The sequence below is a fragment of the Chiloscyllium punctatum genome, chromosome 36 (assembly GCF_047496795.1).
Source record: "Chiloscyllium punctatum isolate Juve2018m chromosome 36, sChiPun1.3, whole genome shotgun sequence".
NCBI lineage: Eukaryota > Metazoa > Chordata > Chondrichthyes > Orectolobiformes > Hemiscylliidae > Chiloscyllium > Chiloscyllium punctatum.
Window position 1 is genome coordinate 20,844,678 of NC_092774.1, and position 144,179 is coordinate 20,988,856.

Below are 144,179 nucleotides of genomic sequence, written 5' to 3' on the forward strand. Positions count from 1 at the left end.
AAGACATGCAGGCCAGGTGAATTGGCTATGCTAAATTGTCCATAATGTGAGGTGCATTAGTCAGAGGGGGAGGGTGGGTTGCTCTTTGGAGGGTCGATGTGGACCTGTTGGGCCAAGGGGCCTGTACCAAACTGTGGGGAATCTAGTCTAAATTCACATACTCTCTACTTCTTCTTTGCCTGGGTTTGGGGCATGGCTTCAACTGGTAGGAGCCATGGAGGCGTTTAAGGTAGTGCCCCCTATGGGCAAGGGGGTAAAGGTCTCCTTTTATCGGTTTTTTTATATTGGTTGATTGTAGGTGCAGTTTTTAGATGTTTAGTTTTGATAGTTTTTGTAGCTGTGCTGTTTAGACTCTATGAGTCTCTCATTGTTTCCATTCAGCGCATGGTGAACGGTGTTCTTCCTCTTGGTGGGGGGGGGGGGGGGGGGGGTGGTTTGCATGTTGTCTCAGACGATTATGGCTCGTCGTGCCTTTAAATGTTGCACTTGGAACATTAAAGGAAGTCACTCACTGATTGAGAGAAAGAAAGTACTTTTGAGCCTTAGAAAGGAGAGGGTTGACATCGCTCTGTTGCAAGATATCCATCCTGATGATGTTATGACATGGGGTAAACCCCTCTGCTAATTTAAACCAGCAACACAGAAAAGATTCACCCTGTGCTATAACATGTTAAAATTCAAGAGACAACCAACTATCCCCAAAGTCACTAAAGTAACAATTAATAACTTTATTCTTTAAGTCTAACAGAGGATAACGACTAACAACTATTTACAACTTGTTTCTGTTAAACCTATATTTTACCTCCCCCTCTCCAATACTGTTCTGATTTTAAAAATCCAGATTCTGATTTACAAATAAATTAACTATATTTCAAAACCAGTCAGCTTTGCTGAATTTCCTCCATAGATTCTCTTTCCAGGTCGGTTTCTATGTTCTGCTGTACAATCTACTTCCACAGACAGTACCTTTATGAGACCTCTTAAACTAGCAGCCTACATCTGTTGGTCTTTGGTAATTCTCCCTCAAATGTTCAAAAAATATTTGGTTTTATACCCCAAAACATTGGATCGTTTCATTATCAAAATACTAATGTTAAAACCAAATTCAAATTTGATTGGGGTTTGGTATCTTGGAGCATAATTTAAACTGTTTGGCCAAATTTGAATTTGTTTGTGTCTCATGGCAACCCATCTACTCTAGCTGTTTCAACCAAATGTCATGATTTGGACGCAACCACCTGATGAAGGAGCAACGCTCCGAAAGCTAGTGCTTCCAATTAAACCTGTTGGACTATAACTTGGTGTTGTGTGATTTTTAACTTCGACCAAATGTTACATTGTTGCCTTGTTCCAGACTCTCTGTGCGTCTCCAAGTCCTTGCTAGCTTTTCAACTCTCTTAAAGGTACAGTACCTCTATACCATCATAACAATGACAAAGAGCATTTAAAGTTGCAGCAGGGAGGGGATGGTCAGGTGTTTCTTTTGTCTTTTAACTCAAAAAGCAGGGGAGTGGCCATTCTTGTACAGAAGAATCTCCCATTTCAGTTATTAGACCAAACTAAGATTAGATTAGATTACTTACAGTGTGGAAACAGGCCCTTCAGCCCAACAAGTCCACACCGCCCCACCGAAGCGCAACCCACCCATACCTCTACATCTACCCCTTACCTAACACTACGGGCAATTTAGCATGGCTGATTCACCTGACCCGCACATCTTTGGACTGTGGGAGGAAACCCACGCAGACACGGGGAGAATGTGCAAACTCCACACAGAGAGTCGCCTGAGGCGGGAATTGAACCCAGGTCTCTGGCGCTGTGAGGCGACAGTGCTAACCACTGTGCCACCATGCCGCCCACAAATTAAGGATGAATACAGGTGGTTTGTGATCTTTAAAGCTCGAATACGTGCTGAGGAATACAATATCCCGAATGTTGACTACCCCCTTGAATTTTTAACGGATGGACTTTCGAGGTCAGTGGCCCTTGGAGTGCGCCATATGATCATAGGGGGAGACTCATTGTCTCATGGATCCCACAGTGGATAGGATGTCTAGGAGTCCCCCGCATACTTCCCCACAATCTAAACAACTTGTGGACCCAGCAATTTTTGAGAAGATTTATAGCTCAGGTTGATGATAAGTATGCGAGTTAGCTCGGTGAGCAGGAAGGTTTGTTTTCAGATGTTTTGTCATCATGACTAGGTAATATAATCAGTGAGAATCTCCAGTGAAGTGCTGGTGGTAGGTCCTGCTTCTCTATTTCTAGATCTTGGTTTCTTAAGGTGGGTGATGTCATTTCCAGTTTTTTTTAAGGGAAGGTAGACAGGGGAAAAAAACCCGATGTGTTTATTGATGGAGTTCTGGTTAGAGTGCCATGGCTCGAAGAATCCTCGTGGACGTCTTTGTTTCACCTGTCCTAGGATGTGTGTGCTGTCCCAGTTAAAGTGCTGTCCATCTTGGTCCGTATGTACGGAAGGCAAAACAAAGAAACTCGCAGGAATTCTTAAGAGGCATGGCGTCGTCTTTGAGAGGAGCTGATACCCCTCATTCTCAAGACAGGGAAAGCCCCAGAGGACGGTGCTTCGTATAGACCCATCTCGCCGCTAAACTCAGATTTTAAAATTCTGTCTGAGGCAGAAATGGAGAAGGTGTTGCCCTCGATTGTAAAGTAGGATCAGACAGGTTTTGTTAAAGGCCTGTAGGTCCTCTAGTAATATTAAAAAGTGCGCCGAACGCGGTCTGGTGTGCCAGCAGAGATCGATGCTGGGCTTAGTGGTCTCCCTAGATGCTGAGAAGGCGTTTGACCGGATAAAATGGCCATAGCTTTTTATGTTCTGGAGCACTTTGGTCTTGGTGGGGTTTTCACCAAGTGCTATATAGCAGGCCCTATGGCAGCAGTCCTTCCTAGGGGCACGAGGTCTGATCATTTCAGTATTGGTAGAGGCAGCCGGCAAGGTTGTTCCCTCTCACCATTGCTGTTCACACTGGTGATTGAGCCGCTGGTGGAGACTATCCAGGGGGAACCCAATGTTGTCACCCCGGAGGTGAGGTCAGGGGTCTGAAGATCACTCTTTACGCAGATGATGCTCTCCTTTTCCTGTCAAACCCGACAGCGTCTGTACCTCGTCCGACGCAATACATCACCTTACTTGGCTCTTTCTCAGGTTATAAGATTAATTTTATGAAGGGGGGGGCCTTAGTAGATCTCCAAGGTGAGGCCTAGTTCCCTTACGGGTGATCAGTGGGAGGTTTTCCGTACCTAGGTATCTTCGTTACCCCCCGCCTTTGACCAATGATACAAGGCTACCTTGGTACACTTGTTTGAGAAGACAAGGCAAGACCTTCAGCACGGGGAGGCTCTTCCAATATCTAGGTTGGGTTGAATAGCTCTGAATAAAATGAATGTTCTTCCTCGCTTTTTATGTCCCTCGCACATGCTCCCTATGACATTGCGTAGGCAAACGTTGCGGAGACTTAACAATTGCTCGGTTCTTTTACGTGGCGTTGCACACGGCCTTACACTTGGCAAGTTGCGGTTTCCCCAGGAAATTAGGTCGACTTGGGGGCGGGGGGGGGGGGGGGGGGGGGTGGAAGGGAGACTTTCCAGATCTCAAAAGCTCTCTATCATTCTCTGTGTACACCAGTCAATCCTGCCCTGGGGAAAAGTCTCTGGCTATTGACTCTATCTATTCCACTCATTATCTTGTATAGCTCGATCAGGTCACCTCCCTTCCTCCTCCTCTCCAGAGAGAGGAGTCTGAGCTTATTCAACCTTTCTTCATAAGGCATTTATCCGAGCGTGGGGAATGATGCGAGAAAGCAAGGACAGCTTACTTAAAACTTCCTTTCTCACCCCCACAGTAGGAATGCCAGGATTTTGGCCGGGGTGAGTGGATTCTGGTTTATGTCATGGGTGAGCAGGGGATGGGTCGCTCATGTAGGAGACTGACTTGAAGGGGAAGTCATAATTAGATTAGCTACAGTGTGGAAACAGGCCCTTCGGCCCAACAAGTCCACACTGACCCTCCGAAGGGCAACCCACCCGGATCCATTCCCCTGCACTTACCCTGACTAATCCACCAAAAACTATGGGCAATTTTGCATGGCCCATTCACCTAACCTGCACATCTTTGGACTGTGGGAAGAAACCGGAGCAAATCCACTCAGACACGGGGAGAATGTGCAAACTCCACACAGACAGTTGACCGAGACTGGATTGAACCCAGGCCCCTAGTGCTATGAGGCAGCAGTACTAACCACTGAGCCACCATGCCACGCCACGGTGCCCTTTGATCAGTTGAGCTGTAAATATGAATTGCCCACAAGGAAGCTCTTTTGTTATTTTCAGACTGGGGACTTTATTCGGAAAAAGTCCGCACTGTAGGTTGACTGACAAGGGCCTGATGCAGAGAGTGCTTCAGACTAGAGGTACCCTCTCCATGAGTACCCGCTACCATCTACTGGGAGGTGGGACCTCGAAAGATATTGAACAGCTGCATGGGGGGGGGGGTCTGGGTGCACGAACTGGGAGTGGAGATCTCTTCAGAGGTACGGGAAGACATTTGGGAGAATGTGACAGAACACAAGCTGAAAGTCCTTCACAGGGTCTATTTGGCCCCAGAACAGCTCGCGAAATTTAAAAAGAAAAGGGAGCACCTCCAAATGTGTCCCAAGTGCAAAATAGATATTGGTGCACTCACCCCATTGTTTGTGGTCACGCCGTACGCTTTGCAAATACTGGGGCGCTATAGCAAGTGTTTCGATGGGGGTTCTGGGGCTCTCTTCTTTCGTGCTTACAGAGTCCGCCTATCGCGATCAGCACGGGGAAGAAGCTGTTTAACATTCTTACGTATTGCACGGGGAAGAACAGTCTGACGGGCTGGATCTCAGAAAGTCCTCTGGCTCTCTCAGGGTAGGGCCGACTGGTTACGGAACATATGCCCCTCGACTTCCTTACAAGTATGATGATGCAGTAGAAAGCAGAACTTTTTTTAAAAAAAAATAAGACATGGTGGCCTTTTTTGAACTATATAGAAGCAGACTTGTTGGCTATATTAACTCAAGTTTTTGTTTAGCCACGAGACTTGGGGCTGACGGGCTGGGTGCCCCGAGAGGAAGAATCCCAAATAAACGAGGGCATGCTAACTGATGCTCCTGATGAGGAGCAGCTTTGGTGGGGCTGCACGGGATAGTGTAATTTAATTTTATTTAACTCTGTTCAATTATTTATTAAACAGCAGTTTGGGTGATTTTTCTTTTCTATAATGCGTGACAGAGTAATAGCTAGTATAGCAACGATAGCAGTAAACTATCAGATTGTTCTATTTTTGAAGTTTTATAATCTTGTGAAGAATAAAAATCTTTCTTAATTAAAAAAAAGGGACATTGCATCAACCTTGCATGATCCACACTAATACAGACAACACTTTAAAATCACCACGGATTTCCAAAATGTAGACTTAATTCAAAACATTTCCCAGATCCCGAGCTCCAGGGAGCAAAAATACAACAAATATTTACACGAGACCACATGTAACCACCAACGAACAAAGTTACATTCAAAACAGACCACAAGTTAACAGTGAGTTCAATCAACGCAATACTAAATGCTGGTGTCTTACTCTGTCTCTGTTTCCTTTTTGATTTTCTCAAAATATCTGCCAACTGTGTTCTGTAATCGCAATTAAATGCGCCATCAGGCAGAAATGGCTTCTCCGTTCTTTGCATCCATTTCACCCACTGGTTGACAAAGTTTTTGTTTTGGAACCAGACCCATAATGGACCGACAAGTGCAGTCAACGTGTTCCCTTCAGAGGGTGCGCCTCATGACAGACATCGTTGCCCATTCTTTTGGGAGCTGTCACCACACCCACCCACCCAACTGCACACAAACGCACCCAAACCACACAATCGTGCAACCGTCCAAACTGGATGGCCTTTAAATCTGTACGGTTTATCAAGTTGCCCAGTTCACAAAGGACATTTTGGTAAGTCCGATTTCCCTGAGGGGCCTTGAACCCCTACTTCCAAGGAGCTCCAATCCCCTTTTTGTTTGCATCAAACGTGTTGACTGTGGCGTTCCCACGCGCTTGCGTTTTCTCCGAGAGGACAAACAGACATGGGCCGTCCTTCTCAGCGGGATAAGTTTTCAGGGTCTCTGGGTACGGCCCGTTTTAGAAATCACAGACCACATCGTTTTTTTTCCCTTTCGTTCTAAAATGCGGATTTATAAAAATCGGTGGAGAAATAGTCCTCCCTCTCGTCTCAGCATCTTTCCCCCACCTTGGGATCAGCCTGTTGACTCAGGACAGGGATCTTTTATCATTTTAGGTTCGTTGAGGACCCCGTAAAGAAGGGATCCTGCCGACTACACCAAATTGTTGAAGAAATTCCCCGGACTCAGACCTTGAGCATTGACAAATTTTATTAACATGATATAATTGGGCGGGGGGGAAACAGAGACAGAGACAGACACCTCCTCAAGAACGGTTCAGTGCTTTCTCCAAAGCAGTACAGGTCACTATGGACTTACATTGTACACATTGAGAGTTACTTACAAACCACAGGATAATCATATGACACAGCCTACATCACACAGACTAGGCACAGTTTGTGCTCAGGAAGCCTTATGGTCTTGCTGTGCAGAAAAAGAGCAAGTTAGCCGGACCAATATTCTGCTCCCTGCCCCCGAGACCCTGCAGTGTCAGTTATGAGCGACGTTAGCAAAAACCGTCAGCTTACAAAGTACAGCTTCCACACACCGTGTCGTCCCTGAGCGGCCGTGGGGGATGGGGCCAGTCCAGCAGAATGCAAAACAAAAAAAAAACCCCACTGACTCTCCCACCACACCCACTGCCAGAACGGGCAGGAGGTTCAGTCCTGGGGGTGACCCAGAGCAGCGTCAGAATCAGATCGTTGGGAGCGCTGGTGCCCCCGCTGGTGCCTCCGCAAATTGCAGGACAACATGAACCTCCGCCCGCACTCAGGGCAGGCGAATGGCCTCTCCCCGGTGTGGACCAGCTGGTGGGTCATCAGGGTGGAGGAATGGCTGAAGGACTTGCCGCACTCGGGACAAACGAAGGGCCGCTCCCCGGTGTGGACCCGCCGGTGGGTCTGGAGGTGGGAGAAGCGGTTGAAGCCCTTCCCGCACTCGGGGCAGCTGAAGGGACTCTCCCCCGTGTGGACCCGCCGGTGGGCCAGCAGGGTGGAGGAACAGGTAAAGCCCTTCCCGCACTCGGGGCAGATGAAGTGCCCCTCGCCGGCGTGGACCTGCTGGTGGGCCAGCAGGGTGGAGGAGCGGGTAAAGCCCTTCCCGCACTCGGGGCAGCTGAAGGGCCTCTCCCCGGTGTGGACCGGCCGGTGTCGCAGCAGGTGGAAGGAGCGAGTGAAGCCCTTCCCGCACTCGGGACAGGAGAACGGCCTCTCCCCGGTGTGACTGCGCCGGTGGGTCTCCAGGAGAGATGGGAAAGAGAAGCCCTTCCCGCAGTCACCACACTTCCACGGTTTCTCCAGGGGGTGGGATTCCTCGGGTTTCTCCATGGCTGAAGCTTCAGCCGCTCACAAACGCGTGTACAGCCCCTCTCCTCGCCGTGAATTCCTCTTCCCAGGCAATATAACTGTTTCAGGCTCCACACTCAGTGCGCTCTAACAGTAGGGTCTCTCATCCAGTCCCACTGATGCTGAAAATCGACCCAAACAGGAAGCAAAGAGCTTTGCTCCTTCTCACAGACTCATAGCTGAAAGTTGTTGCGGTCCCAATGGATTGAGTGACTGGCATTGAGGTGAAAGTGAGGACTTCAGATGGAGCATGTGGCACTGGAAAAGCACAGTGGCTCAGGCAGCATCCGAGGAGCAGGAGAGTCGATGTTTGGGGGCTTGGCCCTTCATCTGTTGATTTTAGAACTTCCGTCTTCACATCTTCAAATACTCTGTAAAAAGAGATGACCAAATTCATCTCTGTCAGTCCAGGGTAGAAATTCAGAACAATTCTATTTTCTGCAGAACATTCTTTTCCTTTGTTATTTCAGAAAATTTGAAAGCACCACACACGCGCACACACCTCTAACTCATTCTCCTGCAGGTGCTGATTCAGAATCTTAGAGGGGCAGAAGAGCAAAAACGTCAAGACTGACATCTCTTTGAATTTTGGATTACTCCACCTGGAAGTTGATATCTTTCACAACACTGGGATACTGTGGAGAGTGAGCAGGTCTGATTTTGGAAGGCAAAAAACAAAATGTAAATTTAGGGTGAACCTGCAGCCTCTCGAGAAACAACCAGACACGAAACGTTAGTGCCCCAGGGGTGGGGGGTGGAAATGAGGCATTGATACCAACACCAGAGAGAAACTGAACACACAGATGTGGCAAACATTACTGGCAAGCCACAGCCATATAGAGATGCACAGCATAGAAAAAGACCCTTTGGTCCAACTCGTCTGTGCCGACCAGATATCCTACCTAATTGAGTCCCGTTTGCCAGCACCAGGCCCATATCCCTCTATTCATATACCCAAACAGACACCTTTTAAATGTCATAATTGTATCAGCCTCCACCACATCCTCTGGCAGCTCATTCCATACCTGTACCACCCTGTGAGAGAATGTTGCCCCTTAGGTCTCTTTTATATCTTTCCCCTCTCACCCTAAACCTATACCCTCAAGTTCTGGACTCCCCAATCCCAGGGAAAAGACTTCGCCGATTTATCTTATCCATGCTGTTTATAATTTTGCAAACCTCTATATAAAGGTCACCCCTCAGTCTCCGACGCTCCAGGGAAAACAGCCCCAGCCTGTTCAGCCTCTCCCTGTAGCTCAAATCCTCCAAACCTGGCAACATTCTTGTAAATCTTTTCTGAACCCTTTCAAGTTTCATAACATCCTTCCGATAGGAAGGAGACCAGAATTGCACGCAAGGCTAAGTGTTACCTTATCCTGTACTGTTCACATCAGTCATAAACACATAAGCAGTGTGGTTAACAATGTTTCATTATATGAAAGAAAACAGCCCGATCCAAGGACAGGGATTTGACAGGAACAGCTCCAAGGTTAAGCAAGACCACCGGCAATCTTCATCATGCATACAGTTACTGTGACCTTCAGCCTGCCACGAATACAGACACTTAATTCAAACTTTATGGTAAATCATTATTACAATAAAAACTTTTAACCATTGATTGCTCAATGATTTTATAAATGTCAATAAAGTAATGCCTGAGCCTCCGGCATGCGAGGGAAAACAGCCCAAGGCTATTCAGTTCAGACCCTCCAACCCTGGCAACATCCTTGTAAATCTTTTCTGAACCCTTTCAAATTTCACAACATCCTTCTGACAGAAAGGAGACCAGAATTGCACACAATATTCCAAAAGTGGCCTAACCAATGTCCTATACAGCCATAACATAACCTCCCAACTCCTTTACACCATCAGAGGATTGGGAAAGTTTTCAAAACCCACAAAATACAACCGGGAAACAATGGAGGGACAAAGTGAACTTTTGAGGGTCAGCCTGGAAGCATCAACGCCTCGGGGTTGGGGGTGGGGATGGGGCAAGGAAGCAGAATGTGCTGGAGCTAAGGTGGAGGAAGAATAGAGGGTGCAAAACCGTTGCAGCCGGCTTGAAGCTGCAATGAGGAATATTGCATGCCCTGCACTTGTACCTGTTGCATTTATTTATGGGAATTGGGTGCATTAAAGAACAGAAGAGATTTCTACCCCTCCCCCTTCCCAATCTCTATCCCTCCGTCCCTCCCTACCCGGGTAATTAAGACACATACCCGAGTTTGCAGAGTCTGCTCCCTCCCTGGATTCACTCCAGTTGTTACCAGTGAACAGGTTTCCCCCCTCCCTCTCTCTCTCTCTCTCCCCCAGGATGAGGAGCTGCCCAGAGGGCGGGAGTCTCCCTCTGAAACTGACAGGGCCACTTCCGCGTTGTGACGTCAACAATGGGGTGGGGGCGGGGCGAACACAACAACGGAACCCGCAGTGCGCCTGCTCCGGACGGCCGGCCGGCCGGCTGGCCCGCACTGCGCCTGCGCGAGCCTGCAGCTGGAGGGGAGGAGAGCAGAGTTTGCAACAATCCCTCTCCCTCCATAGAATCCCTGCAGGCCACTCGGCCCAACAAGTCCCACACCCACCCTACAAGAGGGTAACCCACCCAGACCCATTCCATTACACCTATTGCTCGACATTTACCCCTGACCAATGTACCTAACCCGCACATCCCTGGGCACTATGGGGGAATTTAGCATGGCCAATACACCCTAACCTGCACATCCCTGGGCACTATGGGTAATTTAGTATGGCCAATACACCCTAACCTTCACATCCCTGGGCACTATGGGTAATTTAGTATGGCCAATACACCCTAACCTGCACATCCCTGGGCACTATGGATAATTTAGCACGGCCAATCCACCCTAACCTGCACAACCCTGGACACATGGGTGCTTCATGGTGGCTCAGTGGTTTGCACTGCTGCCTCACAGCACCAGGATCCCAGGTTCGATTCCAGCCTTGGACAACTGTCTGTGTGTCAGGGGTAAATATAGGGTAGGGGAATGGGTTTGGGTGGGTTTCTCTTCGGAGGGGCGGTGTGGACCTGTTGGGCCGAAGGGCCTGTTTCCACACTGTAGAGAGAGAATCTAATGTCCCCTAGTCTTGAAATCCGTCAGCTCAGGGAAAAGACCCCTGCCCATTCACCTTATCAATACCCTGCACGATGTTATAAATCTCTATGATGAAGAGTCATCTGGACGCGAAACGTTAGCTTGCCCTCTCTGCGGGGACGCTGCCTGACCTGCTGTGATCTCCAGCATTTGTTGTTTTCGGGACAGATTTCAGCATCTGCAGCAATGTGCTCCTAAATTTTATACCCATTTGGCTAGCTCTCCCTGGACCCTATGAGATTTAACTTTATTAACTGTATTGCACAGTGGATTGTTGAGTAAAGTTCCCATCCTGCACCACTTTCAGCACATGTTGGCAGCACAGTCGCTGTTTGGCTAGGACTGCTCCCTCTTGGCGCCAGGGACCCAGGTTCACTTCCAGCCTCCGGTTGACTATCTGTGTGGAGTTTGCAAAGTCTCTCCCCATGTGTCTGCATGGGTTTTCTCCGGGTTCTCCAGTTTCCTCCAACATATGTGTAGGATTGGCTGTGCTAAATTACCCCGAGTGTTCAGGGATGTTGAGGTTAGGTTAGATTAGATTAGATTCCTTAGTGTGGAAGCAGGCCATCCAGCCCAACAAGTCCACACCGACCCTCCGCAGAGTAACCTACCCAGACCCATTTCACTCTGACTAATGCACCTAACACTGTGGGCAATTTAGCACGACCCATCTTTGGACTGTGGGAGGAAACCCACGCAGACACGTGGAGAATGTGCAAACGCCACACAGTCAGGTGGGAATCAAACCCAGCACCCTGGTGCTGTGAGGCAGCAGCGCTAACCACTGAGCCACTGTGCTCAGTGAGAACAGAAAGATTTGAAAACAAAACAAGGGGCAACGTTGTTACAGAGAGAGTGGTTCGTGTTTGGAATGAACCTCCAGAGGAAGTGGTGAATGTGGGTGCAGTCACAACATTTAAAAGAGATTTGAATAAGTACATGAATAATAAATATTTAGAGGGATATTGGGCCAAACACAAGCAGGTGGGACTAGTTTAGTTTGGCATTATGGTCGACATGGTTGGACAGAAGGGTCTGTTTCCGTGCTGTGAGACCCGATGATTGGATCGAGTTGATGTGGTTCCACTACAATGAGAGACGAGGACTCGAGAACACAGGATCAGGGGGAAGGAATGCCCTTCAGAACTGAGATGAGAAGGAATTTCTTCAGCCAGAGGGTGGTGAATCTGTGGATCTCATCACTGCAGAGGCCAAGCCATTGAGGGCATTGAAGGCAGAGGTAGGTAGGTTCGTTCTTGATTAGTAAGGGGATCAAGGGTTACGAGGAGAAGGCAGCAGAATGGGGTTGAGAAACTGGTGCAGACGACTCAAATGGGCCCATTCTGCTCCTGCCTATTATGGTCTTAAAACTGGGCAGATTACTGAAGTGGTTTTCACGAACAATGTCAGAGTCCTGAAGAAGAGTCATAGAGGTGCACAAGACACAGAAACAGACCCTTCGGTCCAACTTGTCCATGCCAACCCAGATATCCCTAACCTAATCTAGTTCCATTTGCCAGCACTTGGCCCATGTCCCTCTAAACCCTTCCTCTTCATATACCCATCCAGATGCCTTTAAATGCTGTGAGTCTTACCAGCCTCCACCACATTCTCCAACCTCTGCATGAAAAAGTCACCCCTTGGGTCCCTTTTATATCTTTCCCCTCTCACCCTAAACCTATGCCCCTCTAGTTCTGGACTCCCCAGCCCCAGGGAAAAGACCCTGTCTATTTACCCTATCTATGTCCCTCATGATTTTAGATTAGATTACATTACAGTGTAGAAACAGGCCCTTCGGCCCAACAAATCCATACCGAGCTGCCGAAGCGCAACCCACCCATACCCCTACATTTATCCCTTGCCTAACACTACGGGCAATTTGGCATGGCCAATTCACCTAACCTGCACATCTTTGGACTGTGGGAGGAAACCGGAGCACCCGGAGGAAACCCACGCAGACACGGGGAGAATGTGCAAACTCCACACAGAGAGTCGCCTGAGGTGGGAATTGAACCTGGGTCTCTGGCACTGTGCTAACCACTGTGCCACCATGTCGCCCACTTTGTAAACCTCTATAAAGTCACCCCTCAGCCTCCGACGCGCCAGGGAAAACAGCCCCAGCCTATTCAACCTCTCCCTTTAGCTCAAATCTTCCAACCCTGGCAACATCCATGTAAATCTTTTCTGAACACTTTCAAGTTTCACAACATCTTTCCGATAGGAAGGAGACCAGAATTGCACGCAATATTCCAACAGTGGCTGAACCAATGTCCTGTACAGCCGCAACATGATCTCCCAACTCCTGTACTCAATACTCTTGACCAATAAAAGAAAGCATACCAAACGCCTCCTTCACTATGCTATCGACCTGCAACTCCACTTTCAAGGAGCTATGAACGTGCACTCCAAGGTCTCTTTGTTCAGCAACACTCCCCAGGACCTTACCATTAAGTGTATAAGTCCTGCTAAGATTTGCTTTTCCAAAATACAGCACCTCGCATTTATCCGAATTAAACTCCATCTGACACTCCTCAGTGTATTGGCCCATCTGATCAAGATCCCGTCATATTCTGAGGTAACCCTCTTCGCTGTCCACTATACCTCCATTTTTGGTGTCATCTGTAAACTTACTAACTATACCTCTTATGCTCAAATCCAAATCATTTATTTAAATGCTGAAAAGTAGCGGACCCAGCACCGTTTTGGATACTTGTGTGGGGGGGGGGGGGGGAACGACTTACCAGGGGTAAGCAATGGGGTTCAGGCCTCTGGCATGGAGCCTGTCCCCATTGCTCAGAAGGGAAGGGTGGAGAAGAGCAGAGCAATAGTTATTGGGAACTCGATAGTGAGGGGCACAGATAGGCGGTTTTGCGGGGGCAACAGAGACTCACGATTGGTATGTTGCCTCCCAGGTGCAAGGGTACGTGATGTCTCTGATCGTGTTTTCCGGGTCCTTAAGGGGGAGGGGGAGCAGCCCCAGATCGTGGTCCATATTGGCACCAATGACATAGGTAGGAGGGGGGCTGAGGATGTTAGACAGGCTTTTAGGGAGCTAGGTTGGAAGCTCAGAGTTAGAACAAACAGAGTTGTTGTCTCTGGTTTGTTACCCGTGCCACGTGATAGAGAGTCGAGGAGTAGGGAGAGAGAACAGTTAAATGCGTGGCTACAGGGATGGTGCAGGAGGGAGGGATTTCGGTACTTGGATAACTGGGGTTCTTTCTGGGGAAGGTGGGACCAATATAAACAGGATGGTCTACACCTGAACCAGAGGGGCACCAGTATCCTTGGGGGGAGGTTTGCTAGTGCTCTTTGGGGGGGTTTAAACTAACTCTGCAGGGGCATGGGAACCCAGACTGTAGCTTTAGGGTGCAGGACCTTGAGTGTAGGGAGGTTAGGAACAAGGCATCAATCTCGAAGGAGGGTGTCTGTAAACAGGAAGGTGGCTTAAAGTGTGTATACTTCAATGCCAGAAGTATACGAAATAAGGTAGGTGAACTTGCAGCGTGGGTTGGTACCTGGGACTTCGATGTTGTGGCTATTACGGAGACATGGGTAGAGCAGGGACAGGATTGGCTGTTGCAGGTTCCAGGGTTTAAATGTTTTAGTAGGGTCAGAGATGGGGGTAAAAGAGGGGGGGGGTGTGGCATTGCTTGTCAAGGATAGTATTACAGCAGTAGAAAGGACGATGGAGGAAGACTTGCCATCTGAGGTAGTTTGGGCTGAGGTTAGGAATAGGAAAGGTGAGGTCACCCTGTTAGGAGTCTTTTACAGGCCTCCTAATAGTCCTAGAATTGTTGAAGAAAGGATTGCGAAGATGATTCAGGAGAAGAGTGACAGTAATAGGGTGGTTGTTATGGGGGACTTTAACTTTCCTGATATTGATTGGGAAAGCTATAGCTCGAGTTCGTTAGATGGGTCAGTGTTTGTCCAATGTGTGCAGGAGGGTTTCCTGACACAATATGTAGATAAGCCAACAAGAGGTGAGGCTATACTGGATTTGGTTCTGGGTAACGAACCAGGCCAGATGTTAGAATTGGAAGTAGGTGAGCACTTTGGGGACAGTGACCACAACTCGGTGACTTTTACTCTACCGATGGTGCACTGAAGGGTAAGAGTTATAGCTGGGGGCAGGGAAATTATGACGCGGTGAGGCATGACTTAGGAAGCGTGGCTTGGAAAAGTAGGCTTCAAGGCAAGGGCGTAATTGATATGTGGAGTTTGTTCAAGGAGCAACTATTGAGTGTCCTTGATAAGTATGTACCTGTCAGGCAGGGAGGAAAGGGTCGTGTGAAGGAGCCTTGGTTTAATAAGGAATCGGAATCCCTTGTTAAAGGGAAGAGGGCGGCCTATGTAAAGATGACACATGAAGGTTCAATTGGGGCGATTGAGAGAGTTATAAGGTAGCCAGGAAGGATCTGAAGAGAGAGCTAAGAGCAGCAAGGAGGGGACATGAAAAGTCCTTAGTTGGTAGGATTAGGGAAAACCCAAAGGCTTTCTATAGGTATGTTAGGAATAAAAGAATGACTAGGGTAGGAATAGGTCCAGTCAAGGATAGTAGTGGGAAGTTGCGTGTGGAGGCTGAAGAGATTGGGGAGACGCTGAATGAATACTTTTTGTCAGTATTCACTCAGGAACAGGACATAGTTGCCGATGTGAATATTGAGTCACAATTAATTAGAATGGACGGCTTTGAGGTATGTAGGGAAGAGGTGTTGGAAATTCTGGAAAGGGTGAAAATAGATAAGTCCCCTGGGCCTGATGGCATTTATCCCAGGATTCTCTGGGAAGCAAGGGAGGAGATTGCAGAGCCATTGGCCTTGATTTTTATGTCCTCGTTGTCTGCAGGAATAGTGCCAGTAGACTGGAGGATAGCAAACGCGGTTCCCTTGTTCAAGAAGGGGAGTAGGGATAACCCTAGTAACTATAGGCCAGTGAGTCTCACTTCTGTTGTGGGCAAAGTCTTAGAGAGAATTATAAGGGATAGGATTTATGAACATCTGAATCAGAATAATGTGATCAAGGATAGTCAGCATGGTTTTGTGAAGGGCAGGTCGTGCCTCACAAACCTTATTGAATTCTTTGAGAAGGTGACTAAGGAGGTAGACGAGGGTAAAGCGGTAGATGTGGTGTATATGGATTTTAGTAAGGCGTTTGATAAGGTTCCCCATGGTAGGCTACTGCAAAAAATGTGGAGATATGGCATTGAGGGCGAGTTGGAGGTTTGGATTAGGAATTGGCTGGCTGGAAGAAGACAGAGGGTAGTAGTTGATGGTAAAGGTTCATCTTGGAGTGCAGTTACCAGCAGTGTTCCGCAAGGATCTGTTTTGGGACCATTGCTGTTTGTTATTTTTATAAATGACCTGGAGGAGGGGCTAGAAGGCTGGGTGAGCAAGTTTGCGAATGATACGAAAGTCGGTGGAGTTGTTGACAGTGAGGAAGGATGTGTCAGGTTACAGTGGGACATAGATAAGCTGCAGAGCTGGGCAGAAAGGTGGCAAATGGAGTTCAATGTGGGTAAGTGTGAGGTGATTCACTTTGGTATGAGTAACAAAAAGATGGATTACTGGGCTAATGGTCGGATACTTGGTAGTGTGGATGAGCAGAGGGATCTTGGTGTCCATGTACACAGATCTCTGAAAGTTGCCACCCGGGTAAATAGTGCAGTGAAGAAGGCATATGGCGTACTGGCTTTTATTGGTAGAGGAATTGAGTTCCGGAGTCCTGAGGTCATGTTGCAGTTGTATAAGACTCTGGTGCGGCCGCATCTGGAGTATTGTGTGCAGTTTTGGTCGCCATACTATAGGAAGGATGTGGAGGCACTGGAACGGGTGCAGAGGAGGTTTACCAGGATGTTGCCTGGTATGGTAGGAAAATCCTATGAGGAAAGGCTGAGGCACTTGGGGTTGTTTTCATTGGAGAAAAGAAGGTTTAGGGGTGACTTGATAGAGGTGTACAAGATGATTAGGGGTTTAGATAGGGTTGACCGTGAGAACCTTTTTCCACGTATGGAGTCAGCTATGACCAGGGGGCATAGCTTTAAATTAAGGGGGGGTAGGTATAGGACTGATGTTAGGGGTAGGTTCTTTACTCAGCGAGTCGTGAGTTCATGGAATGCCCTGCCAGTAGCAGTAGTGGACTCTCCCTCTTTATGGGCATTTAAACGGGCATTGGATAGGCATATGGAGGTTATTGGGCTAGTGTAGGTTAGGTGGGCTTGGATCGGTGCAACATCGAGGGCCGAAGGGCCTGTACTGCGCTGTATTTTTCTATGTTCTAACCCTCACAACCACCCTCTGTCTTCTACCTTTGAGCCAGTTCTGTATCCAAATGGCTAGTTCTCTCTGTATTCCGTGAGATCTAACCTTGCTCATCAGTCTCCCATGGGGAACCGTGTCAAACGCCTTACTGAAGTCCACATTGATAAGGTCCACTGCTCTGGCCTCATCAAACCTCTTTGTTACTTCTTCAAAAAGTTCAATCAAGTTTGTGAGACATGATTTCCCACGCACAAAGTCATACTGACTATCCCTAATCAGTCCTTGCCTTTCCAAATACATGTACATCCTGTCCTGCAGGATTCTCTTCAACAACTTGCCCACCACCGAGGTCAGGCTCACTGGTCTATAGTTCCCCTGGCTTGTCTTTACCGCCCTTGTTAAACAGTGGCACCACGTTTGCCAACCTCCAGTCTTCCAGCACCTCACCTGTGTCTATCGATGATATAAATATCTCAGCAAGAGGCCCAGCAGTCACTTCTCCAGCTTCCCACAGAGTTCTCAGGTACACCTGATCAGGTCCTGGGGATTTATCCATCTTGATGCATTTCAAGACATCCAGCACTTCCTCCTCTGTAATATGGACATTTTTCAAGATGTCACCATCTATATCCCCACATCCTTCTCCACAGTAAATACTGATGCAAAATACTCGATTGGTAACTCCCCTATCTCCTGCAGCTCCAAACATAAGCTGCCTTGCTGATCTTTGAGGGGACCTATTCTCTCCCTAGTTACCTTTTTGTATTTCCCAAAGCCCTTTGGATTCTCCTTAACCCTAATTGCCAAAGCTATCTCATGTCTCCTTTTTGCCCTCCTGATTTCCCTCTTAAGTAGACTCCTCCTGCCTTTCTGTTTCTCCTGTCTATACCGGACATATGCTTCCTTCTTTTTCTTAACCAAACCCTCAATTTTCTCTGGTCACCCAGCATCCCCTATACCTACCAGCCCTTCCTTTCACCCTGACAGGAATATGCTGTCTCCGGACTCGCGTTCTCTCATTTTGAAGGCTTCTCATTTTCCAGCTGTCCCTTTAAGAACAAAGAACAAAGAAAACTGAACAGCCCAGGAACAGGCCCTTCAGCTCTCCAAGCCTGAGCTGATCAAAATGTACTGTCTAAATCTGTCGCACAATTCCTAAGCTCCCCACCTCCTCATGCATCTGTCCAGATGCATCTTAAATGAATCTACCGTGCCTGCCCCTACCACCTCTGCTGGCAACGTGTTCCAGACACCCACCACCCTCTGTGTGAAGTACTTACAGTGTGTATCCCCCTTACACTTTCCACCTCTCACCTTGAAAGTGTGACCTCTCGTTATTGAATCCTTCACCCTGGGAAAAAGCTTGTCTCTATCCACCCTGTCTACACCCTTCATGATTTTGTAAACCTCAATCAGGTCCCCCCTCAATCTTCTTTTTTCTAATGAAAACAAACCTAACCTACTCAACCTTTCCTCATAGCTAGCACCTTCCATACCAGGCAACATCCTCGTAAACCTTCTCTGTACCGTCTCCAAAGTGTCCACCTCCTTTTGGTAATGTGGTGACCAGAACTGTACACAGTATTCTAAATGCAGCCGAACCAATGTCTTGTACAATTTTAACATGACCTGCCAGCTCTTACACTCAATACCCCGTCCAATGAAGGCAAGCAGACTATATGCCTTCTTGACCACTCTATCCACCTGTGCAGCAACCTTCAGGATACAATGGACCTGAACTCCCAGATCTCTCCGCCCATCAACTTTTCCCAAGGCTCTTCCGTTCATTGTATAATTCGCTCTAGAATTAGAATGACTAATTGCTTCACCTCACATTTGTCTGGATTGAAATCCATCTGCCATGTTTCTGCCCAACTCTCCAGTCTATCTATATTCTCCTATATTCTCTGACAGTCCCTTATGCTTTCTGCTACTCCACCAATCTTTGTGTCACCTGCAAACTTGCTGTTCATACCAACAGTGTCCTCTTCCAGATAATTTATGTATATTACAAACAGTGTAATATGTATATTACAAACAGTAGCCCCAACACTGATCCCTGTGGAACACCACTGGTCACCTTTCTCCATTTCGAGAAACTCCCTTCAGCTACTACTGTCTGTCTCCTGTTGCTCAAACAGTTCTTTATCCACTTAACTAGAACACCCTGCACACCATGTGACTTCACTTTCTCCATTAGTCTACCATGGGGAACCTTATCAAACCCTTACTAAAGTCCATGTATATGACATCAACAGCCCTTCCTTCATCTATCAACTTGGTCACTTCCTCAAAGAACTCTATTCAGTTGGTACGGCACAATCTCCCCCACACAAAACCATGTTACCTGTGAATGTCTGCCCCAATCAGCTTTTGAAAGTTCTTGCCTAATAAGAACATAAGAACTAGGAGCAGGAGCAGGCCGTCTGGGCCTTCGAGCCCGTTCCGCTACCCAATGAGATCATGACGAAGCCTTCCATGGAGGAGAAAGTGAGGACTGCAGATGCTGGAGATCAGAGCTGAAGAATGTGTTGCTGGAAAAGCGCAGGTCAGGCAGCATCCAAGGAACAGGAGAGTCGATGTTTCGGGCATAAGCCCTTCTTCCTGAAATGTCGATTCTCCTGCTCCTTGGATGCTGCCTGACCTGCTGTGCTTTTCCAGCAACACATTTTTCAGCTCTGATCCTTTCATGGACTCAGCTCCACTTATCCACTGGCTCACCCTGACCCCTCATTCCTTTACTGTTCAAAATAAAAATCTATCTTAGCTATAAAAGCGATTTACTGAAATAGCGTCAACTACTTCCGTGGAATTCCACAGATATCTCATCCTTTGGGTGAAGTAGTTCCTTCTCAGTTCAGTCCTAAACCTACTTCCTCTAATCTTGAGGCCATGCGCTCTTGTCCTAGTCTCACCCACCAGTGGGAACATCCTCTCTACTTCGATCTAATCAATTCCCTTCATAATTTTTATATGTTTCTATAAGATCCCTCCTCATTCCTCTAACTTCCAATGAATGTAATCCCAGTCTACTCAGACTCCCCTCATAAGTCAATCTCCTCACCTCCGGAACCAACCTAGTGAACCTCCTCTGCACTCCCTCCAGTGCCAGTACATCTGAAGGAGAGCAAAACCGCACAGTACTCTAGGTGTGGTCTCACCAGCACCTTGTACAGCTGGAACATTACCTCTCTGCTTTGAAACTCAACCCCTTCAGCAATGAAGGACAACGTGCCATTTGCCTCCCGAATTACTTGTTGTACCTGCAGACCAACCTTCTGTGATTCATGCACAAGGACACCCAGATCCCTCTGCACAGCAGCAGCATGCTGTAACTTATTACCATTCATGTAATAAGCCATTTTGCTGTTACCCCAGCCAGAATGGATGACTCCATATTTGCTAACATTGTATTCCATTCACCAGACCTTTGCCCACTCACTCAATGTATCTATGATCCTCTACAAAGTTTCACAGTTCTCTGCACACTTTGCTCTGCCACTCATCTTAGTGTCATCAGCAAACTTTCACACCGTACACATACTCCAAATCATCGATATAAATTGTAAATAATTGTGGTCCCAACACCGATTCCTGAGGCACACCATTAGTCACTGAATGCCAGCCAGAATAGCACACATTTATCCCCACTCTGCTTCCTGACAGTCAACCAATCCACCATTCACGTGAATACTCTACCCTGACAATACCCTCAAAACTAGCCTCTCTCCAATTTAGAACTTCAACTTTTAGATCTGGTCTATCCTTTTCCATCACTATTTTAAAAACGAATAGAAATATGGTTGCTGGCCCCAAAGTGCTCCCCCACTGACCCCTCAGTCACCTGCCCTGCCTTATTTCCCAAGAGTAGGTCAAGTTTTGCATCTTCTCTAGTAGGTACATCCACATACTGAATCAGAAAATTGTCTTGTACACACTTAAATTCCTCCCCATCTAAACCCTTAACCAGTCTATGTTTGGAAAGTTAAAATCCCCTACCATAATCACCCCATTATTCTTACAGATAGCGGAGATCGCCTTACAAATTTGTTTCTCAATTTCCCTCTGACTATTATAGGGTCAATACTACAATCCCAATAAGGTGATCATCCCTCTCTTATTTCTCAGTTCCACCCAAATAACTTCCCTGGATGTATTTACAGGAATATCCTCCCTAAGTACATCAGTAATACTATCCCTGATCACTCCCCCTCCTCTCCTTCCCCTCTTTCTATCCTTCATGTAGCATTTGCATCCTGGGACATTAAGCTGCCAGTCCTGCCCATTCCTGAGCCATGTTTCCCAGTCCCACGTTCCTAACCATGTCTTGAATTAATCTGCCTTTCCCCCCACCACCACCCCACCCCTTAAAACCTACAGCACAGCTCCAGCAAATCTCCCTGCCAATGTATTCGTCCCTTTCCAACTCAGGTGCAATCCATCCTTGTTCAGGTCACTTCTACCCCAGAAGAGATCCCAATGATCCAAAAACGTGAACCCTTCGCCCATACACCAACTTCTCAGCCACACATTCACCTGCTCTATCCTCCTATTCCTACTCTCACTCGCTCATAGCACTAATCCAGATATTACTAACCCTCGAGGACCTCCTTTTTAAACTCCTGCCTAACTTTCTATATTCTCCCTTCAGAATCTCATCCTTTTTCCTTCTTATGTCTCCAATGTGGGCAATGACCTCTTGCTGGGTCCCTCTCCCCTTTGAGAGCATTCTGCCCCCTCTCTGAGACATCCTTAATCCTGGCACCAGGGAGGCAACACACCATTCTGCTTTTTCACTGCTGGCCACAGAAACAGATGTCTGTGCCTTTGACTAGAGAGTCCGCCACCACAATCAATCACTTGGTACCTGACAAACCGCTCATTACATTCGAGCCTCTCTCAATACCAGAAACGTGGCTGTTTGTGCTACATTCCCCCGAGAGTCCATCACCCCCCCTACATTTTCTAAACCAGTGCACTTGCTTGAAATGGGAATAGCCACAGGAGACTCCTGCACCACCTGCCTCCCCCTCCTACCTTTCCTGGAATTAATCCATCTACCTGACTATATCTGTGGCTTTTCTCCCTTCCGAAAACTGACAGCTATTACACCACCTAGCTCTTGTAAATTCCTCATTGCTTCTAAGTGTTGCTCCAACCAATCCATGTGATCTGATAGGATTTGCAACCAAACACACTTACTGCAGACACATTCATCAAAAGCATGGAAACTCTCCGTAATCTCCCACATCCGACAGGAAGAGCATATCACCCTACAAAAGGCCATCTTTGCTCCTTCAAAATCTACAGACCCAGAAAATTGCAATGTCTTTTTGCCCTAAAAAAAAAACAGAAGTGCTCCAGGCTAACTTAGTACTTATGGCTTATATTCTTAAAATTTAATCAAGAGACAGGTTTCAATAAAACATATGAAAGAGTTCAGAAAAGATTTACAAGGCCGTTGCCAGATTTGGATGATTTGAGGGGTCGGCACAGCCTCTGGGAGCTACAGGGAGAGGCTGAACAGGCTGGAGCGGTTTTCCCTGGAGTGTCGAAGGCTGAGGGGTGAACTTATAAAATCACGGATAGGGTAAACAGACAAGGTCTTTTCCTTGGGGTGGAGGGAGTCCACGATTAGAGGGGCGTAGGTTTAGGGTGAGAGGGGAAAGATATAAAAAGAGGCCTAAGGGACAACCTTTTCACGCAGAGGGTGGTACGTGTATGGAATGAGTTGCCAGAGGAAGGGGTGGAGGATGGTACAATTACAGCATTTAAAAGGCATCTGGATGGGGACATGAATAGGGCTGACAAATGGGACTGGATTAGGTTAGGATATCTGGTCGGCATGGATGAGTTGGACTGTAGGGTCTGTTTCCGTGCTGTACATCTCTATGTCTCTGTATAATCAAGAAAGGACCCACTCTCTTCACAGCTGCAGACTTACAGCAAGGTTGTGAGTTAAAAACTGTGCACTTATCTGTTCCTGTGCTGTGAATTAACACTAACTGGGCAGATTCACTGCTGTGTCAGTCAGCAGTGCCGGTTTCTTTCTCTGTCTCCCTCCTCCTGGACTCCCCTAGCCTGGGGAAAAGCACCTTGGCTTTCACCCTATCCATGCCCCTAATAAACTTCACCAGAAATTCAGCAAGGTTGAGAATAGACCAACATCTCACTCTCTGTGGGAACCGGGAGATCAACAGAGAACAGAGCAATTAGAACCTGAAATCCGAGCTGACACCAGACCATCATGTTATCAGTGTGTTGATTAGCAGTGCCAACCCTCTACCTTTACCTAGCTTCCCATTCAACTTGTCATCCTGAAGCCACGTCTCTATGTGTGCAGTCAATTCATTCACTTTTGTTAAAATGCAGCACATATTCAGATACTGAGATTTTAGGTTTTTTTTAACGATCATTTTAATCCAGCTTTGATTGCCGGTACATTTATCCTCCTTGTCCCTTTCTATCGTTTCCTGACGTTCATTTTCCACATCACTGCATTGCTTACCGGCCTCAATTCCGATTGGCCATGCTAAACTGCCCGTTGTGTCCAGGGATGTACAGGTTAGCCATGGGAAATGCAGGGTTATAGTTCACGGTAATAGAAGCAGGAGTAGGCCATTTGGCCCATCGAGCCTGCTCCGCCATTCATTAAGATCATGGCTAGTCTATCTATCCATCGTCTCTGTCCTTCCTACCTGCATTGTCCCGACTACCCTTAATTCCCCGAGCATGCAAAAACCCATCCAACTGTGTCTTGAATATACTTAATGAAGCTGTCTCTACTGCTTCCTTGGGCAGAAAATTGCATAGACTCCCAACTCTCTGGCAAAAGCAGTTTCTCCTCATCTCTGTCCTAAATCTATTCCCCCTCATCTTGAGGCCATGACCCAGAGTCCTTGTCTCACCCACCAGCAGAAACCACTGGACAGGACAGAAGGGGTTAGGGTGGGTCTGGGTGGCACGCTCTTCGGAGGGGTCGGCATCGACTTGATGGATTCTGTGATTTCCCACTGTTTTGTTTGCCCCAGATCACAGCTCCCAGAGCCTCCCACCTTTTGCAAATCGAAAGACAAGCCCCACCCTGTCCTCTCGTATGTGTGTTATCTAACTGCTTAATTGTTTCTAGTGAACACAGCCCACACCTCCCCACTGTTGCCAGTAACCTTCACAATGCTGAGGAAACGATGCACTACCTGCAGTACTGAGAATTGTAAGGCTTCTAATGATACCAGTTACTGATTCACCGCTCCTTCTGATGCACAGTGTTGGAGGCTGACAGAAATTAGCAGTTTAAAACACTCCCACCTAATCCTTCACTGGGCTCCCTGGTCAGCACACTGTACTTACTGCCAGTAAACCTTAAAACACTTCATCCCCACAGTGCAATGAATTCCCACCCTCCACCAAAATCCTGGATGTGCACACCCGCTCAGTTGCTGTCTCACAAATGAGAGATTTCATTGTAACAACTCCTGCTCCCAAGTAAGGGCAAAACATCTTTGAAAGGTGCTTTAAAAAGTCCAGTCTTCACAACGACACTTCTGCTTTCACCGAAGATAATTGGACTCATACAGCATGGAAAGAGACAATTCGGTCTAACTCGCCTGTGCCGACGAGTTATCCGAAATTAATCTCGTCCCATTTGCCAGCATTTGGCCCATATCACTCTGAACCCTTCCTATTCAAATATCCATCCATTTTTAAAAATGTTGTAATTGTACCAGCCTCCACCACTTCATTTGGCAGCTCATTCCATACATACACCACCCTCTGCATGAAAAGGTTGCCCCTTAGGTTCCTTTTAAATCTTTCCCCTCTCACCTCAAACCTAGGCCTTCTAGGTTTGGACTCCCCTACTCTGGGGAAAAGATCTTGGCTTTTCACCTTATTCATGCCCCTTATGAACTTGTACAAGGTCACCCCTCAGCTTCCGATGCTCCAGGGAAAAGAGTCCCAAGCCTATTCCGCCTCTCCCTGCAAGTCAAACCTTTCAACTCTGGCAACAGCCTTGTAAATCCTTTCCGAATCCTTTCAAAGTTTCGCAACATCTTTCCTGTAGCAGGGAGACCAGAACTGAAAGCAGTATTCAAAAGTGGCCTAATCAATGTCCTGCACAGCTGCAACATAACCATCATTCCTGTACTGAATGCACTGACAAATAAAGGAAAGCATACCAACCACTTTTTTTTCCCCACTATCCTATCTACCTGCAACTCCACTTTCAAGGAACTATGAACCGGCACTGCAAGGTGTCAATCTTCTGCAACACTCCCAATTAACTGTCTAAGTCCTGTCCTGATCTGTGTTACCAAAATGCAACACCTCATATTGATTTAAAGTAAACTTCATCTGCCACTCCTTGGCCCATCAGCCCATTTGATCAATTCTAATTTACATCAAACTTTGTTTCCCCTCTCATTCCTTAAAAGCAGAAAATCTCCATCCCACACACACTCCCTCCAATCTCACTTTGCTGAACCTAATCCCTTCTGTACCTCAACCTGGTTCATGCTGTTAGCAGGCCCACACTCAGGAGAGATATAATTTAAATATACAGAATACTGAACGTCTGGATGGTGTGAACAATATCTCCATTGCTAGGAGAAATTAGGACTCGAAGGGCACAGTCTTAGAGTAAGAGGAAAACAATTCAAAATGGAGATAAGGAGTAAATTCTTCAGCCAGAGAGATAGGCTGGGACTTCTTTCACTGGAGCATAGGAGGTTGAGAGGTGACCTTATAGCAGATTATAAAATTATAAGTGGTATAGATATGGTGAATGGCAGGTGTCCTTTCCTTAGGGTGGTGGTTTCAAGATTAGGGAGCCAATTTTGAAGGTAAGAGGAGAAAGATTTTTAAAAAAAGACATGAGGGGCACCATTTCTTGTTGCACAGAGTGTGGTTAGTGTGTGGAATGAATGTCCAGAGGAAGTGGTGGATGCAGGTACAGTTACAACATTTTGGAAAAGTACGTGAATAGGAAAAGTTTGGAAGGATATGGGCCAAACACAGGCAGGTGGGACTAGTTTAGTTTGTGAACATAGTCAGCATGGACTAGTTGGTCTGAAGGGCCTGTTTCTGTGCTGTATGACTCTGTAACTGGTCTTAAAACTATTTTCTCGCCTTCCCCCATAACCACCCACTTCTTTGTTGTTCAAAAATCAGATGAGCTTAGTTTTGAATATAGTCAATGTCCCCCTACTTCTGAACACAATTCCTCTTGCCTTGCTCATTGCTTGCTACACCTGTCTGACAACTAGTATTGACTGGTGTAGAAGGATGCCGAGGCCCCTTTGTGCATCCACACATCATTTCCGAAGAGCTCGTGCCTGAAACATCAACTCTCCTCCTCCTTGGATGTTGCCTGACCTGCTGTGCTTTTGCAGCGTCACATTTTTCGATGCTGATCTGCATCCCTCACTTTCTCCACATTCCCATATACCATTTAAACCATGCCTTTCTGTCTTTTTGTTCCCACAGCAAAGGCTATAACTTCACATTATAGTGGCACTGCAATTTGCCATGTGTTTGTCAATTGAGACACAGACCTGGACCAACTTTGCCCAGAGTCTGCCCCTTCCCTGGATTCACTCCCTTTCCTTTCAGTTGCTGCAGGTCAACAATTGAACCCCAGAATGGAAAAAAAAAGAAATAGAAAAGGGGGTGAGAAAAGAGAGTGTTGTACTCACAGATGTTGGACAGAGGAAGGAAGTTGCAGTCTGGGGCTGAAGCTCAATCTTCATTCAGAGAGAGAGAGAGAGAGAGGAGCAGCAGCTTCAGAAGCTCATGGTCCAACTTCCGCATTTAGACAATGGGGGGGCTTTGATTGGCAGGAGGACCACACTCCTTCCGGTCTTCCAAGCTTCCCCATAGGTCCAACCAACTGAGGTCGCGCGCCAGCTCCGTGGACGGCGAGGAGCGTGCGCAGCGTTTTGCTGACACCGGCGAACATGCGCAGTGCTTGCTGACACCGGCGAACATGCGCAATATGCTCAGTGAAGTTGCTGGTGGATTTTGTGTCCAAATAACTAAAGGGGGGTAAAAAAAAAGGCTGGAACGACACTATTTTTTCCCCCCTTGCGTGTCGACATTTTATTCCCTTTGCATTTTGTCTGGCTACTCAACTTTTGTATATCTTTTCCCCAGGGTAGGGGCACTCTCAAACTGAAGGGCATAGAGGTTTAGGGTGAGAGGGGAAAGATTTAAAAGGGTCCAAAAGATTAGAGAAAAAAATAAGTTTGAAATGTTAATTCCCCTCAAGAAAGGCCCTCTCACGCCTATTAATCACTGAGCACAAAGGATGTTGTGAAACTTGAAACGCTTCAGAAATAATTTGTCAGGATGTTGCTGGGGTTGGTGGGTTTGAGCTACAGGGAGAGGCTGAATAGGCTGGGGCTGTTTTCCCTGGAGCAGGGAAGGGTTAGGGGTGACCTTATAGCGGTGTATAAAATCATGAAGGGCATGGATAGGTTTCCCTGGTGTGGGAGAGTTCAGAACTAGAGAGCATTAGTTGAGGGTGAGAGGGTAAAGGTTTAAAAGGGACCTAAAGGGCAACTTGACACGGAGGGTGGTGTGTGGACTGAATGAACTACCAGAGGAAGGGGTGGAGGCTGGTACAATTACAGCATTTAAAAGGCATCTGGACGGGTACATGAATAGGAAGGTTTACAGGGATATGGTAAAAACAATGGGTCAAGTGCTGGCAAATGGCCCTAGATTAATTTAGGATATCTGGTCGGCGCAGACCAAAGGGTTTGTTTCCATACTGTACAACTCTATCACTGTTTCTATTAGTCAGAACCAATTTCACACGACTAGGACTAGGCCATTCACCCCTTACATCCCATCCTCAACTCTGGCCTCACTGCATATATTTCAATGCAAGTTTGAGAAAGATGGCTGCAACTTTTTTTTTAAAACAATTGAACATGCATTTAATGATGTTTCTGAATGGATCATTTTCGCTATTCTCAATTTTAAAGATCAGTCATTTCTCATGCACCTTTGTCTCAGAGGCAGGTCATCACTATCCATTCTCTCTCTCACCTGAGAAAGGCTTGATAAAGCCATCAAAAAAGGGCTTGAGGCATGAGAAAGTTTATGTTGGGGGGGGAAGAGATGCGGAGGGTGGGAAGAGAGAGAGAGAGAGAGTGGACGGGGGACAGTTTCGGTGCCATTGAGAGACTGCGGGGGGTAGAGAGAGAATGGGAGAAGAGAATGACGGGGAGAGAGAATGGGAGGCAGAGGGTTGCTGGACAAAGGGAGAGAGTATGGACAGGGTGGGGAGGAAGCACAAAGTTCACCTTCCCCAAGACTGGTGTCAGTGTCCCACGAAGTGGAACCTACTCCTCCCACAGCAGTCATTTCTCAATATAAACGTGCTGAAAGCAGTAGAATCATATAATCGCTGCAGGCCATTTGGCTCATCAAATTCACACCGACCTTCCAAACAGCATCCCACTCAAACGCACCCGCTTACCATGCACTTGCCCATGACTAACCCATCCAAACCTGCACATCCCTGGACACCTGAAACACGGCTGATCCATCCTAAACTGCAGATTTTTGGACTGTGGGAGGAAACCGGGGCACCTGGGGGTAACCCACGCAGAACTAGGGGGGAGATGTGCCAAAGTCCACACAGACAGTCGGCAAGGGTGGAATCGGACCTGGATCCCTGTGGGGGCAGGTCCTCCCACCTGCAGCCCTCTCTCAGATCCCCATTACCTGCCTGACTTGCACTCACCCTGTCCACTGACCCAATCCGAAGACTCTGTCCAGAGGGGAATGACCGTCTTCTGGAATAAAGTGTCCGGTTAACATCCCCCCCCAACGTATCTGCAGCCTGGTTTCCAGCTCCATCTCTCTGATCTGAAGGTTCTCCAGCCTGTGTTTGCCCTGGATCACAGCATCCAGAGGCTCCCACCTTCTGCAAATCAAAAGGCAAATCGCACCCACCCCTCTCCAATGTCTGTCATGTGACTGCTTAATTGTTTCTAGTGGCCGAGCAGAGGCCGATAGCCAAGTTTGGAACCCATGAGGATGGCCTCAACCGGGACCTTGGATTCATGTCACACTGCAGGTGACCCCGCTACACTATACACTCTCTCACAGATATATATACATACACACACACACACACACACACACACACACACACACACTCCACCCCCAGACTCAAACTCCACACACACAACAGCACACACTTTCCCATGCATGTGCACACACTCACTCTCTCTCATGCACACAACCATACATAAAAGTCTATGGGGTGAATTTGCATTTGCAGATCCATTCTCTTTGTGCGCTTTTTGAGCCAATCTGCAGGTAGTCAATCCATGTGATATTTTATAAATTCCTACTTTGGAAATAGAACCAGTCTGACTCAAGATTGGGATACAGACTCAAATTTCACACCTTTAGTGCATTGTCTGAGCTGAACGGTCATCTTTTTATTTTATAGAATCTCAAGTTGTTTCAATAATGTGACTTGAAAGTAGTTCTGGGATTTACAATATTAATGAATCGAAACCTGCTACCCACTGTAAAAGATGGAAGACTTAACAGCAATCTAAATTTGTTCAATATATCATTTCGGTTGCATGATGGAAATTCTGTGTCTTTATGACACAGCTACTTGATGGTGCTTCCAAATAAACTGCACTATAACTTGGTGCAGTGTGATTTTTAATTTGATCCACCCCAGTCCAACACCGGCTCCTCCACGTCGTGTCGACTGACCACAGCCCACACCTCCCAGTGCTGCCAGTAAACGTTACAATTTTGATAAAACGATGCAGTACCTGCACTCCTGAAAAATTTACAAATTTCTAACGATACTAGCTACTCATTCACTGCTCCATTTGATACACGATGTTGGAAACTTAGTGCTGGAGGCCGAAAGAAACAAGCAGCTTTGAAACAAAAACCATGTGGATCTCTCAGCTTTCAATGAGAGTCTGAGCCCAGGGGTAAGTTCAGGTAAACTTTGTTGCGACCGAACTTTGTTGCGACCGAACTTTGTTACAGCTTCAGATCTCCCCAGGAAAAAGGTGGACAAAAAGTAGCTTTTTTTTCCCCCCTTTAAACATCTCAAGGTCAAAGCACACCCACTCCCCCCCAACCACCAACCTCTCACCCTACTTTCTTTGTTATTGGTCAGCACTGAGTTGTCCCTTTGTAATTGGATCCTTGGTACAGCCTTAACCCATCGGAAGTATTGCCTCACTCAGCAATTTCAACCTACACACTGTCTCCAAGTGTGTTTCTCCCCACTCACTGGCTGGGGAGAAGAGGGATGGCAGTCAAGAGTCAACCACACTGCTGTGGGTCTGGAGTCACATGCAGGCCTGGAGTCACGTGTCGGCCAGACCGGGTAAAGAATGCAGCTGGGACGACTGAGTGAATCCTTCCCAGCATCCAGTTCCCTTCTCCTAAAAAGAGACGAGTGAATCAGAATGGGGATTTCACCCAGAAAATGTTTTATCCATTAAATTCTGGACTCCAGATTTCTGACCGAATTGCTATTCCGCCATCTGCCCGCGGCGGGATTCGAACCAGAGAATTCCCAGAACTGGGTTGATAGTCCAGTTGAAAATGGCACTCGGCTGTCCCTACTTCAATCCCTCTGCGGTGGCACATGAACTCACTGGTAGGAGGTTGGAGGAGCGGGTGAATCCCTTCCTGCACACAGAGCTGGTGAAAGGCTTCTCTTGGTGTGGGCCCGCTGGTGCGTCTGCAGATGGCCCATCTGACTGAATCCCTTCCCGCACTTGAGGCAGGTGAATGACCGCTCCCTGGTGTGGACCCTCTGGTGTGTCCGCAAGTTGCTCATCTGACTGAACCCCTTCCCACACACAGAGCAGGTGAAGGGTCTCTCTCCGGTGTGGACCCGCTGATGGATCTGCAGGCTGGAAGAATCAGTGAATCTCTTCCTGCACTCGGGGCAGGCGAATGGCCTCTCCCCCGTGTGGACCCGCTGATGCTTCCGAAGATGGGAAGAGTGGGTGAAGCCCTTCCCACACTCGGGGCAGGTGAACGGCCTCTCCCCGGTGTGGACCCGACGGTGGGTCAGCAGGCCGGATGAATCGATGAAGCCCTTCCCGCACTCGGGGCAGGTGAACGGCCTCTCCCCCGTGTGGACCCGCTTGTGGATCAGTAGCTTACCCGAGCAAGCGAACCCCTTCCCGCACTCGGGGCAGGTGAAGGGCCTCTCTCCCGTGTGGATCCGCTGGTGCGTCTGCAAGGTGCCCACATGACGGAAAGCCTTCCCGCACTCGGGGCAGGTGAACGGCCTCTCCCCAGTGTGGACCCGCTGGTGGGTCTTCAGGCTGGAAGAATTCACGAACCCCTTCCCGCACTGAGAGCAGGAGAACGGCCTCTCCCCGGTGTGGACCCGCTTGTGGGTCAGCAGCGCAGCTGACTGAGCAAACTCCTTCCCGCACACTGAGCAGGTGAATGGCCTCTCCCCCGTGTGGACTCGCTCGTGCTTCCGCAGATTGCCGATCTGACTGAACCCCTTCCCGCACTCAGGGCAGGTGAACGGCCTCTCCCCAGTGTGGACCCGCTGGTGTTTCAGCAAGCTGGAAGAATTCACAAATCCCTTCCTGCACACGGTGCAGGTGAATGGCCTCTCCCCAGTGTGGACCCGCTGGTGGATTTGCAGTGTAGATGACTGAGTGAACTCCCTCCCACATACAGGACAGGTGAATGGCTTCTCGCCCGTGTGGACCCGCTGGTGCGTCTGCAGGTTTCCCATCTGACTGAATCCCTTCCCGCACATGGAGCAGGTGAACGGCCTCTCCCCGGTGTGGATCCGCTGGTGTTTCAGCAGGCCGGAAGAATCGACAAATGACTTCCCGCATTCGGAGCAGGTGAACGGCTTCTCCCCGGTGTGAGTGCGCTGGTGTGTCAGGAGGTGGGATGCATCAATAAATCTCCGCCCACACTGAGAGCAGGAGAACGGCCTCTCCCCGGTGTGAATCCGCTGGTGTGTCTGCAGGTGGGACAACTGAGTGAATGCTTTCCCGCAACGGCAGCAGATGAACGGCCTCTCCCCGGTGTGAACTCGCTGGTGGGTCTGCAGGCTACACAGCCAACTGAATCCCTTCCCACACACAGAGCAGGTGAATGGCGTCTCCCCTGTGTGAACGCGTCTGTGCATTTCCAGCACCGAGGGGGAAGGGAACCCTTTCCCACAGTCCCCACATTTCCACGGTTTCCGCATGGGGACAGCTTTCCTTGTGTGTCACTCTGGGTTTGACAATCTCCTGCACTGAATCTCTCTCACTCGGGTATCTCAATATTCTTCCTGGCACACCAGTGTCTAAAATCTCTCAAGCAGACTTGAATGGCTGCTGATATTCAGGTCCCAATGAATCAAGGAGCTCTGTCAGAAATCGATGTATCAATTGCTTTCAGATTTTTCTGCATGTCTTCCTGCAAAAAGAAATTCACAAAATAAGTGATCACTGTCAGTCCAGTTAAATTAACATAACACAAGTGGCAAGTCCTGTAGATTGCCAGATGCCTGCTGATCACACATTATACAGGACACACAAACCTGAAAACCCTCATGCAGCCACATAGCCCTCAGTGTGTATGGAGGGAAACTTTATTTAGGTGACAATGACCTGGAACAAACTGCCGACAAAGGTGCTGGAAATGGAGCTGAATCAGGGACATGATAATGAAATGTCAAGCCTGCTCGAGAATAGAAAGCCAGTAAAGTTGCTGAATGACTTACTTCTGTCCTATTAAATTTAAAAAAACAACAAATACAGGATATAACTCCATTACTATATTAGGAGAAAAATAATAGCCATGAAGCTTTAACAACAGCCAACAATATCAGATACACACCAAAATAAGCAACATGCATCTACAATTTGTATCAATGTACCAATCCTTTAAATGCTGTTCAGTTCCATGAGAAACTGCCCTTTAATTATGAACATGAGGAAAGAAGCAATCCTTTTCTCAGGTGCCAAACTGCAGGAATACACCATGAAAATCCTTTAAGTGGGACAAAGAGCACCTTTGCAGAGTCTGCTCCCTCCCTGGATTCACTCCAGTTACTGTAAGTAAAAAGTGTCTCTCCCAATCTCCCTCCCTCCCAGGATGAGGAATGCCAAGGGGGAGACGTTGCTTTGCTCCCAGATGTTGCCCAGAGGGAGGGAGTTTCGCCCTGTCAGTTTCAGGGTGACTTCCGCGTTGTGACGTCCACAATGGGGGGGCGGGGCGGACAGTGGGCCCGCTCTGCGCCTGCGCTGTCCTGCCGCTGGGGCACGCGGCCAGGAAAGGACACTTTGCAAACTCCCTTCGCTCTCTTCCAAGTCAGTGTGCTTTGAGTGCAAGCAAAGTACAGGGTTTCATTTTGGCTTTACACTCTCAGAAATCCTCCTCCTCGGTGAATCCAACACTCTACTCCTCTCCCTATGGCAGTAGCGATTTCTAAGACTCTAGAGTTGCAGTTGCTATCATACCTGTAGCCGGGGGTTTGGTTAAAAACTTCAATTTTATGAACCATTTCAATTCAACCTCATCCTTGCCACTTAAATGCTAATTTGGCACAGAGGGTGGTTCATGTGTGGAATGAACCTCCTGAGGAAGTGGAGGATGTGGGTACAATTAAAAGACATTTGTTTAAGACATTTGAGGGCGGCACGGTGGCACAGTGGTTAGCACTGCTGCCTCACAGCACCGGAGACCCGGGACTGACTGTGTGGAGTTTGCACGTTCTCCCCGTGTCTGCGTGGGTTTCCTCCGGGTGCTCCGGTTTCCTCCCACAGTCCAAAGATGTGCAGGTCAGGTGAATTGGCCATGCTAAATTGCCCGTAGTGTTAGGTAAGGGGTAGATGTAGATGTAGGGGTATGGGTGGGTATGTAGGGGTATGGGTGGGTTACGCTTCGGCGGGGCGGTGTGGACTTGTTGGGCCGAAGGGCCTGTTTCCACACTGTAAGTAATCTAATCTAATCTAAGTACATGAATAGGAAGGGTTTGGAGGGATACAGGTCAGGAGCGGGCAGGAGTGACTCGGTTAATTTGGGATTATGGTTGGCATGGATTGGTTGGACCGAAGGTCTGTTTCCATGCCAGTTCCTTGACCGTGAACTTGCAGGTAGGTAGGATAATGAAGGTGGTGTTTGGTACACTTTGCTTTATGGAGTATTGAGTACTGGAGTTGGGAGGTCATGTTGCAGCTGTCCAGGACATTGATTTGGCCACTTTTGGAGTATTGCGTGCAATTCTGGTACCAGTGATCCCATCCTGATACACCATACACCAGAAAAAGTGACTAAAATTGATGGGACACAGGATAAAATCATAAAATCCCTTCAGTGCAGAAAGAGGCCATTAGGCCCATTGGATATAGGAGTTGGGAGGTCATGTTGCAGCTGTGCCGGAAATTGGTTCGGCCACTTTTGGAATACAGCGTCCGATTCTGGTCTCCCTGCTGCAGGATCGGAAAGGTGCTGTGAAACATGAAAGGTGTCAAAAAGATTGATAAGGATGTCGCCAGGGTTGGAGAATTTGTGGTAAAAGGAGAGGCTGAATAAGGTGAGGCTGTTTTCCCTGGAGCGTCGAAGGCTAAGGGGTTAACTTAGAGGTTTATTAAAATCATATAGAGTCACATAGATGTACAGCATGGAAACAGACCCTTCAGTCCAATTCGTCCACACTGACCAGCTTTCCCAACCTAACCTAGTCCCATTTGCAAACACTTGGCCCAGATTCATCTAAACCCTTCCAATTCAAATACCTATCCAGATGTCTTTTACATAATGCAATTCTACCAGCCTCCACCACTTCCTTGGCAACTCATTCCAAACACACACCATCCTCTCGTAAAAGTTGCCCCTTAGGTCTCTTTTATATCTTTCCCCTCTCACCCTAAGCCTATGCCCCTCTAGTTCTGGACTCCGCTACCCCAGGGGGAAAAAGACCTTGCCTATTTACCTTATCCATGCCCCTCATGGTTTTATAAACCTCTATAAGGTCACCCCACAGCTTCTGACGCTCCAGGGAAAACAGCCCCAGCCTGTTCAGCCTCTCCTTGTAGCTCAAACCCTCCAACCCTGGCAACATCCTTGTAGTATTTTCTGAACCCTTTCAAGTTTCACAACATCCTTCTGATAGGATGGAGAACAGAATTGCACAGAAATCCAACAGTGGCCGAAACAACGTTGTGTACAGCAGCAACATGACCTCCCAACTCCTGTACTCAATACTCTGACCAATAAAGGAAAGCATACCAAACGCCTTCTTCACTATCCTATCGACCTGTGACTCCACTTTCAGGGAGCTATGAACCTGCACTCCAAGGTCTCTTTGTTCAGCAACACACCCTAGCACCTTACCATTAAGTGTATAAGTCCTGCTAAGATTTGTTTTCCCAAATCTCGCACCTAAATTAAACTCCATCTGCCACTGCTCAGCCCATTGGCCCATTTGCTCAAGATGCCGTTGTAATTGGAGGTAATCTTCTTCAATGTCTACCACACTTCCAATTTGGTGTCATCTGCAATCTTACTAACTATACCTTCTATGTTTACATCCAATCTTTTATACAAGTGATGAAAAGTAGCGAACCCAGCAGCGATCCTTGTGGCACTCCACTGGTCACAGGCCTCCAGTCTGAAAAACAACCCTCCACCACCACCCTCTGTCTTCGACTTTTGAGCCAGTTCTGGATCCAAATGGCTAGTTCTCCCTGTATTCCATGAGATCGAACCTTGCTAACCAGTCTCCCATGGGGAACCTTGTCGACTGCGTTACTGAAGTCCATACAGATCATGTCCACCACTCTGCCCTCATCAAACCTCTGTTACTTCTTCAAAAAACTCTATCAAGTTCGCGACACATTATTTCCCACACACAAAGCCATGTTGACCTCCCTAATCAGTCCTTTCCAAATAATATAAATCCTGTTTCTCAGGATTCCCTCCAATAACTTGCCCACCACTGACATTAGGCTCACCACTCGATAGTTCCATGGCTTGTCCTTACCACTTTTATAGACAACAGGTGCAGGAGTAGGCCATTCTGCCCTTCGAGCCTGCACCACCATTCAATATGATCATGGCTGATCATCCTTAAATCAGTATCCAGCGAAACATGTTTCCTGCCTCCAGAGTGTCCAATCCTTTAATAATCTTATATTTCTAAATCAGATCCCCTCTCAGTCTTCTAAACTCAAGGGTATACAAGCCCAGTCTTTCAGCATAAGGTAGTCCCGCCATTCCAGGAATTGACCTCGTGAACCTACGCTGCACTCCCTCAATAGCCAGAATGTCTTTCCTCCAATTTGAAGACCAGAACTGCACACAATACTCCAGGTGTGGTCTCACCAGGGCCCTATACAGCTGCAGAAGAACCTCTTTGCTTTTATACTCAATCCCTCTTGTTATGAAGGCCAGCATGCTATTAGCCTTCTTCACTACCTGCTGTACCTGCATGCTTACCTTCATTGACTGGTGTACAAGAACACCCAGATCCCTTTGTACTGCCCCTTTACCGAAATTGATTCCATTTAGGCAGTAATCTGCCTTCCTGTTCTTGCCACCAAAGTGGATAACCATACATTTATCCACATTAAACTGCATCTGCCATGCATCTGACCACTCACCTAACCTGTCCAAGTCACCCTGTAATCTCCTAACATTCTCCTCACATTTCACCCTGCCACCCAGCTTAGTATCATCAGCAAATTTGCTAATGTTATTACTAATACCATCTTCTATATCATTAATATATATTGTAAAAAGCTGCGGTCCCAGCACTGATCCTTACGATACCCCACTGGTCACTGCCTGCCATTCCGAAATGGAGCCGTTTATCACTACTCTTTGTTTCCTGTCAGCCAACCAGCTTTCAATTCAAGTTAGTACTTTGCCCCCAATCCCATGCGCCCTAATTTTACTCACTAACCTCTTGTGTGGGACTTTATCAAAAGCTTTCTGAAAGTCCAGGTACACTACATCTACTGGATGTCCCTCATCCATCTTCAGAGTTACATCCTCAAACAATTCCAGAAGATTAGTCAAGCATCATTTCCCCTTCATAAATCATGGTGTGGTCTCATCCTGTTACTACTATCCAGATGTGTCGTAATTTCATCCTTTATAATTGACTCCAGCATCTTTCCCACCACTGAGGTCAGACTAACTGGTCTATAATTTCCTGTTTTCTCTCTCCCACCTTTCTTAAAAAGTGGTACAACATTAGCCACCCTCCAATCCGCAGGAACTGATCCCGAATCTATCGAACTGTGGGAAATGATCACCAATGCATCCACGATTTCTCGAGCCACCTCCTTCAGTACCCTAGGATGTAGGCCATCAGGCCCCGGGGACTTATCAGCCTTCAGACCTAGCAGTCTCTCCAACACCACTTCCCGGCAAATATAAATTCCCTTCAGTTCAGGTCCTTCAGCCAATGTTACCAATTCAACTCTTCTGCCATTTCTTTGTTCCCAGTAATATATTCCCCTGTTTCTGTCTTCAAGGGCCCAATTTTAGTCTTAACCATTTTTAGCCTTTCACATACCTAAAAAAGCTTTTACTATCCTCCTTTATATTTTTCGCCAGTTTACCTTCGTACCTCATTTTTTCTCTCTGTATTTCCTTCTTACTAATCCTCTGTTGTTCTTTAAAAGCTTCCCAGTCCTCCGTTTTCCCACTCATCTTTGCTACGTTATACTTTTTCTCTTTTAACTTTATATATTTCTTAACTTCCCTCGTCAGCCACAGCCACCCATGCCTCCTCCTGGGATCTTTCTTCCTTTTTGGAATGAACTGATCCTGCATCTTCTGCAGTATACACAGAAATATCTGCCATTGTTCCTCCACTGTCATCCCTGCTAAGGTATTGCACCATTGAACTTTGGCCAGCTCCTCCCTCATAGCTCCATAGTTCCCTTTATTTAACTGAAATATTGTCACTTCCGACTGTACCCTCTCCCTCTCAAATTGCAGATTGAACCTTATTGTATTATGGTCACGACTTCCCAATGGCTCCTTCACTTCGAGGTCCCTGACCAATTCTGGTTCGTTGCACAATACCAGATCCAGAATTGCCTTCTCCCTGGTAGGCTCCAGCACCAGCTGTTCTAAGAATCCATCTCGGAGGCACTCCACAAACTCCCTTTCTTGGGGTCCAGTACCATCCTGATTCTCCCAGTCGACCTGCATGTTGAAATCCCCCATAAAAACTGTAGTAACATCTTTGCAACCGGCCAATTTCAGCTCCTGATTCAACTTACATCCGACACCCAGACTACTGTTTGGGGGCCTGTAGATAACTCCCAAGAGGGTCCTTTTACCCTTAGAATTTCTCAGCTCTATCCACACTGACTCTATATCCCCTGATTCTAGATCCTCCCGCGCAAGGGACTGAATATCATCCCTTACCAACATGGCCACCCCACCCCCTCTGCCCGTCAGTCTGTCCTTACGATAGCACGTATAGCCTTGAATATTCATTTCCCAGGCCCTGTCCACTTGAACTCCTATTTCACTCAACCTTACAGCATGATCCCACCCACTCAAATAACAATCACTTACCTTCCTGACCAGCTTTGCGCTCGGACTTCACTTCCGCCCAGCACCCGCCGTTCCCTGCTGCAAAAAAAATGTTGGCACCACATGAGCCAACCTCCAGACTTCTGGCACCTCACCTGTGACTATCGGTGATACAAATATTTCAGCAAAGGGCCCAGCAATCACTTCCCTCGCTTCCCACAGAGTTCTCAGATACATCTGATCAGGTCCTGGGGATTTATCCACCATTACGTGTTTCAAGATATCCAGCACGTCTCCTTAGTATAAAGACATTTTTCAAGATGACACCATCTATTTCCCCACATTCTATGTCATCGACATCCTTCTGCACTGATGCAAAATACCCGTTTAGGATCTCCTCTATCCCCTGCAACACCACACAAAGGCCGTCCAGCTGATCTTTGAGGGGTCCTATTCTCTCCCTACTTACCCTTTTGTCCTTAGTGTATTGAGAAAAGCCCTTTGGATTCTCCTTAACCCTATTTGCCAAAGCTATCTCATGTCCCCTTTTTGCCCTCCTGACTTCCCTCTTAAGTATACTCCTACTGCCTTAATACGCGATGGATTCACTCGATCTATCCTGACACATGCTTCCTTTTTATTCTTAACCAAACCATCAATTTCTTTCGTCATCCAGTATTCCCTATACCTACCAGCCTTTCCTTTCACCCTGACAGGAATATACTTTCTCTGGATTCTCGTGATCTCATTTCTGAAGGCTTCCCATTTTCCAGCCGTCCCTTTACCTGCGAACATCTGCCTCCAATCAGCTTTTGAAAGTTCTTGCCTAATACCGTCAAAATTGGCCTTTCTCCAATTTAGAACTTCAACTTTTAGATCTGGTCTATCCTTTTCCATCGCTATTTTAAAACTAATAGAATTATGGTCACTGGCCCCAAAGTGCTCCCCCACTGACACCTCAGTCACCTGTCCTGCCTTATTTCCCAAGAGTAGGTCAAGTTCTGTACTTTCGCAGTAGGTACATGCTGAATCAGAACGTTTTCTTGTATACATAGAAATTCCTCTCCATCTAAACCTTTAACACTATGGCAGTCCCAGACTATGTTTGGAAAGCTAAAATCCCCTACCGTAACCACCCTATTATTCTTACAGATAAGATTAGATTACAGTGTGGAAACAGGCCCTTCGGCCCAGCAAGTCCACACCGACCCTCCGAAGAGCAACCCACCCAGACCCACTCCCCTACATTTACCCCTTCACCTAACACGACGGGCAATTTAGCATGGTCAATTCACCTGACCTGCACATTTTTGGACTGTGGGAGGAAACCGGAGCACCCGGAGGAAACCCACACAGACACAGGGAGAACGTGCAAACTCCACACAGTCAGTTGCCTGAGGTGGGAACTGAACCCAGGTCTCTGGCGCGGTGAGGCAACAGTGCTAACCACTACGCCACCGTGCCGCCCACTGAAACCTCCTTTCTCAATTTCCCGCTGACTACAATACCAATAAAGTGATGATTCCTTTCTTATTTCTCAGTTACACCCAAATAACCTCCCTGGATATATTTCCAGGAACATCCTAAGTACAGCTGTAATGTTATCCCTTATCAAAAATACCACTCCCCCTCCTCTCTTGCCTCTCTTTGTCCTTTCTGTAGCATTTGTATCCTGGAACATTAAGCTGCCAGTCCTGCCCATCCCTGAGCCACATTTCTGTAATCGCGATGATATCCCAGTCCCATGTTCCTAACCATCTCCTGAGTTCATCTGCCTTCCCTGTTAGGCCTCTTGCATTGAAATAAATGCAGTTTAATTCATCAGTCCCACCTTGTTCTCTGCTTTGTCCCTGCCTGCCCTGACTGTTTGACTCACTTCTGTTCTCAACTGTACCAGTCTCAGATTGATCTCTTTCCTCACTATCTTCCTGGATCCCACCTCCCCCACCTTCCTAGTTGAAATCCTCCCGAGCAGCTCTTACAAATCTCCCTGCCAATATATTAGTCTCTTTCCAATTCAGATGCAATCCATCCTTCTTGCACAGGTCAGTTCTGCTCCAGAAGATTCCAGTGATCCAAAAATGTGGATCCCATGCACCAGCTCCTCAGCCACGCTTTCATCTGCCTTATCCTCCTATTCCTGTCCTCACTGGCTCATAGCACCGGGAGTAATCTGGATATTACTACCCTCGAGGACCTCCTTTTTAAATTCCTGCTTATTTTTCTATATTCTCCCTTCAGAATCTCATCCTTTTCCCTTCCTATGTCATTGGTTCCAATGTGTACAATGACCCCCTGCTGTCCCTCTCCCCTTTGAGAACATTCTGCACCCTCTCTCAGACATTCTTAATCCTGGCACCAGGGAGACAATACACCAAATTGGATTTCTCACTGCTGGCCACAGAAATGTCCGTCTGTCCTCTGACTATAGAGTGCCCTATAACATTCGATTGTTTGGACCCCAACGTACCCTGCATTGCATTAGCGCCTCTGTGATGGTGTCCAGAACTAGGTTTTGGGCGAGATGGGAAAGATTTAAAAGGGACCTAAGGGGCAACAATTTCACACAGCGTGATGCGCATATGGAATGGGCTGCCAGAGGAACTGGTGAAGGCTGGTACAATTACATTGAACAGCCATCTGGATGGGTATGTGAATATGAAGGGCTTGGAGGGATAGCAGCCAAATGGAACCAGATTTACATCTTATCAGCACGGATCTGTTTGATCGAAAACTCCATTTCTGTGTTGTATATATCTGTCTATTTGATAACAGATGCTTTATTTCTGTTGATGTAAATATTGTGATAAATCATTGCTGGACACTAAACAGATGTAAAGGAGAGAGAATTCCTCAAGTAGTGCACCATAAGAATCCTGGGAGACCCCTATTTCCAGTTTCCTTCTGAATGAAAGAGCAGAAACGCACAGTTGGTGTTTAATTCCAAATTTTGTTTCAATTTTCTTCTTTGCTCCCCACTCCTATAACTTACTCACTGTCTGGATGGTTGACAGACTCGGAGATTGTGGGTTGGGTTTTATTGTTCCACAAAGGTGTAAAAGGTGTTGGCGGTGTGGGGGGGGGGGGGGGGGCAGAAATCAGAGCATCAGCAGGAATCCAGCAGAGCTGAGAACAGACCAACATCTTACTCTGTGGGAATAGGGAGATCAACAGAGGACAGAGAAATCAGGACCTGCAATCTGAGCTGACGCCAGACTGTTGTGGTTCTGTTCGCCGAGCTGGAAATTTGTGTTGCAGACGTTTCGTCCCCTGTCTAGGGGACATCCTCAGTGTTTGGGAGCCTCCTGTGAAGCACTTCTGTGATGTTTCCTCCGGCATTTATAGTGAGTTGTCTCTGCCGCTTCCGGTTGTCAGTTCCAGCTGTCCGCTGCAGTGGCCGGTATATTGGGTCCAGGTTGATGTGTTTGTTGATCGAATCTGTGGATGAATGCCATGCCTCTAGGAATTCCCTGCCTGTTCTCTGTTTGGCTTGTCCTATAATAGTAGTGTTGTCCCAGTCGAACTCATGCAAGGACTGCACAAAACACTACATAGGACAAACAGGAAGACAGCTAACGATCCGCATCCATGAACGCCAACCAGCCACGAAACGCCATGACCAGCTCTCCTTAGTAGCCACACACGCAGATGACAAGCAACATGAGTTTGAGCAATATACTAAATGAAGCTGCCTCTCCTGCTTCCGTGGGCAGAGAATTCCATACGTTCATGACTCTCCAAGAAAAGCACTTCCCCCTCATCTCTGTCCAAAATCTACTCCTCCTAATCTTGAGGCCTAGTCTCACCCTCCAGCAGAAATAACCTGAGTGTTGGCGGGGGTGGGGAAAGAGAGAAGAGATTTGGAAGGGTCACTGTGGACCTGATGGGCCGAATGGCTTACATCCACACTATTGGTATTCTATGATATACCACAGTTGTGTTTGCCCCAGATCACAGCGCCCAGAACCTCCCATCTTCTGTAAATCGAAAGACAAGTCCCACCCCGCCCTCTTGTATGTGCGTTATCTAACTGCTTCATCGTTTCTAGTGATACAACCCACTGCTGCCAGTAACCTTTACAATGCTGATGGAACAATGCAATATCTGCAGTGCTGAAAATCCTAAGATTCACTGCTCTTTCTGATGCACAGCATTGGAAATATAATGTTGGAGGCTGAAAGAAATGAGCAGCTTAAAAGAAAAAGCCACCTACCCCTTCACTGGGCTCCTCACTCAGCACACTTTACTTCCTGCTGATAAACCTTCGAGCACTTCATCCCCACACTGCAATGAATTCCCACTTTCCACCAAGAGCCCAGATGTACTCACTCACTCAGTTGCTGTCTCACAAATGAAAGCTTTCATTTTAACTACTTCTGCTCCCAGTCAGGACAAAACATCTTTGTAAGCTGCTCTGAAAGTCCAGTCTTCACAACCACACTTCTGCTTTCACCAAAGACAAAAGGAGCGATTCAGCATGGAAACAGACCCTTCAATCCAACTCGTCCATGCCGACCACATATCCTAAATTAATTTAGTCCCATTTGCCAGCATTTAGCCCATATCGCTCTAAACCCTTCCTATTCATGTCCCCATCCAGATACCTTTTAAATATTGTAATTGTACCAGCCTCCACCATTTCCTCTGGCAGATTGCACCACCCTCTGTGTGAAAAAGCTGGCCTTCAGGTCCCTTTCAAATCTTTCCCCTCTCACCTCAAACCCATGCCCTCTAGTTTTGGACTACCCCACCCTGGGGAAAAGATCTTGGCTATTCACCTTATCCAAGCCCCTTTTGAACTTCTCTAAGGTCACCCCTCAGCCTCTGACTCTCCAGGGAAAACCCACCCAGCCTATTCAGCCTATCCTTGTAGCTCAAACCGTCCAACTCTGGCAACAGCCTTGTCAATCTTTTCTGAACCCTTTCAAAAGTTTCACAACCTCTTTCCTTTTGCAGGGAGACCAGAACAGAATGCAGTGTTCCAACTGTGGCCTAACCAATGCCCTGTGCAGCCGCAACATGAAATGCCAACTCCTTTAGTCAGTGCACTGACCAATAAAGGAAAGCATACCAAACGTCTTCTTCACTGTCCTATCTACCTGCAACTCCACTTTCAAAGGAACAATGAACCTGCAGTACAAGGTCTCTTTGTTCAGCAATACCCCTCATAAGTCCTGATTTGCCTCACCAAAAGGCAACACCTCATATTTATCTGAATTAAACTCAATTCTGCCCTCCCCCACCCATCAGCCCATCCAATCAATATTAATTTATACAAAACTTCCTTTCCTCTCTTATTCCCTAAAAGCTGAAAGTCTCCATCCCACACACACTCCCTCCATTCTGACTTTGCTGAACCTAATCCCTGCTGTACCTGCTGGTTCATAGGCCCACACTTAGGGGGGGGATCTAAGTGAAACATACAGAATCCTGAACGGCCTTGGACAGAGAGGGGATTGGAAATGGTTTCCATTGGTAGGAGAGAGCAGGACCCGAGGGCACAGCCTTAGACTATAGGGAAGACCTTTTAGGATGGAGTTAAGGAGAAACTTCTTCAGCCAGAGAGTGGGGAATCTATTGAATTCACTTCCAGAAAAGGCTGTGGAGGCCAGGTCACTGAGGATAAATAGGTTCTTGAGTATCAAGGAGATCAAGGGTTATGAGGAGAAAATGAGAGAATGGGGTTGAGAAACCTATCAGCTATGATTGAATGGTGGAGAGGACCTGATGGGCTGAATGGCCTAATTTGTGTTCCTGTGTCTTAAGGTCTCTTGCTGTCCTGGCAACATAAGAGTATGAGAATTGGGAGCAGGAGTCATAGAGATGTACAGCATGGAAACAGACCCTTCAGTCCAACCCGTCCATGCTGACCAGATATCCCAACCCAATCTAGTCCCACCTGCCAACACCCATATCCCTTCAAACCCTTCCTATTCATATTCCCATCCAAATGCCTCTTAAAATGTTGCAATTGTAGCAGCCTCCACCACTTCCTCTGGCAGCTCATTCCATACACGTACCACCCTCTGCGTGAAAAAGTTGCCCCTTAGGTCTCTTTTATATCTTTCCCCTCCCACCCTAAACTTATGCCCCTCTAGTTCTGGACTCCCTGACCCCAGGGAAAAGAAAGACTTTGTCTATTTACCCTATCCATGCCCCTCATGATTTTGTAAACCTGTATAAGGTCACCCCTCAGCCTCAGACGCTCCAGGGAAAACAGCCCCAGCCCGTTCAGCCTCTCTCTGTAGCTCAAACCCTCCAACCCTGGCAACATCCTTGTAAATTTTTTCTGAACCCTTTCAAGTTTCACGACATCTTTCCGATAGGAAGGAGACCAGAACTGCACACAATATTCCAACAGTGGCCTAACCAATGTCCTGTGCAGCCGTAACATGACCTCCCAACTCCTGTACTCAATACTCTGACCGATAAAGGAAAGCATACCAAACACCTTCTTCACTATCCTATCTACCTGCAACTCCACTTTCAAGGAGCTATGAACCTGCACTCCAAGGTCTCTTTGTTCAGCAACACTCCCAAGGACCTTACCATTAAGTGTATAAGTCCTGCTAAGATTTGCTTTCCCAAAATGCAGCACCTCAGATTTATCTGAATTAAACTCCATCTGCCACTTCTCAGCCCATTGGCCCATCTGGTCCAGATCCTGTTGTAGTCTGAAGTAACCCTCTTCACTGCCCACTATACCTCCAATTTTGGGGTCACCTGCAAACTTACTAACTGTACCTCTCACGCTCGCATCCAAATCATTTATATAAATGACACAAAGTAGAGGACCCAGCACCGATCCTTGTGGCCCTCCACTGGTCACAAGCCTCCAGTCTGAAAAACAACCCTCCACCACCACCCTCTGTCTTCTTCCTTTGAGCCAGTTCTGTATCCAAATGGCTAGTTCTCCCTGTATTCCATGAGATCTAACCTTGCTAATCAATCTCCCATGGGGAACCTTGTCGAACGCCTTACTGAAGTCCATGTAGATCACATCTACTGCTCTGCCCTCATCAATCTTCTTTGTTACTTCCTCAAAAAGCTCAATCACGTTTGTGAGACATGATTTCCTACGCACAAAGCCATGTTGACTATCCCTAATCAGTCCTTGCCGTTCGAAATACATGCACATCCTGTCCCTCAGGATTCCCTCCAACAACTTGCCCACCACCGAGGTCAGGCTCACCGGTCTGTAGTTCCCTGGCTTGTCTTTACCACCCTTCTTAAACAGTGGCACCACGTTTTCCAACCTCCAGTCTTCCGGCACCTCATCTGTGACTATCGATGATACAAATATCTCAGCAAGAGGCCCAGCAATCACCTCTCTAGCTTCCCACAGAGTTCTCGGGTACACCTGATCAGGTCCTGGGGATTTATTCACCTTTAACCGTTTCAAGACATCCAGCACTTCCTCCTCTGTAATCTGGACATTTTGCAAATGTCACTGTCTATTTCCCTACAGTCTATATCTTCCATATCCTTTTCCACAGTAAATACTGATGCAAAATATTCATTTAGTATCTCCCCCATTTTCTGTGGCTCCACACAAAGGCCGCCTTGCTGATCTTTGAGGGGCCCTATTCTCTCTCTAGTTACCCTTTTGTCCTTAATATATTTTGTAAAAACCCTTTGGATCCTCCTTAATTCTATCTGCCAAAGCTATCTCATGTCCCCTTTTTGCCCTCCTGATTTCCCTCTTAAGTATACTCCTACTTCCTTTATACTCTTCTCAGGATTCACTCGATCTATCCTGTCTATACCTGACATATGCCTCCTTCTTTTTCTTAACCAAACCCTCAATTTCTTTAGTCATCCAGCATTCCCTATACCTACCAGTTTTTCCTTTCACCCTGACAGGAATATATTTTGTCTGGATTCTCGTTATCTCATTTCTGAAGGCTTCCCATTTTCCAGCCGTCCCTTTACCAATCAGCTTTCAAAAGTTCTTGCCTAATACCGTCAACATTGGCCTTTCTCCAGTTTAGAACTTCAACTTTTAGATCTGGTCTATCCTTTTCCATCAATATTTTAAAACTAATAGAATTACGGTCGTAGGTCAAGTTTTGCACCTTCTCTAGTAGGTACATCCACATACTGAATCAGAAAATTATCTTGTATGCAGTTAAGAAATCCCTCTCCATCTAAACTTTTAACACTATGGCAGTCCCAGTCGATGTTTGGAAAGTTAAATTCCCCTACCATAACTACCCTATTATTCTTACAGATAGCTGAGATCTCCTTACAAGTTTGTTTCTCAATTTCCCTCTGACTATTAGGGGGTCTATAATACAATCCCAATAAGGTGATCATCCCTTTCTTATTTCTCAGTTCCACCCAAATAAATATCCTTGGATGTATTTCCGGGAATATCCTCCCTCAGTACAGCTGTAATGCTATTCCTTATCAAAAAGGACACGCCCCCCTCCTCTCTTACCTCCCTTTCTATCTTTCCTGTAGCATTTGTATCCTGGAACATTAATCTGCCAGTCCTGCCCATCCCTGAGCCATGTTTCTATAATTGCTATGATATCCCAGTCCCATGTTCCTAACCATGCCCTGAGTTCATCTGCCTTCCCTGTTAGGCCCCTTGCATTGAAATAAATGCAGTTTAATTTATTAGTCCTACCTTGTCCCTGTCTGCCCATACTTGTTTGACTCACTTCTGTCCTCAACTGTACCAGTCTCAGATTGATCTCTTTCCTCACTATCTCCCTTGATCTCACCCCCGAACTTACTAGTTTTAATTCTCCCAAGCAGCTCTAGCAAATTTCCCTGCCAGTATATTAGTCCCCTTCCAATTTAGGTGCAATCCGTCCTTCTTGTACAGGTCACTTCTACCCCAAAAGAGATTCCAATGATCCAAAATGTGAATCCTTCTCCCATACACCACAGCTCCTCAGCTTTGCATTCATCTGCTCTATCCTCCTATTCCTGTCCTCACTAGCTCGTAGCACTGGGAGCAATCCAGATATTGGTCTTTTGTTGAGAGTGTGTTGCTGGAAAAGCGCAACTGGTCAGGCTGCATCTAAGGAGCAGGAGAATTGATATTTCAGGCCAGAGCCCTTCATCATCTCGATTCTGACCACCAGCATCTGCAGACCTCATTTTCTCACATTTGGTCTTTTGAGCCTGCACCAGCATTGAACAGATCATAACTGGATATGATTATACCTACATTGAGGAGAAAGTGAGGACTGCAGTTGCTGGAAATCAGAGCTGAAAATGTGTTGCTGGAAAAGCGCAGCAGGTCAGGCAGCATCCAAGGAGCAGGAGAATCGACGTTTCGGGCATAAGCCCTTCTTCAGGAATTTCTACATTGAGGTGGATAGAGTGGGACATTTTTCACTGGAGTTTAGGAGGTTGAGAGGTGACCTTACACAGGATTATAAAATCATAAGGGGTATAGATGAGGTGAACAGGGAGCATCCTTTCCCTAGGGTGGGTGGGGGTTTTGAGATTAGAGAGCACATTTTGAAGGAGAGAGGGGAAAGATGAGGCACACAATTTGTTTTTTTTACACAGACTGGTTTGTGTGGTGGAATGAATATCCAGAGGAAGTGGTGGATGCAGGTAGAGTCACAACATTTAAAAGACATTTGGATAAGGACGACATGGTGGCTCAGTGGTTAGCACTGTTGCCTCACAGCACCAGGGTCCCAGGTTCGATTCCACCCTCGGGCATCTATCTGTGTGGAGTTTGCACATTCTCCCCGTGTCTGCGTGAGTTTCCTCCAGTTTCCTCCCACAGTCCAAAAGATGTGCAGGTCAGGTGAATTGGCCATGCTAAATTGCCCACAGTGTCAGGTGCTTTAGTCAGAGTGGGGTGGGTTACTCTTCGGAGGGTCGGTATGGACTTGTTGGCTGCAGGACCTGTTTCCACACTGTAGGGAATCTAATCTAATAAGTACATGAATAGAAAAAGTTTCAGAGGGATATGGATCAAACACAGACAGGTGGGACTAGTTTAGTTTGAGAACATAGTGGACTGAAGGGTCTGTTTCTGTGCTGTCTGACTCTGTAACTGTTCTGTACTGGTCTTAAAGACATTTTCTTGCCTTCCCCCACAACAATCCATTTCTTTGTTGATCAAAAATCAGATGAACTCAGACTTTAAAATATTCAATGACCCCCAAACTGCATGAAGACATCCCCACTTCTGAACTCAATTCCTATTGGTGATAATACCACTTGCCTTGCTCATTGCTTGCTGAACCTGTCTGACAACTTGCATTGACTGGTTCAGAAGGACATTGAGGCCCCTTTGTACATCCACACATCATTCCCGATGAAGGGCTCGTGCCCGAAAAGTCACCTTCCCTGCTCCTCGAACGTTTCCTGACCAGCTGTGCTTTTCCAGCCCCTACTTTTCAACTCTGATCTCCAACAACATCTGCAGTCCTCACATTCCCCACATCTCAACATATCGCCATTTAAACAATGCACCTCCCTTCTGCTTCCACCCCACCCCACCCCACAGAAAAGGCTATAATGTTCACCCTGTGGTACTGCATTTGCCATGTGCTCGCCAACTGAGACACAGACCTGGACCAACGTTTCCAGAGTCTGTCTCCCTCCCTGGATTCACGCCCTTTCTCGCCGCAAGTCATCAATTGAACTGCAGAACGTATAAAAAAAGGGAAGATGGGAGGCTGAGAAAAGTAAGTGTACTCACAGATGTTGGACAGAGGAAGGAAGTTGCAGTCTGGGGGTGAAGCTCAATCTTCATTCAGAGAGAGAGAGAGGAGCAGCAGCACCTTCAGAACCTCATGGTCCAACTTCCGCATTCAGACAATAGGGTGGCTGTGATTCGCAGGAGGACCAGACTCCTTCCGGTCCTCCAGGGCATTCCATTGGTCCATCGAAAGACGGTCGCGGGCCGTTCCAGCGGGCAGCCAGGAGCATGCGCACTCCTTTGCTGACACCGGCGAACATGCGCTGTTCTTGCTGACACCGAAAAGCATGCGCAGTATCCTGCGGCGATGCTGGTGTTACTGACATGTTTCAAGTGTCCAAGTGCTAATGAGAATCAAAAAGGCTGGAGCCAGAGTTTTTCCCTCCACGCTGTTGGCTCGACATTTGAAGCCTTTTGCATTGAGTCCGGCTGCCCAACTTTGGTATATCTTTTCCCCAGGGTAGGGGACTCCCAAACGAGAAGGCATAGGTTTAGGGTGAGAGGAGGAAGACTTAAAAGGGATCTGAGGAGTAACTTTTTCACGCAGACGGTGGTGAGTCTATTGAACGAACTGCCAAAAGAAGTGCTGCAGACTGGTGCCATGACAACATTTAAAAGGCATCTGGATGGGTTCATGAATAGGAAAGGTTGAAAAAGATATGGGCCATAATGTTGGCGAATGGGAAACCAGATTAATTTAGGATATTAGGTTAGTGTGGACCGAAGGGTTTGTTTCAGTGCTGTACAACTCTACGACTAGTTCTACACATTCAAAACTAATTTCACAAGATTAGGAATAGGCCACTCACCCCTCACAGCCTGCCCTGAGCATATTTAATTGCAAGTTTCAGAAAGATGTCTGCAGCTTACTTAAAAAAAAAATTGAACTTTAACGATGTTTCTGAATAGATCATTTTAGCTATTCTCAGGTTCAAAGATCAGCCACTTCTCACCCACCCCATCCCCGCAAACATTCCCAGGTAGAATCATGACCATCCATTCCCCCTCTCTCTCTCTCTTCTTAGAAGGGCTTGATACAGCGATCAAAGAGAGCTCGAGGGACAAGTAAGGATGCAGCGGGAGGTCTGTAAAGAGACAAAATGGATAGGGAGACAGAGAGTCGAGAAACACTGGGGTATAGTGGGTGGGGAGGAAGAGAAAGACTGGGGGCGCAGAGGGTCAGCGTACAGGATTTCTCCCACCAGAAACTGTTTGCCCTAAAAAAGATCCAGCAGGAAGATTATTATGCAGCTATCATTAAAAATATCTCATTTGGGTCACCCAAGGATAGAAATGGAAGAACCTGTCTCTTCAAGTTTACTGTTTGATTTGCCCTTACAACATTCCTTGAATTTAAGGTGTTCCTTTGTAGTGTTTAATTATGATCCATTAAAAGCAGCATCTGGTCTCATCTGAACCAATTCAACTGATGAATAAGCATAACAACTGTTCTGTCTGCTCTTGAGATGTGATATCCTCCCTCTCTCTCTGTTGACCCAACAGGATCATCACGGCTGCTAGAACTACTCTCGAATTACATTTGCTGATCTATAATTTACTTTGTGGTTTAACATAAGGATTTAGAAGCTGCTAGCCTGACCTCCCACAAAGCACAAAAACAGGCTGTTCACCCACGGATAAATTTCACTTGGGATGGGTCACAAAATAGCAACAGGTACCAGTCCCACAACTCCCTTTATTTCCCATTTGTGGGGCGGGTGGAAAAAAAGTGTTTTACTCTCAAGACATTGGAGGGAGAATAAAGTTTCAGTGAGTGTGAAGTTAAAATTAAACCCTGTGTTTCTTTCCTTGTTTTAACAAACTCGAACTGCATTGACTGGGAAAAAAAATAAAAGGAAAGGGAGTTTGCAAAGTTTTCTCCCCACCCCATTCCCACTGCCACCCTCTGTTCAGAAGTAACTGCTGGAAAAGGTGGTGGTGTTGATAGTGAAGAGGATGGTCTACAGTCTGATAGTGATCAGCTGGTTTAAAAGGGCAGAGTGATGGAATTTAATCTCAAGGCATTCTGGGAAATTTAATAAGCGAAGGAAATACGCACTAAATAGTCGGTCCCTACAGAGTGCTGAGGAACAAAGGGACCTTGGTGTCCAAGTCCAGAGATCCCCGAAGTTGAAGTACAGGTAAAACAGGGGGGTGAGGAAGGCAGAGGGGATGCTTTTCTTCATTAACCAGGGCTTGGAATACAGGAGAGGAGGGGATCTTATAAAAGTGTATAAAATCAAGAGGGGCATAATGCACTCAGTCTTTTTCCCAGGAGTCTAGGACTAGAGGGCATCAGTTTAAGGAGAGAGAGGGGAAAGAATAAAAGGGAACCTGGGGACAACCTTTTTTTTCCTTTATACAGAGGGTGGTGCGCATATGGAATGAGCTGCCAGTGGAAGTGGTTGAGGCACGTACATTAACAACATTTAAAAGGCATTTGGACAAACACAAAGGTTTAGAAGGATATGGGCCAAGTCCAGGGAAATGGGCTTAGCGCAGATGATATTTTAGTCAACAGGGATCAGCTGGGGCCAAAGGGCCTGTCTCCATGTTGTAGGACTCTGTTACTCTAAAACATTGATGTGCAGAGCTCTGGTTGCCACAGTATCAGAAGGACGTGATTGAACTGGAGAGGGTGCAGAGGAGATTCACCAGGCTGTTGGCTGGGATGAGGAGGGGCTGGATAGGCTGGGTTTGTTTACCCTGGAGCAGAGGAGGCTATGGGGGGCATCTGACTGAGGTGTGCAAAATCCAGGGAGGCACAGACGGAGTACACTGTGAGAAACATTTGAAGATCAGAGGGCACAAGTTGAAGATCAGGAGTAAGTAGTTCAGAGGGGATCTGGTGGTCGAATTAAGGAACTGAGAGGGTGGTGAAGGTAGGGACTCTCATAACTGGTTGAGCACTTAAAATGCCATGTTCCCTAAGGTAGTCATAGAGTCACATAGCGCGGAAGCAGGCCCTTCGGTCCAACCAGTCCATGCTGACCATAATCCCAAATTAACTAGTCCCACCTGCCTGCTCCTGGCCCATGTCCCTCCAAACCTTTCCCTATTCATTTACTGATCCAAAAGTCTTTTAAACATTGTAACTGTACCCGCATCCATCACTTCCTCTGGAAGTTCATTCCACATCGGCATCGAAACACGTTACCGGGGGACCACAACTCCCCCTCTTAAACACTGATCCAATTCAAACCCACACAGTCACAGAATCGATTCAGTGTCTCAGGGGAGTCTGGCTGAATCCCTTTCCCACACTAACTGCCCTCTCCCAGCTGTGGAGCTGCTGGTGTCTCTGCAGGCTGGAGATCTGACTGAAACCCTTCCCACAATCGGAGCATGTGAATGGCCGCTCCCCGGTGTGGAGACCCGCTGGTGCTTCTGCAGGCTGGAAGGATCGGTGAAGCCCCTTTCTGCACTTGGAGCGGGAGAACGGGCTCTCCCCCATGTGGACGCGCTCAGTGCATCAGCAGAGCGGATGACGGGCTGAACCCCTTCCCACAGACGGAGCAGGTGAACGGACGCTCCCTGGTGTGGACCCTCTGGTGGGTCACCAGGGATGGAGAAGTGGACAAAGCCCTTCCCACACACGGGGCAGGTGAACGGCTGCTCCCCAGTGTGACTGCGGCAATGGCTTTCCAACAAAGACGGGAATTTGAATTCCTTCCCACAGTCCCTGCCTTTCCATGGCTTCTCCATGACATGGGAATCCTGTCCATCTCCCCAGCGTTGACAATCAGTTGAAAGACCAACCACACACAGAATGTATTCGGTCTCCTGCCGCTGTGAATGGTGTGTTTTTATTTCTGTGTAACTGTAAAAAGCTTTTCCCACAGTCAGTTCACTGGGACACTCTCTCCCACAGTCACACTAATGTCTGAAACCTTTGCAAATAGACAGACCACACATACTTGTTCCTGTTAGATTCAAAACTTCAAAAACTAGGTGTGTGCCAATGATTCAGGCCCCTCAGTCAGATAGTGATGTGACGTTTGGTTTGAGATTTGGTCCCGCAAAGCCTCCCTTTCTCATATCCTGTAAAAGGAGATTCCACAAGTCAAACATACCTCGGCACAGGACTGAAATTCAGAACTGCCTCACTCCTTCCCCGTACAACTCCATTCCACACGCTCGCCTACCATTCTCACTTTGTACCTAATATCCTCCCTCCCCACTCCCCTAAAAGTGTTAATCCATGTCGATTGACAGACCTGGGTGGCTCAGTGCTTAGCACTGCTGCCTCACAGCGCCATGGACCCTCCGGTGACTATCTGTGTGTAGGTTGCATTTTCTTTTCCCCGCCCCATGTCTGCGGGGGTTTCCTCTGGGGGCTCTGGTTTCCTCCCACAGTCCAAAGATGTGCAGATTAGGATGGATTGGCCACATGATATATGGGTTAGGGTGTTGAGTTTGGGTAAGATGCTCTTCGGAGGGTTGGTGTGGATTGGACAGGCTGAATGGTCTGCTTCTCCACTGTTTGAGTTCTATGACTGCCCCCACGAAGGAACATTTTATCTGCATCTACCCTGTCAAGCCCCTTTCAGAATTCTACTAGTTTCATTAAGATCACTTCTAGTTCTTACTGTCACGGAGGCATACAGCACAGAAACAAACTGGTCCATGCTGAGCAGGATTCCCAAACTAAACCAGTCCCACTAGTCTCATGCAGTTTACATTTAACACGCTAAAAAGTACTTAATTTACTTTTTAACAACATTTGACACAGACTCATGGGAAAAAGATTGAGAGATGCAATTTGGATATGAATGAGTCCTGGTTCAGGAATCTCCAAAGGTTAACATAAATCAGTAAATGGTTGCAGGAGGTCAAATCAACCCTCAGCCCTACCCTCCGAAGCAGCCATTCATCTATTGACACTCACTCCCTTGCCGTTTCCCCATAGCCTCGCAATTTTTCCTTTTCAGATAGTGTTCCATTCTCTTTTGAGGCTTTAACTGACTTTGCTTCCATGCTGTGCATTCACACCACGGTGTGAAAAAATAATATTTTTTGTTAATTAGTCCATCCTTCTGTTCTCGATCCTTATACCAATGGGGAAAGGTTTCTAAAACCCCTCATGATTTTGGGCACCCTCTATCAAATCTTCCCTCCTCTAAAAAAGGAGAGAAGTGCCAATTTCTTTAATCTTTCGACATAACTAAAGTTCGGGGCTGGTAGCGTTCTCATGAATCTTCTCTGTACCCTCGCTGATGATTTTACAATCTTCCCAAGTGTAGGGGCCAAAGTTGAACACAATGCTCCAGATGAGGCCAAGCCCTGACAGAGTGAACACAAATCGTTTGCTTTCCTTGTCTGTTCACCAATATAGTAGTCCAGAATGTGGTGTTTAAAGAATAACATTTCACTTTGAATCTACACCTATCCAACATCTCAGCAAATGCAACACTAAGCATTCAATCTACAATTAAACAAGGGAGCCATTTTGCCCACTTGGTCTATGCAGACATGTGCGCTCCATACACTTTCTCTCAACTTCTTATATCTCTCACTACCAGCACGTCTTACAATTCCTCCACCCCTTGTACACACAAACTATAGTTTGTGTGCACCCCAGAACCTGGGAAAAGCAATGTCCAAAACAAGCTGTTCCTGCTTCTAACAAATATCCACTGAACTCTTGTGCTGGCGTAGACACTGATCTGACCCTTAGCAGTGGGTTACCAGACTGACGTCAAACAGAAGCTCTCAGGACACAACTCATACTTGTGCAGACAATTGTGCTTGCAAGCCCAGGGTGGGAGCTTGGGTGGGGCACAAGGGATATAGGAATGACGCCCAGGCTGCACCTTCAAGAACAAAGGGGAGAAGGCTTTCAAATGGATCGAAGGTTTGGAGGACTCCAGTCGTCATAGTTGCTGGACAATGTGGGTGAAGGGCTGGGGAGGACAACTAATAGATTCCAGCTCTGCTCTAAGACTAAGCAGAGATGCTTTGTCTATTCTTCACCAATTCCTGCCCTCCCGCCTCAGGCGACTGACTGTGTGGAGTTTGCACATTCTCTCCGTGTCTCCGGGTGCTCCGGTTTCCTCCCACAGCCCAAAGATGTGCAGGTCAGGGTGAATTGGCCATGCTAAATTGTCCATAGTGTTAGGTAAGGGGTAGATGTAGGGGTATGGGTGGACTGAGCTTCGGAGGGTCGGTGTGGACTTGTTGGGCCGAAGGGCCTGTTTCCACACTGTAAAGTAATCTAATCTAATCTAATCTAACATGCAGATTCGGTTAGCAGGTAGGAAGGCAAATGCAATGTTCGATGTACTGCTAAGGCTTGGATCACAGTGCATTTGCAATATTGAGAGCAGTTTTAAAAGTATTTAAGGAATGGAAAGGCGAGGGTGAGAAAAGAGAGTGTTGTACTCACAGATGTTGGACAGAGGAAGGAAGTTGCAGTCTGGGGGATGAAGCTCAATCTTCATTCAGAGAGAGAGAGAGAGAGGAGCAGCAGCAACTTCAGAAGCTCATGGTCCAACTTCCGCATTCAGGCACCGTGGGGTTTGATTGACAGCAGGACCAGCCTACTTCCGGTCCTCCAGGACTCTCCATTGGTCGATTCCGCGACCTGTGACCGTTGAACCCCGGAACGCGCGGGGCGCAGACGCAACCTGCCGGACGTCACCACCGAATATCGCGATTCTGATTGGTTGCCCTGGAGAGACCCCGCCCCCCCCCCCACTGTGACATCACAACACGGAAGTTCTCCTGTGAGCTTCAAGCTGGAACTTGCTCCTCAGAAGCTGCTGCCTTTGGAGCAACTGAAGTCCAGGGGAGGGAGTAGACTCTGCAAAGGTAGGTTCAGACTCCCTATATTTCTTTGTTTTTCCACGTTTTAGTGAGCGCTGTATTGTTTAACTTTTTAACCTTGCTTTCCTTATTTTTCTGCATTGTGTGTTGTTTCAAAAATATACTTTAATCATGAAAACCTTTTGAATATGTATATGATGTCATAGGCTTCCTGCAGTGTGGAAACAGCCATTTGGCCCCACAAGTCCACAATGACCCTTCGAAAAGTAACCCACTCAGACCCATTCCCCTACCCCGTTACTCTTCATTTACTCCTGACTAATGCACCTAACCTGCACACTATGGGAAATTCAGCATGGCCAATTCATCTCAACTGCCCATCTTTTGATTGTGGGAAGAAGCTGAAGCACCCGGAGGAAAACCATGCAGACTTGGGGTGCTAGGGGGAAAGAGAGAACATGCACACTCCACACAGGCTGGGATTGAACCCAGGTCCCATGTCATAATGACTACCACCCAATGACTATGACCTCCATAACTGTTATACCCAGAGAGGCTGGTCATGGGTCACATCAACTCCAGCTAGCCCCGATTCCCTACAATGTGCTGACCGACATAGCAGATCTGCAGTGGATGCTATTTCCCTCAGTCCCACGCTCATCACTGAAACATCTGGCAACAAGGACAGCGAGGTCAGACTCCTGCTCATTGGCTACAGCTCCACCTTCAACACCATGATTCTCTCCAGACTGATCTCAAAATTTGGTGACCTTGCTCTCGGCTCTAATCTCTGCAATTGGATCCTCAGCTTCCTGACCCACAGACCGCAATCAGTGAAAATGGACACCACCTCCACAATAACACTCAACACCGGAGGCCCCCTCCATGGCTGCGTTCTCAGCTCCTCTATTGTACTTCCTGCCCCTGCATGACTGTGTAGCTAAATTCTGAACAAACGCCATCTACAAGTTTGCTGATGACATCACAGTGGTAGGAAGGATATCAAACAATGACAAGTCAGATTACAGATAGGAGTTGGAGGGCTTGGTGAGGTGGTGCAATGACAACAATCTCTCTCTCAATGTTGGCAAAACTAAAGAACTGACTTCAGGAAGAAAGAAGCAGAGACGCTCTTTTCTCCATCAAGGGTCATAGAAGTGACAATAACCAACATACTGTCCTGGACTTCCCACGTACATGTGATGGTCAAGAAGGGACCACAACGGCTCTTCTTCCTCAGGCAGCTCAGGAAAATTGGCCTGTCCAGAAGGACCCTCACCAACGTTTATAGATGCACGATAGAAAGCATACTGTCCAGGTGCATAATGGTCTGGTTTGGCAGTTGCTCTGCCCAGGGCTGGAAGAAACTATGGAAGGTTCTGTGCAGAACCCAGACCATGATGAATGCTAACCTCCCATCCGTAGACTCCATCTACACTTCTCGTTGCTGCAGGAAGGCTGCCCTAAGACCATCAAAGACCCCTCCCGCACCAGTAACACACTCTCTTCAAACCTTTTCTGTCAGGCAGAAGATACAGAAGCTTGAACCTATGCACCAGAAGGTTCAGGAACAGCTTCTTCCTAGCTGTTATTAGGCGGCACGGTGGCTCAGTGGTTAGTACTGACAGCTCTAGGGACCCAGGTTCGATTCCAGCCTCGGGCGACTGTCTGTGTTAAGTTTGCACGTTCTCCCTCCATGTCTGCGTGGGTTTCCTCCGGGTGCTTCGGTTTCTTCCAACAATCCAAAGATGTGCAGGTTAGGTGAATTAGCTGTGCTAAATTCCCCATTGTGTTTGGGGTGTGTAGGTTAGGTGCATTAATCAGGGAAAAATGTAGAGTAATAGGGTAGGGAAATGACTCTAGGTGGATTAGTCTTTGGAGGGTCGGTGTGGACTTGTTGGGCCCAATGGTCTGTTTCCACATTATAGGGTTTTTATGAACTTTGCTGACTTCAAACAAATGCTGATCTTGTTCATGTTGATCTTGCCAGTGCATGTCCTGTGTGGTGTGACCTGTATGCCTGAGGCTGTCCAACGTTTCTTTCTCAGTCTATGATCCATACGTCCTTGCTTACTATGATCTGCCAGCACTGCTCACAAACAAAGCATTTCACTGTACTTAGGTACATGTGACAGTAAATCAAATCAAATCAATTTAGCAAGGCCACTTTGTACAGTCAGTAAGTTTGCAGATGACACCAAAATTGGAGGTGTAGTGGACAATGAAGAGGGTTGCCTCAGATTACAACAGGATCTGGACCAGATGGGCCAATGGGCTGAGAAGTGGCAGATGGAGTTTAATTCAGAGAAATGCGAGGTGCTGCATTTTGGGAAAGCAAATCTTAGCAGGGCTTATACACTTAATGGTAAGGTCCTAGGGAGTGTTGCTGAACAAAGAGACCTTGGAGTGCAGGTTCATAGCTCCTTGAAAGTGGAGTCGCAGGTAGATAGGATAGTGAAGAAGGCGTTTGGTATGCTTTCCTTTATTAGTCAGAGTATTGATTACAGGAGTTGGGAGGTCATGTTGAGGTCATTGGTTAAGCCACTGTTGGAATATTCCGTGCATTTCTGATCACCTTCCTATCAGAAAGATGTTGTGAAACTTGAAAAGGTTCAGAAAAGATTTACAAGGATGTTGCCAGAGTTGGAGGATTTGAGGTATAGGGAGAGGCTGAACAGGCTGAGGCTGTTTTCCTTGGAGTGTCGGAGACTGAGGGGTGATCTTATTGAGGTTTACTAAATTATGAGGGGCACGGATAGGGTAAATAGGCAAAGTCTTTTCCCTGGGGTCAGGGAGTCCAGAACTACAGGGCATAGGTTCAGGGTGAGAGGGAAAAGATATAAAAGAGACCTAAGGGGCAACTTTTTCACACAGAGGGTGGTACATGTATGGATGAGCTGCCAGAGGAAGTGGAAGAGGCTGGTACAATTGCAATATTTTAAGAGGCATTTGGATGGGAATATGAATAGGAAGAGTTTGGAGGGATATGAGCTGGGTGCTGGCAGGTGGGCCTGGATTGGGTTGGCATGGACGGGTTGGACCGAAGGGTCTGTTTCCATGTTGTACATCTCTGACTCCACCTTGGACTCTGGGAGAAACTTTGAGCTCCTGGAGGAAGCCCACGCAGACACAGGAGAATGTGCACAATCGCCTGAGAGTGGGATCAAACCCAGGGCCCTGGTGCTGTGAGTGGCAGTGCTGAGCTACTGTGATGCCCTAGGTGGCTAAGGTGGTGCATAGGGGAATGTCTATGTATGTTGTATATGTGGACATCCAGAAGGCATTTGATAAAGTCTCTGAGAGGCTGCTAACTTAGGTCCAAGCCTATAAAACTGAGAACAAATTACTGGCAGGGTTGTGAAACTGGTTGACAACTCGAAACAGGGATAATGGGTAGGTCCTCATTGTCAGGATATGACCAATGTTGCCGCAGAAAGGTTGCCAACATCATCAAAGTGCCCTCCCACTCTGGCACTGCTCTCTTACAACCTCTTCGGTCAGGCAGAAGATACAGAATCTTGAACGCATACACCAACAGGATACTGTTGGATACTGATTAGGAATGATCAGCCATGATCATATTGAATGGCGGTGCAGGCTCGAAGGGCAAAATGGCCTACTCCTGCATCTATTGTCTATTGTCTAACAGGCTCAGAACCCGTCTTCCCTGCTGATGAATATACTCCATGTACACATAGAATGATCTGCCAGATAAATGGTGGAGGTTGGTACAATTACAACATTAAAAAGGCATCTGGATGGGTGTATGACTTAGCAAGCGTTTAGAGGGATATGGGACAAGTGCAGGCAAATGGGACCAGATTTATCCAGAACGAGTTAGACCAAAGGATCTGTTTCCATGTTGGACATCTCTGTAACTCTCTGTCCAATGCCCACTTACCATCCCCTTCAATAATAGTCTAATTAGAAATATGTAACATAGCTACAATACAATATTACAACAAATAATTATAATCGAATCTTAAGAGAACCACGAATAGCACATTGAATGTTTAACCATTGAATAACACTGGACATATCTCCGACTCTTCTCAAGTTCCAGTCCTGATAAATGCCACGAGGATCTGAAAACCTTGTGAGCGAGAATCTCAAACCACTTCCCTTGCATTAATACTCTCCGCCTATAGTTGCTACAAATGAACAGCTCCCTCCCTCCCAGGATGGGGAATGGAAAAGGGGGAGACATTGCTTTGCTCCCAGATGTTGCCCAGAGGGGGCGGGGTTTCACTCTGAAACTGACAGGGCTACATCCGCATTGTGACGTCGACGGTAAGGGGCGGGGGCTTCACGGAGCCGGCCAGTGACCACCCCGTGTACCAAGCTGCTTGCCTCCTAATGGCCAACCGCCCCTGCGTCACACAAGACCATTGTGAGCCAATTGCCAATCCCCGGAGGACCGGAAGTAATCTGGTCCTCCTGCCAATCAGAGCCACCCATTGCCTGAATGCGGAAGTTGGACCATGAGCTGCTGCTGCTCCTCTCTCTGAATGAAGATTGAGCTTCACCCCCAGACTGCAACTTCCTTCCTCTGTCCAACATCAGTGAGTACAACACACTGTTCTCATCCTGGGCTTAAAATGCTCATTTTCATGAATTGAAAGCAAATGAGTACAGGGAGAGGGCAGACTCAGACGGTTGACTTGGTTTTCCTGCTCCTCGGATGCTGCCTGACCTGCTGTGCTTTTCCAGCACCACTCTGATCTAAACAACGGTTGATTTGGTCTCTCTATTGTAAGACATTGACAGGCTTCGCTTCCTTAACTTGATCGATTCATTTGTCTGGTTAATGCTGTCAATGAAAGGGGCTGTCTTCCTCAGGTTAACATTTAACAGGATGGCATATTATCACTAGCTGCTTGGCAGTACAGTTGTAGAGTCGTAGTCATACTCCATGGAAACAGAGTCTTCGATCCAACCCAATCCATGCTCAACATGATCCCAAACTAACTCGTCCCCACCTGCATGCTCCTGGCCTTTATACCTCCAATCCTTTCCTAATCAATCCCCTATCCACATTACTTTTAAATGTTGCAGTTGTACCCGTATCCACCTCTTCCTTGGGAATTTCAAACCACACACGAACCATCTCTGTTTCTAAAAAACCTGAAAAATGTGCCACCCAGTCGTGAAATGCCCCATTCTAGGGAAGAGAAAGCACCCATCAACTGCATCTGTACCTCTCATTATTTTATAAACTTCTATCAGGTGCCCGCTCATCTTCTATGCTCCAGTGAAAAAGATCCCACCCTTTCCTTATGGTAGATGAGTCTCTAGTCCTTGGGTTTAGATGACTGAGAAGTGACCTTATTTAAACCAATAGAATTCTGAGGGGGGCTTGTCAGGACTGATTTGGTTAAAATACTTCTTTGTTAGAGAATCTCGAACTCACTGACACAGATTACAAATAAGGGCTCTCCCATATCTGGTGGAAATGAGCAATTTATTCTCTTGTTAGCTTGTGGAATGCTCCCCCGCCAAGAGTAATGGAGACTGGTTCATGGAAAGTATTCAAGGCTGAATTGAACATTAGTTTTGAGTGACAGGGAGATGGAAGGGTATGGCGAACAGGTAGGAAATGGAGATAAGGCCACAGCAGAACAGACATGATCTTATGGAATTGCAGAGCAAACCCCATGAGCTGAATGGTCTAATCTGTTACAAACTGTGTTCAGGGCAGGAAGACGCAAGCAAAGAACTGTCAGTCAACATTTTTCAGTATTTTTAGGAGAATTTGGAGTGGGGCAGTAATAGGAACAGCAGAGTGAGAATGGAGGGAAACTGTAGCGTTGAGATCCACAATTTTGGGGGAAGGAGAGGAGAAAGAATGTTCCACCGGAACCAGACCTGTCTGTTTTGGAATTTCTATCCTATGTAGGCAATTTCTATCTTGTGTAATCTCCTTTTACAGGATACGAGAAAGGAAGGAATTACAGCCAGAAATCTCAAAACAAGATTCGATAGAGACAATCAATTCATTGGCACAGGAGTATCATCAGCCTTTGAATCTTGCAGGATTTTCTAATTCTCTTCTGTCCCGCCGGCTTTGAAAAGGTTTCAAATATCAGTGAGACGGAGGCACACGGATCTGAGTGAGAGTGTCCCAGTGAACTGACTGTGGGAAGAGCTTCACTCGGTTACGCAGTCTGAAATAACAACACCCCATTCACAGGCAGCAAGGGACAGAACACATTGTGTGGGTGAGTGGTCTTTCAACTGATTGTCGAAGCTGGAGAGAGACGAGGATCCCCACGTGATGGAGAAACCGTGGAAATGTGGGGACTGTGGGAAGGAATTTGAATTGCCGTCCTTGCTTGACTGCCATCGACGCGGTCACACCGGGGAGAGACCGTTCCCCTGCTCCGTGTGCGGGAAGGGCTTCACCAACTCCTCCACCCTGCATAGACACCAGCGGGTCCACACCGGGGAGAAGCCATTCACCTGCTCCGTGTGCGGGAAGGGATTCAGTCAGATCGGCCATCTGCAGTCACACCAGCGGATCCACACCGGGGAGAAGCCGTTCACCTGCTCCGTGTGCGGGAAGGGGTTCACGCGAATGGGCAACCTGCAGACGCACCAGCGGGTCCACACGGGAGAGAAGCCGTTCACCTGCTCCGAGTGCGGGAAGGGGTTCACTCAGTCATCGAAACTGCTGACCCACCAGTGGGTACACAGCGGGGAGAGACCTTTCCCCTGCTCCGTGTGCAGGAAGGGCTTCACCAATTCATCCGCCCTGTGGAAACACCAGCTTGTCCACACCAGGGAGAGGCCGTTCACCTGCTCCATATGCGGGAGGGGATTCACCAATTCGTCCGACCTGCTGATGCACCAGCACCTCCACACCGGGGAGTGGCCGTTCACGTGCTCTGCGTGCGGGAAGGGGTTCACCCGTTCGTTTGCCCTGCGGAGACACCAGCGGGTCCACACCAGGGAGAGGCCGTTCACCTGCTCCGTCTGCAGGAAGGGGTTCACTCAGTTCTCCAACCTGCAGAAGCACCAGTGGGTCCACGGTGGGGAGAGGCCGTTCGCCTGCTCCGTCTGCGGGAAGGGGTTCACCAATTCGTCCGACCTGCTGACCCATCAGCACCTCCACACCGGGGAGTGGCCGTTCACCTGCTCCGTGTGCGGGAAGGGGTTCACCCATTCGTCTGCCCTGCAGAAACACCAGCGGGTCCACACCAGGGAGCGGCCATTCACCTGCTCGGTGTGCGGGAAGGGGTTCACCCAGTCATCCAACCTGCAGAGACACCAGCGGGTCCACACCGGGGAGAGGCCGTTCACCTGCTCGGTGTGTGGGAAGGGGTTCACCCAGTCCTCCGTCCTGCAGAAACACCAGCGGGTCCACAGTAGGTGACATTGCATCTGTTGCACCCGATGTGGGCTCCTCTACATCAGGGAGACAGGGCGCCTTCTTGCGAGGTCATTTCAGAGGTCATCTCTTGGACACCCGCACCCACCAACCCCACAGCCCCAGGGCTGAACACTTCAACTCCCCCTCCCACTCTGTCAAGGACATGCAGGCCCTGGGCCTCCTCCACTGCCGAACTGTTACCACCCGCACCAGGAAGAGGAACACCTCCTATTTAGACTTGGGACCCTTGCAACCACACGGGATAAATGTGGATTTCAACAGCTTCCTCATTCCCCTGCCCCCCCCCCACTTTTATTCCAGTCCCAAGCCTCCAACTTGCCACCACCCTCCAGACCTGTCCATCTCTTTTCCCCCCCCCCCCCACCCCCCCGACCTATCACCTTCTCCCTCACCTTCATCCACCTATCGCTTTCTCAGCTTCTCCCCCCCCCCCCCCAACCCCACTCCCCTCCCGTTTATCTCTCAGCCCTGACCCACAAGCCTCATTGCTGATGAAGGTCTTATGCCCAAAACGTTGATTCTCCTGCTCCTCGGGTGCTGCCTGACCTGCTGTGCTTTTCCAGCACTATGCTCTGGCTGTTTGACTCTGTGAAGGAATCTATTCCTTGTAAAGATTGGCTCTGGTGTCTCCCTTCCTCACGCAGCTGTCCGGATGATAACATGGTGTGAGATATTGTACTATAGGTCTCTTTACTAACCCACTCACAAACACTTTATATTTACTCATTCATCAGTCTTTACTAACCTGCTCACAACAGGGCGGCACGGTGGTTAGCACTGCTGCCTCACAGCGCCAGAGACCCGGGTTCAATTCCCGCCTCAGTCGACTGACTGTGTGGAGTTTGCACATTCTCCCCGTGTCTGTGTGGGTTTCCTCCGGGTGCTCCGGTTTCCTCCCACAGTCCAAGGATGTGCAGGTCAGGTGAATTGGCCATGCTAAATTGCCCATAGTGTTAGGTAAGGGGTAAATGTAGGGGGGTAAGGGTGGGTTGCGCTTGGGCGGGGCGGTGTGGACTTGCTGGGCCGAAGGGCCTGTTTCCACACTAAGTAATCTAATCTAATCTAAACAGTCCGTTTCATTCATTCGTAACTCCTTCCTATATCACAGTTTCATACATACATTCATAAAACCACGGTTTTCTAGTGTATTTTACTATTACAAGAGAGACTAAATGAATGGGTTGAAAGTGGTGTTTTTACTGTTTTTTCACACCTTCAATCCTTACCAGCTCTTGTAACAAGCAGTGTTTAGGCCTATTTCTACATCGAAAGCTACATCTGATTAACTGTGAACATAGTAACGTAGAACAATACCATCCCCGCTATCTTGTCTCCACAAAAGATTATAAATTAACCACCCCTTATCTCAGGTCTATGGAGACCCGAGTAAATACAGAACATCAAATAGTTTCCCCAACTCGCAGCCACTATCCCCGTTAAGAAACTTACTATCAAGACAGTGCTTCCATGAAATTGCATGAATGAATGAAACTCACTCTGGCAAATAGTAAATAAATCTCACAACCCAGCCGAGGTAAGCAGTTTCACATCTTTTATACGATGCAGGTACAATGTCTGTCTAACTTTTTGAGGGCATGTAGCCTAGGACTTTTTTTTTCCTTGACATTTGCTAACTTAAAAGACAAAAGGACTAACACCTTTGAATTATGCAGCAGACCACACAGACAGTCTCAATCCTATTGGGAGTAGCAGGCAGCATTTAGCACACGTTTAAACCATCTCCTGTTTCCCCAGGACAGACGTCACCCAAGCCTCTGTTTTATTTAATGTACACAATATGACACCATAGTGACGGAATTTTAATATGTGTCAGAACTGTGTGTATAGAGGCTGCTGTAAGGACGGTATTTCAGGATCCCATCACTACCACTTCTGCCCCTTGTAGTTGCTGAATAAAGAGGCTATTTTCACCACTCACTGATTTTGGTCGCTATATGAACACGATCCCACGACGGGAACAGACAATGCTTGCCCAGTGCTGAAGGTCGGACAAAAAGGACAACTAAAGTTTCTGACGACAGCTTACAATCCGAGTGGCTTTTGTGAGAAATGCCTGGGGGTGTTTAGAAATTGTTAGGGTCTGCTGACCCACTGATGTTCCCAGGATCTGAGCCACACAACAAGTGGCAGGATGGAGGGGGGAATGTGGATATGCCTTATGTCCCCACCATAGAGCTGTACAGCATGGGCACAGTCCACTTGGTCCAGATATCCGAAATTAATCTTGTCCCATTTGCCAGCATTTGACTCCTATCTCTCTCAATGCATGTATCCATCCAGATGCCTTTGAATTGTAATTGTACCAGCTTCCACCACTTCTTCTGGCAGGACGTTCTATACAAGCACGACTCTGTGCGAAAACGTTGTCCCTTAGATCCCCTTCCTCGCCCACCTTCAACCTATGCCCTCTAGTTTTTGGGCACCAAAGGGTCTGGTTCCATGCTGTACAGCTCCATGACTCTAGTGTAAGTGATAATATATTCTTGGTATTACAGACTCGATGGGCAAAAGGGCCTTTTCTGTACTGTATGATTCTGTCATCAGAAAGCTCTAGTAGGGTTCCAGAAGAAATATGCCTCTCTGTGCCTTTCAAAAACATACAGCATTTATAGCAGATTAATACAATAATAAACTTAACGTGGAATTTAAGAACAGACATCATTCCAGTAGAGCACGCTCCTTCTATGCTGAAGCCATTCTATAGTTTGTGGGAGTTCAGGCTGAGGAACGTTAACTATTTAGGTCTAGATGTTACACATATAAGTCTGGAATAACTGTAGATCAGGAGAGAATGGTACTCCCAGTCTCTGTAATCCTGTTTGGATTAACGAGAGAGAGAGAGGATGTCACATCTAAAGAGTTTACAGAGAACTGTGCAGCTTGTTCAGTCAGTGGAGTTGGTTCTGCACTAGGACAAGACAAGCTTTTGATGGATCCTAATTAAACACTACAAAAGAACACTCTCCAAATTCAAGGAATGTGTCATGGGCAAATCAAACATGACATTTGGAGAAATACATTTCTATCCTTGTGTGCTGGACAAAGTCTTCAGATCAGGAAATGTCTGTGTGGAGCAAGGAACAGTTAATGTCTGGAGTCTGATTTCACTCTTGTTCGGAACTGAAAGGGGTTGGAAAATGCTGAAGACAGAGTGGGGAGTAAGAGCGAGAGGAGCACACGGTGTGAGTACCCAGAGCCAAAGGCATAGATTGTTAACGATGGTGAAGGAGCGATTGAGATATCATATGGGTGTTAATGAAGCTGTGAAAGGGAGAAAGTGTCCACTCTGCTCAGAGCAAAGTCAACGAGACAAGGCCGTGTGGGGAAATGGAAGAAAATTGGAGAAGACTAAGCAGGACAGGCTTACACAGTGCATGGTAGAGCCCTGCAGAGTGTTGCTGAACAAATAGTCCCAGAAGGGCACTCGCTTAATTCCTTGAAAGTGGAATCATGAGATGTGAAAGTAAGAAAGTGCTTGCTTTCATGGGTCACAGTATTGAGTATAGGAGTTGGGATGTCATGTTGTGTCTGTACAGGACATTGGTGAGACTGTGCAGAAGGTTGGTCACCATTCATTTGGAAGAACCCTGTTAAACTTGAGAGGGTGCACAAAAGATTTACAGGGATGTTGCCAGGACTGGAGGTTTTGAGTTATAGTGAGAGGCTGGGGACTTTTTTTTTTATCCTGGAGCCAGAGGGGTGACCTCATGGAGGTTTATAAAAATCATGAGGGACATGGAGAGAGTGAATAGCCAATGTCTTTTTCCCCAAGATGGGGGAGTCCAGAACTAGAGGGCATATCTTTAAGGTGAGAAGGAGAAGGTTTAAAAGGGACCTCAGGCACAACATTTTCGTGTGTGTGTGTGTGTGGAACAAGTTGCCAGAGGAAGTTGCAGAGATGGCTACAATTATTTAGGAGACCTCTGGCTGAATAATTTGGGTTTATACGGACCAGATGCTGGAAATTGGGACTGGGTCGGATTGGGATATCTGGTCAGCATGGATGAGTTGAACCGAAGGATCTGTTTCTGTGCATTGTGACTCGATAATTCTATAACTCTATGTCTGAAACCAGACTTTTTTTTTTTACTGATAATCTTGCTGCTGGATTTTTGTTAGTACACCCAGTTTCAGGAGATTTGTGGTGGGTAAAAGTGGCACATGCCCCCTTTCCTGGGAATTCTGGAAAATCTAAAGGGGCTGTTAAAAGTACTTTAACTTTGGGAACACTGGGTCTTGTGGAAGCAGGGCATTTGTCAAATATTTTCAGAGAAATTCTCTACAACTGGCAGACTACAAACAGTTTTCCCGTGGAGTGTTACACAGATGTGAAGCATGTTACATTCTCCTGAAAAGCGAAGAAGGATTGACCTTGCTAACGTGAAACAAATGTTGGCGAGAAAGGAAACCACCAAGATCAAAATGGTTGATGAAAGTCAGCACTTATCAGATTGTTTCTAGAACAGAAAAGCTTGCACTGGAGAAACCCAGAAGAGGGGTTAGTTTTCAATTAGTTTTGAAATATTGTTGGTGTGTCTTACTGGTGAAGTCATGGCTATGGTTGTTAAAGGTCAGCCATCTCAGCTACAGGATGTCTCTGTAGGAGTCCCTTAGGGTAGTGTCCGAGGCCCAACCATCTTCAGCTGCTTCATCAATGACCTCCCTCCATCATAAGGTCCGAAGTGGAAATATTCACCAATAACTGCACAATATTGAGCACTATTCACAACTCCTCACATCCTGAGGCAGTTCAGTTTCAACTGCAACAAGACCTTAACAATATCCAATTGGCTGATGAGTAGCAAGTAACATACATCCAAGCAATGACTCATCTCTGTTATGAAGATGTGGGGGTACTGTAACTTTAAGAGAGTTAAAAGGCCGCAGAACTACCTGACAGCATCAAGCGTTCTGAATAAAGTAACAATGTGGTTGAAACTGAGATTAGCTGGGTTGCCTGGAAACAACAAATCAGATTTGAATTAAGCCAATCTGTTAAATGACACTCCAAAAAATACCAAACTCCAATCAAGTTTGAATTTAGTATATTGAAAATCTTAAAAGCCAATGACACAATCCAATTCTTTGGGGGCATAAGACCAGGGAAACTGCCAAGCTAACGACATCTGGAGAATACCTCTCTTAAAGGTACCTTTATCAATTTGTGACCTGTGAATCAGAATCTCCAAGAAGAAGCAAAGAACACACAGGAAGATCCAAATAGAAGATTTGACAGCTGGCTGGTTTTAAAAACTTGAATTTTTGGTAAATCTCAATTGGGATGTTTTATTGGATAAGTACTATAGATGGGAAGGTAAAAGGCAGGATCATGGAAGAAGTTGTAAATAGTTGTTAGTTAATGATTCGCTGTTATACCTTAAGAAATAAAATGGTTAATTTTTCCTTTAGATAGTTCTTGGCCTTTTGAATTTTCACAGATTACAGCATGGGATAACTTTTTTCTGTGTTGCTGGTTTAAATTAAGCAGGAGAGTTTAACCTGTATCATAACATCCCAAAAGAGATAATCTGACCACTGCCCCGTGACATTCATTGGTGTTACTGTCACTAAATACCCCACTATCAACATCCTTGGGGTTTACCATTGCGAAGAAACTCAACTACACTCACCAAAGTGACGACAAGAGCAGGCCAGAGACCAGAAATACTGTGGCAAGTAGCTCACCTCCTGACTCCCCAAAATCTGTCCATCTTCTACAAGGCACAAGTCAGCAGTGTGACGAAATACTCTCCCTCTAGCTTAGATGGATGCAACTTCAACAGCACTCAAAAAGCTTGATACCATCCAGGGCAAAGTAGCCTGCTTGATTGACACCATATCCACATGCACCCACTCCCTCTGCCACCACAGTTCAGAAGCAGTAGTGTACCATCTACAATATAGAACATAGAACAATACAGCACAGAACAGACCCTTTGGCCCATGATGTTGTGCCGAACATTTGTCCTAGCTTAAGCACCTATCCATGTACCTATCCAATTGCCGCTTAAAGGTCACCAATGATGCTGACTCTGCCACTCCCACAGGGAGCGCATTCCATGCCCCCACCACACTCTGGGTAAAGAACCTACCCCTGACATCCCCCCCCCTATACCTTCCACCCTTCACCTTAAATTTATGTCCCCTTGTAACACTCTGTTGTACCCGGGGAAAAAGTCTCTGACTGTCTACTCTATCTATTCCCCGATCATCTTATAAACCTCTATCAAGTCACCCCTCATCCTTCACCGTTCCAATGAGAAAAGGCCTAGCACTCTCAACCTATCCTCGTACGACCTATTCTCCATTCCAGGCAACATCCTGGTAAATCTTCTCTGCACCCTCTCCAAAGCTTCCACATCTTTCCGAAAATGAGGCGACCCAAACTGCACACAGTATTCCAAATGTGGCCTTACCAAGCTCCTATACAGCTGCAACATCACCTCATGACTCTTGAATTCAATCCGTCTGCTAATGAACACTAATACACTATAGGCCTTCTTACAAACTCTATCCACCTGAGTGGCAACTTTCAAAGATCTATGAACATAGACCCCAGGATCCCTCTGCTCCTCTACCTTACTAAGAACCCTACCGTTAACCCTGTATTCCGCATTCTTATTTGTCCTTCCAAAATGGACAACCTCACACTTGACAGGGTTGAACTCCATCTGCCACTCCTCAGCCCAGCTCTGCATCATATCTAAGTCCCTTTGCAGCCGACAACAGCCCTCCTCACTATCCACAACTCCACCAATCTTCGTATCGTCTGCAAATTTACTGACCCACCCTTCGACTCCCTTTTCCAAGACTCTGGAACAGGTTGGTGGAGATCTGTGTTCATTATTGACATTGACAGGCTTTGTTTCCTCAGTTTGACACATTTATTACCAATATGCACCGCAGAAATCCACCAAAGATCCTTAAACAATACCTTCTAAATGAACAACCACTTCTAACTCAAAGGGCCAGGACAATAGATACTTGGGAACACAACCACTTGCAAGTGCCCCTCCAAACCAGTCACCATCTTGACTTGAAAATATATTGTTCTTCCTTCAGTCTTGCTGGGTCAAAATCCTGGGATTTCGCTCCCCTTGTGGTATTGTGGGTCACCGGACAGTGTGAGAACTGCAGCGGTTCAAGAAGGCAGCTCACCACTTACCTTCTCAAAGGGAACTAAATGCTGTCCGGCCAGCGATGCCCAGGTACCACTAGTAACTTTTAATAAGTTATGGAAACAGAGTCTGAAAACTAAAATAAAAATCAGCGTTAAGGAGGGAGAGATGGAGGGCATTATTTGAGGACAGATAAAGAGCGATGTATTGAAATGAAAATAGAGTTTACAGTTAAAAATCTGTAGTGTTTCAAATCTAAAATCAATTAAAGATTGTCTCCTGGTGTGTACTTCACTAACACGTGAATAGGAAGGTTAAGAAGGTAGATGGGACACTTGCTTTCATTACTTTAATCCAGTGCGGTCGTGTGGTACTGGAGATAGAGGGTAATGGAAGCTTTACCTCCCACAATCCCATGCACTCCAGACACCGCCCTATGGGCCGCGGGCAGTACCAATGAAAGCGGTGAGGGTGGTGCAGGTGCGCATGTGAGATCAGTGTGGTTCTATGCCCCTTATTGTTCTGATGGAAGTGGAGATAACCAATAGAAAACCCTGGAGGGCTGGAGAGCACTGGTCCTCCTGCCAATCAAGGCCCTCTTATTGTCTGAATGCGGAAGTTGGACAATGAGCTTCTGAAGCTGCTGCTCCTCTCTCTCTCTGAATGAAGATTGAGCTTCACCTCAGACTGCAACTTCCTCCCTCCAATGTCTATGAGTACAGCACTCTCTTTTCTCACCTGCCCTTCCTTTTCTCACCCTGGGGTTCAACTGTTGGTTTGTGGGAGCTGCAGGGAAAGGAAGTCAATCCAGTGGAGGGGACCGACTCTGGAACAGGTTGGTTGAGATCTGTGTTCATTATAGACGTTGACAGGCGTTGTTTCCTCAGCGTGACACGTATATTTGTCTGTCAAGAAGGATGGCCTCTTGATCTGCCATCAGGACAGATGCAAGAATGTTGAATCGGCATGAGAAACGGGTCAGATTCTCTCTGAGGGTTCTTGTGAGAGCTTGTTGATTTGATTTGATTTGATTTATTCCCACATGTACCACAATTAGTTGGAGGAGTTGTGGATAGTATGGAGGGCTGTTGTAGGTTGCAACAAGCTATTGACAAGATGCCGAACGAGGCTGATAAGTGGCAGATGGTGCTCAACCATCAATTTGGAAGGTCAAATTTGAATGCAGAATACGGGGTTAAAGGCAGGATTCTTGGCAGTGTGGAGGAACAGAGGGATCTTGGGGTCCATGCCCACAGATCCCTCAAAGTCGCCACCAAGTTGATAGGGTTATTAAAAAGGCTTTCATTAGCAGGGGGATTGGGTTTAAGAGCTGAGAGGTTATGCTGCAGCTCTATAGAGCCCTGGTTAGACCACACTTGGAATATTGTGTTCAGTTCTGGTCGCCTCATTACAGGAAAAATGTGAAAGCTCAGAGAGGGTGCAGAGGAGATTTACCAGGATGCTGTCTGGACTGGAGGGCATTCTTATGAAGAATGGTTGATGGAGCTAGGGCTTTTCTCATTGGAGCGAAGAAGGTTGAGAGGTGATTTGATAGAAGTGACTGTCAGACACATAGACAGAGTGGTTAGCCTTGGCAGAAATGGGGGCATATTTTTAAGGTTTATAAGGGGGCATATTTTTAAGGTTATTGGAGGAAGGTCTAGGGAAGATGTCAGAGTAGGGTTTTTACTCAGAGAGTGGTGGGTGCATGGAACGCACTGCCAGCAGTGGTAGGAGAGTCGGATACATTAGGGACATTTAAGCAACTCTTGGATAAGTACGTGGAACTTAGTACAATGAAGGGTATGGAAGTTAATCTGATCTTAGAGTAAGATAAAAGGCCAGCACAACATCGAGTACCGAAGGGCCTGTATTGTGCTGAGCTATGTTCTATGTACCCAAGTTCAGACAAAGGTTTTGTTTTGTGAGCAGTACAGTCAGACCTTAGCAAACAAGGACATGTAGGTCATACATTTTTTTAGAGACAGTGAGGCAAAAAGCGAGGTTGCACAGGAGGTGCACAAAGGCAAGGTCAACAGTAGATTTGAAATTTGAGAGGTCAATTCAACAGACTAATAATGGTAGGGAAGAAGCTATTATTGAACCTGGTGCAATGTGTTCAAGCTTCTGAATCTTCTGCCAGACGGGAGAGGGTGTAGTGGGGGTGGGAATGGTCTTTGATGATGTTGGCAGCCTTTCCGCGGCAACGAGAAGTGTAGATCGATTCCATGGATGAGAGGTTGGTCTCCATGATGGACAGTGCTGTGCGTACAACCTTCTGTAGTTTCTTCCAGTCCTGGGCAGAGCGGTTGCCATACCAGGCCATGATGAACCCAGATACAATGCTTTCTGTGGTGCATCTGTAAATGTTGGTGAGGATCCTTACAGACATGCCAATTTTTCTAAGTAAGAAAAGGCGTTGTTGTGCCTTTTTGACTGTTGCATGGGTAGGTTTAGATATTTAGATGCTCCTTTCTCATTCATTTCATATAGTCACACAGTCAGTTTCATACCTTGTGCTAATATTTTTGAAGGATTTCTTTAGAAGGATAAGATGTCATGAGGGGCAAAAATAGTGTACATGCATGATATTAAATCTTTAAACTTGATTATGTTTTAATGAACAGAACAGCTTATTTATGGTAAAATGTGTAAACTGAACAGGGTTCATGAAGGGTAAGAGTGCAAAGTATTTATTGCATGGTAAAACAGGACTGAGTCTGCACAGCTTTGACAAGAGGAGGTCATTGTCTGATTAATCTGTTAGGATTCTTTGAGCAGGTAAAGAGTAAGTTGGAGAAAGGAAAGCCAATGGACATGACCAATTTGCATTTCCAGAAGGCCTTTGACAAGGTGCCACGCAGGAGGCTGCTCAATAGGATGAGTCCTTGGTGTTAGGGGCAAGGCACTGGCATGGATAGAGGATTGGCTGACTGTCAGAAGACAGAGAGTTGGGGAAAAAGGGGTCTTTTTCAGGACGGGCAAGCGGAATTCCAGAAGGGGGGTGTGCTGGAACCTCAACTCTTCATGTTAGGTGCAAACAATCTGGACAAAGGGAACTGAGGGCATTGTTGTCTAATACAGATAACACAACAGTAGGGACAGGGAGCAGTGAGGAAGTAGGGAAGCTGAAAGAAGGACATGGACAGGCCAGGATAATGGCCAGAGAAGGGGCAGATGGAATACAATGTGGCAAAATGTGAGGTTATCCACTTTGGTGGGAAGACGAGAAGCAGAGACTATTTTCAAAATTGGAAAGGCTTCAGAAATGTGAAACACAAAGGAAGACCCAGCTCAGGTTTCTATTAATGTTAACCAGCAGGTTTCATGAGCAGTTAGGAAGGCAAACGCAATGTTAGCATTCATTGTTAAGAGGGTTAGAATACAAGAGCAGGGAAGTACTGCATAGGCTGTATAAGGCTCTGGTCAGACCACATTTGGAACATTGTGAGCAGTTTTGGGCTCCGTATCTGAGGAAGGATGTGCTGGCCTTGGAGGGGGGTGGGTTTCAGAGGAGGTTTACAAGAATGATCATGGGGTTGAAGAGCTTGCCAAATGAGGAGCGTTTGAGGACTCTGGGTCTGGATGAGGTGGCATTAAGAAGGATGGAGAGGGAGAAGTTGAGTCTCACAGGAGACTGAGAGGCCTGTATAGAGTGGGTGTGAAGAAGATGTTTCCATTTGTAGGAGAGATCCAGTACTCAAGGGCACAGCCTCAATGTGAAGGAATGACCCTGAGGTGAGGGGGAATTTCTTCAGCCAGACAGTGGTTAATCTGTAACACCCACTGAGGTGGGGGTGGGGTTGGGATGTGGAGGGCAAGCCAGTGAATGCATTTAAGACTGAGATAAATCAGTTGTTGATTAGTGAAGGGATCAAGGGTGATGGGGAGAAGGCAGGAGCATGAGGTTGAGAAACATATCAGCCATGATCGAGAGATGGAGCAGACCCAATGGGCTGAATGGCCTGTTTCTGCTCCTTTTTATGATGCTCTACTGAAACATGATTGGTTATAATTCACACACTGCGTTCCCCAGGATGGGAAGGAGGTGAGTGTGGGTCTGTCAGTCAGACCCTTCAGGAGAATGGGGAGGCATATTAGGTACAGCAGAGTGAGAATGGAGGGAAGAGGGTGTGGGATGGAGCTTTATAGCTTTTAGTGAATAAGAGAGGGCATAGATGTTCCTGGACTAGAACAGTCTGTTGTGAATTTCTATCCTGCACTTTCTCTGGCAACTCGTTCCACACACGCACCACCCTCTGCATGAAAACATTGCCCCTCAGGTCCCTGTTAAATCTCACCTGAACATTATGTCCTCTAGTTTTGGACTCCATTACCCTGGGGGAATGTTAGGTCTCGTATTTTCTGATGAGAGTCTGAGTCGCAGAGGTGGTTTCAGGTAATCTATATTGCAGCTTCATTTTCAGTACATCTTCATTTCTCCAGAGCACACCAAAAGCCAAAAGTGTATTAACTTAAACAGTTTCAACTTCGAGCACACACCCCCAGTTCCCTCTTGATTGCTATTGGTCAGCACCGCCTAGTTATCCCTTTGTAATTGGCTCTCTGGACCATAACTGTCTTATCCAGTTTCAGCTGACCTCAAATGTATTCCCAATGAAGCTAATCGTTTCACGGAACGACAAAGAGATGGACAGGCTTGTGGTCCTGCCCCGGACCTTTGTGAAGTTTCCCAGACCCTCTTATCTCCCTCCTTGAGGCTTTTTCACACTGGATCCTGTATTCAAGTAACATTTACCAGCTGCACTGTGTTAACTGCCAATTCATTGGATACTTGCCCATCACTTCAGAAACCTTTTAAATTCCTCATTACAGGTGATCCAAAAGGATATTGATTTTTGATCAGTTCCAGCCAAGTTATGAGGTTACACCTAATGTCAGAATTCTTCAGCTAACAGGTTGTTGCTTCCCATATTTACCAGACACCTCTATCTTTATCCTTGGGTGTTTTATAATGTGTTCATTCACCTCACATTCCAATGTCTGCCTATTTCTGTCTCTCTGATTCATTCCTCTCTGTAATGAGACAGGGGCTGCTTTTATTGTCTGAAACTGGTTGGAACCTTTTTCTATAATGCTTTAAGTGATTTTTTTGTGTATAGTTAGATTTGTAACTACTGTGGAATCTATATCTATGATTATTTGAAGGATCTTAACTGAAACTTACTCTTAGTATTGTATCAGATTGATTAAATGATTCCAGAGACACAACAAATTGGGGTGAAATGGTCCTATCTATGTTTTATGCATAAACAATTACAGTTGCACATTCTATCCCAGTTCTCTTACTTGGAGTTACTGTTGTTTCACTTGTCAGAACTATATTAAGCAAACATTTTTCCCACGGTCTCTAACTCCTGTCATCTTTTAGAATAGATTGCAGGTTTCAGTTCATTGATATAGAAATCCCAGAACCTCTTTTAAGTCACAGTCTGGAGATCACTTAAGGTTTTGTAAAAAGAGGTGACATCTTGGCTCAGATAACGCATGAAAGGTGTGAGGTTAGAGTCTGTCTTGAGTCAGACTGATTCTGTTTCCAAATTCGGAATTTATAAAATATTAAATGGATTGAGTGCCTGCAGATTTGGCTCAAAAATCGCACAATAGAACGTATCTGTAAGTGCAAATTCATCCCATAGACGTATATGTACGTGTGCATGCGAGAGAGTGAGTGAGTGTGTGCATTCGTGTGAGTGCATGTGAGAGAGCGTGTGTTTGCAAGTATACATGCTTGGTAAAGTGTGAGTGTGAAGGAGTGTAAGCCTGTGAGAGGGTGTGTGCGTGGGTGTGAGTGTGGGGGGGTGTATGTGTGTGCGTGTCTGAGAGAGGGTCTGCATGAGTGTATGAGTGTGCAAGACTCTGTGTGTGTGTGTGTGAGAGAGAGAGAGAGAGGGAGAATGTGTACAGTGTAGCAGGATCACCTGTAGTGTAACATGAGCCCACGGTCCCAGTTGATGCCATCCTCATGGGTTCCGAACTTGGCTATCAGCCTGTGCTCCGCCACTGGGAATGATGAAGCAGTTACATAACACACATTGGAGAGAGCAGGGTGGGACTTGTCTTTCGATTTGCAGAAGGTGGGAGCCTCTGGATGCTGTGACCCAGGGCAAACACAGGCTGGAGGACCTTCGGCTCAGAGAGATGGAGCTGGAAGCCAGACTGCAGGGGGGAAGCAGACACTTTATTCTGGGAGATGGTCTTTCCCTCTGGACAGAGCCTTCTGATTGGGTCAGTGGACAGGTTCAGGAGGGTGTGAGCCTGGGTCAAGCAGATAAAGGGGATCTGACAGAGGGCTGCAGGGTGCAGGAGCTAACTGGCTGGGTGGTGGGAGTAAGAACAATGTCAGGGAGGGGGAGGTAAGGGACAGAATAGTGACAGGGATTGTTTTCAATCTGTGCACTTGGCGGTCGGAGGCCAGATGGCATCGGCGTCTCTCTGCGCCACGATTCGGGAACCGACGTGCTCAGGGCTGGAGAAGTGGGAAAGGGAGGTTGCAGCAGGTGTGGTCCAACAATGTCAGGAGGAGAGAGCCTCTGCTGAGGGTACATGAGAAGTTAGAAGCTACAAAGGCAACGCAGAAACTCAAAATTCTGGGTACTAGGTGGCTCAGTGGTTAGCACTGCTGCTTCACAGTGCCATGAGCCTGGAATCGATTCCAGGGTGTGTATAGTCTGTGTATAGTTCGGCATGTTCTCCCCCTTGTGTCTGTGTGGGTTACCTCTAGGTGTTCCTAGTCTCCTCCAAAGATCTGCACGTTAGATTGGATCAGCCGTGCTAAAGTGCCCAGGGATGTGCAGGTTAGCTTACATCTTTCATCTTTGAGAATGACCATGTTAGCTTCAGTTCCTTCATTTGTAAATCCCAGGACTTTTTTAAAGTTACATTCTCAAAATAGATTTTAACAATAGGTATCATCTCAGACAATGCATTGAAGATGTGAAGTTATAGTTGTCTGTCTCCCAATGTTATGTCAGACTGATTCTATTTCGAGAGTGGGAGTTACAGAATCTTACATGAATTTATGCAGTCTTTGAGCAATTCAGAACAGAATGGACTATTGCAAGGAAGTGTACAGACAACTGACCAGGAACACTGCTGGCTGATCCGACCAAAGAGCACACCCGTGAACTAACAACGTTGATCATTAGTGGAGCAGAGCGGTGCAGCGGAGGTGTGCTGGGCCTATAACCCAGAGGTCGATGGATCGAAACCATCTCCTACTATTTACTTTATCAGGTGGCTCAGTGGTTAGCACTGCTGCCTCACTATGCCAGGGACCTGGGTTCAATTCTAGCCTGGGGTGACTGTGTGGAGTTTGTACCTTCTCCCTGTGTCTGTGTGGGTTTAATCCGGGTGCTCCAGTTTCCTCCCACAGTCCAAAGATGTGCAGGTTAGGCTGGATTGGCCATGCTAAATTGCCCATAGTGTTCAGGGATGTGTATGTTAGGGGCATTAGTCAGGGGTAAAGTAGAGTAGTCAGGGAATGGATCTGGATGGGTTACTCTTTGATAAGCTCGGACTTTTCTCTCTGAAGAGAAGGAGGAAGAGAGGTGACCTGATTGAGGTATACAAGATAATGAGTGGAATAGATAGAGTCAATAGCCAGAGATTGGGGCAGGATTGACTGGCACGAGGGGTCATAGTTTTAAGATATTAGTGGAGAGGTATAGAGGGGGCATCAGAGGTAGGTTCTTTATGCAGAGAGTTGTGAATGCATGGAATGCGTTGCCAGCTGTGGTGGTGGAAGCAGAGTCATTGGGGGCATTTAAGCGACTGCTGGACATGCACATGGATAGCAGTGAGTTGAGGGCTGCGTAGGTTAAGTTATTTTATTTTATATTAGGATTAATCCTCGGTACAATATTGTGGGCCAGAGGGCCTGTTCTGTGTTGTACCTTTCTATGTTCTATGTTCTAAGACTTTCGATCCAATCCTTCAGAGTTCCCTACGTACCCTCATCCCACATATTCTCACGAAAGCGACTTCTCCTGCCTTCCGAAGATACACAAAGCCAACACACGAGGAGGTTCAGTGTATCAGGCCATGGGACCCTGTGTGAGAACTTCTCTGGCTATGTTGAAGGCATCTTGAAACTCATTGTGCAGGGGGCCCCAAGCTTCTGTCACAACATTACAGATTTCTGCCAGAAACTCTGCTACCACGGACCAGTCGAATCAGGAACATTCTTTGTCACAATGGACATTTCAGCACTTTACACCAGCATTCCCCGCGATGATGGCATCATGGTAACAGCCTCAGTACTCAATACCAACAACCACCAATCTCTGAGCACTGTCCTACAACATATCTGCTTCATCCTTGACCACAACATTTTCACCTTTGACAACCAGTTCTTCATCCAGACACATGGAACAGCCATGGGGACCAAATGTGCACCCCAGTATGCCAACATTTTCATGCATCGGTTCAAACAAGACTTCTTTTCTGCACAGGACCTCCAATCAGCACTATACACCGGATATATTGATGACATTTCTTCCTCTGGACCTATGGCGAGGAGTCACTGAAACAACCACACAGTGATATCAACAAGTTTCATCCCACCATCACACTCACCATGTCTCATTCTTGGACACATGCATCTCCATCTAGGATGGGCATCTCAGCACTTCCATGTATCGCAAACCCATGGATAACCTGACAGTGCTACACTTCTCTAGCTTCCACCCGAAACATATTAAAACAGCCACCCCCTCTGGACAAGCCCTTCGCATACACAGGATCTGTTCAGGTGAGGAGGAACGTGACAGACACTCGGAAGTACACAAGCGTGCTCTCATAAGAAGGGGGTACAATGTTCAACTCATCAACTGCCAGTTCCAATGTGTCACAGTGAGAAACAGTAATGACCTTCTCAGGAGACAGACATGAGCTGCAACCAATATGGTACCCTTTGTGTCCAGTACTTCTCGAGAACTGAAAAACCACGCCATGTTTTTCGCAGCCTGCAACATATGATCATTGAGGATGAGCACCTCACCAAGACCTTCCCCATACCTCCAAACAACCACCAAACCGAAACAGTTTGCAGCAAACTGCCTGGCCTTCAGGACAACATGATGCAACCTTGTCATGGCAGATGCTGCAAGACATGTCAGAGCGTCCACACGATTACTAGGCACTCATGTGAATCAGCTCACATTGTTTACCTCATATGCTGCAAGAAATGATGTGCTGAGGCATGGTATATTGACGAGACCAAGCAGAGGCTACAGCAATGGATTGATGGCCACTGCACAACAATCACCAGGCAGGAGTGTTCCCTCCCAGTTGAGGAACACTTCAGCAGTGCAGGACATTCAGCCTCGGACCTTCGGGTGACCATCCTCCAAGGCGGACTTCAGGACAGGCAACAACAGAAAGTGGATGAGCAAAGGCTGATATCCAAATATGGTACCCATGGGGATGGCCTCAACAGGGAACTTGGGATCATGTCACACTCCAGGTGACCCCACTACATTATGCACTCTCTCTCTCTCACACACACATGCACACAAGTGCGCACTCACACAAACACATGCTCCTCCAGAACAACACACTCACACAGACCCTCTCCCATGCACAAGCGCTCATATGCTCTCTCTCTTACACACACACACACTTATACCCCATTACACCCCCCAGACACCCATGCCCTCGTTTCCCCGAGTTTGTGGGATGAATTCGCACTTGCAGAATTACATTTTATTTTGCTCAAGAACTGCATAAATACACGTAAGATTCTGTAATATCACTTTAGAAATAGAATCAGGCTGACCTAACAAGACAGACTTTAACTTAACACCTTCAATGCACTATCTGAGCTGAGATGACACCCGTTGTTAAAAGCTATCTTGAGCATGTAACTTTAAAAAAGTGCTGGCATTTACATTAGAAGGAACCGAAATTAAAGTGGTCATTCTAAAAGATGTGAGCTAAATTTGTTTAATATTACAATCCATGACAATGCAATCCTGTTGCTGTAATGTCTGCATCTTATGATTATGCTCCACAACCATCCGATGAAGAAGCAGCGCTTCGAACGCCAGTGATTGAACCAAACCTGTTGGACTATAACCTGGCGTTGTGTGATTTTTAGCTTAGAAAATCTGTCAGTAAGACCAGCATCTCCACACTGCGCATGCTCCTCGGTGTCAGCAGCCACACAACGTCAGTTCGCCGGTGTCAGCAAAACACTGCGCATGCTCCTGTCACACACGGGAAACGCCCCACGACCTTGTTTTGCTGGACCAATGGGAGGCTCCGGAGGACCGGATGGAGACTGGTCCTCCTGCCAATCACAGCAACCCCACAGTCTGGATGCGGAAGTTGGACCATGAGCTTCTGAAGCTGCTGCTCTTCTCTCTCTCTGAATAAAGATTGAGCTTCACCCCCAGACTGCAACTTCCTTCCTCTGTCCAACATCTGTGAGTACAACACTCCCTTTTCTATTTCTTTTTTTCCATTCTGGGGTTCAATTGTTGACCTGCAGCAACTGAAAGGAAAGGGAGTGAATCCAGGAAGGGGACAGACTCTGGAAAAGTTGGTCCAGGTCTGTGTTTCAATTGACAAACACATGGCAAATGCAGGAGAATTGACGTTATGGGCATGAGCCCTTCATCAGGAATGATGTGTGGACGTACAAAGGGGCCTCAGTGTCCTTCTACACCAGTCAATGCCAGCTGTTAGACAGGTGCAGCAAGCAATGAGCAAGGCAAGTGGTCTGTTAGCAAGAGGAATTGAGTTGAGAAGTGGGAATGTCTTCCTGAAGTTAGGGCATCATGGAATATATCCAAGGCTGAGTTCATCTGATTTTTGGACGATAAAGAAGTGGATGGTTATGAAGGAAGGCAAGAAAAAGGTTTGGAGACTAGTACAGATCAGTTACAAAAACAACCCCTTTAGTCTGACTTCACCATGCTGACTATGTTCTCAAACTAAAGTATACCCACCTGCCTGTGTTTAGCCCATATCCCTCTGAGCCTTTCCTATTGGAGTCATAGAGATGTACAGCATGGAAACAGACCCTTCGGTCTAACTTGTCCATGCCGACCAGTTATTCTAATCTAGTCCTATTTGTCAGCACTTGGCCCATATCCATCTAAACCCTTCCTATTTACAGACCAATCCAGATGCCTTTTAAATGCTGTAATTATATCAGCCTCCACCACTTCCTCTGGCTGGTCATTCCATACATGCGTCACACTCCATGTGATAAAGCTGCCCCTTGGGTCCCTTTTATGTCTTTCCTCGCTCACCCTAAACCTATGCCCCTCTAGTTCTGGACTACTTCACCCCAGGGAAAAGACTTTTGTCTATTTACCCTATCTGTGCCCCTCATGATTTTATAAACCTCTGTAAGGTCACCCCTCAGCCTCCGATGCTCCAGGGAAAACAGCCCCAGCCTGTTCAGCCTCACCTGAGAGCTCAAATCTTTCAAACCTGGCATCATCCTGGTAAATCTTTTCTGAACCCTCTCAAGTTTCACAAGATCCTTCTGATGGGAAGGAATCCAGAGTTGCACAAAATATTCCAAAAGTGGCCTCACCAATGTCCTGTACAGCTGCAACATCACCTCCCAACTCCTTTATTCAATACTCTAACCAATAAAGGAAAGCATACCAAATGCTGCCTTCACTATCCTGTCTACCTCCGACTCTACCTTCAAGGGGCTATGCACCTGCACTCCAGGTGTCTCTTTGTTCAGCACACTCCCCAGGAGCTTACCATAAAGGGTATAAGTTCAGCTCTGATATGCTTTTCCAAAATTCAGCATCTCACATTTAACTAAATTAAACTTTGTCATTAGATTACCTACAGTGTGGAAACAGGCCCTTGGGCCCAACCAGTCCATACCGCCCCTCCGAAGAGAACCCCTCCCCCCTATATTTGTCCCTGACTAATCCACCTAACACTACGGGCAATTTAGCATGGCCAATTCACCTAACCTGCACAGCTTTTGACTGTGGGAGGAAACTGGAGCACCCGGAGGAAACCCACGCAGACACGGGGGGGAAGTGCAAATTCCACACACAGTTGTCCGAGGCGGGAATTGAACCCAGGTCTCTGGTGCTGTGAGGCAGCAGTGCTAACGACTGAGCCACAGTGCCTCCTCCAGTGATGTACTTATTCAAATGTCTTTTAAATGTTTTAACTGTACCTGCATCCACCCCTTCCTCTGGACATTCATTCCACCCAAGAGCCACACTCTGTGGGGGAAAGAAATGGTGCCCCTCATGTCTTTTTAAAATCTGTCTCCTCTCTTCAAAATTTGCTCCCTAATCTTGAACCCCCACCCTTGACAAAGGATATCTGCCGGTCACCTCATCTACACCCCTCGTGATTTTATAATCCTCTATAAGGTCACCAGTCAACCTCCTCTGCTCCAGTGGAAAATTTTCCAGCCTATTCACAGAGATGTAGGTATATTCATATCCACTTATGATCTGTTCAATGCTGGTGCAGTCTTGACAGGCTAAATGGCTACTCCCGCTCCCAATTCTCACATTTGTAGTCCAGGACAGCAAGAGACCATAAAACACAGGAGCAGAAATGAGGCCTTTCAGCCCATCAGGACTGCTCCGCCATTAAATCATGGCTGATAAGTTTCTCAATCCCTTTTCTCCCCGTAACCCTCGATTGTCCTTGATACTCACGAGCCTATCTATCTCCGTCTCACATATGCTCAGTGACCTCGCCTCCACAACCTTCTGGAGCAGTGAATTCCATATGTTCACCACTCTCTGGCTGAAAAGGTTTCTCCTTATCTTTGTTCTAAAAGATCTTCCCTTTACTCTAATGCTGTGCCCTCAGGTCCTAATCTCTCCTACCAATGGAAACATCCTCCCAACGTCCACTCTGTTCAGGCCATTCAGTATTTTGTGTGGTTTCAATTAGATCCCCCTTCCCCCCTGAGTGTGGGCCTGTTCATTAGCACAAACCAGCCCCTTCAGGATGAGGTACGGCATATGGATTAGGTTCAGCAAAGTGAGAATGGAGGGAGTGTGCGCGGGATGGAGATTATCAGCATTTAGGGATAAGAGAGGAAAGAAAGTTCAATATAAATTAGAATTGATCAGATGGGCTGATAGGCCGAGGGGTGGCAGATGGAGTTTCATTTGGATAAATGTCAGCTGTTGCATTATGGTAAGGCAAATCAGGGCAGGACTTACACAGTTAGTGGGGTGTGTTGCCGAATGAATCGATCTTGCAGGTTAAAAGCTCCTTGGAAGAGGAATTGCAGGGAGTCAGGATAATGAAGAAGGCATTTGGTATGCTTTCCTGTATTGGTCAGAGCATTGAGTACAGGAGTTGGGAGGTCATATTGCGGCTGTACAGGACATTGGTTAGGCCACTTTTGGAATATTGTGTGCAATTCTGGTCACCCTCCTATGGAAGAATGTTGTGAAACTTGAAAGGGTTCAGAAAAGATTTGCAAGGACATTAGCAGAGCTGGAGAGTTTGATCTATAGGGAGATGCTGAATAGGCCAGAGATAATTTCCCTGGAGCATCGGAGACGGAGGTGTGACCTAATAGGTGTTTATAAGAGGTATGGGTAGGGTGAATAGCCAAAATCTTTTCCCCGTTGTAGGGGAGTCCAAAACTAGAGGGCGTAGGTTTGAGATGAGAGGGGAAAGATTTAAAACGGACCTAAGGGGTAACTTTTTCACACAGAGAGTAGTGCATGTATGGAATGAGCTGTCAGAGGAAGTGGTGGAGGCTGCTACAATTACAACATTTAAAAGGCATCCCTTTTGTCCTTAACATATTTATAAAAACTCTTCTAATTCACTCGAACACTGTTTGCCAAAGCTATCTCATGTCCCCTTTTCACCCTCCTGATTTCCCTTTTAAGTATACTCCTACGACCTTCATACTCTATTAAGGATTCATTTGATTTCTCCTGTCTATACTGTCATATGCTTCCTTCTTTTTGTTAGCCAAAACATCGATTTCTCTAGTCATCCAGCATTCCCTATATCTACCAGCCTTTCCTTTCACCCTGACAGGAATATACTTTCTCTGGATTCTCGGTATCCCATTTCTGAAGGCTTCCCATTTTCCAGCCGTCCCTTTTACCTGCGAACATCTGCCCCCAATCAGCTTTTGAAAGTTCTTGCCTAGTACTATCAAAATTAGCCTTCCTCTAATTTAGAACTTCAACTTTTAGATCTGGTCTATCCTTTTCCATCACTATTTTAAATCTCGTGGAATTATGGTCACTGGCCCCAAAGTGCCCCCCCACTGACACCTCAGTCACCTGCCCTGCCTTATTTCTCAAAAGTAGGTCAGGTTTTGCATCTTCTGTAGTAGGAACATCTACATACTGACTCAAAGTTTTCTTGTTCACACTTAACAAATTCCTCTCAATCTAAACCCTGAACATTATGGCAAGTCCTGTCTATATTTGGAAAGTTAAAATCCCCTACATAACCATCCTATTATTCTTACAGATAACTGAAATCTGCTTCTAAATTTGTTTCTCAAATTCCCACTGACTATTAGAGGGTCTATATTACAATCCCAATAAAGTGAATCATCCCTTTGTTATTTCTAAGTTCTACTTCAGTAACTCTTCTGGATGTATTCCCAGGTATATCCTCCCTAAGTACAGCCGTAATACTATCCCCTTATCAAAATGCCACTCCCCTCCCCCTCCCCTTTCTAACTTTTCCATAGCATTTGTATCCTGGAACGTTGTGCTGCCAGTCCTGTTCATCCCTGAGCCACATTTCTGTAGTTGCTATGATATCTCAGTCCCATGTTCCTAACCATGAGCCCTGACTTCATTTGCCCTCCCTGTTAGGCCTCTTGCATTGAAGTAAATGCAGGATAATTGATCAGTCCTACCTTGTTCTCTGCTTTATTCCTTCCTGCCCTGACTGTTGGACTCACTCCCTTTCCCAACTGTACGAATCTCAGGTTAATCTCTTTCCTCACTATTTCCCTGGGACCTATTCTCTACCTGACTCATTCAGCAACTTTACTGGCTTTTTTTTCTGCAAGCAGTCTTGATATTTTATTTTCATACCTTGATTCAGCTTATTCCAGGTTATTGTCACCTAAATGAAGTTTCCCTCCACACACACTTAAGGCTATCTGGCTGAATGAGGGTTTTCAGGTTTCTGTATCCTGGATAATATGTGATCAGCAGGCATCAGGCAATCTACACGAATTGCCACCAATGTTATATTTATTTAACTGTACTGACAGTGATCACTTATTTTGTGAATTTATTTTTGCAGGAAGACGTGCGGAAAGAAACTTGAAAGCAATTGATCCATCGACTTCTGACAGAGCCCCTTGATTCATTGGGACTTGAATATCAGCAGCCATTCCAATTGAGAGGAAATGTTTGCTTTTGTCTGCTTGAGAGATGGTGTGGCAGGAAGAATACTGAGACACCCGAGTGAGGGAGATTCAGTGCGCTGTCTGTGAAAAGTGTCTCAAACCATTTACTCAGCTTGGGGGAATCAAAATCTCACCCCTCACGGTGGGGAGAGACCGTGTACCCTTTGTATTTGTAATTTCAAACCCAGAGTGACACAAGGAAAGCTCTCCCCATGGAGAAACCGTGGAAATGTGGGGACTGTGGGAAAGGATTCCCTTCCCCTTCGGTGCTGGAAATCCACAGGCGTGTTCACACCGGAGAGAGGCCGTTTGTCTGCCACCGTTGCGGGAAAGGATTCATTCAGTTGTCTCAGCTGCAGACACACCAGCGTGTTCACACCGGGGAGAAGCCGTTCACCTGCTCGGTGTGCGGGAAGGGGTTCGCGAATTCTTCCAACCTGAGGGCGCACCAGCGGGTCCACACGGGAGAGAAGCCCTTCACGTGCTTGGTGTGCGGGAAGGGGTTCGCACATTCATCTACACTGCTGATCCACAAGCGGATCCACACTGGGGAGAGGCCGTTCACTTGCTCCGAGTGCGGGAAGGCTTTCCGTCGTACAAGCAACTTGCGGAAGCACGAGCGGGTCCACACGGGGGAGAGGCCCTTCAGGTGCCCCGAGTGCGGGCAGGGGTTCAGTCAGATGAGTGACCTGCGTAATCACGAGCGGGTCCACACGGGGGAGAGGCCCTTCGCCTGCCCCGAGTGCGGGAAGACCTTCCGTAACGTCGGCAATCTGCGGATGCACCAGCGGGTTCACACCGGGGAGAGGCCGTTCACCTGCCCCGAGTGCGGGAAGGCCTTCCGTCATGTGGGCGACCTGCGGAAGCACCAGCGGCTCCACACGGGGGAGAGGCCGTTCACCTGCAATGAGTGTGGGAAGAGATTCCATCACGTGCGCAACTTGCGGAATCACGAGCGGGTCCACACCGGGGAGAGGCCGTTCACCTGCCCAGAGTGCGGGAAGGGATTCATCGATTCTTCCGGGCTGCTGACCCACCAGCGGGTCCACACGGGGGAGAGGCCCTTCACCTGCCCGGAGTGCGGGAAGGGATTCATCGATTCTTCCGGCCTGCAGACCCACTGGCGGATACACACCGGGGAGAGGCCGTTCACCTGCTCTGTGTGCGGGAAGGGATTCAGTCATGTGGGCAATTTACGGCAGCACGAGCGGGTCCACACGGGGGAGAGGCCGTTCACCTGCCCCGAGTGCGGGAAGGGATTCATCAATTCTTCCAGCCTGCTGACCCACCAGCGGGTCCACACCGGGGAGAGGCCATTCACCTGCTCCGTGTGCGGAAAAGGCTTCACCCGCTCCTCCCACCTCCAGAGACACCAGCGGGTTCACGTGCCATCGCAGGGAAATTGAAGGAGCGACCGACAAGTGCCATTTTTCGATGAGACGTTCAATCCGGTTCTGGGGAGGTCCGAGGTTCGAATCCCACCGTGGCAGATGGCGCAATTGAAATCTGCAGTTCCGAATCAAACAATGAAACCATTTTCAGGGGAAGAAAAGCCGCATCTTATTCACTCATGTTCTTTTTAGAGAATGAAACTGCAGTTGCAGGGAAGGATTCACTCAGTCATCCCAGCTGCATCCTTTACCCAGTCTGGCTTATGTGTGACTCCAGACCCACAGCAGTGTGGTTGACTCTTGATTGCAGCCCCCCCGCCCCCCCTGCAAATGAGCTGGAGAAACTAACTTGTATACAGTATGTAGGCTGAAATTACTGAGTGAGGCAATACTTCCTGCAGGTGAAGGCTGTACCAAGGATCCAATATCAAAGGGATAATTTGGTGCTGACCAATTGTAAAGAAATTGGGGGAATGGGGAGTGTGTGCACTTTGACCTTGAGCTGTTTTTTTTAAAAAGCTAACTTTCGTGCGCTTTTTTCTGGGAAAATCTGAAGCTGTAATGAAGTTGGGTTGCAATAAAGGTTACTTGAATTCATTGTCGGACTCTGATTCTCATTGAAAGCTGTGAGATCCAACAGGTTTTTTTTCTTTAAAGCTGCTAATTTCTTTCAACCTCCAGCACCAATTTTCCAATGTCACGTATCAGAAGGAGCAGTGAATGAGTAGCTAGAATCCTGAGGAATTGTAAATTTTTCTGGAGTGCAGGTTCATTGTTTCACCTGCATTGTAAGGTTTACTGGCAGCAGCAGAAGGTGTGGGTTGTATTCACTAGAAACAAACATTAAAAGTCACAGAACATCAGGTTATGGTTCAACAGGTTTATTTGGAAGCCCTAGGTTTTGGAGTATTGCTCCTTTGTTGGGTAGCTGTGGAGCAGGATCTTAAGACACAGGATTAAAATTAAATCTTTAAGTTTTTCATCTTTGCAGGTAATGCATCACTTCATCAGCATTGTAAAGGTTACTGGCATCAGCGGGAGGTGTGGGCTGTGTTCACAAGCAACAAAGTTAAAAATCATACAAATGTGTTGGAATATAACCTGGTGTTATTTGGAAGGACTAGCTTTTGGAGCGCTGCTCCTTCATCAGGTAACTGTGGAGCAGGATCACAAGACATAGAATTTGTAGCAAAAGATTACAGTGTCAGACAACTGAATTGAACAAATCTAGATTGTTGTTAAATCTTTCATCTTTTAGAATGGGTTGTGGGTTTTGGTTCATTAATATGTAATTCCCAGAACTACTAATAAGTAACGTTCTCAACGTAACTTGAAGGTGACATTTCAGCTCAGACCATGTATTAAAGGTGTGAGGTTAGAGTCTGTCTCTCTCCTAATGTTGAGTCAGACTGGTTCTACTTCCAAAGTAGGAATTTATAAAATATTAATGGATTGACTGCCTGCAGATTGTGTACTTTGAGCAAAATTGAATGTATCTGCAAAAAATAGTTCTGCAAGTTCTGGCTCAAAGGTAGAAGACAGAGGGTGGCGGTGGAAGGGTGCTTTTCAGACTGGAGGCCTGTGACCAGTGTGGACCATAAGGATCGGTGCTGGGTCCATTACTTTTCTTCATCTATATAAATGGTTTGACTGTGAACATAGGTAGCAAAATTGGAGGTGTAGTGGACAGTGAAGAAGTTTACTTCTGATTAAAACTGGATCTTGATCAGATGGGCCAATGGGCTGTGGAGTGGCAGATGGAACTTAATTTAGATAAATGCAAGGTGCTGCATTTTTGAAAAACAAATCAGAGCAGGACTTATACACTTAATGGTCAGGTCCCAGGGAGTGTTGCTGCACAAAGACCTTGGAGTACAGATTAATAATTCCTTCAGAGTTGAAGGTAGATAGGATAGTGAAGAAGGTGTTTGGTACAATTTCCTTTAGTTCCTTTCCCAATGAATCAGGTGGCTCTGTCAGAAGTTGATGTACCATTTGGTTTTAGATTTCTTTCCCCATGTCTTCCTGTAAAGAAATTCACAAAATAAATGATCACTGTCGAATAAATATAATGTAGATGAAATTGCCTGTAGATTGGCAGATGCCTGCTGATCTCTTACTATCCAGGACAGAGAAACCTGAAGACCCTCATGCAGCCAGATAGCCTTAAGTGTGTATGGAGGGAATCTTCATTCCGGTGACAATGACCTGGAACAAGCTGCCTACAAAGGCACTGGAAATGGAGCTGAATCAAGGCCATGGTAATGAAACGTCAAGGCTACTTGAGAAAGGAAAGCTAGTAAAGTTGCTGAATGCTGACCTTTTTAAATAAAATCAATGGCAAGAAATACAGCATTACTATGCACTATCAGACTTGCATCATATGAAGCAATTTATATTTTACATAAGTCGACATTTTAATATCAATTAAAATCATAACTGCAATGCAGAAAGAGGCCACTTGAATGCATTGAGTGTAGGAGTTGGGAGGTCATGTTGCAGCTGTGCAGGATATTGGTTCGGCCACTCTTGGAATATTGCATTCGGTTCTGGTCACCCTGCTACGGGATAGGAAAGATATCGTAAAACTTGAAAAGATTGATAAGGAAGTCGCCAGGGTTGGAGGTTTGTGGTATAAGGCGAGACTGAGTAGGATGGGGCTGTTGCCCCTTGGCCGTCAGAGGCAGAGGGTGAACTTGAAGAGATTTATAAAATCATGAGTGGGACAGATAGCCGAAATAGGCAAGGTCTTTTCCCCGGGGTTGGAGGGGGGGGGAAGAGACGAGTCCAAAACCAGGGGGCATCGGTTTAGGGTGAGAGGGCAATACCACCATGTTATCAGTGCTTTGATTAGCAGTGCCAACTCTCTACCTTTACCTAGCTTCCTATTCGACTTGAATGGCACGTACCCCCTCGATATTCAGGATCCAATCCTTGTCATCCTGTTGGGCGTCTCAGATCATAATTCAATGTATGCAATCAAATCATTCAGTTTTATTACAATGCAGAACACGTTCAGACACAGTCTTTAATTTTAATTTTTGTGATCTTCTGAAACCAGCTTTGATTGCCGGTACATTTATCCTCCTTGTCCCTTTATATCGTTTCCTGACATTCATTTTCCACATCACTGCATTGCTTACCGGCCTCAATTCCGATTGGCCATGCTAAACTGCCCGTTGTGTCCAGGCATGTAAAGGTTAGCCATGGGCAATGCAGGGTTATAGTTCACGGTAATAGAAGCAGGAGTAGGCCATTTGGCCCATCGAGCCTGCCGTTCATTAGGATCATGGCTGATTGATTCATTGTCTCAGCTCCTCCTATCTGCACTATTTCAGCTACCATGCAATTCCCCTACCATGCAAAAACCCCATCCAACTGTGTCTTGAATATACTTAACGAAGCTGTCTCTACTGCTTCCTTGGGCAGAGAATTCCAAAGATTCACTACTCTCCAGGAAAAGTAGTTCCTCCTTATCTCTGTCCAAATTCTACTCTCTCAATCTTGAGGCCAATACCCCTCATCCTGGTCTCTCCCACCAGCAGAAACACTGGAATGGATAGGGTGGATCTGTGTGGCATGCTGTTCAGAGGGGCTGGCATGGACTTGATTGTCGGAATGGCTGACATAACCTCTCTGCTTTTAAACTCAATCCCTTTAGTAATGTGGAAGCTTTGGAGAGGGTGCAGAGGAGATTTACCAGGATGTTGCCTGGAATGGAGAATAGGTCGTACGAGGATAGGTTGAGAGTGCTAGGCCTTTCCTTATGTGGAAAGTCAGGAGGCATGGGATAGTGGGAAATTTGGCCAGTTGGATAGAGAACTGGCTAACCGGTCGAAGTCAGAGAGTGGTGGTAGATGGTAAATATTCAGCCTGGAGCCCAGTTACAAGTGGAGTTCTGCAGGGATCAGTTCTGAGTCCTCTGCTGTTTGTAATGTTTATTAATGACTTGGAAGAGGGAGTCGAAGGGTGGGTCAGTAAATTTGCAGACGATACGAAGATTGGTGGAGTTGTGGATAGTGAGGAGGGCTGTTGTCGGCTGCAAAGGGACTTAGATATGATGCAGAGCTGGGCTGAGGAGTGGCAGATGGAGTTCAACCCTGTCAAGTGTGAGGTTGTCCATTTTGGAAAGACAAATAAGAATGCAGCGTACAGGGTTAACGGTAGGGTTCTTAGTAAGGTGGAGGAGCAGAGGGATCTTGGGGTCTATGTTCATAGCTCTTTGAAAGTTGCCACTCAGGTGGATAGAGTTTGTAAGAAGGCCTATGGTGTATTAGTGTTCATTAGCAGAGGGATTGAATTCAAGAGTCGTGAGGTGATGTTGCAGCTGTACAGGACCTTGGTAAGGCCACCTTTGGAGTACTGTGTGCAGTTCTGGTCGCCTCACTTTAGGAAAGATGTGGAAGCTTTGGAGAGGGTGCAGAGGAGATTTACCAGGATGTTGCCTGGAATGGAGAATAGGTCGTACGAGGATAGGTTGAGAGTGTTAGGCCTTTTCTCATTGGAATGGCAAAGGATGAGGGGTGACTTGATAGAGGTTTATAAGATGATCAGGGGAATAGATAGAGTAGACAGTCAGAGACTTTTTCCCAGGTCCAACAGGGGACATAAATTTAAGGTGAAGGATGGGGGGAATGTCAGGGGTTAGATTATTTACCCAGAGAGTGGTGGGGGCATGGAATGCGCTGCGTGTGGGAGTGGCAGAGTCAGAATCATTGGCGACCTTTAAGCGGCATTTGGATAGGTACATGGAAAGGTGCTTAAGCTAGGACAAATGTTCAGCACAATATAGTGGGCCGAAGGGCCTGTTCTGCGCTGTATTGTTCTATGTTCTATGTTCTAATGAAGGACAAAATTCCATTTGTCATCTTAATTGCCTGTTGCACCTGCAGACCAACCCTCTGATTCATGCACAAGGACACAGAGGGCCCTCCTGCACTGCAGCATGCTGTAACTCTTTACCATCAAGTCATTAGTTATTCCTACCAAAATGGATGACTTTATATTTATTAACATTGTATCCCTTTGCTCACTCACTCAAAGTTTGTTCCTTTGCAAAGTTTCACAGTCCTCTACACACTTTGCTCTGCCACTCTTCTTAGTGTCACCTGCAAACTTTGACCTGCGACCCATGCCCCCCCCCCCAACTCCAAATCATCAGTATAAATTGTGAATAATAATACAACCAATGGATCAGATCTACGCTCTGCAGTCCTGCCCCATTCAGTCATGAAACTGAAGGGTACCCTTATAGAGGTAGATGTAGAGTCATAGGGGAATGGGTCTGGGTGGGATACTCTTCAGAAGGTCAGTGTGAATGCTTTGGGCCAAAGGGCCTGTTTCCACACTGTAGAGATTCTATGGTCCAAAAACCCATCCATATACCTTTTAAATGTTGTTATTGTACCTGCCTCAACCACTTTCTCTGACAACCCACTTCACATACCACCCTCTGCATGAAGAAGTTTCCTTCAGGTCCTTTCTGAGTCTTTCCCCTCTCACCACAAACCGATCCCCTCTAGTCTTTAATTCCCCATCCCTGGGGAAAAAGACGACATGGGTAAGGGCAACCGACTGACACAGCATGAACTGGCGTAGTTGGCATACACCTGTCATGTTTTGCTCTGGAAGTAAATCTAGACCGTGTAAGGATTGGCTCCAGTTTCTCCCTCCCCTCTGTAAGGGTGTCAGAATTGTAAGAATGGGAACAGAGATTCATTGACCGACAGTGAAGTTCGGAACTGACGTGAAATTAAATTTCAGATGGAATCTTTCAATTCCAGTGGCGTTTGAGACAAGAGGCTGGAAGTAAGTGGAAATTGCCAGGGTCTTGATTGGCAGCTGAGTTCGAGTTCGATTCCTCCCTCGGACCGACTGTGTGCCATTTGCAAGTTATCCCCCATGTCTGTGTGGGTTTCCTCCGAATGCTCCAGTTCCCTCCCTCAACCCAAAGATGTGCTAGTTAGGGTGAATTGGCCATACTTAATTGTCCCATTGTGTTCAAGGATGTGTAGGTGCGGTGCATTAGCCAGGGGTAAATGTAGAACAATAAGATAGGAGAATGGATTTGGGTGGGTTACTCTTCAGAGGGTCAGTATGGATTATTGGGCTGAAGGGCCTGTTTCCACACTGTAGAGATTCTATGATTCTTCTACAATTCATACAACCATCGGCAGGATGAAGTGGTCAAGTCCCTACCCCAGAGGGAGCAAGACATGGCCTTGGCATCACCACTTTCTGATGGAAATTAATATCATAGACTATTTTGGGAGCTGGACATCTGTCAGTTAGACTTTGACGAATCTTTACGGTTTATGAATGAGATTTACAAGAAGAGGGGTGACCTTATACAGTTTTACAAAATCATGAGGGGTGTGGATGAATAATTAAGGTCCTTCCCCCTCCACCCCGTCCCCACCCCAGAATGGAGGAGTCCAGAACCATGGGGTGTGGATCCAACGCCAGAGAGGAAAGATGCAAAAGGGACACAATGGGCAACCACCACTCCCCCCACACACAAAACGAGCCACTAGAGGAAGTGGTGGAGGCCAGCACAACCACAAAATTCAGAATGGACCAATAGGAACAGCTTGGGTGTGGCCAGCGCACTCAGACCACATTTTCTACTTTTATTTTAGATTTTTGCCTTAAGCAGGAGGAGTTGGAAGCTTCAGTGAGTGTCTCTTGGCTGCTACTCTCTCTGAATTTGCTCTTGTTGGTTTGTTCCTCCTGGAGAACTTGATGTGAAAATCTGTGTTGGAATTGCCTTTTTGTCAAAAGGGGTGTGTTTAATGGGACATTACTGTACCGGAATACATAGTTAGGAACAGTTACTGTGTGTCTACTAAGTTTCCAGTCTGTGGAGTTATCCTAAATTCCTCTCTTTGGCTGTATTTTAATGACAGCTTTTTAAAATAATATATTTTTATTAAGAAAAAATAGATTTTTAAATATTACAACAAATACAAAATAATGCAATTCAAAACAGTACAAAACTAAACCCAAATAACAAAAAAAATTCCCCAGCCCACCCTCCTATACGAATGTATAAACATATATAGAGAAGTATAAAATTTTTAAAAAACTAAACTAGCTATTTAAATAAATAAATACCTAACAACAAACAAATAAATAGTAATAAATAATAATAACTCAGCCCACCAAACAAATTACTCTCAGTTCCTCCTCTCTGGATATTGGATTCATGAAACACAATCGTTACGGCTATATAAAAGCCCTTGTTAGTGTGGCAGATAAATCTGTGTCCAGGTATTTCAAAAAGGGTTGCCATGTCTTGTAAAAATTCTCAGTTTTGTGGTGTACCATATTTGTGAGATCAAGGGGAATATGCTCCATAACAATCTCCACCAACCCGACAGGTCTGGGGTTTTTTCGGATATCCAACCTAGCAAGATATTCTTCCTTGCACAGAACATAAGAATATTGAAAGGTTTTTTCTTATGCGCTTCTGCAGGAAATACAATGGGTAGACCCAAAAGGAGAGAAATAGAGTCCTTCTCCACCCTAACACCGAAAATCCTCTCCATTGCACCCACCACAGCACTCCAATATGTTTGAAGCCTGTCACAAGACCAAAGACAAAGAGTGCCTGTGCAGACCTTGCACTTGGGACATGCTGAAGATACCCCTGGTTTAAATTTTGACAAACGGTCTGGGGCTAAGTAGACCCTGTGGAGAATCTTCAACTGTAAAGCATGGGTCCTATTGCAAATTGATATCTTCCTTGCATTCTCCCAAATATCCTCCCATGCCTCTGAAGAAACTTCAACACCCAGCTCTCTTTCCCACATCATCCTAGAAAGTGGAGTCACGGGTAGACAGGGAAGGCTTTAGGCCTGCTTGCTTTCATCAGTCAGAGCACTGAGCATAGGAGTTGGGATGTCTTGTTGCAGCTTTCACACATATCACACAACAACACAGCACATGACCCTGCCTTCCTGACTGACTGTCTCTTTGAACATCAGGGGGAAGACACCCCTTTAATTGTGATGATCAGGAAAGATGGCATCCTTCATAAAAAAAGCGTTGTCCAACGTTTGTCGGTACAGAGGGAGGAAGTTGCACTTTGGGGTGAAGGTCAATCTTCATTCAGAGAGAGAGGAGCAGCAGCAGCTTCAGAAGCTCATGGTCCACCTTCTGCATTTCGACAATGGGGAGTGGGGGGGGGGCTCTGATTGGCAGGAGGACCAGGCACCTTCCATTCCTCCTGGGTTCCCCATTTGGTCAATCCCCAGACATGGCGCCTCCTTGACCAGGAGGCTCACATGTCAGCTGCCCAATGGGAGACAGCCGGCCTGGAAATATGGGGATTGTACCTGAAACAACCCCACAGGAGGCGTGTTACCAAGTTACCCTTTATTTACACGTGCAGGAACCTTGACACTGGTCTGGTTTGCTCCGAGTGAGAAGAACCCCTGACACGCCTGTTTCTGTCAGCCAGGGCTCCCCGACTGGACAGGTTAACAGCCCCAATCAAGGAACTCATATTCTGTGCGATCCACCTGACTGACCACCACAGAACCTTGTACTACTGTTCACTGAACACTCTTGTTACTTTACTTTACAGTTTAATGATCCACCTCTCTTTTGAATGCCATAATTGAATCTAATTCCAACACACTCTCTCGCAGACTATTCCAGAGGTCGAAGTATTTTCCAATCATTAATGAATTACGTTTTGGATCGCTCTCCAAAATATTTCCTATGGACTACTGCTTCCAATCATTTGCAGTAATTTCTTCACATGGACAAATTTACAACTTAGTGGATTTATTAAAATTTTTATTCATATTGGGGTGTCACAGTGCTTAGCACTGCTACCTCACAGCGCCAAGGGACCCAGGTTCAATTCCAACCTCAGGTGACCATCTGTGTGGAGTTTGCATGTTCTCCCTGTCTACATGTGTTTCCTCCCACAGTCCAAAGATGTGCAGGTTGGGTGGACTGACCAGACTAAATTGTTCAGTGATGTGTAGGCTAGGTGGATTAGCCATAGTAAATGCAGGGGGATGGGGTGATCCTGAGTGGGATGCTCTTTGATGGGTCAGTGCAGACTCAATGGGTCAAATAGCCTCTTTCTGCACTGTAGGAATTTTATGCATCTCTGTCTGATGTCTTGCACATGCTCCTTTCAGAAAGGGATATTTTGCTGTCATGTTCAGTACTGCAGTGTCTATATTTTCACACATACCTCTAAATTATATTTGCATGAAATTCTCCCCATTCCATTGTATTTTATCTAGTATTCCCCCTTCCATGCCTTATCAATTTTTCCATTACCTTGACTTATGATCCTCTTTTCTTTATATATTATTGTAGACTGACTAAATCTAGTTACCATGTCTACAAAGTGTAAGATGAAAATGCTTTTTTTTTCCCTGATCCCATACTTTGGTGAGTCCATTACTAAAGGGGTAGTGGTAGGGGGAAGAGTGGAAATGAGGAAACTGGTGAAATCTATATTGATCCCATGTGTTGGAGGGTCCCATAACAGAAGATGTCAGGTAGCTTGAGTTTGGTGATGGAGGCAGTGCAGGACTCATGTCCTTGTCTGAGTGGGAGGGGTAGTTAAAGTGCTCAGCCACCGGGCGGTGGGTTCATTTAGTTCAGATGTCCCAGAGGTGTTCCACGAAACGTTCCGCAAGTTGGCGTCCAGTCTCCCAAATGCAGAGAAGACAACATGGAGAGCAACTGACACGTAAATAAATCTTTTAAATAAATTGGATAAATCTTAGCCTGCCAGAGTTATTTTCTAAAAGATTTTAATTAAATTGGGTGACGGGATGAAACGGTTTGTTGGTCAGACTTGAATCAGCACCCTGAAATGAGACAAAGCCATTAATATCAGTGAACTGCTTTTTTTTTGTTAAAGGCACAAGCTATTGATTTATTTTCACAACTTAATGGTATTCACACCTGTGCATTCAATGTCAAACTCTGACTTCATCAGAAATGAAGTTTTGCCTTAAATTTTGTCTTACACTAGTCTGACAAACAAGCTAATAGCACACCAAGTCTGATTGAAATTAAATTTGACTTAAGAAAAAGTTTAAAATCAAGATGGGAGATAACTAATGGGGGAAGGGCAGAAGGCAGGAAATGCAGAATCATAGAAGGTGCTCCTCCACCTGATGAAAGAGCGACACTCCGAAAGCTAGTGTTCTGGATTAGTGGTGCTGGAAAAGAACAGCAGTTCAGGCAGCATCCAAGGAGCAGTAAACTCGACGTTTCGGGCAAAAGCCCTTCATCAGGAATACAGGCAGAGTGCCTGAAGGGTGGAGAGATAAATGAGAGGGGGGGGGGGGGGGAAGAAAGTAACAGAGTACAATAGGTGAGTGGGGACGGGGATGAAGGTGATAGGTCAAGGAGGAGGGTGGGGGAAGGTAGCAACGAGTACAATGGGTGGATGGAGGTGGGTTGAAGGTGATAGTTCGAGAGGAGGGTGGAGTGGATAGGTGGAAAAGAAGATAGGCAGGTAGGACAAGTCATGGGGACAGTGCTGAGCTGGAAGTTTAGAGGTGGAGGAAGGGGAAATGAGGAAACTGTTGAAGTCCACATTGATGCCCTGGGGTTGAAGTGTTCCGAGGCGGAAGATGAGGCGTTCTTCCTCCAGGCGTCTGGTGGCGAGGGAGCGGCGGTGAAGGAGGCCCAGGACCTCCATGTCCTCGGCAGAGTGGGAGGGGGAGTTGAAATGTTGGGCCACGGGGCGGTGTGGTGGATTGGTGCGGGTGTCCCGGAGATGTTCCCTAAAGCGCTCTGCTCGGAGGCGCCCAGTCTCCCCAATGTAGAGGAGACTGCATCGGGAGCAACGGATATGATAAACGATATTGGTGGACGTGCGGGGTGAAACTCTGATGGATGTGGAAGGCTCCTTTAGGGCCTTGGATGGAGGTGAAGGTGTGGGCGCAGGTTTTACAGTTCCTGCGGTGGCAGGGGAAGGTACCAGGATGGGAGGGTGGGTCGTAGGGGGGGGGGGGGGGGGGGTGTGGACCTGACCAGGTAGCCGCGGAGGGAACGGTCTTTGCGGAAGGCGGGAAACGGGGTGGGGGGGGGGGGGGGGGGAGGGAAATATATCCCCCCCCGGGCGGTGGGCTCCGTTCGGAGGTGGCGGAAATGTCGGCGGATGATTTGGTTGATGCTGGAGGTTGGTAGGGGGGGGGGGGGGTGGGAAGGTGAGCACCGGGTTGGCGGGCGAGGCGGGCGGGGGGGAAGGGTTCTGTCCTTGTTACGGTTGGAGGGGTGGGGTCTGAGGTGCGGGATGTGGAGGAGATGCGTCTTTAACCAGGTGGGAAGGGGGGGAAATTGCGGTCTCTGAAGGAAGGAGGCGGCCATCGGGTGTGTCCTGTGGTGGGACTGGTCCTCCTGGGAGCAGATATGGCGGAGGCGGAGGAATTGGGGAATACGGGATGGCATTTTTTTTTTGTTTTGCAGGTGGGGGGGGGGAGGAATTGGGGAAACCTGTTGGGACCATAACCCGGTGTTTGTGTGTGATTTTTTTTTTAAACTTTGCACACCCCAAAAATCACTGCTCCAGCTGCAACTGGCTCAATATGAAACACACACTCTTTTGACCTGATCCTCCGGTTTCAATGTAAAACCATAGCCCCATACAGTAGGTACCATTTAAATAAGTTAATATGATACAAGCCTTGAGCAAATCCAGCCTCCAGCCGGACCCCCCGCTTCTTGGAGCTCGGACCTTCCTCCAGCTCCGGGGGGTCGTCGAGCTCCTGGGCTCCGGCCGCCGCCGAAGAAGAAGAAGCCGCGGGCGCCGGCTCTCTCTCCTCCACCGCCGACATTTTTAAATTTGTTTTCTCGTTCACCCGGTAACCGTCACCTCCCCCTTCCCGGGCCCCGGAAATTATACAAAAATAAACAATAAACCCCCGCCCCCACCACCGGGGGACTGTCTCCTTTTCTTCACAACTTTTTGTTTGAAAAGTTCCGGCTTTAATTTGAAATGTATTTTAAAGGTATTTTCTGAGGTAAACGATGCCTGTCTGCCCCCCTCCCTCCGTCAGAAACCGCCCGCTGAGTCGATGAGAAAACCGCAGCCTCGCACCGCCATCTTTGTTTTTCTTCTTCATTCCGTCTCCCCCCGCCTCCTTCTTCAGTGACGCGCGTCATCCGCGCCTCCTCCAATCAGAGCGCACCTTACTCCAGCTGACCAATGGCGGCCGGCTTTGCGGTCGCCGTTTGCCCCACTCCCCCCATTCCCACCCCGCCGAATGCCGCTCTCCGATTCGTCCGCACTGACCGCCGGTTTTGGGATGGGTGGAGAGGGCTTCAAGCCTCCGCTCCGACCTCGCGCCGCCATCTTTGGTTGTTCTTCTTCTTTTCCGTCCCTCCTCCTTCCGCGTCGCGCGTCATCCGCGCCCCCTTCCAATCAGAGCGCACCTTACTCCAGCTGACCAATGGCGGCCGGCGCTGGCTGTTACTGACAGGCTTTGTGTCCAATCGCCAATCTGGGATAAAAAAAGGCGGGAGCCACAATTGTCTTTGTCCCTGTGACTGCAACATCTCACTCCTTTTGTGTGTCTCTTCCTCAGGGGAGGGGGAATCCCAAACTAGAGGGGCACAGGTTTAGGGTGAGAGGGGAAAGATTTAAAAGGGTCCTAAGGATTAGGGGGAAAAGAAGTGTGAAAGTTAATTCACCTCAAGAAAAGCCCTGTCTTAGGACCTGAACAATATGCATTGTTCACAGCCTATTACTGACTCATCAGGAAGGATGTGGTGAAACTTAAGAGGGTTTAGAAATTATTTACAGGGAGGTTGCCAGGGTTGGGGGGTTTGAGCTGCAGGGAGAGACTGAATAAGGCTGGGGCTGTTTTCCCTGGAGCGTCAGGAGGCTGAGGGAGGGTTATAAAATCATAAGGGGCATGGATAAGATAAACAGATAAGGTTCTTTTCCCTGGGATGGAGGAGTCCAGAACCAGAGGACAGATTTAAACGGGACGTAAGGGGCAACGTTTTCACGTCTCGGTTGGTGTGTGTATTGAATGAGCATGGACAAACGGGTTGTTTCCATGCTCTCCAACTCTATGGTTCTATGCAGGTTTGCTCACTGAGCTGGGAGGTTCATTTCCAGATGTTTCGTCACCCTACTAGGGAACATCTTCAGTAGGCATCAGATGAAGCATTGTACATGATTCCTGCTTTCTATTTACATATTTGGGTTGGTAATGGAATTTCCTGTGGAATGCCATGCTGCTAGAAATTCTCGTGTGTGTCTGTTTGGCTTGTCCTAAGATGGATGTGTTGTCCCAGTTGAAGTGGTGTCCTTCCTTATCTGTATGTAAGGATATGAGTGAGAGAGGGTCAGGTCGTTTTGTGGCTAGTTGGTGTTCATGTATCCTGGTGGTTAGTTTTCTGTCTGTTTGTCCAAAGCATTCTTTGTTACAGTTCTTACATGGTTTTTTTTACAACAAGCAAAACTAATGTCATTTACAAAATACAAAGGAATCATGTAGGCTGCTTCGCCTGAGGCCTACTGAAGATGTTACCTAGTAGAGTGACGAAATGTCTGGAAATGAAGCTTCCAGCTCTGCGAGCAAACCTATATCCAGAACCTCAACCTGAGCTACAAATCTTCTCAAGACTCTATGATTCTATTTCTACATAGTCAAACCAATTTCACAAGACTAAGAGTAGACCATTCACCCCTTACAGCCTGTCCTCAACCATGGCCTAACTGCGCATATTTCAACACAAGTTCCAGAAAGCTGTCTGCAGCTTTTTTATAAAATTGATAGTGATGTTTCTGAATATTATCATTTTTGCTATTGTCAATTTTAACGATCAGCCATTTCTCATGCACCCCCATCTCCCATGCAGAGTAACCACCATCCATTCTCTGTCTATTAGAAGGGCTTGAGGCATGAGAAAGGACGGGGATGGGGGGGGGGGGGGGGAGAGGGGGAGGTGGAAGAAGGGAGAGAGAATAGACAGGGAGGCACAGAATGGAGAGAGAGAGAGAAAGAGAGAGAATGGACATGGAGACAGAGGGTGGGGGGAAGAGAAGAGAAAGACTGGGGTGGGTGACAGAGAATGAGAGAATGGGATGGCAGAGAGAGAATGGAAGGGGAGCAGTGAGTGGAGGGATAGACTGCACAAAGTCTACCTTCCCCAGGACCAGTGTCAGCGTCTCAGTTACTGAAACCCACTCCTCCCATAGCAGACTTGGGGCAATCATGTGTCAATATACATGTCGCTAAGGCAGTGGAATCACTTCATCCCAACAGGCCATTCAGCCCATTGAATTCACACCAACCTTCGAAACACCATCCCACCCAGACCCACCTGCTTATCCTACAGCCCCGTAGTTCCCCATGGCTAACCCACACGAACCTGCACATTCCTGGACACTGTAGCAGGGCTGATCCACCCTAAACTGCAGATATTTAAACTGTGGGAGCAAACCAGAGGACCTGAAGTAATCCACACAGTCACAAGGGGGAAGAACATGCCGAAGTCGTTAAGCACTGAGCCACCATGCCACCCAGAGCTTTGAGGTCTGTTTTGCCTTTGTAGCTTCTAACTTCTCAAGCGCCCTCAGCACAGACTCTCTCCTGACATTTTTGGTCACACCCGCTGCAATCTCCCTTTCCCACTTCGAGTCATAGAGATGTACAGCACAGAAACAGACCCTTCGGTCCAACCCGTCCATGCCGATCAGATATTCCAACCCAATCTAGTCCCACTTGCCAATACCCGGCCCATATCCCTCCAAACCCTTCCTATTCATATGCCCATCCAGATGCCTTTTAAATCTTGTAATTGTACCAGCCTCCATCACTTCCTCTGGCAGCTCATTCCATACACGCACCACCCTGTGTGAGAAAAAGTTGCCCCTTAGGTCCCTTTTATGTTTTTCCCCCTCTCACCCTGAACCCATGCCCTCTAGTTCTGGACTCCCCCACTGCTGGAAAAAGACTTTGTCTATTTATCCTATCTACGCTCCTCACGATTTTACAAACCTCGATGAGGTCACCCCTCAGCCTCTGACACTCCAGGGAAAATAGCCCCAGCCTATTCAGCCTCTCCGTGTAGGTCAAATTCTCCAGTCCTGGCTACATCCTGATAAATCTTTCCTGAACCCTTTCAAGTTTCACAACATCCTTCCAAAAAGAAGACCAGAATTACATGTAATATTCCAAAAGTGGCCTAACAACATCCTGTACAGCCTCAACATGACATCCTAATACCTATACTCAATGCTCTGACTAATAAAGGAACACCTCCTTCACTATCCTATCTACCTGCGACTCTACTTTCAAGAAGCTATGAACCTGCACTCCAAGATCTCCTTGCTCAGCAACACTCCCTAGGACCTCACCATTAAGTGTATAAGTCATGCTAAGATTTGCTTTCCCAAAAATGCAGCACCTCGCATTTATCTGAATGAAACTCCCAGCTGCCACTGCTCAGCCCATTGGCCCATCTGATCAAAATCCTGTTGTAATCTGAGGTAACTTTCTTCACTGTCCACTACACCTCCAATTTTGGTGTCATTTTTTTTGTAGATTAGATTAGATACATTACAGGCCCTTCGGCCCAACAAGTCCACACCGACCCACCGAAGCACGACCCACCCATACATTTACCCCTTACCTAACATTAGGGGCAATTTAGCATGGCCAATTCCCTGACCTGCACATCTTTGGACTGTGGGAGGAAACCCACACAGACACGGGGAGAACGTGCAAACTCCACACAGTCAGTCGCCGAGGCGGGAATTGAACCCGGGTCTCCGGCGCTGTGAGGTAGCAGTGCTAACCACTGTGCCACCATGTCATCTGCAAACTTACTAACTGTACCTCCTATTTTCATATCCAAATCATTTTATAAAGGACTTCTCCAGCCCTGAGCACATCAGTTCCTGAATCCTGGTACCAGACAGACACAGATGCTACAGCTGAAAATGTGTTGCTGGAAAAGCACAGCAGGTCAGGCAGTATCCAAGGAGCAGGAGAATCGACGTTTTGGGCATGAGCCCTTCTTCAGGAATCAGCTGAAAATGTGTTGCTGGAAACACATCTGATCTCCAGCAGCTGCAGTCCTCACTTTCTCCTAGAAGACACAGATGCCATCTGGCCTCCTGCTGCCAACTGCAGAGAACGGAGACAATCCCGGTCATTATTCTGTCCCTTACCACCACCTCCCCCATCCTAACGTTGGTCTAACTCCCACCACCAAGCCAGTTAGCTCCACCCATGTGCAGCCCTTGCTCAGAGGCACTTTACCTGCCTGACTTGCACCCACACCCTCCTGACCCTGTCCACTGACCCCATCAGAAGGGTCTATCCAGAGGGGAATAACCATCTGCTGGAATAAGGTGTCTGGTTAACTTCCCCCCTCCAAGGTGTCTGCAGCCTGGCTGCCATCTCCATCTCTCTGAGCCAAAGGTCCTCCAGCATGTGTTTGCCCTGGATCACAGCATCAAGAGCCTCCCACCTTCTGCAAATCCAAAGACAAGTCCCACCCTGCCCTCTCCAATGTGTGTTGTGTAACTGCTTCATCGTTTCTCGGAGCTGAGAAGAGGCCGATAGCCAAGTTTGGTACCCATGTGGATAGCCTCAACCGGGACCTTGGGTTGATGTCACACTACAGATGACCCAAATACAGTACACTATACACTCACACCCAAGTACACACCCTCTCACAGGCTTATACTCCATCACAAACACACACTTTACCAAGCATGGACACATGGAAACACCCTCTTACACGCTCACTTGCTCACTCTCTCACACACACACACACACACATCTCTAAGTATGGGGCAAATTTGCAGATACATCCTATTTTGCTGAAAAAGTGCACAATCTGCAGGCAGTCAATCCATGTAATATTTTATAAAATTCCTATTTGGAAGTAGAACCAGTCTGACTCAAAATTGGGATACAGACAGACTCTAACCTCACCTTCCATGCATGTCTGAGCTGAGATTTAACTTTTTTTTAATAAAGCCTTAAGTTACATTGAGAATGTGACTTAAAAGAACCTGAGGTTGACATATTAATGAACTGAAACCTGCAACCCACTCTAAAAGATGAAAGACTTAACAGCAATCTAGCTTTGTTCAATATATTGTTTCAGTTGCATGACGCTGTGATATTTTGCTATAAATTCTGTGTCTTATGATCCTGCTATACAGCTACCCAATGAAGGAGCAGCGCTCTGAAAGCTAGCGCTTCCAAATAAACTTGTGGGACTACAACTTGGTGTTGTGTGATTTTTAACTTTGTCCACCCCAGTCCAACATCGGTTCCTCCACATTGTCTAGTGAACACAGCCCACACCTCCCAGTGCTGCAGTAAACGTTACAATGCTGATGAAACAATGCAGTACCAGCACTCCTGAAAAAATTAGTTTCTAACAATACTAGCTATTCATTCACTGCTCCATCTGATATACGACATTGGAAACTTCGTGCTGGAGGCTGAAAGAAACCAGCAGCTTTAAAACAAAAACAATTTGGATCTCATGGCTTTCAATGAGAGTCTGAGCCAGGCGATAAGTTCAGGTAACCTTTATTGCGACTTTACAGCTTCAGATCACCCCAGCAAAAAAGGTGTACGAAAAATGTGTTTTTTTTCCAAATCAGCTCAAGGTCAAAGCGCACACACTCCCCCCTCCAACCCCACTGCCTTTACTATTGGTCAGCTGAGTTGTCCCTTTGTAATTGGATCCTTGGTACAGCCTAAACACGCAGAAAGTATTGCCCTACTCAGCAATTTCAACCTACACACTGCATCCAAGTAAATTTCTCCCCGCAGATTTGCACGGTGTGTGTGTGTGTATGTGTGTGTGTGTGTGTGTGTGGGGGGGGGAGACGGCGTTGGTCAAGTCTCAACCACACTGCTGTGGGTCTGGAGTCACGTGTAGGCCAGACCAGGTAAAAGATGCAGCTGAAACCACTAAGTGAATCCTTTCCCCTGAAAAGGACAAGAGTGAATCAGATGGGGTTCCTTTTTCCCAGAATATGGTTTCATCATTGGATTCCGTACTCCAGGATTCTGTCCAAATTCCAATTCCGCCATCGGCCATGCCAGGATTGGAACCGGGCTGTCCCCAGAACTGGGCTGATAGTCCAGTCGATAATGGCACATGGCCGTCTCTTCTTCAATCCCCCTGCGATGGCACGTGAACTCGCTGGTGCCTCCGTAGGTGGGAGGAGCTGGTGAATCTCTTCCCACACTGAGAGCAGGTGAGCGGCCTCTCCCCGGTGTGGACCCACTGGTGGGTCAGCAGGCCGGAAGAATCGATGAATCCCTTCCCGCACTCGGAGCAAGTGAATGGCCTCTCCCCGGTGTGGACCCGCTGGTGGGTCAGCAGGCCGGAAGAATCGATGAATCCCTTCCCGCACTCGGAGCAAGTGAATGGCCTCTCCCCGGTGTGGACCCACTGGTGCTTCCGTAAGTTGCCCACATGACTGAAGTCCCTCCCGCAGTCAGGGCAGGTGAATGGCCTCTCCCCCGTGTGGACCCGCTGGTGGGTCTGCAGGCTTGAAGAATCGATGAATCCCTTGCTGCACTCTGAGCAGGTGAACGGCCTCTCCCCCGTGTGGACCCGCTGGTGGATCAGCAGGTTAGCCGAGCAGGCGAACCCCTTCCCGCAGTCGGGGCACCTGTAGGGCCGCTCCCCCGTGTGGACACGCTCGTGCTTCCGCATGTTGCTCACATGACGGAAGGTCTTCCCACACTCCGGGCAGGAGAACGGCCTCTCCCCCGTGTGGACCCGCTGGTGGATCAGCAGGGCAGCTGACTGTGCGAACCCCTTCCCGCACACCAAGCATGTGTAGGGCTTCTCTCCCGTGTGGACCCGCTCGTGTTTCCGCAGGTTGCTGACATCACTGAATCCCTTCCCACACACACAGCAGGTGAATGGCCTCTCCCCGGTGTGAACGCGTCTGTGCATTTCCAGCACCGAAGGGGAAGGGAATCCTTTCCCACATTCCCCACATTTCCACGGTTTCCTCATGGGAAGAACTTTCCTTGCGTCACTCTGGGTTTGAAATTACAAACAAAATGGATACACAGTCTCTCCCCACCGTGAGGGGTGAGATTTTGATTCCCCCAAGCTGAGTAAATGGTTTGAAGCACTTTTCACAGTCAGCACACTGAATCGCCCTCACTCGGGTGTCTCAGTATTCTTCCTGCCACACCAGCGTCCGAAATCTCTCAAACAGACATTTCTTCTCGATTTGAATGGCTGCTGATATTCAAGTCGCAATGAATCAAGTGGGTCCATCAAAAGTCAATGTAGCAATTGCTTCCAGATTTCTTTCCACATGTCTGCCTGCAAAAAAAATTCACAAAGTGACAACCATCAGTACACTTAAATTAATATAACATTGGTGGCAATTTCTGTAGATTGCCAGATGCCTGCTGATCCCATATTATCCAGCACACAGAAACCAGAAAACCCTCGTGCAGCCAGATAGTCTTAGGTGTGTACGGAGGAAAACGTCATTTAGGTGACAATGAGCTGGGACAACCTTCCTACAAAAGGTGCTGGAAATGGAGCTGAATCAGGGACATGATAATGAAATGTCAAGGCTGCTCGAGAAAAGTAAGTCAGTAAAGTTGCTGAATGATTTCCTGCTGTTCTATTAAATAAAAAAAAGACAAGAAATACAATATTTAACTCCATTACATGGGCAGCACGGTGGCTCAGTGGTTAGCCCTGCTGCCTCACAGCACCAGGGTCCCAGGTTTGATTCCAGCCTCGGGCGACTGTCTGTGTGGAGTTTGCACATTTTCCCTGTGTCCGAGTGGGTTTCCTCCAGGTGCTCCGGTTTCCTCCCACAGTCCAAAGATATGCAACTTAGGTGAATTGACCATGCTAAATTGCCCCATAGTGTTCAGGGACGTCCAGGTTAGGTGCACTAGTCAGGGGTAAATGTAGAGTAATAGGGGAATGGGTCTGAGTGGGATATCCTTTGGAGGGTCGGTGTGGACTTGCTGGGCCAAAGGGGCTGTTTCCACACTATAGGGATTCCCATGTTGCCCAGAGGGAGGGGGGTTTCACTCTGAAACTGACAGGGCTACCTCTGCATTGTGATATCACAATGGATCAATGGGGGTAGGGCAGGCAGTGGGCCTGTGCTATCCTGTAGCTGAAGCACATGGGGGAGGGGAAGACCCAGAGTTGGAGGCGCTACCATAGCTGCTGTCAGGGGGTTTGGGAGAAACTGTTTATTTTATGAACCATTTCAATTCAACCTCATCCTTGCCGTTCAAATACTAATTTTACACAGAGTGTTACAAGGGAACGTAAATTTAAAGGTGAAGGGTGGAAGGTATAAGGGGGGGGGGATGTCAGGGGTAAGTTCTTTACCCAGAGAGTGGTGGGGGCATGGAATGCGCTGCCTGTGGGAGTAGCAGAGTCCGAATCATTGGTGACCTTTAAGCGGCAATTGGATAGGTACATGGATAGGTGCTTAAGCTAGGACAAATGTTCGGCACAACATCGTGGGCCGAAGGGCCTGTTCTGTGCTGTATTGTGCTACGTTCTATGTTCTAGAAAGTGATTCATGTGTGGAATGAACTTCCCTGAGGAAGTGGTGAATGAGGGTACAATTAAAAGCCATGTGGACAAGTACGTGAATAGGGAGAAAGGTCAGGAGCAGGCTGGTGTGACTAGTTTAATTTGGGATTATGGTTGGACCGAAGGTCTGTTTCCATGCTGTATGAGTCATCTGGCAGGTCCATAGTTCCTTGAAAGTAAAGTCGCAATTAGACAGGATAGTGAAAGATGTTTGGTACACTTGACTTTATTGGTCAGTTGGGAAGATCGTGTTTTGGCTGTACAGGAAATGAGTCAGGCTTCTTTTTGGAGTATTGTGTGCAACGCTGGTACCAGTGATCCCACCTTCTCACCCCATACACCAGAGATAGTAACTAAAATTGACTGGGACACAGAACAAAATCACAAAATCCTTGCAGTGCAGAAAGAGGGTCTTTGGCCTATCGATTGCATTGGGTACAAGAGTTGGGAGGTCAGGCTGCAGCCGTACAGGACATTTGTGAGGCCACTTTTGGAATATTTCATTTGATACTGGTCTCCCTGCTAGAGGATAGGAAGGATGTTGTGAAATTTGAAAGGGTGCAGAAGAGATTGAGAAGGAGGTCACCAGGGTTTTTTGACTAGCTTCCCTAGAGTGTGGAAACAGGCCCTTCAGCCTGACTAGTCCACCCAGACCCACTCCCCCTATCTAACGCACCTAACTCTACAGGCAATTTAGCATGACCAATTCACCTAACCGGCACATTTTTGGACTATATGAGGAAACCGGAGCACCCGGAGGAAACCCACGCAGACACCGGGAGAATGTGCAAACTCCACACAAAGTTGCCAGAAGCTGGAATCGAACCTGGGTCCCTGGTGCTGTGAGGCAGCAGTGCTCACCACTGAGCCACCATGCCACCCTGACTGGGTTGGCGGGATTGTGGTGTAAGGAGAGGCTGAATATGAAAGAGCTGTTTTCCTGGAGCATCAGAGGTGGCGGTGTGACCTTATAGTTTTATGAAATCATGAGGGGCATGGATAAGGTAAATAGGCAAGGTCTTTTCCCTGGGGTGGGAATGTCCAAAACCAGAGGGAGGGAGGGTAACCATTTAAAAGGGATCTAAGCGGCAACATTTTTACACAGCTAGTGGTGTGTGTATGGAATGAGCTGCCAGAGGAAGTGGCCGGTACAATTACATTGATAAGGCATCTGGATGGGTATGTGAATAGGAAGGGGTTGGAGGGATATGGGCCAAATGCTGGCGAATGTAACTAGATTAACACCTTGTCAGCATGGATATGTTGGATCGACAAGTCTATTTCAGTGCTGTATATCTCGATGTCTATTTGATAACAGATGATGCATTTCTGTTAATGTAAATACTGTATTGTTATAAATGATAGCTGGGTAAGGGAGAGAGAATTCCTCACATTGGGCACTATAAGAATGCTGGGAAACCCCTATTTCTGGTTTACTTTCTAATGAATAAACATTAACCACAAACACCAACCGAGCATTTATTTCTAATTTTGTTTCACTTTTCTTGTTTTATTTCCCACCACAATGACACTGTCTGGATCATTGACGGGCTGGGAGACTGAGTTGGGTCTGACCGACTGAATGTTTTATTGTTCTGGAAGGTGTAAAAGGGGGTCAAAGCTTCAGCAGAAATCCAGAGCTGAGAACAGACCAACATCTTACTCTGTGGGAACAGGGAGATCAATGGAGGACGATTTTTTTCGGCATGCTTTTCCGAGGGGGTCGGTGTGGACCTGATGAGCTGAATGGCCCGCTTCCACACTGTAGGGCTTCGCAGTTGTACTTGCCCTGGATCCCAGCACCTGGAACCACCCACCTTCTACAAATCAAATTAACAAGTCCTGAAGACCTGGACTCCCCTAGCACAGTGGCACACAGTGGTTAGCACTGCTGCCTCACAGCACCAGAGACCCGGGTTCAATTCCCACCTCAGGCGACTGACTGTGCAAACTCCACATATTCTCCCTGCGTTTGCGTGGGCTTCCTCCCACAGTCCAAAAATGTGCAGGTTAGATGAATTGACCATGCTAAATTGCCCGTAGTGTTAGGGGAATGGGTCTGGGTGGGTTGCGCTTCAGCGGGTCGGTGTGGACTTGTTGGGCCGAAGGGCCTGTTTCCACACGAAGTAATCTAATCTCTCTGTTCCACAATTAGTCAATAAACACTAGCAATTCAGACTGGTTCTGTAAGATTTCACACTTTACTTTACAGCCAGGTACTGGTTGTCTAGCAACAGAGGTTAAACACTTCTGTGTCCCTCAGAGAAACTGCGCACATGGCTCAAGACAAAGACATTTTTATATCTTTTTTGAAAAGTACAGCCACAGTTACACAGCAGATTCAAACAATTACCAATCAAATTTAATAAAATGACATTATTGACAGCAACTTAACCCAATGATATTTCCTGGGAACCAACCTTGCTTTACACATCCACGCACCTTTATTTCCCGACACTATTTTCCGCATCTGCACTTGCAAGGTCAGTTAGGATGGCTAGTAATATCTTATCTAGTCTAGTTATTTCTATGCTGCAAAGGAAGCATTGTCTGCTAATCTTTGCTAAAGCACACAATGGTCAAATCCGGAATGCAGCTTTTAGTAGGATTAAAAGCCATTTTATACAGCTTTTAAGCAGAATTGTCAATTTGAGCCATAGTGTCATGTTACTTGCAATAAGAAGCCATTTTGTTGCTGCCTATGTTAGTAAGAGCATGTATTAAAAGGTTGCTCCTAACAACAACCTGTATTCAGATTTCAGATCCTCAGTCCCACCCTGCCCTCTCGTATTTGTGTTTTCTGTTTAATCATTTCTAGTGTCAGTAACCTTTACAATGCTGATGAAACAACGCAATACCTACAGCACTGAGAATCGTAAGGCTTCCATCGATACCAGTTACTGATTCACTGCTTCTTCTGACGCCCAGCGTTGGAAATAGTGTTGGAGGCTGAAACAAAAACCCACCTAACCCCCTCACTGGGCTCCCCACTCAGCACACTTTACTTACTGTTGGTAAACCTTAGAGCACTTCACCCCCACAGTGCAATGAATTCCCAATTTCCACTAAAATCCCAGATATACTCGCTCACTCAGTCAGAGATGTACAGCATGGAAACAGACCCTTCGGTCCAACCCGTCCATGCCGACCAGAAATCCCAATCCAATTGAGTCCCACTTGCCAGCACCCGGCCCATATCCCTCCAAACCCTTCCTATTCATATACCCATCCAAATGCCTCTTAAAATGTTGCAATTGTTACAGTAGCCTCCACCACTTCCTCTGGCAGCTCATTCCATACACTTACCACCCTCTGTGTGAAAAAGTTGCCCCTTAGGTCTCTTTTATATCTTTCCCCTTTCACCCTAAACCTATGCCCTCCAGTTTTGGACTCTGACTCCAGGGAAAAGACTTTGCCTATTTACCCTATCCATGCCCCTCAATTTTGTAAATCTCACAAATGAAAGGTTTCATTGTAACTTCTTCTGCTCCCAGTAAGGGCAAAACATCTTTGAAAACTGCTCTGAAAGTCCAGTCTTCGCAATGACACATCTGCTTTCACCAAAGACTATTAGTCACACAGCGCAGAAAGAGATCATTCGGTCCAACCCGTCCATGCTGACCAGATATCCGAAAGTAATCTACTCCCATTTGCCAGCATTTGGCCCATATCACTGAACCCTTCCTATTCAAATATACATCCAGATGCTTTTTAAAAAATGTTAATTGTACCAACCCCCACCACTTCATTTGGAAGCTCATTCCATACATACACCACCCTTTGCATGAAAAGGTTGCCCCTCAGGTCCCTTTTAAATCCTTCCCCTCTAACCTCAAACCTATACCATCTAGGTTTGGACTCCCCTATGCTGGGGAAAGATCTCAGCTCTTCACCCTATCCATGGCCCTTATGAGCTTTGTATAAAGTCACCCCTCAGCCTCCGATGCTCCAGGGAAAACAGCCCCAGCCTATTCTGCCTCTCCCTGTTACTCAAACCCTCCAACTCTGGCAACAACCTTTGAAAGCATTTGGAGAAGATTTAAAAGTTTTGCAACATCTTTCCTGTCACGGAGACCAGAACTGAATGCACTATTCAAAAGTGGCCTAATCAATGTAATGTCCAGCTGCAATGACCACCATTCCTATACTGGATATACTGACCAATAAAGGCAAGCATACCAAACGTCTTCTTCATTATCCTATCTATCTGCAACTGTACTTTCAAGGAACTATGAACCTGCACTGCAAGGTCTCTTTGCTCTAACATTCCCATTAACTGTCTACATCCTATATTGTACAATTTATGTCTCCAAAAATGCAACACCTCATCCCACACACTCTCGCTCCATTCTCACTTTGCTGAACCTAATCCCTGCTGTACCTCATCCTGAAGGGGCTGGCTCATGCTAATGAACTCAGCGGTGGTGGGGGGGCGGTGGTGGGGAGGATTTAATTGAAGCTGATAGAACAGCCTGGACAGAGTGGATGTTGGGAGGATGTTTCCATTGGCAGCAGAGACTATGACCTAATGATACAGTCTTAGAGTAAGGGGGAAGTCCTTTCAGAATGGAGATAAGGAGAAACCTCTTCAGTCAGAGACATATGCTCCAGTGAAAAAAGTCCCAGCCTAAGAGGTTGAGGTGTGACCTTATAGACCATTAAAAAATCATGTGGGATATAGAGGTGGTGAATGGCAGATGTCCTCTGCCCTCAGGGTGGGGGTTTCAAGATTTGGGAGCAAATTTTAAAAGGCGAGAGGAGAAAGATTTTAAAAAGACACAAGCGGCATCTTTTTTTATACAGAGTGGTTCACAAGTTGAATAAATGTCTAGCGGAAGTGGTGGATGCAGCTACAGTTAAAATGTTTAAAAGACATCTAGATAAGTACATGAATAAGAAAGGTTCGGAGGGATATGGGCTAAACACAGGCTCGTAGGTCTACTTTAGTTTGAGGACTAGTTGGACTGAAGGGTCGGTTTCTGTAACTGTTCTGTGTTGGTCTTAAAACCATTTTCTTGCCTTCCCTCATAACCGTCCACTTTGTTCAAAAATCAGATGAACTCAGCCTTGGATATATTCCATGACGCCCTAACTGCAGGAAGACATTCCCACTTCTCAACTCAATTCCTCATGCTAATAGATCACTTACCTTGCTGATTGCTTGCTGCTCCTGTCTGACAACTGGCAGTGACTGGCGTAGAAGGACGCTGAGGCCCCTTTGTACATCCACGCATCATTCCTGAAGGGCCTGAAACAGCGACTCTCCTGCTCCTCGGATACTACCTGACCTGAGGTGCTTTTCCAGCGACACACCTTTCAACTCTGATCTGCAGCCCTCACTTTCTCCACATCCCCTCAACAAGTACACCATTTCAGATACTGTTGTGGGGGTGGGGGACAACTTACCAGGGGAAAGCAATGGGGCACAGGTCTCTGGCACAGGGTCTGTCACTACTGCTCAGAAGGGAAGAGGCAGAGTATTAGTCGTTGGGGACTCCGTAGTTAGGGGGAATAGACAGGAGGTTCTGTGGGAACGAGAGAGGCTCACGGTTGGTGTGCTGCCTTCCAGGGGTCATGATGTCTCTGATCATGTTTTCAGGATCCTTGCAAGGGAGGGGGAGCAGCCCAAGTAGTGGTCCACATAGGCACCAAAGACAGGTAGGAAGAGAGATGGGGGTTTAAGGCAAAGATCCAGGGAGCTAGGGTGGAAGCTTAGAACTCAGTCAAACAGTTGTGATCTCTAGCTGGTTGCCCATGCCATGTGCTCGTGAGAGAGCAGTTGAACATGTGGCTACAGGAATGGGGGAGAGATTTGGATTCCTTGATTATTGAGGCAGTCTCTGGGTAAGTGGGACCTCTACAAACAGGATGGTCTACACCTAAACCAGAGGGGTAAGAACACAAAAGATGGTAAAGAGGTGGGGGTGTGACATTGTTAGTCCAGTATGATATTAAGGCTGCAGAAAGAACGTTTGAGGACTCGTCAACTGAGGTAGTATGGGCGGAGATTAGAAAATAGAAAGGAGAGGTCACCCTTTTGGGGAGTTTTCTATAGGCCTCCAAATAGTTCCAGAGATTTAGAGGAAAGGATGGCAAAGATGGTTCTGGATAAGAGCAAGAGTGACAGGGTAGTTGTTATGAGAGACTTCAACTTCCCAAATATTGACTGGGAATACTATAGTTCAAGTACTTTAGATGGGTCAGTGTTTGGCCATTGTGTGCAGGAGGGTTTTCTGATACAGTATGTAGACAGGCCAACAAGGGGCAAGGCCACATTAGATTTAGTACTGGGTAATGAACCTGGCCAGATATTAGATTTGGAGGTAGGTGAGCACTTTGGTGATAGTGACCACAATTCAGTTAGTTTCCTTTAGCAATGGAAAGGGATAGGTATAGACCAGAAGGCAATTACGATGCAATTAGACAAGATTTAGGATACACAGGATGGGGAAGGAACCTGCAGGGGATGGGCACAATAGAAATATGCAGCTTAAGGAACAACTACTATGTGTCCTTGATAAGTATGTACCTGTCAAACAGGGAGAAGTTGTCAAGCGCAGGAGCCGTGGTTTACTAAGGAAGTTGAATCCCTTGTCAAGAGGAGGAAGAAAGCTTATGTTAGTATGAGATATGAAGGCTCAGTTAGGGCAATTGAGTTACAAGATAGCCAGGAAAGACCTAGAGAGTGGAGATGAGTGAGGAGGGGACATGAGAAGTTGTTGGCAGATAGCTTTTGGGTTTTCTTTGATCCTTTCTACAGATATATAAAGGGATAAAAGAATGATTTGAGTAAGATTAGGGCCAATCAAGGACAGTGGAGGGAACATAGAACATAGAACATAGAACAATACAGCACAGAACAGGCCCTTCGGCCCACGATGTTGTGCCGAACTTCTAACCAAGATTAAGCACCCATCCATGTACCTATCCAAATGCCGCTTAAAGGTCGCCAATGATTCTGACTCTACCACTCCCACGGGCAGCGCATTCCATGCCCCCACCACTCTCTGGGTAAAGAACCCACCCCTGACATCTCCCCTATACCTTCCACCCTTCACCTTAAATTTATGTCCCCTTGTAACACTGTTGTACCCGGGGAAAAAGTTTCTGACTGTCTACTCTATCTATTCCTCTGATCATCTTATAAACCTCTATCAAGTCACCCCTCATCCTTCGCCATTCCAACGAGAAAAGGCCGAGAACTCAACCTATCCTCGTACGACCTACTCTCCATTCCAGGCAACATCCTGGTAAATCTTCTCTGCACCCTCTCCAAAGCTTCCACATCTTTCCTAAAGTGAGGCGACCAGAACTGCACACAGTACTCCAACTGTGGCCTAACCAAAGTCCTGTACAGCTGCAACATCACTTCACGACTCTTGAATTCAATCCCTCTGCTAATGAACGATAATACTCCATAGGCCTTCTTACAAACTCTATCCACCTGAGTGGCAACCTTCAAAGATCTATGTACATAGACCCCAAGATCCCTCTGTTCCTCCACCTGACTAAGAACCCTACCATTAACCCTGTATTCCGCATTCTTATTTGTTCTTCCAAAATGGACAACCTCACACTTGGCAGGGTTGAACTCCATCTGCCACTCCTCAGCCCAGCTCTGCATCATATCTAAGTCCCTCTGCAGCCGACAACAGCCCTCCTCACTGTCCACAACTCCACCTATCTTCGTATCATCTGCAAATTTACTGACCCACCCTTCGACTCCCTCATCTAAGTCATTAATAAAAATTACAAACAGCAGAGGACCCAGAACCGATCCCTGCGGAACTCCACTTGTAACTGGGCTCCAGGCTGAATATTTACCATCTACCACCACTCTCTGCCTTCGACCGGTTAGCCAGTTTTCTATCCAATTGGCCAAATTTCCCTCTATCCCATGCCTCCTGACTTTCCGCATAAGCCTACCATGGGGAACCTTATCAAATGCCTTACTAAAATCCATGTACACTACATCCACTGCTCTACCCTCATCCACATGCTTGGTCACCTCCTCGAAGAATTCAATAAGACTTGTAAGGCAAGACCTACCCTTCACAAATCCGTGCTGGCTGTCCCTAATCAAGCAGTGTCTTTCCAGATACTCGTAAATCCTATCCCTCAGTACCCTTTCCATTACTTTGCCTACCACAGAAGTAAGACTAACTGGCCTGTAATTCCCAGGGTTATCCCTATTCCCTTTTTTGAATAGGGGCACAACATTCGCTACTCTCCAGTCCCCTGGTACCACCCCCGTTGCCAGTGAAGACGAGATCATTGCCAACGGTACTGCAATTTCCTCTCTTGCTTCCCACATAATCCTAGGATATATCCCGTCAGGCCCGGGGGACTTGTCTATCCTCAAGTTGTTCAAAATGTCCAACACATCTTCCTTCCTCACAGGTATCTCTTCCAGCTTACTAGTCCGTTTCACACTCTCCTCTTCAACAATACAGTCCCTCTCGTTCGTAAATACTGAAGAGAAGTACTTGTTCAAGACCTCTCCTATCTCTTCCGACTCAATACACAGTCTCCCACTACTGTCCTTGATCGGACCTACCCTCATTCGCGTCATTCTCAGGTTTCTCACATACGCATAGAATGCCTTGGGGTTATCCTTGATCCTATCCGCCAAGGATTTTTCATGCCCTCTCTTAGCTCTCCTTATCCCTTTCTTCAGGTCCCTTCTGGCTATCCTGTATCCCTCCACTGCTCCGTCTGAACCCTGTTTCCTCAACCTTATGTAAGCCTCCTTCTTCCTCTTTACTAGACATTCAACCTCCCTCGTCAACCAAGGCTCCCTCACACGACCATTTCTTTCCTGCCTGACCGGTACATACATATCAAGGACACGTCGTATCTGCTCCTTGAAAAAGTTCCACATTTCCACCACATCCTTCCCTGACAGCCTATGCTCCCAACGTATGTTCCTCAAATCCTGTCTTACAGCATCGTAATTTCCCTTGCCCCAATTGTAAAATCTACCTTGTTGTGCGCACCTATCTCTCTCCATAACCAAGGTGAAAGTCACAGAATTGTGGTCACCATCACCAAAATGTTCACCCACTAACAAGCCCACCACTTGTCCCGGTTCATTACCGAGTACCAAATCCAATATGGCCTCCCCTCTGGTTGGACACTCTACATACTGCGTTAGAAAAGCTTCCTGGACACACTGCACAAACACCGCCCCATCCAATCTACTTGATCTAAAGAGCTTCCAATCAATATTTGGGAAGTTGAAGTCGCCCATGACTACGACCCTGTGGCTTCTGCACCTTTCCAAAATCTGTTTCTCCACATCTCTGCTGCTATTGGGGGCCTATAGTAAACACCCAACAAGGTGACTGCTCCTTTCCTATTTCTGACTTCAGCCCATACTACCTCCAGAGGCAGATCCCCCTCGAACTGCCTTTCTGCAGCCGTTATACCATTTCTAATTAGCAATGCCACCCCCCCTCCTTTTTTACCACCCTCCCTAATCTTACTGAAATATCTGTAACCAGGAACCTCCAACAGCCATTCCTGTCCCTCATCTATCCATGTTTCCGTGATGGCTACAACATCATAGTCCCAGGTACTGATCCACGCCTTAAGTTCACCCACCTTATTTCTGATACTCCTTGCGTTGAAGTATACGCACTTGAGTCCATCTCTGTGTCCGCAAGTAGTCCCTGTCAGTGCTACCTTCTCCACAGCCTCCCTACAGTCTTGGGCATCCTGACACACAGCTAGCTTACTTGCTGGACTACAAGTCCGGATCCCATCCCCCTGCCAAATTAGTTTAAACCCCCCCGAAGAGTGCTAGCAAACCTACCCCCCAGGATATTGGTGCCCTTCTGGTTCAGGTGCAACCCGTCCTGTTTGTACAGGTCCCACCTTCCCCAGAATGCAGTCCAATTGTCCAAATATTGAAAGCCCTCCCTCCTACACCATCCTTGCAGCCACGTGTTCAACTGCACTCTCTCCCTATTCTTTGCCTCTCTGTCACGTGGCACCGGCAACAACCCAGAGATGACGACTCTGTCTGTCCTAGCTTTTAGCTTCCAGCCTAACTCCTTGAGCTCTTGAATGACCTCCCCACCCCTCTTCCTACCTATGTCGTTGGTGCCAATGTGTACCACGACTTCTGGCTGCACACCCTCCCTCTTAAGGATTCTGAAGACACGGTCCGAGACGTCTCGGACCCTAGCACCTGGGAGGCAACAAACCATCCGAGAGTCTCGCCCCTGTCCACAGAACCGCCTGTCCGTCCCTCTAACTAGAGAGTCCCCAATAACTCGCGCTCTCCTCTTCTCCCCCTTTCCCTTCTGAGTCTCAGAGCCACAGACCCCTTCACTGCAGCTTACACCTGCAAGGCTGTCCCCCCCAACAGATTCCAAAGCTGTATACTTATTATTTAGGGGAACGACCACAGGGGAACCCTGCACTGCCTGTTTCTTCCCCTTCCCACCTCTAACTGTTACCCAGCTACCTCTGTTCTCCGGCGTAACTATGTCCCTGTAGCTTCTATCGATCACCATCTCAGCCTCTCGAATAATCCTCAGTTCATCCAGCTCCAGTTCCAGTTCCCTAACTCGTTCGGTGAGGATCAGGATCTGACTGCATTTCCTGCAGACGAAGTCGGCAGGAGTATCGGTGGTCACCCCTACCTCAAACATCCTGCAGGAGGAACATTCCACCGCCTGCGCTGCCATGACTGTACACTTTGTCTCCAAAAAACAAGAACAAGAACAAGAACACTGAGTTGAGAAGTTGTGCATGCAGTCACAGGAAATAGGGGAAGCGCTAAATGAATATTTTTCATCAGTATTCACACTGGAAAAAGACAATGTTGTTGAGCAGAATACTGTTAAACAGGTTACGAGACTAAAAGGTAAAAACAATGACTGCAGATGCTGGAAACCAGATTCTGGATTAGTGGTGCTGGAAGCGCACAGCAGTTCAGGCAGCATCCAAGTAGCTTCAAAATCAACGTTTCGGGCAAAAGCCCTTCATCAGGAATAAAGGCAGTGAGCCTGAAGCGTGGAGAGATAAGCTAGAGGAGGGTGGGGGTGGGGAGAAAGTAGCATAGAGTACAATGGGTGAGTGGGGGAGGAGATGAAGGTGATAGGTCAGGGAGGGGAGGGTGGAGTGGATAGGTGGAAAAGGAGATAGGCAGGTAGGACAGGTCCGGACAAGTCATGGGACCGTGCTGAGCTGGAAGTTTAGAACTAGGGTGAGGTGGATGAAGGGGAAATGAGGAAACTGTTGAAGTCCACATTGATGCCCTGGGGTTGAAGTGTTCCGAGGCAGAAGATGAGGCGTTCTTCCTCCAGGCATCTGGTGGTGAGGGAGCAGCTTTTGTAGAGATAGGAGGAAAACTTATTCAATTTTTGTAGAGAGGAGGAGACTGGATGTGATAGACGTTCACAAGGAGGAGGTGTTAGAAATTCTGGAAAGTGTGAAAATAGATAAATCCCCCGAGCCGGTTGGGGTTTATCCGAGGATCCTCTTGGAAGTCATGGAGGAGATGGCCGAGCCTTTGGCTTTGATCTTTATGTTGTCATTATCTATAGGAGTAGTACCAGAAGACTGGAGGATAGCAAATGCGGTTCCGTTGTTCAAGGGGCGTAAAGACAACCCGGGTAATTACAGGTCCGCGATTGTGCATAAAGTGTTTGAAAAGATTATAAGAGATAGGATTTATAATCATTTCGATAGGAATAAGTTGATTAGGGATAGTCAACATGGTTTTGTGAAGGTGAGGTTGTGCCTCACAAACCTTACTGAGTTCTTTGCGAAGGTGACCAAACAGGTGGATGAGGGTAAAGCCGTTGATGTGGTGTATATGGATTTCAGTAAGGTGTTTGATAAGGTTCCCCACGGTAGGCTATTGCAGAAAATACAGAGACATGGGATTGAGGGTTTGGATCAGAAATTGGCTAGCTGAAAGAAGACAGAGGGTAGTGGTTGATGGGAGATGATCATCCTGGGGTTCAGGTATTAGTGGTGTACTGCAAGGATCAGCTTTGGGTCCACTGCTGTTTGTCATTTTTATGGATGAGGGTGAAGGAGGATGGGGTAGTAAATTTGCAGATAACATGAAGGTTGTTACAGTTGCAAATAGTGCCAAAAGATCTTGTCGGTCACAGGGAGACATAGATAAGCTGCACAGCTGGGCTGACAGGTGGCAAATGGAGATTAATGAAGAAAAGTGTGAGGTGATTCCTTTGGAAGGAGTAACAGGAATTTAGAATATGGGCAAATGGTAAGAGTTTTGGTGGTGTCGATGAGCAAAGAGATCTTGGTATGCATGTACAGAGATCCATCAAAGTTGCCACCCAGGTTAAAAGGGCTGTTAAGGCATACGGTGTGTTGGTTTTTATTAGTAAAGGGATTGCGTTTTGGAACCATGTGGCAGCTGTACAGAACTCTGATGTGGCAGCACTTGCGAGTAGTGCATGCAGTTCTGGTCACCGCATTATAGGAAGGATGTAGAAGCTTTGGAAAGAGTTCAGAGGAGATTTACCAGGATGTTGCCTGGTATGGAGGGAAGGTCTTACGAGGAAAGGTGAAAGGACTAGAGATGTTTTTGATTATAGGGAAGAAGGTTGAGAGGTGACTTAATTGAGACACAAGATAATCAGCAGGTTAGATTGGGTGGACAGTGAGAGCCTTTCTCCTCAGATGGTGATGGCTAGCACGAGGGGGCATAGCTTCAAATTGAGGGGTGATAGATATAGGACAGATGTCAGAGGTAGTTTCCTTACTCAGTCGTGAGGTGTGGAACGCACTGCCTGCAACAGTTGTGAACTCGCCATCTTTTGGTCATTTACCTGACCATTGAATAGGCATATGGATGAGAATGGAATTGTGTTAGATAGGCTTCAGATTGATTTCACAGGGTGGCGCAACGAGGGCCAAAGGGCCTGTACTGTGTTATAATGTTCAATATATCACCATTTAAACAATGCACCTTTCTGCTTATTTTTCCCCACAGCAAAGCCTACAACTTTACTTTGTGGTACTAGATTTGCTGTGTCTTTGCTAATTGAAACACAGACCTGGACCAACTTTCCCAGAGTCTGCCCCTTCCCTGGACTCACTCCCTTTCCTTTCAGTTGCTGCAAGTCAACAATTGAACCCCAGAATGGAGAAATAAAAAGGAAAACGGAGAGGGTGAGAAAAGAGAGAGTGTTGTACTCACAGATGTTGGACAGAGGAAGGAAGTTGCAGTCTGGGGGTGAAGCTCAATCTTCATTCAGAGAGAGGAGCAGCAGCACCTTCAGAAGCTCATGGTCCAACTTCCGCATTTAGACAATGGGAGGGGGGGGGGGCTCTGATTGGCAGGAGGACCAGGCTCCTTCCGGTTCTCCAGGGCTTCCGATTGGCCCATGGAAAGACGGTCGCGAGCCATTTCTGCGGACACCCAAGGCGCATGTGCATTGCTTTGCTGACACCGGCGAACATGCGCAGTCCTTACTGACACCGAGGAGCATGCTCAGTGTGTTTTGCTGAGAGGCTGGTGTGATCGACAAATTTTAAGTGTCCAATCGGATAGAAAAAGCTGGAGCCACAAATTTCTCCCCCCTTTGGCTCGACATTTTATTCCTTTTGCACGGTGGCTGGCTGCCCAACCTGTGTATGTCTTTTCCCCCCAGGGTACGGGAGTCCCAACCTAGAGGGGCAGAGGTTTAGGGGCAAGAGGGAAAAGGTTTAAAAGGGGGACCTCAGAGGCAACTTTTTCATGCAGAGGGCAGTGCGTGTATTGAACAAACTACCGAAGGAATTTGTAGAGGCTGGTGCAATTGCAACATTGAAAAGGCATCTGGATGGGTACATGAACAGGAAGGTTTAGGGTAAGAGGGGAAAAAATAAATATGTGGACCTTTCCACACTGTAGGTAATCTAATCTAATCTAATGCTGGCAAATGGGTCACCAGATTAATTTAGGATATCTGGTCGTCACAGATCGAAGGGTTTGTTTCCATGCTGTACAACTGACTCTTTCTACACAATTGGAACCAATTCCCCAAGACTAGGAAAAGGCCATTCACCCCTTACAGCCTGTCCTGAGCTGTACCCTAACTGCACATACTTGCATTCAAGTTTCAGAAAGATTTCTGCAGCTTTTTTTAAAAAGCCTTGCCTTCCAGCTCCATCTCTGAGCTCAAGGTCCTCCATGCATGCGTTCAGACTTCAATGATGTTTCTGAATGTATCATTTGAGAAATTCTCAATTTTAAAAATCAGCTATTTCTTGCACACCCCGTCTCCCAGCTACACTCAAATATCCAGTCTCTCTACGTAGGAGGGCTTGATAAATGATCAAAGAGGGCTCGATAGAAGACAAAGCAGTTGGGGGGGGGGGGGGGGGGTGATGGGGAGAAAGAGGGGGAAGAGAAAGGACTGTGGGGGGGGGGGGTTGGGAAGAAGAGAAGGGAGAGAAAATGGACAAGGAGACAGAGGGTGGGGGTGTTAGAGAATGGGGAAATGTGGAGTAGGGGATAATGGAATGGTGGCAGAGGGTTCAGGGGAGGGAATGCAGGAATGCAGAGTGTGGGGAGAGAGAGAATGGACAGGGGACAGAGGATGAGGGAGACAGTACAAATCCAACTTTCCCCAGGACAGCTATTAGTGTCCCATGAACTGGAACCCACTCCTCCCACAGTAGTTTTGGGGCAATCATTTCTCAATATACATATGGCTAAGGCAGTAGAATCATATAATCCTGGCAGGCCTTTTGGCCCATCGAATTCACACTGACCTTCCAAACAACAGCCCACCCAATTACCCTACAGCTCTGCAATTGCCCAAGGCTAATCCACCCTAGGCTGCACATCATTGGACACATTAGCATGGCCGATCCACCCTAAGCTGCAGATATTTCGACTGTGGGTGGAAACTGGAGCACCCAGAGGTAACCCATGCAGATACAAGGGGCAGAATGTGCCAAAGTCCACACAGACAGTCCCCCGAGGACGGAATCAAACCCAGGTCCCTGGTGCTGTGAGGTTAACTTGCCCCCTTTACACCCAACGTGTCCTGCCCTGCCTTCCAGCTCCATCTGAGCCCATGGTCCTCCATCACACATTTGCCATGGATCACAGCATCCAGTTCCTCTCACTATCCTCAAATGGAAAGACAAGTCCCATCCAGCCCCCTCAAAGGTGTTGTGCAACTGCTCAATTGTTTCTCGTACACACACCTCTCACACTCACCCAAACACACTCTTACATGCTTACACTCCATCACACATACAATTTATCAAGCATACACAAACAAACAAACAGTCTCTCTCATGTACGCGCACACAAGTTATGGGGAGAATTTACATTTGCAGACATATTGTATTTTGCTCAAAAACACAATCTACAGGCAGTCAATCTGTGTAGTATTTCATAAATTCCTACTTTGGAAATAAACCAGTCTGACTCAAAATTGGGACACAGACAGATTATCCTCACACCTTTCATGCATTGTTTGAGCTGAGAGGTCACTTTTTTTAAAAAACCTTAAGTTATCCCAAGAATGTGACTTAAAAGAGGTTCTGGGACTTACATATTAATGAATACCTGCAATCCATTCTAAAAGATGAAAGACTTAAGTGATCCAAGTTTGTTCAATATATAATTTCAGTTGCATGACACTAATCTTTTGCTGTAAATTCTGTGTCTTATGATCCTGCTCCACCCGATGACGGGGCAGTGCTCCGAAAGATCATGCTTACAAGTAAACCTGTTGCACTTCTAACCTGTGTGCTTTTTAAGCAGTTTCTAGTGAATACAGCCCACACATCTAGCTGTTGAGTGTAAACTTTGTGATGCCTATGAAACGATGCAGAATCTGCAGAGGTGAAAAGTTTACAATTTCTAATGATCTCCTCATTCACTGCTCCTTCTGATACACGACACTGGAAACTTAGTGCTGCTGGCTGAAGGAAGTGAGCAGCTTTAAAACACAAACCTTTTGGATCTCACAGCTTTCAATGTCTGAGTCTGATGGTAAGTTCAGGTAATAATTATTGCAAACCAACTTTGTTACATCTTCGGATCTCCCCAGCTAAAAAAGGTGTACAAAACATAGCTTCTTTTTCAACAGCTCCAAGCACACACTCCCCACCCTACTTCCTTTACTATTGGTCAGCACTGAGTTGTCCCTTTGTAATTGAATCCTTGGTGCAGCCATCACCTGTAGCAAATATTGCCTGACTCAGCAATTTCAACCTACACACTGTATCCAAGTAAATTTCTCCCCAATCATTTGCCAGGGGAAGCAGTCAAGAGTCAACCACACTGCTGTGGGTCTGGAGTCACATATAGGCCAGACCAGGTAAAGGATGCAGCTGGGATGACTCTCCCACAACAGCAGCTTCTTTCCCTAAAAAAAGGGCAGGAGTAAATCAGATGGTTTTTGTCCTCCCCAAAAAATGGTTTTGTCATTAGATGCTGAACTCCAGATTTCTGACTGAATTCCAATTCCACAATCTGCCACGGTGGGATTCGAACCAGTGAGTCCGCAGAACCGGGTTGATCGTCCAGTTGGTAATGGCACTCTGCCGTCTCTCCTTCACTCCCCCTGCGATGGCACATGAACTCACTGGTGCCTCTGCAGGTGGGAGGAGCTAGTGAAGCACTAACAGCAGGTGAACAGCCTCTCCTGGTGTGTCCACAGGTTGCACATTTGACTGAATGCACTCCTGCACTCCGGGCAGGTGAATGGCCTCTCCCCAATGAGGGCCTGCTAGCGCGTCAGGAGGGTAGAAGAATCAACTAATCCTTCCCGTGCACAGAGCAGGTTAACAGTCCCTGGTGGTGTGATTTTGATGCCCCAAGCTGAATAAATCATTAAAGTGCCTTTCACAGTCAGTGTCCTGAATCTACCTCACTTGGGTATCTGTGCCTCAATGTTCTTCCTGCCACACCAGCATCCAAAATCTCTCAAGCTAACAAAAACAAACATTTCTTCTCAATTGGAATGGCTGCTGATATTCAAGTCCCAATGAATCAAGTCAGAAGTTCATATATCATTTGCTTTCAGATTTCTTCCTGCAAAAGAAATCACAAAATAAGCGATCACTGTCAGTACAGTGAAAGAAATATAACATAGGTGACAATTCCTGTAGATTGCCAGATACCTGCTGATCACATATCATCCAGGACACAGGAACCTGAAAACTCTCACATAGCCTTAAGTGTGTATGGAGGAAAACTTCATTTAGGTGATAATGACCTGGAACAAGCTGCCTACAAAGGTGTTGGAAATGGAGCTGAATCAGGGACATTTCAAGGCTACTTGAGAAAAGAAAGCCATTAGAGCTGCTGAACGATTTCCTTCTGTCGTATTCACTGAAAAAGATGACAAGTAATACAAGATGTACCTCCATTACTACATTAGAAGGTGAAGAATAATAGCCATGAAGCTTTTACAACAGCCAACAATATCAGATATACACCACATGAAGCAACATACATTGACATTTTATATCAATGTGCTGCTCCATTCCACGAAAAACTACTCTTAATTGTGAGCATGCAAAAAGAAGCAATCTTTTTCCAAGGTGCAAACTGTTTTCAAATAAATGTGCCAAACAGAGGGGGAAAAAATGAAAATACCTTTAAGAGGGGCAGAGTGCATCTGAACACCTTTGCAGAGTCTGCTCCCTCCCTGCATTCACTCCAGTTGCCACAAGTGAACAGTGCTCTCCTTCTCCCAGAATTAAAAGTCACAACACCAGGTTATAGTCCAACAGGTTTAACTGGTCATGATTTGGAGATGCCGGTGTTGGACTGGGGTGTACAAAAAAGTTAAAAATCACACCACCAGGTCCAACAGGTTTAATTGGAAGCACACTAGCTTTCGGAGCGACGCTCCTTCATCAGGTGGTTGTGGAGGGCTCAATCCTAACAGAATTTATAGCAAAAATTTACAGTGTGATGTAACTGAAACTATACATTGAAAACTTTATTGTTAAGCCTTTCATCTGTTAGAATACAGTGATAGTTTCACTTCTTTCCTGTGTAAACCACAAAATCTTTTTTAAAAAAAGTTGCATTCTCAGGTTAGCTGTTAACAATGGTGAGAGCTAGACAATACGTTGAAGGTAAAAACAATGACTGCAGATGCTGAAAACCAAATACTGGATTAGTGGTGCTGGAAGAGCACAACAGTTCAGGCAGCATCCAACAAGCAGCGAAATAGACGTTTCGGGCAAAAGCCCTTCATCAGGAATAAAGCCTGATGAAGGGCTTTTGCCTGAAACGTCAATTTCGCTGCTCGTTGGATGCTGCTTGAACTGCTGTGCTCTTCCAGCACCACTAATCCAGTAATATGTTGAAGGTGTTGGCCCCCCCGTGTTCTCTGTCTATGCCATGATGTTTAGATTGATTCTAATCTAAAAAGAGGGGGCCAACACCCTCAACATATTGACGAGCCATCACCTAGATAGTTAACAGCCAACCCGAGAATGCAACCTTTTTAAAGAAGGTGTTGTGATTCACACATGAAAGAAGCGAAACCAACCACTGCACTCCAACAGATGAAAGGCCCATCAGACAATCAATCAATCCCTCAATGCACAATCTCAGCCACACCACACCGCAAATTCTCACTCCAAACTGTTAGGATCGAGCCCTCCACCACCACCAGATGAAGGAGCGACACTCCGAAAGTCAGTGGGCCTCCAACCAAACCTGCTGGACTACAACCTGGTGCTGTGCGAACTCCAACCTCCGACCCCACTGTTGGAGTCTTTCATCTGTTCGAATCCCATGATAGTTTCACTTTGATGCGTAAATCAAAAATCAGTTTTTTTTAAAAAGTTGCATTTTCAGGTTAGCTGTAATTTTTAAAAGGATTTTGTGATTTACACATGAAAGAAGTGAAACTATCATGGGATTCGAACAGATGAAAGACTCAACATACAATCAAGGTATTTCTCAATGTATAATTTCAGTTACATCGCACGAAACGTTTGCTATAAATTCTGTGTTTTAGGATTGTGTCCTCCACTATCACCTGATGAAGGAGCGTTGCTCCGAAAGCTAGTGCTTCCAATTAAACCTGTTGGACTATAACCTGGTGTTGAGAGATTTTTAAACTTTGTACACCCCAGTCCAACACCGGATTCTCCAAATCATGACTCCCAGAATGAGGAATGCAAAGGGGGAAGACATTGCTTTGCTCTCGGATGTTCGTCAGAGGGAAGGAGTTTCACTTTGAAACCAACAGGGCTACCTCTGCGTTGTGATGTCTATGGGACGGGTCAGGGCGGGGGACATCCTGAAGGAGCCAATAGAAGCCGTGGTGCTGGCTGCTGACATCCCATGCTCCACACTGCTGTCCACCATTGGCCAGCCGCCCTGCATTGCACTGGAATGGTTCTCTCATTTGTAAGTCTTTTCATTTTTAGAAGTTACATTCTCAAAATAGCTTTAATAGGTGCCATCTCAGCTCAGATAATGCATTGAAGATGTGAGGTTAAAGTCTGTGTCCCAATGTTTTTACACTACCATGCCCCTCATGATTTTATAAATCCCTAATGTCACCCCTTAGCCTCTGGTGCTCCAGGGGAAAACAGCCCCAGACTTTTCAGCCTCTCCCTGTAGCTCAAATCCTCCAACCCTGGCAACATCCTTTAAATCTTTTCCAAACTCTTTCAAGTATCACAACATCCCTTCCATTGGGAAGGGGATCAGAATTGTATGCAATATTCCAAAAGTGGCTGAACCAACATCCTGTACAGCCACAACAACCTCCCAACTCCTCTGGATATCTGGGAGCAAAGCAATGTCTCCCCCTTTCCATTCTTTGTCCTGGGGGGAGGGGGGGAGGGGGGGGAGGGGGGGGAGGGGGGGAGGGGGGAGATAGTTCACTTGTAGCAAGGGAAGAGGGAGAGAGAGAGAGAGAGAGTCCACAGGAAGGTGTTTAGGGCCTTTATGCCCCTTTTAAATCTTTTCCTTCTCACCTTATACCTACCCCCTCTAGTTTTGGACTCACCCACCCTGGGAAACATAATTGGGTATTCACCATATCCAGGCCCCTCATGATTTTATAAACCTCTATAAGGTCACCCCTCAACCTCTGATGCTCCAAAGAAAACTGCCCCAGCCCATTTATCCTCTCTCTCTACCTCAAACCCTCCATCCCTGGCAACATCTTTGTAAACTTTTTTTCTGAATTGTTTAAGTTTAAAACCCTTCCTGAAGCAGAGAGAACCCAAGCTGAACACAGTATTCCAGAAGTGGCCTCACCAGTTTGGGATATCCGATCGGCATGGATGTGTTGGACCGAAAGGTCTGCTTCTGTGCTGTTGGGTTCTATGGCTGTATGGCAGGGATGTAACCCATCTCCACATTCCCTTCTCCATGCTGCCACTTGTGTGGCTCAGACCATGGGAACTTCAGTTGGTCACCAAACCCTGACAATGTCCAAATACCTTGGGGTATTTCTCGCAAAAGCTACCGGGATTATAAGCCACCATTAGAAACTTCATTTTTCCTAATTGTCCAACCTTCAGCATCGGACAAGCTTTCGCTGTTTCCCATGTAATCATCCTGACAGCCTCATTGGAAGGGAGAAACCGGAGCCAATCTTTACATGGGGTAGATTTTCTCTCAGACTCACAGCAAGTGAGGACTGCAGATACTAGAAAGTCAGTGTCAAAAAGTGTGGCGCTGGAAAGTGATGAAGGGCTTGTGCCTGAAATGTCTCCTGCCCCTTGGATGCTGCCTGACCTGCTGTGCTTCCTATAGTGCCACACTTTCCAAATCAAATTTCTTCACAGTGTCAAACATTTCAGGTATACACCTCTTGATGTCACTGCATGTTCCAAATCATTAAGGGTCTCTTATAGATGCTCAATTGACCAGTGAATGACTGCTCTCTTGAATTCTAATACAAGTCACACCCACACAGACAAAGGATTTAAAAATTCTCTACTGTGTGTGACTGGAGAGGTGTCTCAGCAGATGGGATGATCGACTGAAGGCCTTCCCACACACGGAGCAGGTAAACGGCCGCTGCCCGGTGTGAACCCACTGGTGTATCTGCAGGGCGGAGGAATCCGTGAAGCCCTTCCCACAGATGGAGCAGGAGAACGGCCTCTCCCCGGTGTGAATGTGCTGGTGGGTTAGCAGGGCGGTCGAATGGGTGAAGCCCTTCCCACACACTGAGCAGATGAACGGCCTCTCCCCAGTGTGGACCCGCTTGTGTCTCTGCAGGCCACACGAATCAATGAACCCCTTCCCACAGACGGAGCAGGTGAACGGCCTCTCTCCGGTGTGAATGTGCTGGTGGGCCTGCAAAGTAGACAGCCGGGTGAAGCCCTTCCCACAGACTGAGCAGGTGAACGGCTTCTCCCCGGTGTGGACCCGCTGGTGGGTCACCAGGGTGGACAGCTGAACAAACGCCTTCCCGCACACAGAGCAGGTGAACGGCCTCTCTCCAGTGTGACCACGGCGATGGGATTCGAGCAGACACGGGAATTTGAATTCCTTCCCACAGTCCCCACATTTCCACGGTTTCTCCATGACGTGGGAATCCTCGTCCCTCTCCAGCTTTGACAATCGGTTGGAAGACCACTCACACACAGAATGTCCCTTGCTACTGCGCATGGGGTATTGCCATTTCAGGCTGTGTAACCAGTTAAAGCTCTTCCCAGTCAGTTCATTGGGACACTCTCACTCAGGTCTGTGTGCCTCAGTCTCTGATGTTTGAAACTTTGCAAAGCAGACAGAACAGAAGAGAAATAAAACATCGCGTGAGATTCAAAGGCTGATGATATTCCCATGCCAATGAATCGCTTGTCTCCATCAGATCGTGTTTTGCGGTTTCTGTCTGCAACTCCTTCCCTTCTCATCCTGTAAAAGGTGATTACATAAGCCATTACCATCTGCACAGGATAGGAATTCCAAACAGACAATCCTCGTTCCTGTGGAACATTCTTCTCTTCTTCCCCCAAAAATGGGGATCTCCATGCATCAGTCTCCCTCCATTCTCTCCCTGCTGTAGCTATTACTGTCCCTGCTCCAAATTCTCCTAAAAATACTGATTCATGTCAACTGACAGTTCTTTGCTCGTCTCTGCCTGCCCTGGACACAGGTTGTAAGAGATTGGACCAGGAGTGGGCTGTTCAGCTCATGGGCTTGCTCTGCAATTCTATCAGATCATGTCTGTGCTGCTGTGGCCTTGACTTCATTTCCTGCCTGTTCTCCATAACCTTTTTCCCCCTAGTCACTCAAAATTTTCTTCAATTCAGCCTCGAATACATTCAAAGAGCCATTCTCTATTACTCCCTGTGGGGGAGCATTGCAAAAACTAATGAGAGAATATATTCCTCATTTCTGCCTGAAATGAAAGCCTCTTATGTGTAATCTGGGTCGAGTTCCAGATTCCCTGACAAGGGAATATGTTATCTGGATCTACCCTGACAAGCCCCCCACCCACCTCAGAATTCTATTGGTTTAAATAAGGTCATCTCATTCTTCTAGCAAGTCAGGAAGCTGCCTGACCTGCTGTGCTTTTCCAGCAACACACTCAACTCACATGCTTCTAAACCTCAGTGCAGAATTGGAAAGCTTACAGATGTGAAACCTGGAAATACAGTACACGGTTCTCTGGTACAGTCTCTATGGTAAAGTGTTGACCAGAATCCACTTTAAGACCAATCATTGTCAGCATGCTTCTTGTGCAATATCAGCCCTTTTGAGATTTAGTATCTTCCAACCAGGCTGATCACAGCAAGACGACAAGTTTCAACAGTGTGCCTTTCTTCAGCAAGGTTCAAGATTGAGGTTTGCGTCACATATAGACAGGGTGCTTAAAAAGGCATTTGGAGGACACTCCATCACTGCACAGTCCTTTGGGTGTCCAAGTTGGGACGTTATGTTGAGGTTCTGCAGAACAGTGGTGAGGCCTCTTCTGGAACACTGTGTCCAGTTCTGGTCACCCAGCTTTAGGAAGGATGTCAAGCTGGAGAGAGTTCAGAGGAGATTTACTAGGATGTTGCCAGGTATGGAAGGTTTGAAGAAAGGCTGGGCTTTTCTTTCACTGGAATGTATATAGTGGACGCAAGAAGTTAATAAAATAATGTGTGATATAAATTGAGTTAATGGTAGTTATCTTTTCCCTAGGATATGGGGATTTCACATTTCTAACGAGAGAGGAGAGCAATCTAAAAAACACAAGGGCCAATTTTTTTTTACACAGAAGGTGGTTGACATGCATAACGAACTTGCCGAGGAAGTGTAAGATGCGAGTACAATTACAACATTTAAAGAAGTTTGGAAAGGTACACGAATAGGAAAGGTTTGGAGAAATATGGGCCAGGAGTAGGCAGCTAGGGCAGGTTTAGTTTGGGATTGTTTGGTATGGTCTGGTTGGACCAAAAGGCCTGTTTCCGTGTTGTATGATTCTATGACTGACTCTATAACTGTACTGCCAAGCAGCTAATTATAATCTGCTGGGCTGTTAAATACGAACCATCTCTTGGGGGAAGCCCACCTCTTGAATTGACAGCATTAACCAAACAAATGAATCTACCAAGTGAAGGAAGCAAAGCCTGTCAATGTCTTCAATACAGAGACAAAGCCAACCTTTCCGGAGTCTACCCCCATTCCTGGATTCATTTCATTTCATTCCCTTTCAGCAAGTCAACAGTTGAACCCCAGAATGAAAAAAAAAATGAAAAAGGGGTGAGAAAAAGAGAGTTATACTCACAGATGTTGGACAAAGGAAGGATGTTGCAGTCTGGGGTGAAGATCAATATTCCTACAGAGAGAGAGAGAGAAGCATCAGCAGCTTCAGAAACTCATGGTCCAACTTCCGCATTCAGGCCATAGGCGGGCTCTGATTGGCAGGAGGTCCAGGCTGCTTCCGGTCCTCCTGAGATTCCCATTGGTCAATCTCCAGGCACGGCGGACAATAGGCTTGGGTGACGGAGTCAGGATTAGGGCGGTGCTTGAAAAAAAAAAGCACAGAAGGTCAAGCAGCAGGAAACCCGACGGGTCAGGCAAAAGCCCTTTAATTGGGGGTGCGACGGAGGGCGGCTGGCCAATGGCGAACAAGCGGTTTGGAAAACGGGGCGTCACCAGCCCGAGGCCGCGGCTCCTATTGGCTCCTTCAGGAGGTCTCCGCCCGCCATTGTGCACGTCAGATGCAGCCCTGTCAGCTTCAGAGTGAAACTCCGCCCCCTCTGGGCAACATCTGGGAGCAAAGCAATGTCTCCCCCTTTTCCATTCCCCATCCTGGGAGGGAGGGAGCTGTTCATTTGTAGCAACTGGAGTGAATCCAGGGAGGGAGCAGACTCTGCAAAGGTGTTCAGATGGAGCACCTTCAAGGAATTTTCAAGGCCCTCTTCAAGGAATTTTCTTCTTTTTCCCCCTCAGTTTGACATGTTTATTTGAATACAATTTGCAGCTTCTTTCATCATTTTCACAATTAAAAGGGTAGTTTCTCATGGACCTGAGCAGTATTTAAAACAATGATATAAAATGTACATATGCGTTGTTTCATATGGTGTATGTCTGATATTATTCGCTGTTGTAAAAGCTTCATGGCTATTATTTTTCACAATCTAATGCAGTAATGGAGTTACGGCCTGTATTTCTTGTCATCTTCTTCATTGAATAGGACAGAAGGAAATCATTCAGCAATTTTACTGGCTTTCTTTTCTCAAGCAGCCTTGACATTTCATTATCATGTCCTTGATTCAGCTCCATTTCCAGCATTTTAATAGGCAGCTTGTTCCAGCTCATTGTCACCTAAATGAAGTTTTCCTCCACACACACTTAAGGCTATCTGGTTGCATGAGGGTTTTCAGGTTTCTGTGTCCTGGATAATATGTGATCAGCAGGCATCTGGCAATCTACAGGAATTGCCACCTTTGTTATGTTCATTTAACTGTACTGACAGTGATCACATATTTTGTGATTTTTTTTCAGGAAGTCATGTAGAAAGAAATCTGAAAGCAAATGATACGTCAACTTCTGACAGAGTCACATTGGGACCTGAATATCAGCAGCCATTCAAATTGAGAAGAAATGTTTTTGTTAGCCTGAGAGATTTTGGATACTGGGTGTGGCAGGAAGAGCGTTGAGACATAGATACCCAAGTGAGGGAGATTGAGGGCACAAACTGTGAAAATTGTTTTACTCAGGTTGGGGGATAAAAATCACACCATCAGAGACTAGAGACTGTATACCTGTTCTGTTTGTAATTGCAGCTGGCTGGCGAATCCAGAGCAACACAATGACACCCCCCCCCCCAACACACACAGGCACACACACACACACACACACATACACACACAATGGAGAAGTGTGGTAATGTGGGGACTGTGGGAAAGGATTCCCTTCCCCTTCGGTGCTTGAAACCCACAAATGCGTTCACACCGTGGAGAGGTTGTTCATCTGCTCCATTGTGGGAAGAGATTCATCGAATCGTCGACCCTTCTGACGCACCAGCGGGTTCACAACGGAGAGAGACTGTTAACCTGCCCCAAGTGTGGGAAAGGTTTCAGTCAGATGTGCAACCTGTCAATGCAACAGCGGGTCCACAGGGGAAAGAGGGTGTTCGTGTGCCCCGTGTGTGGGTGGGGGTTCAGTCAGGTGGGGAACCTGTGGACGCACCAACAGACCCACACGAGGGAGAAGCCAGTCACCTGCCCCTTGTGTGGGAAGGGATTGCCTTGCTCGGCTGCGTTGCTGAATCACCAGCAGCTCCATATTGAGGAGAGGTCATTCACCTGCTCCGAGTGCAGGAAAGGATTCATCGATTCTTCCGGCCTGCTGACCCACCAGCGGGTCCATACCGGGGAGAGGCCGCTCACCTGCTGTCAGTGCCCAGCTCCTCCCACCCTGAGTTCATGTACATGGGGGGATTGAAGGAGGGACGGCCGAAGTGCCAATATTGACTGGACTATCAACCCAGTTCTGGAGACTTCCGGCTTTGAATCCTGCTGCGGCAGAATTGCAATTCAGTCAGAAATCTGGAGTTCAGAAGCTAATGATGAAACCATTTTAGGGTGGAAATGAAACCCTATCTGATTCACTCTTGTCCTTTTTAAGGAAAGAAACTGCAGTTGTGGAAGAGGATTCACTCAGTCATTCCAACTGCTTCCTTGACCCGGTCTGGCCTACACATGACTCTTGACACAGCAGTGTGGTTGACTACCCCCTGCCCTGGCAAATGAGCAGGAGAAATTTACTTGGATACAGTGCGTCGGTTGAAATAGCGGAGTGAGGCAATACTTCCTCCAAGTTAAAGCTGTACCAAGGATCCAATTGCTAAGGAACAACTCAGTGCTGACCAATAGTAAAGCAGGTGGGGTGAGTTGGATGGGTTGGGGAGTGTGTGCGCTTGGAGCTGGAGCTGTTTTAGATTTTAAAAAGCTCCTTTTTGAGCGTCTTTTTGCTGGGGAGATCTGAAACTGTAACAAAGTTGGGTCATAATAAAAGTTCCCTGAACTTACTCTCGGACTCAGACTTTGAAATGTATGGGATCCAATAGGTTTTTGTTTTAAAGTTGCTCATTTCTTTCATCCTCCAGTTTTCAATGTCTTTTATCAGAAGGAGCAGTGAATCAGGTCCTAGTATCATTACAGACTGTTTAAGTTTTTCATCTCTGCAGGTACTGCATCATTTCATCAGCACTGCAAAGTTTACTGGCAACAACAGTGGGAGGTGGGGTTGTGTTCACTAGAAATAAAGTTAATAATCACACAACACCAGTTTATAGTCGAACAGGTTTATTTGGAAGCACTAGCTTTTGGAGCGCTGCTCCTTCATCGGGGAGCTGTGGAGCAGTATCATAAAACACAGAATTTAAAGCAAGATTACAGAGTCATGCAACTGAAATGATATATTGAACAAATCTGGATTGTTGTTCCGTCTTTCACCTTTTAAATCGGGTTGCATTGTTCCTTTCATTAATATGGCAATCCCAGAACTTATTTAAATTCACATTCTTGAGATAATTTATGGTTCGATAAAAACAAGTGACATCTTGCCCCACACAATGCATGAAAGATGTAAGGTTAGAGGCTGGCGCTATCCCAACTTTGAGTCAGACTGGTTCCATTTCCAAAGTTTGTAAAATATTACAGGGATTGACTGCTTGCGGATTGTGAGCTTTTTGAGCAAAACAGAACGTATCTACAAATATAATTCTGCAAGTGCAAATTCACCCTATTGACTTACATGTCTGTGTGTGTGCATGAGACAGAGAGTGTGTGCGTGTGTGTGAGTGCACATGAGAGAGGGTTTGTGTGTGTGTGCATGCTTGGTAAAGTGTGTGTTTGATGGATTATAAGCCTGTGAGAGGGTGCATCTGTGGGTGTGAGCGTGGGGGATGTGTGTGCATCTGAGAGAGACCGTGTGTATGAGAGACAGTCCACATGAGTGCCTGATTATGTAAATGCGTGTGTGTCTGTGTGCTTGTGTGCGTGTAAGAGAATGCAGTGTCTTGAGGTCACCTGTAGTGTGACATGAACCCCAGGTCCCGGATGAGGCCATCCTCATGGGTACTGAACTTGGCTATCAGCCTCTGCTCAGCCACGAGAAACAAGTAAGCAATTAGGGGCCCGGTTTCAATTCCAGCCTCGGGTGACTGTCTGTGTGGAGTTTGGCACATTCTTCCTCCTTGTGTCTGTGTGGGTTACCTCTGGGTGCTCTGGCTTCCTCCCACAGTCCAAAGACCTTGAAGTTTAGGGTGGATCGGATATGCAGGTTAGGGTGAGTTAGCTGTGGGGAACTGCAGGCCTGTAATGTGAGTGGGTGGGTCTGAGTGGAATGCCGTTCAGAAGGTCAGTGTGAGTTTGATAGGCTGAATGGCCTATCGGGGCTATATGATTCTATATTGAGGAATGATTGTCCCAAGTCAGCTATGGGAGGAGTGAGTTCCAGTTTGTGGAACATTGACGCCAGGGGGAATGTGGGATTTGTGCTAACTCTCACCCAACCCACTTGTCCCCTATCCATTCTTCCTCTGCCCCTCCATTCTGTCCACCCTGTCCCTCCAGTCTTTCTCTTGCCCCCACCCTCTGTAATTCTCTGTTTCCTCTGTCCCCCATCCTCTGTCCCCCATCCATTCTCTCCCCACCCCCTAACCTGTCCTTTCTCATGCCTCAAGCCATCTTTGATTGCTGTATCACGCCCTTCTGAGAAGAGAGAGTCAGAATGGATAGTGATGACTCTACCTGGGACATAGGGGTGCATGAGAAATGGCTGATCTATAAAACTGAGAATAGCTAAAATGAAATATTCAGAAACATCATTGAAGAGTGAAAACATGTTCAATTTTTTTCAAAAAAAAAGCTGCAGACATGGTTCTGAAACTTGCATTCAAATATGCGCAGGCAAAAGTGAGGACTGCAGATGCTGGAAACCAGAGTTTAACCTTTATTGATTTTAACCTTACTATAATCGTCTTGCAAGGATGCCTTCCTTGAAGAAATTCTCCTCCTCTCTCTACAGGAATCTCAGGAGTCTCTCTCTCACTGTAACCTCCAGGTCATCTCCTCTGCCCTGAAGCTCTTCAACCATGCACTGAACCTCATTTACCCTCCCCCCATCGTACCCCAGTTTCAAACTTCCAGCTCAGCACTGTCCTCATGACCTCTGCCAATCGCCCTTCCCACCTATCCCCTCCACCCTCCCCTCTGACATTTCACCTCCATCCTCACCCCCATTCACCAATGGTACTCTTTGCTACCTTCTCCCCAACCCCCTCAATTTATCTCTCCACCCTGGAGGCTTCCTGCCTCTATTCCTGATGAAGGGTTTTTGCCCGAAACGTCAATTTTCCTGCACCTCGGATGCTGCCTGACCTGCTGTGCTTTTCCAGGACCACTCTGATCTAAACTCCACTCCGAATATGCGCAGTTAGGCCACTGTTGCCGACAGGCTGTAAGGGCTGAATGGGTATGCCTTGTGAAAAGATTCCAACTATGTCGAAACAGAGTCATATTGTTGTAACGCAAGGAAACGAACCTTCGGTCCTTGCTAACCTGATATCCTAAATTAATCTCATGACCAATTTGCCAGCGTTTGACCCATATCTTTCTCAACCCTTCGTATTCATGTCCCCATCCAGATGCCTTTTAAATGTTGTCACTGTACCAGCCTCCGCCATTTCCTCTGGCAGCTCATTCCATACACATACGACAGGCCATTCTGCGTGAAAACGTTGCCCCTTAGGTTCCTTTTAAATCTTTCCCCTCTCCCCCCCAAACGGATGCCCTCTAGTTTTGAATACCCTCTATCTACCCTGTGAAGAGACATACAAAAGTTGAGCAGCCAGAGCTACTGGGGGAAAAACATTTTGCTCCAGACTTTCTTTTTCGCCTATAGTGAAGAAGGTGTTTGGTATGCTTTCCTGTCTTGGTCAGAGTATTGAGTACAGGAGTCGGGAGGTCATGTTGCGGCTGTACAGGACATTGGTTAGGCCACTTTTGGAATATTGGGTGCAATTCTGGTCTCCTTCCTATCAGAAGGATGTTGTGAAACTTGAAGAGGATCAGAAAAGATTTACAAGGATGTTGCCAGGGTTGGAGGGTTTGAGGCTGAACAGGCTGGAACTGTTTTCCCTGGAACGTCGGAGGTTTTCAAAATTATGAGGGGCATGGATAGGGTAAATAGGCAAAGTCTTTTCCCTGGGGTAGGGGAGTCCAGAACTACAGGGCATTTGTTTAGGGTGAGAGGGGAAAGATATAAAAGAGACATAAGGGGCAACATTTTCACGCAGATGGTGGTACGTGTATGGAATGAGCTGCCAGAGGATATGGTAGAGGCTGGTACAACTGCAACATTTAAGAGGCATTTGGATGGGTATATGAATAGGAAGGGTTTGGAGGGATATGCGTCGGGTGCTGGCAGGTGGGACTAGATTGGGATATCTGGTCAGCGTGGATGGGTTGGACCGAAGGGTCTGTACATCTCTATGACTCCTGCTCCCAATTCTCATACTCTTATGTTGCCAGGACAGCAAGAGACCTTAAGACACAGGAACACAAATTAGGCCATTCAGCCCATCAGGTCCTCTCCACCATTCAATCACAGCTGATAGGTTTCTCAACCCCATTCTCTCATTTTCTCCCCATAACCCTTGATCTCCTTGATACTCAAGAACCTATCTCTCCTCAGTGACCTGGCCTCCACAGCCTTTTCTGGAAGTGAACTCAATAGATTCCCCACTCTCTGGCTGAAGAAGTTTCTCCTTAACTCCATCCTAAAAGGTCTTCCCTATAGTCTAAGGCTGTGCCCTCGGGTCCTGCTCTCTCCTACCAATGGAAACCATTTCCAATCCCCTCTCTGTCCAAGGCCGTTCAGGATTCTGTATGTTTCACTTCGATCCCCCCGCTGAGTGTGGGCCTGTTCATCAGCATGAACCAGCAGGTACTGCAGGGATTAGGTTCAGCAAAGTCAGAATGGAGGGAGTGTGTGTGGGATGGAGGTTTTCAGCTTTTAGGGAATAAGAGAGGAAAGGAAGTTTTGTATAAATTAATATTGATTTGGATGGGCTGATGGGCGGGGGAGTTTAATTCAGATAAATATGAGGTGTTGCCTTTTGGTGAGGCAAATCAGGACTTATGAGGGGTATTGCTGAACAAAGAGACCTTGTACTGCAGGTTCATTGTTCCTTTGAAAGTGGAGTTGCAGGTAGATAGGATAGTGAAGAAGACGTTTGGTATGCTTTCCTTTATTGGTCAGTGCACTGACTAAAGGAGTTGGCAATTCATGTTGCGGCTGCACAGGGCATTGGTTAGGCCACAGTTGGAACACTGCATTCTGTTCTGGTCTCCCTACAAAAGGAAAGAGGTTGTGAAACCTTTGAAAGGGTTCAGAAAAGATTGACAAGGCTGTTGCCAGAGTTGGACGGTTTGAGCTACAAGGATAGGCTGAATAGGCTGGGTGGGTTTTCCCTGGAGAGTCAGAGGCTGAGGGGTGACCTTAGAGAAGTTCATAAGGGGCTTGGATAAGGTGAATAGCCAAGATCTTTTCCCCAGGGTGGGGTAGTCCAAAACTAGAGGGCATGGGTTTGAGGTGAGAGGGGAAAGATTTGAAAGGGACCTGAAGGCCAGCTTTTTCACACAGAGGGTGGTGCAATCTGCCAGAGGAAATGGTGGAGGCTGGTACAATTACAATATTTAAAAGGCATCTGGATGGGGACATGAATAGGAAGGGTTTAGAGCGATATGGGCTAAATGCTGGCAAATGGGACTAAATTAATTTAGGATATGTGGTCGGCATGGACGAGTTAGATTGAAGGGTCTGTTTCCATGCTGTATAGCTCCTTTTGTCTTTGGTGAAAGCAGAAGTGTGGTTGTGAAGACTGGACTTTCAGAGCAGCTTTCAAAGATGTTTTGTCCTGACTGGGAGCAGAAGTAGTTACAATGAAAGCTTTCATTTGTGAGACAGCAACTGAGTGAGTGAGTACATCCGGGATTTTGGTGGAAAGTGGGAATTCATTGCAGTGTGGGGATGAAGTGCTCGAAGGTTTATCAGCAGGAAGTAAAGTGTGCTGAGCGAGGAGCCCAGTGAAGGGGTAGGTGGCTTTTTCTTTTAAGCTGCTCATTTCTTTCAGCCTCCAACATTATATTTCCAACGCTGTGCATCAGAAAGAGCAGTAAATCTTAGTATTTTCAGCACTGCAGATATTGCATTGTTCCATCAGCATTGTAAAGGTTACTGGCAGCAGTGGGTTGTATCACTAGAAACGATGAAGCAGTTAGATAACGCACATACAAGAGGGCGGGGTGGGACTTGTCTTTCGATTTACAGAAGATGGGAGGTTCTGGGCGCTGTGATCTGGGGCAAACACAACTGTGGTATATCATAGAATACCAATAGTGTGGATGTAAGCCATTCGGCCCATCAGGTCCACAGTGACCCTTCCAAATCTCTTCTCTCTTTCCCCACCCCCGCCAACACTCAGGTTATTTCTGCTGGAGGGTGAGACTAGGCCTCAAGATTAGGGGGAGTAGATTTTGGACAGAGATGAGGGGGAAGTGCTTTTCTTGGAGAGTCATGAACGTATGGAATTCTCTGCCCACGGAAGCAGGAGAGGCAGCTTCATTACGCATATTCAAGGCACAGTTGGATGGGTGTTTGCATGGTAGGGGAATTAAGGGTAGTCGGGATGATGTAGGTAGGAGGAGCTGAGACAATGGATAGATCAGCCATGATCTTACTGAATGGTAGAGCAGGCTGGATGGGCCAAATGGCCTACTGCTGCTTCTATTAGTGCAAAACTATAACTTCGAATTTTCAGTGGCTAACCCACCTAACCTGCACATTCCTGGACACTGTGGGCAATTTAGCCTGGCCAATCCATATCAAGGCTGGTGAGCAGTGTAGTGACGTGGAAAATGAACACCCGAGAATGATAGAAAGGGACAATGTAAATGCCCCAGCAATCAAAACTAGATTCAAGAGATCACAAAAATTGAAAGGAAAGACCGCATGTCTGAATGTGTGCTGTATTGTAACAAAAGTGAATGAATAGTCTGCACACATTGAAGAGAATAATTACCATCTGAGACTCCTTACAGAGACATGGCTTCAGGATGACAAGGACTGGATCCTGAATATCGAGGGGGTATGTGCCATTCAAGTTGAATGGGAAGCTGGGTAAAGGTAGAGGATTGGCACTGCTAATCAACGCACTGATAACATGGTCCTGATTTCTCTGTCCTCTGTTGATCTCCCTGTTCCCACAGAGTAAGATGTAAGTCTATTCTCAGCTCTGCTGGATTCCTGCTGAAGCTCAGATTTCCGCCCCCCCCAACACCTTTTACACCTTGTGGAACAATAAAACATTCAGTTGATCAAGACCCAACCCACAATCTCCGAATCTGTCAACCATCCAGACAGTGAGTAAGTCATAGGAGTGGGGAGCAAAGAAGAAAATTGAAACAAAATGAGGAATTAAATGTGCGTTTCTGCTCTTTCATTCAGAAGAAAACCGGAAATAGGGGTCTCCCAGGATTCTTATGGTGCACTACTTGAGGAATTCTCTCTCCTTTACATCTGTTTAGTGTCCAGCTATGATTTATCACAATATTTACATCAACAGAAATAAAGCATCTGTTATCAAATAGACAGAGATATACAACACAGAAATGGAGTTTTCGATCATACAGATCCGTGCTGATAAGATGTAAATCTGGTTCCATTTGGCTGCTATCCCTCCAAGCCCTTCATATTCACATACCCATCCAGATGGCTGTTCAATGTAATTGTACCAGCCTTCACCAGTTCCTCTGGCAGCCCATTCCATATGCGCACCACACTGTGTGAAATTGTTGCCCCTTAGGTCCCTTTTAAATCTTTCCCATCTCGCCCAAAACCTAGTACTGGACACCATCACAGAGGCGCTAATGCAATGCAGGGTACGTTGGGGTCCAAACGATCGAATGTTATAGGGCACTCTATAGTCAGAGGACAGACGGACATTTCTGTGGCCAGCAGTGAGAAATCCAATTTGGTGTATTGTCTCCCTGGTGCCAGGATTAAGAATGTCTGAGAGAGGGTGCAGAATGTTCTCAAAGGGGAGAGGGACAGCAGGGGGTCATTGTACACATTGGAACCAATGACATCGGAAGGGAAAAGGATGAGATTCTGAAGGGAGAATATAGAAAAATAAGCAGGAATTTAAAAAGGAGGTCCTCGAGGGTAGTAATATCCGGATTACTCCCTGTGCTATGAGCCAGTGAGGACAGGAATAGGAGGATAAGGCAGATGAAAGCGTGGCTGAGGAGCTGGTGCATGGGATCCACATTTTTGGATCACTGGAATCTTCTGGAGCAGAACTGACCTGTGCAAGAAGGATGGATTGCATCTGAATTGGAAAGAGACTAATATATTGGCAGGGAGATTTGTAAGAGCTGCTCGGGAGGATTTCAACTAGGAAGGTGGGGGAGGTGGGACCCAGGAAGATAGTGAGGAAAGAGATCAATCTGAGACTGGTACAGTTGAGAACAGAAGTGAGTCAAACAGGGCAGGCAGGGACAAAGCAGAGAACAAGGTGGGACTGATGAATTAAACTGCATTTATTTCAATGCAAGAGGCCTAACAGGGAAGGCAGATGAACTCAGGAGATGGTTAGGAACATGGGACTGGGATATCATCGCAATTACAGAAATGTGGCTCAGGGATGGACAGGACTGGCAGCTTAATGTTCCAGGATACAAATGTACAGAAAGGACAGAAAGAGAGGCAAGAGAGGAGGGGGAGTGGTATTTTTGATAAGGGATAGCATTAGAGCTGTACTTAGGATGTTCCTGGAAATATATCCAGGGAGGTTATTTGGGTATAACTGAGAAATAAGAAAGGGATGATCACTTTATTGGGATTGTATTATAGACCCCCTAATAGTCAGCGGGAAATTGAGAAAGGAGGTTTCAGTGGGCGGCATGGTGGTGCAGTGGTTAGCACTGCTGCCTCACAGCGCCAGAGACCTGGGTTCAGTTCCCGCCTCAGGCAACTGTCTGTGTGGAGTTTGCACATTCTCCCCGTGTCTGTGTGGGTTTCCTCCGGGTGCTCCGGTTTCCTCCCACAGTCCAAAAATGTGCAGGTCAGGTGAATTGACCATGCTAAATTGCCCGTCGTGTTAGGTAAGGGGGTACATGTAGGGGAAATGGGTCTGGATGGGTTGCTCTTCGGAGGGTCGGTGTGGACTTGCTGGGCCGAAGGGCCTGAGGGTGGTTATGGTAGGGGATTTTACCTTTCCAAACATAGACTGGGACTGCCATAGTGTTAAAGGTTTAGATGGAGAGGAATCTCTATGTATACAAGACAATTTTCTGATTCAGTATGTGGATATACCTATGAGAGAAGGTGCAAAACCTGACCTACTCTTGGGAAATAAGGCAGGACAGGTGACTGAGGTGTCAGTGGGGGAGCACTTTGGGGCCAGTGACCATAATTCTATTAGATTTAATATAGTGATGGAAAAGGATAGACCAGATCTAAAAGTTGAAGTTTTGAATTGGAGAGAGGCCAATTTTGATGGTATTAGGCAAGACCTTTCGAAAGTTGATTGGAGGCAGATGTTCGCAGGTAAAGGGACGGCTGGAAAATGGGAAGCCTTCAGAAATGACATAACGAGAATCCAGAGAAAGTATATTCCTGTCAGGTTGAAAGGGAAGGCTGGTAGGTATAGGGGAATGCTGGATGACTAAAGAAATTGAGATTTTGGTTAAGAAAAAGAAGGAAGCATATGTGAGGTACAGACAGGATAGATCGAGTGAATCCTTGGAAGAGTATAAAGGCAGTAGGTGTATACTTGAGGAAAATCAGGAGGGCAGAAAGGTGACATGAGATAGTTGTGGCAAATAGTTAAGGACAATCCAAAAGGTTTTTACAAATACATTAAGGACAAAAGGGTAACTAGGGAGAGAATAGGACACCTCCAAGATCAGCAAGGCAGCTTTTGTGTGGAGCCGCAGGAGATGGGGGAGATACTAAATGAGTATTTTGCATCAGGATACTGTGGAAAAGGACATGGAAGATATAGACTGTAGGGAAATAGATGGTGACATCTTGAAAAATGTCCATATTACAGAGGAGGAAGTGTTGGATGTCTTGAAATGCATAAAGGTGGATAAATCCCCAGGACCTGATCAGGTGTACCCTAGAACTCTGTGGGAAGCTAGAGAAGTGATTGCTGGGCCCCTTGCTGAAATATTTGTATCATCGATAGTCACAGGTGAGGTGCCAGAAGTCTGGAGGTTGGCTCATGTGGTGCCAGTACTTTTTTTGCAGCAGAGAACGGCGGGTGCTGGGCGGAAGTGAAGTCCGAGCGCAAAGCCGGTCGGGAAGGTAAGTGATTGTTATTTGAGTGGGTGGGATCATGCTGTAAGTTTGAGTGAAATAGGAGTTCAAGTGGACAGGGCCTGGGAAATGGATATTCAAGGCTATACGTGCTATCGTAAGGATAGACTGACGGGCAGAGGGGATGGAGTGGCCATGTTGGTAAGGGATGATATTCAGTCCCATGTGCGGGGGAACCGAGCATCAGGGGATGTAGAGTCAGTGTGGATAGAGCTGAGAAATTCTAAGGGTAAAAGGACCCTCTTGGGAGTTATCTACAGGCCCCCAAACAGTAGTCTGGGTGTCGGATGTAAGTTGAATCAGGAGCTGAAATTGGCCGGTCGCAAAGATGTTACTACAGTTGTTATGGGGGATTTCAACATGCAGGTAGACTGGGAGAATCAGGATGGTACTGGAACCCAAGAAAGAGACTTTGTGGAGTGCCTCTGAGATGGATTCTTAGAACAGCTGGTGCTGGAGCCTTCTAGGGAGAAGGCAATTCTGGATCGGGTATTGTGCAACGAACCAGAATTGATCAGGGACCTCGAAGTGAAGGAGCCAGGAACAATGGCAGATATTTCTGTGTAGAATGCAGAAGATGCAGGATCAGTTCATTCCAAAAAGAAAGAAAGA

The 144,179-nt window shown here is 46.9% G+C and overlaps 3 protein-coding genes and 1 long non-coding RNA gene across 10 annotated transcripts; 1 reads left to right on the forward strand and 3 right to left on the reverse strand.

Moving 5' to 3' along the window:
• Window positions 1-5,445: 5,445 nt before the first annotated feature.
• Window positions 5,446-55,623, reverse strand: LOC140460837 (uncharacterized). Of its 5 annotated transcripts, XM_072555507.1 has the most exons (5): window positions 49,130-52,351; window positions 30,685-32,367; window positions 8,696-8,708; window positions 8,123-8,129; window positions 5,446-7,451 (listed from the first exon to the last, which is right to left on the reverse strand). In XM_072555507.1, exons 2-5 carry the CDS (start codon window positions 32,153-32,155, stop codon window positions 6,876-6,878), a joined length of 2,067 nt encoding a protein of 688 aa, XP_072411608.1. In that variant the 5' UTR covers window positions 32,156-32,367; window positions 49,130-52,351; the 3' UTR covers window positions 5,446-6,875. The 5 variants fall into 5 exon arrangements, with proteins under 5 accessions (XP_072411608.1, XP_072411605.1, XP_072411604.1 ...); XM_072555504.1 differs by lacking the exons at window positions 5,446-7,451; window positions 8,123-8,129; window positions 8,696-8,708; window positions 49,130-52,351 and adding exons at window positions 53,047-53,170; window positions 55,515-55,620 and having other exon boundaries at window positions 29,321-32,367; XM_072555503.1 differs by lacking the exons at window positions 5,446-7,451; window positions 8,123-8,129; window positions 8,696-8,708 and adding an exon at window positions 38,494-38,550 and having other exon boundaries at window positions 29,321-32,367; window positions 49,130-52,353.
• Window positions 55,624-55,825: 202 nt separating this feature from the next.
• Window positions 55,826-87,784, forward strand: LOC140460853 (uncharacterized). Of its 3 annotated transcripts, XM_072555547.1 has the most exons (4): window positions 55,850-55,939; window positions 61,824-63,230; window positions 66,480-66,487; window positions 86,239-87,784. In XM_072555547.1, the coding sequence occupies exons 2-4, from the start codon at window positions 62,169-62,171 to the stop codon at window positions 87,200-87,202; spliced, it is 2,034 nt and encodes a 677-aa protein (XP_072411648.1). In that variant the 5' UTR covers window positions 55,850-55,939; window positions 61,824-62,168; the 3' UTR covers window positions 87,203-87,784. The 3 variants fall into 3 exon arrangements, with proteins under 3 accessions (XP_072411647.1, XP_072411648.1, XP_072411646.1); XM_072555546.1 differs by lacking the exons at window positions 61,824-63,230; window positions 66,480-66,487 and having other exon boundaries at window positions 55,826-55,939; window positions 85,691-87,784; XM_072555545.1 differs by lacking the exons at window positions 55,850-55,939; window positions 61,824-63,230; window positions 66,480-66,487 and adding an exon at window positions 80,544-80,871 and having other exon boundaries at window positions 85,691-87,784.
• A 9,168-nt stretch (window positions 87,785-96,952) lies between these two features.
• LOC140460888 (uncharacterized) lies at window positions 96,953-99,598 on the reverse strand. The gene is made up of 2 exons (XR_011954374.1): window positions 98,856-99,598; window positions 96,953-97,026 (listed from the first exon to the last, which is right to left on the reverse strand). It is a non-coding gene; the product is annotated as an uncharacterized lncRNA (long non-coding RNA).
• Window positions 99,599-104,723: 5,125 nt separating this feature from the next.
• LOC140460884 (uncharacterized) lies at window positions 104,724-131,684 on the reverse strand. Its single transcript, XM_072555592.1, has 3 exons — window positions 131,455-131,684; window positions 128,677-129,596; window positions 104,724-106,118 (listed from the first exon to the last, which is right to left on the reverse strand). The coding sequence occupies exons 2-3, from the start codon at window positions 129,348-129,350 to the stop codon at window positions 105,332-105,334; spliced, it is 1,461 nt and encodes a 486-aa protein (XP_072411693.1). The 5' UTR covers window positions 129,351-129,596; window positions 131,455-131,684; the 3' UTR covers window positions 104,724-105,331.
• Window positions 131,685-144,179: the final 12,495 nt, after the last annotated feature.

What these genes read in the sequence shown, in the direction of transcription:
- LOC140460837 (XM_072555507.1), bottom strand. Translation starts at nt 32,155, where the DNA reads ATGCGGAAACCGTGGAAATGTGGGGACTGTGGGAAAGGGTTCCCTTCC.
- LOC140460853 (XM_072555547.1), top strand. Translation starts at nt 62,169, where the DNA reads ATGGAGAAACCGTGGAAATGTGGGGACTGTGGGAAGGAATTTGAATTG.
- LOC140460884 (XM_072555592.1), bottom strand. Translation starts at nt 129,350, where the DNA reads ATGCGCAGTAGCAAGGGACATTCTGTGTGTGAGTGGTCTTCCAACCGA. An exon ending in CACCTCTCCAGTCACACACA is followed by an intron (nt 106,119 to 128,676) that starts GTAGAGAATTTT and finishes GGAAATGCACAG; the next exon opens with ACGCGTTCACACCGGGGAGA.